Source organism: Pyxicephalus adspersus, chromosome 11, assembly GCF_032062135.1.
Source record: "Pyxicephalus adspersus chromosome 11, UCB_Pads_2.0, whole genome shotgun sequence".
In the NCBI taxonomy this organism is placed as follows: domain Eukaryota; kingdom Metazoa; phylum Chordata; class Amphibia; order Anura; family Pyxicephalidae; genus Pyxicephalus; species Pyxicephalus adspersus.
The window spans coordinates 36,407,058-36,549,273 of NC_092868.1; the positions used below are offsets into that span (position 1 = coordinate 36,407,058).

Sequence of the window (142,216 nt, forward strand, 5' to 3'; positions counted from 1 at the left end):
AAGATCGCGAGTAAAAACCTGTCGGATAAGCGCGGCTTCGTGCGCGAGCTTTTTCGGTTGTTGAATAGCGCGATCGCGCACGATTCCGGATCGCTAATACGACTGCGCGATCGATAATACGATTTGGCTTGATGAATCAGGGCCATTGTCTTTTATTAATCCATATCAGGGCCAGGTGCAAGGACTTAAGCCACATCCAAACTTTCTCCACAATATCTTCTAACACGGATACATGGCACCTTTTATTAAACCACAACCTTCATTATTTCAAAATATCTATGATTTATTCAAAAATTAAAAAGGAAACCCATTCTTCATAATTTACAAATATGCATATCAAATAAATGTGTATGCTAATGAACACCTACATTTGTGAAACACCCAAAACAGATCTTACTAAAACTAAAAATCATTATGACTGTTTAAATAAATTAGAGAATGTATTCCTAGTAATATACAGTAAAGCATAAATTTACCTGAGTAGAGAAGGATGAGGAAATCGAACTTGCTGCCTTGGATCAGAGGAAATGCCATTGACGCAACTGGTTACGTAAAAAAATCCTGGAAAATTTGTGCTAAAATCAGAGGATTGATTGAGCAATGTGGCTGTTTTGTATACAGCTGAAATTAACCATCCAAAATACTTTGTGCAGCTGCCTTAAGTTAAATTCTGTATGACTAAAACTCATTAAACTGTCCAGCAGAAAAGGAGTAAGAAGAATTATCTTACAGAATGTCTTACCTTTTATAATGATTGATATCTCATCCCCACCCCTTGCAGATACCTGTATTTACATTTTTGCTTTCACATCTATTACACCTGTATTACTTTTGCTGGCAGTTATCCTGTCTGAATGTTTGTACTCTCAAGTGATTTCTTTGAGAATACTTTTAACACATAAACCCCCATGTAGCAAACAAATAAATGTTTTCAAAAATATTATCCAACAGAAAATGTGCCTGTCATTGGAAAAAAATCACTTTGACAGTTATTATGGTTGGTGCCCTACTGGCTACTCAAACAGTAAGGGAGGGGACAGGTGTAAAGAGAATATGAAGATCAAAACATAGAAGAAGAAAGAATAATGGAAGGCTCTTTTTAGGGCACCTAGTTGATTAGTTGTCAAAAAGATTACCATTTTATTATATCCAAAATATTAGAAACCATATAAAGTTAAGGATTAGCTGCGGAGAGGCAGCCTGTCAGCAGACATCCACATACACAGGAGTCATCATCAGGAGTCACAAATCATCGCAATATTTTTTTCGGACAACTTTTCCTCTGAGGTAGACTGTATCTGTATCTTTTCCAATATTATAGTCCACTCCAATCAATTTTTTCGCTGATATTGGAGGTTGTGTATATATTATCCCTGTGGTGTTTGTTTATAAATCTCCTGATGAAGCTCCCTAGGGCGAAACGCTTTGGGAATAAAACACACTGTAACATCTTTTGCAGAACCATGTCAGCAAGTGGGATCCTTTATTTGTTAACAACCTTTTAAACATGCTTTTATACTTTTTCTACTAGTTAAATCTTATCCTTACGTGGTTTTTAAAATTTTGGATATAATAAAATGGTAATCCTATTAAAATCAATCAATTAGGTGCCTTAAAAAGAGCCTTCTTTTATTCTTTCTTCTTCTATCTGTTTTGATTTATGCCTATGGTTAAGGCTTGGCACCACTGAAATATCTTTAGAGACTAAATAAGTCTATATACTCCTTTTGCACTCTTCACTTGTGGGGAATTCGAAGATGATTTTTTTAACAATTATATAATATGCAGTTTGATAGATCTACAGTTAATTGTTTCATATTCTTCAATGTTTTATCTCCATCTATTAATAAAGATGAAGTTTATTATAATACATTTCTGTGTAAATCCAATACTACCTTGCTGGGGTGACAGCAGATATAGCATATATTTTACCACAAGAATGTCTGTTCAAAATATCTCTGGGTGGTAAGTTTGGAGATAAGATGGTTCTTTCCACACCTGATAACTAGGAGGCAAATATATCCTGATGGCGAATAAATATGTTTGTAAACAAGTACGTTTTTTATCCAATCCAACATAATTTCAATACCTTTTACTTTTCCAACTACTGAATTTTAATTGTAATAGGTACTAGAATAGATAAATTAACTTTGATAACACTAAGACTGGACCTTGGAAATCTCCCAGTATCACATGTTCAGTATCACTAAGACCACTGATTTACATCATAATTCAGTCTTGTACATTTGTAAAGGCTCCTTTCCTTCAAAGTCTACCTAAAAATAACTGTTTTAACCAACATTCAGTGTCAGTGACTCATAAAGTATGAAAAGAGAGCCTTTTCATTTCATTAAAGCTCTCCCCAAAACACAATCTATTATTCTTATAATGCTTTATTGAGATAACTAGCTGAGAGTTTGCAAATGCACCCCTCTTCTCTTACCTTTTGTAGATAATTTCTTGCTCCTATAGCTCCAATCATCACATTCAACCACTCACCTGTACAGCACATCCATGGCAAGTTGACATTGAGGAATGAGAGACAGCATAGCTCATTTTGTTTTCTAATATATAGTGCAAAATTTGGGGGGGGACTATTGGGACAAGCGCTATCTGAAAATTAATGGTCGCTACCAGGATTTCTTTCTGTGTAGTTTATCTTTTTCAGTTCATTTTGCATCATGGAGGAGGACCATGTGAGAAGAGGGAGAGGAGAGGCCTCATTATCTCATATGCAAATGATAAGGGGGAAAGTTCGCGGTCCTTCAGAATTCTGGTGCCGAAGAATGAAAGAGCAGCGTTCCCCTTGCAAAAACTTGTGGACCAATACCTGGTGGAAAAATTCAAAGTGAACAAAAAGGATATCCACTGCCTGCAAAAACAAAGGTCAGGTTTTATTATGACACTTATTGGAATGGGTGCTTGCAATAATCTGCACAATAATCTGAAAAACAGTTAGAAAATGAGGACTTTGATGGCTGGGAGCTTGTACTTTGTACTCACAGAAGAAGTGTTATTAACAACCCACTTTTATATTCTGTTTGTAAAAGAAGCTGACATCAGAACCTTCCTTCATGATGACTGGTCCTCTGTATCTGAACCCAGGAAAGTTTACAATGTCTGTGATATATGGAATGGCAAAATTCAGTATAGAGTCAAGCTCAAGTCTGACCCTGGGGCAAGTGGAGGCTTGAAACATCCTCCCTCCTCTTTTGCCCTGGGGTAGGATCGAGGTTTGTTGTTCTACCCAGGGATGCCAGTTTGTTTGTAGAAAGTGCGGGTCGTATTCACATAGAGAAAGATCATGCACCTCAGAATTTTCTCTCTTCAAAAGATGCAACAAAACTGGTCACAAAACTAAAAACTGTTAAAAAAAACTGTCCTGTTAAACTGGTGTGTAACCTGTGCAGAGGTTCTGCTCATCTGTTCAAAGGGTGTCCATATTGGTGTAAGAGGTCATGGGTGGATGTCCCATCGACTGCACCAGTAGCCAAAGATCTGTGGTCAGGGGGTGTGGGTGCTGTCGCTGCTCATGTGGTGGATGGAGGTTCTCCCCTTCAAGGTGAGCCAGTGTCTGAAGCCCAGTCAGAGCTAGTGGATGAGGAGGAGGAAATGGATGCCTTACCAAGCAGTCCTGAAGTTGTTCCAGGAGGGGTAGCCAGACCAGTGGAGGAGTCTGCAGGGACTAGCCCCTGATACCTGGACAGTTGGAAGTGTTAAGGAGTTGATCCTTTATTTGTCAACAGATTCCACCGTCTGCAGCAATTCCACCTTTGACCAGCTCAGACGAGGAACCCTTCAGTCCAGCCCCCAGTGTTTGTATAGAGTCCTACCACTCTGATAATGGGGGAGTTTAAATTTTGTTCCCTAAATGTCGGGTCTGAAAAGCTCTGCACAGAGGGAACAAAGTCACCTTTTCATTATTTATTGAATTAGTACCTAGGAGAGCTATGATGGCCACGGTGAATTTTTTTTTTAAATGTTTACTATCCACTGCTCCCTGGAGAAAAATGAGCAAGCTAAATTGCTTATTACCAGACAGTTCTGCGATCCAGGTTCCTCTCCTAAAATTGTTTGTGATGATAACATTGTATTACCAGGTGAAAAGCATGCCGACTGCAGAACAAGAAGGCACAATAAAACATCTGAACAGCTGAAAAATACCAACCACCCCAAACAGTTCCAACACTCATCATTCATTCATTCATCATACCAAAAGGTATACAATTTTTGAAAAAGGTATCCGTATCTATTGGATGCAAACAAAATTAGAAAATTCCTCAAATCAAATGAGGAAGTTACACTTGTACCCACTTTTACTACAGAAAGGTCAGCACAAATCTGGTAAACGTGTACCAAAAATTTCTATCAAACAAATTAAAGGATATTGCTTGGCAGGGTGTCCATAAGTGCCTGCCCCTGCGTGCCTTTCAGCAAAGGAGGGGTTTTGTGAGTTCTCCTATATGTCCCTGGTCTGGATGGATGGTTGAGGAGTCAACCCTATATCTTTTCTGGTATTGCTCGTATGCAAGGTCTGTGTGGCAGTCAGCCGGGCCTTTGCTGAAATTTTTTAAAGGCCTTCAAACTCTTGACCACCAGGATGTCATGTACGGTCCACCTCTTTCCTTCTCAGTAGAAAAGAAAAAGCTACTTTGGGTTTCTAGCAATTCCCTGAAATTGGCTTTATGGAAAACAAGATGATTTCATAAATGAAAAGGAGTGTATTAAGTATGCCTTGAGCAAAATGTTTGATTTCTTTTTTTTGATTGCAAAACAATGGATAAACTAGAAGCACAGAGAACTTGGGGACTGTATATGTGGAATACACTTGTGAAATTTCTTTTTTGTGTATTTGCCAAAATAGGTTTTTTTTTCTTGTGAAAAAGGAAAGCAAAAATGTACATACCCTTGTTGTGTTTGTGAAAACGATTTTTGGTTATGCTCAAAATATATGTATAAATGTTCTGTATATGTTGGAAAAAGCTTTGTACTTACCTGTTCAAAAGATAATCTTGGTTCTTGTTCATATGTATCTTTACCTAGGTAAAGGGAGATTTTGTTCACTTAGCAGAGGACTTTGTTTTTTTTTTTTTTTTTACTCTGCAAAATGGACTTTTGTTTTACTTTTTACAAACAAACTGTCACGCACGGCGAGACAGGACCACTGGGGGACTTATGGAGGTGGTGTGAGCCCTGAGAAGGGCCAAGGTGCAGAGTCTAAGCCGTAACCAGGTTTTCTCCAATGCCTTTGATGGTGAGGATGTTGCGCTGCTGATTACGGCCAGGTTGCAGTCCTTAGGCACGCCAAGGTGGGCAAGCATGGTACCAAATCACCAGGCAGGAGGATACTAAAGGAAAGCCAGGGACTTTGTTACTTTAGCCTTGGATCATTGACTTTTATTTTTTGAAAAAAATGTACCCTGATTCTTTGATTTGAATATGCAAAATATATGCAAATTTTCTGTTCTACTTTGGTACTTTATTGTAATTTGTGTATCTGTTTCTAATATTTGTACTCTTGGAAATTTTTGTTTTCTTTTATTTCTAAATAAGCTGTTTAAACTTTTTTTTAATAAAAACGTAAAAAAAGTAATAGTTTCTTAGATTTTTTTGTTGCTGACCTGTTCCTGACATCCTTCTTGTACTCAGCCTGGACCGGTCATTGCCTCTGACCCCGACTCTGCTTGTGCCTATTCCTTTGTACCTCGTTTGGTGGACTGATCTGCTGTGTATTACTTCAGCTTGTTTTCTTGATTATCTGGTAAATTCTGTACTGTTTATCTGTGGGCTCCTGGTCAGCTGCTGGCCCTTCCCAGACATCATCCTTTGGGCACTAAGTCCTGGGGGCAACCGAGTGCTAGGAGACGCAACCAATCTCCCGAGGCTGAGCGGGGGCTGCTATAGGTGAGGACTGCGACGTTAGACTGGGGCACTGATGTCTGGGGAGTACTGGTGCTGACCAGGGCCTTACACTGGGTTCACATAAATGTTGTGCTTTAACACTCCTGGCAACTGCAGAGAAAGCTAAGATGCAGATCCCGGCATCTTATTCTGAGCTGCACATGTGAAAAGAGTGATTTTTTTGACAGATGAAGACAGCAGTCAGGTAGGTAAGTATGTTACTTTGCCTGTCCCTTTCTGCAATAAAAAACAGTCTTATCAAAGTGGAACTTTAGGGGCAATTTATATGTATTTAGGGAAGGAAAATATACAACACATGTCCAGGCAATTTTGCTCTCCTAAATATACAACATGCTGTTCTCAGAAATACAATTGTCAACTGTCAAAGCTTTTTTAAAAAACTAAATAAAATGAAGGGTGGTAAAATCTTTAGTGTTCAAAGTTTGTTTTATAACATGTTTGTTTTATGTATTTGCAAACTAAATTGATTTACAATGAGACTGGCTCTGATAATAAGTTACTGTCATGTAAATTACTAAATAATTGTTGTGAAGATAACCTTATAATGCTTTAGTAAATATTTACTTAAAGGAAATGTAGTAGCTAGTTCCAACACATTCTCAGAATACATTCATAGCTGTGAACTATACATTTATTAATCAAGGATGCCTTTGGCGGCATGATGCTGATAGTCAAACTGGTTCAATAAGCCGGCACCAAATAAATTGCTGGGCTGGCATGATTCTTTCCTTTTTGGATTAACATTACTTGTAAGACTTTCTACTATTTATTGAACCTTAAGCCTTGATTTGCTGGGATCAAAATATCCCTTTGAAAAAGACCACAAAAGCTGATGTGAATAAAACATCTATACTAATCATTAAAGGATAACAGTCGTCACGACCATTAAAAATAGGTTTAAAGGTAATGCCCCTGATTCATCAAGCAGAATCGGATTATCGGTCGCGCATTCGTATTCGCGATCCGAAATTGTACGCCATCGCGCTATTCAGCAACTGAAAAAGCTCGCGAATCCGGCTGGCAGTGAGGCGAGTGTACGCGCACACTCGAGTCCGGACCGCGGTAAACCGCGATCGATGGCCGTGCGTACTTTCGCGCTTCCAGCGAGCGCGGATTTTATTGATGAATCAGGGGCATTGTGTCAGCTAAGTACACCCAGTGGGGCAATTTTCTCGTATGTCAAATAATGCTAATCTCTTGTGAACGAGTCACCGGACTTACTTTTACGCTGATCACAATTTAATCACAAATCTTTAAATACACTTTGATAGGTGGTTCACTTTATATCACTTTTAAATGTGGTGTTTTGAGAGCCATTTATCGACAGACACAATTTTGAATTCTGAAGATGCCCTTCTTGGGTTAAACGCATCGGAATTCAGAGAATAGTTTTTATTTATGTCTGTCATTGTATACATACGTCAATATTATTCACTAAATCACCTGTATTTAGAAGTGTGTATTTAGAACTGTGTTACAGCTATGTTCTAGTACAGAAGAGTTATGTCTAGAATAGACTCTAATAACTCTTATTAAATAAATCAGCCATACATAAATGATCATTGTGCTATAAAAGGCATGTCTTTTCTCTTTTCTCCACTTATAGATATTGTTTAACTTTACAGGCTAGGCACACACAATATCTTATTCATTAATATCTTCCTTTTGGGTGGAACCCAAGGATCCTGTGTATTTTATTTCTGTGAAAAGAGAGAGGTTAGATAAAAAAAAAAAACAGCTTTGCAGTTGTTGCTTGCTTCATGGCTCTCTTTTTCTGACTGAAAGTATGGACACATAGAGAATATCAGACAAAACTGTATCCAGTAGGCTGTGAATGACACAAGTATAAGTGGAATTATCAGAAACTACATTCAGAACTGAACTGTTCTGAGGATGAACCAGCAACAAGAAAAAATGTCTGTCAATGCAAAAGACTTGTAACATTTATATGTAGCTGGAACAATTGGTTCTTGGTGGCCTCACATTTAGAACTTAGCTTAAATGTGGATAGGCATGGAATAAGTTTTTCTTTTTTTACATATTTGTCAATTATTTCATCCAGTTTAGGTCACTATAAATACATTTTATTTTATTTCTACATCTGTTTCATCCCTTTTTTGCCCAAACAACCCCCTCCTTTGCTTTTCTCATTTTCATTTACCTGTTAGTTTACATCTTACTTTGTTTTAAGAACTACAAAAAGGTAGAAGTAGAGGGATATATTCCAAAAGCATCAATTAAAAAGGAAGATTGCAGTTAGTTTAAGATATGCATATTTTATGCTCAGGATCGCCTTTGCTGGGGTCAAAGGACACTTGTCTGGTTCATCCAACTCAGATCACACACTGAAGTTTAAGTGTTAAGCTGACTTGTAGTCAGCTTTATTTGAAGGTTGCAGATAAAATAACAAAATAGCAAAAGAAAACCTTGCCTGTCCAGCACTTACTATACATCCGACTTTCCTGTCTATCAGCTGGAGGGCTTCTCCCTGTCAGGTCCAAACAAAGCTTTCAGCAACCTTTTACTCAGGTTTCCGTTCATTCACACAGACCAACTTTCTGTGTCCCCGGGCAGAGAGCTCCTCAAAGACGGACTGTATGCGCCTCCAAACAGAGCTCTCCCACACAGTCCACAGTCTCTCCAAGTTAAACTGAGCCCACACAGACCCCTGTCTGTGTCTCTCCAAATTAGGCTCCTGACTGAGCTCCTGGCTCTGGCTTATATCCCAAACCTCAATGCTTCTTAATTAATTATCTCACAGGGGAGAGTCTTCCACCTGCTACTTCACACAGGAGAGGAATCTTGGGCAAATATACCTCACATAAAAGAGGAATCCTGGGCAAATATATCTCCCTTCCACCTCCAATCCCGCATTGATGTCACTTTATATATATATATATATATATATATATATATATATATATATATGACAAAATTTGCCAAAACTGAATACAAGAAGCTCACACAAAAGGTTATTTATTTGAGATTCACCATTCTTTTTACAAATAATCATTTCATTTGTAAACTGCATATGTATTCACCTAGAATAAGCATCTATCATATGAACTTCTATTGTGAATAAGCTGTTAAATTGCAGGTATTCACCATTGCATGTATACACGTTGAATCTGATTATTAAGTATTGTCGTTGGTGATTGTGAGAGGATGAGGGAATGTGGTCTGAATGATGTCTGGGTAAATGAAGATGATGACCTGGGTAAATGAAGATTCTCATTTACCCAGGTCATTTTATATCCAATGGTAGTTAGTCATAGTAAACTTGACTTATTCTTGTATTGTTGAAGACATTTCTCAGCTTTCCAAGCTGTTTCATTAGTTCTATCAGTGTAAGTATTTATGCTGTGTAACATGTAGGTACAGTATGTATACTGCTTACATTAAAAAAAATAATTGAATGTAGTGATGCTGCAAAGGATACAGGCTCTGATTTATGAAAGCTCTCCAAGGTTGGAGAGGATACACTTTTATCAGTGAAGCTGGGTGATCTAGCAAACCGGGAATGGATGTCCTACAAGTCATTTGCTTTTTGGTAGCAAATGTTTTCAATTTTGGATCAGATCCATTCCAGGTTTGCTGGATTACTCAGCTTATCTGATGAAAGTGTATCCTCTCCAGCCTTGGCGAACTTTAATAAATCAGGCCCACTGTGTCAAAGATATCTGTGTGTTGAACTTCCATCAAAACGTTTTTTGTGATAGATGTGGGTAGATTAAATACTTTTGTCAAGTTTTTATTGCTGTTCATGGAATTTCACCTCACTTGTTGTTCATATAACATGGGAACACAAAGGCTCTGTCATTGGTACAATAACACACACAATTATGTGTTTTGTTGCACAAATACAATTGTAAAAAACCTGGAGTTACAATCAAAATGATATGATTCTGTTATATGTTCCTTGTGATTAATGTGAAAAGCTACATGGAATGTATTATGTATGCCACTTGCAGAGCAGATAAGTTGTACTTCAGTACACTCTAAACGAAGGAAAATTTAGCATCTGTTGCATCATAGCGTTTTCGGGTCTGGAATTAAGTTGTGAAACATGGTAACAGTAGACTCTAGTCATCTCCTGATCGAGTATTATGTTGCCTTACATGTGGTTTTGGAGGAATTACAGTCTTCAGAGAAGTCTGAGGTTTTTTTCTGAAGACTTCTTACCTTTGAGGACCATGCAGGTTTTTAGGTAGGTTCTTCCCTTATAACACCAAAATCTACTGCTACTATGGCTCACTCTTTATGTACTACTATTAAATGACCAAAGTAGTGTTAGGGTTATGGTGTAAGCCAATATAGTCACCAGATATATCCTAAAAAGCAATTTATCTACTGCAAATATAACTTGTAGAATTTCCGAATTAGTCTGCTGATCATTGTCCTCGATGTTTTGCCGAATCCTTACTATCTCTTGAAGAATGTTTTCCAACATTCCATATTCTTTCATTGATATGTTTCCTTCGGAAGAATTTTTGGTGCTTTGTCCACTAACCATGTGTGTGGTCAGTTCACCTGCAGAAATAAATCATATTTATTTACATATCTAAGAACTGCTGGTAAAAAGCCCACATACAGTAATGCAGGGGTTTGAGAGATTGGGTGAGTTTTGCAGAGAGCAGTGGAATGCTCTACATGTTTTAAATTTTCAGCTCTATTACAAAATTGAATAAAATGCTTTCTGAACACATATCAATTATCCTTCATGTCTGGTTTAGAAACAGGATCTAAAACACTCCCGTTTTAGGGCAGTTATAGTATAATATGACTTTTTCTGAACACGTATCATTTATCAATCACGCTCAGTGTGAGAAGACCAATTTAAAGGAAAGCTGTACTGAGATATATAAACTTCCTTTGCCAACATTTTTCTATTTGCCTGGGTGAATTTATTTTTAATTTTTTTAGTCCCATCTAGATTACTAATCTGGAGCAAGCATGCTGCAAGTAAATTTAAGGTAAAGTCGAGAGTCCTGCTTATTTGTACAATTTGTTAATAACACATAAAGTACTGAAACCAATGGCCCAACATGGTGACAACCAGGCAACTAAAATTCTCAATAAGTGAAGGAGCACCTAGAATCTGCAGCCCATAATTAATATTATTGTACCTTTGTACAATAATATTAAATAACAGTAATAACTGATGTTACTGATATTACCTGAAATTATTATGTCAGTAATGGATGCATGTGATAGTCCTTCTCACTTTAACTTGGTGCGGTTATCAGTTTCTGAACATATACAATCATTGTTATGATCAGTGGTGAACTCATCCATTTTGTGGTGCAAAATCCTTTTACAGAACCTGTTGTACTATGAAATGTGTTGAGTTCTCCACTGATGCATCACAGCAATGGTCACCAAGCTGAAGTTGTTGATTTGTTACTTTATTACCTTGCTTAATCTGGATAAATTGTGAGTATTGTTAAGTCAAGCCACTGCACTACAACAGTTTTTCTCATTATGCATAGTACAGAATGCAAAGTTTAATGTTCCCTTCAATTTGCAACTGCATTTTTAAGAGCAACTCACCAGTGCGGTTTTCCATGTCTTGAAATTCATCACATATGTTCATCTTTGGGTTAGTGGAATGATTATTTTTCCTATTGCAAAGGAAGGGACTTATTTTTCCTAGACTCAGATCTTTAAACCAGGTAGGAATTTGTGCCAGAAAATCTTTCTTATTTACTAATCGAACAATAAAAATACTTTCCATTAGGCTGATCACAAGAAGAGCCATGCAGACCAAAAAATACATATCTGAAATGACAATGTAACAATATTTCAATGTCAAAACAAGTGTCTCTCACCTAATACGTGAAGCAAATGATAGAACTGTGACTTTAAAAATTCACATAGTCTTAGTTAGTATTAAAGCCTAACTGAAATCACAAATAATATGCAATCACATATACATTTTTTAATGGCCTCTGTTTTTTGAGCCCCCTCACTTGCCTGTCCAGTCCAATAGAGTCTGACTTGGCACACAGTGACAATGTCTCATACCACTTAATAAGTGATGTGGCTATTACTCATCTCTGCCATAGTAGTGCCATTGTGGGAAGTCTGTTACTTTAAGGCATTCAAAAAACAGTTTCAAATTATAACATGTAGAGGTACAGAACTAAGAAACAACAAAAAGGTGTGAAACTTTAATTTGGCTTCAAAGTAATAAAGGTATTGCATAGTGGCCAATGATACAATACTCACCTTTGTTTTCACATCTTCAATGAGCTGCTCTGCACCACCCCAACCTGCTGTCATTTTTGACTATTTGAATAAAGCAAATCTAACATACTCTAAGTGTCAGTGGAATAAACCTAAGTTTCCTCAGCAATACCCCCAAAGAAGCCAATAGGTGAAATGCCTCAGGCTAAGAGGTGTCTAGCATTCTTCTTTCGGTCATTGTTATTTCCACTAGTGTGGATTTTTTCTAACCATATGATTAGAGAATTCTTTTATAGCTAAAGGGTAGAAACAACCCTATTGTAAAAACAGGTGATCCACTCATAATCCTGGATCTTGCAATATGCAAAAAAATTTACCAACTTTGTTTAAGGTTTACATTACCTATTATAGGTGTCCCATGTGCAGCTGGGGGGGAGGTTTCGGAGACAATAACCAGGAATACAGAGTAACCCAACAATACAGTAACCATAAAGGATATCCTCTCTCCACTGTTTGGAGGTATATAGAATCCAGCCAAACTTATAATCATAAGGAATATGCTGGGAGTTAGAAGATTCACCACGTAGTAGAGAGGGTGTCTACGAAAAGTGATCTATTACAAGACAAGTACAGACAATTTTATTGATGAAACTGTATGCAATGAAATATACATGGTAATATATACATCATTAGGCTCATTTAAATGTCGTGTTATCTTAAAAAAGGCAAGAACAATGGAAACTGCAAACAAGGAACAAGGAAAGAAGAAATGACTAATTGTCAGTATTATTTGTATGTCCCCTTCGTTTCACTTTTTCCCCATTGCTGATTTGTTGCGTAAAGTCTTCAAACAACAGAGAAATACAAGTGGTGCTGGATCATCCCACATGAGTATAAATTCCCAAAAGTAGCATATACAATCTTTACATCATAATGGTTCTGGTGAGGTTGCAAATTTTTTTTAAGAAATCCATTCCTTATTTGCTGAATCACCAAGGTTCACTGATGAAATTGTATTTTCTCCTGCCTTGGAGAGTTTTAATACACCAAGCCCAGAGTTTCTCAGCCAGGGTTCCTCCAGAGGTTGCTAGAGGTTTCTTGAGCAATAAGCAATTTGTTTTCTCTTAGGTCAGTTCAACGGACAGCAATGATTTTTTTTCTATTTGTAAGGGTGACATTCCTCACACTGGCCAGCAATGAAAGAGCCATTCTTCACACTGACCACCACACTAATGTACTGTAAGCTGTGGATAAAGTAATTATAACAGGGGTTCCCAGAAGACCTGGAAGTTATATTCAAGGGTTCCCTCATGTTAAAAAGTTTGAGAAACACTGATCCAACAGATATAGAAAGGAGTGCCTTTGTGGACCCTAATTTTATTTTTAAGGCTAGAGTGGACGTGGGGGCTCCTCGGAGAATTGCATGCATGCAGCCTTCTCAAGGGAAATCCAACGTGTGTTAATGAGTCTAGGTAAATGAAGTAAAAGAGAAAGCAAATAGTTAAAAAGAGGCTCATGTAAACAGATCTTCCTGATGTGTTCAGTCCATCAGATTGGAAATGAGATATGCTTTAGATACCTGCTGCACCCAGTATTCCTTCTTGCACAAGGTAAGGTTTAAAGGACAATGGGACTGTTTGTTTTTGTGGCAATTTTGTTGAGTTATATGGAAGTTGCATGGAAGACATGTCTTAAGACACTATAAGTACAATAGATATGGATGGAAATGTGCCATCACTGAGACTGAAACTCACCTGAAATACTATCATAGCATTTTTGTCCTGATGGTCTTCCCACAGTGTATGAATTGGCTTTATATTGAGCAGTTTCCATTCTCCCTTTTGGTAAAAATTCCCGAGATCCTTATTTAGCTCTTGTTCTGTTCTCAGTGAAGTAATATTCATATGTTCAACTAAGAGGTAGAGAGATATGAATATGATACTTTTTTCCAAGCTGTAACTTACATAGGTATAAACAATGTCAACACTCCTTCTAGTTGCTGTATTGTTCATTATTTTACAATTTTGATTTGTGTATGTTATTTTTAGTTATTTTATGAGTTTAAACTTGTTTCCCTAAGGGGCACACAGACTGCACTAAAAACATGCAGCATATTTTAACAATGTTTTAAATGTTTTAAATAAAAAACTCTTTGCCTTTAGCCATACTGTAAGCTAAATGCACATTACTTACTAGTGTGAAGTTGACTTTGGAAACTCAGGTTACAAGCGTGAACATCAAAAGGGAATAAGTAGATGTTAAACATGCAACTGATCGTCATTCTGAGTTTTTTCTGGTAGTTTACCCATCCTGTGCTGTTGATGTAGACAAATGAGTGCTCTAGATCCTTGTTAGAATCAAAACTGAAAGATGAAAAAACATAATTACATTTTATTCAACTTTATTCAGCAGAGAACATGCAACACAGAACAAATGTACAAGCACTTGTGAAATAGACCAAAGATCTTATATAGGAACAAAAAATAACTTCATAAACTATAGATTAGTAAACAATATTAGCTGATAGTAGTAGTGTATTTGAAATTTTAGACTGAAATTACCTTTTAAATAATTTTGGTCTGAACCACTGACCTTTGATTTGAGAAATCCCACACACTTTTCCCTATGCATGTATTACCTATGCTCTGCTTTTGGACTGATGGGAGGTTCTCACCACAGTCCTCTCTGGTGGGACCCAGGTTACTAAGTTGGACACCTAACCAGTTACTTTAGAAGTGTATTATGGAGTGGCTAATAGGAATGTGTGAAAATCAGGAAGGGTTAGACAAAACTGCAAGGAAATGTCAAGGCTTTCTTTTTTTTAAATGGGCCAATATTTGGCCATATCGGCAGGTTTTTTGAAGCTCCTGCAGGTAAGTGCTAACCTGAACATTCTAAATCCTAAGTTTACTTTTAACCCTTAATCATAGACTAAAACTCCAACTTTAACCCTAAAGAGTAACTTTAACAAACCCCCTAACTAGCTCTAATCTTGAACTACTAACCCATGTCTCCAATTTAGTAAGCTACCTACACACAAAAAATAAAGAGAAGAACAAAGTGCTCATCACATGCTAAAATGTGTGTGGAATGGTTCCCCATTCCTTTGTCTGTACGGGGCTTTACTCTTACCCTAACCCCTGAGCCTCTTGAGAGTGATGTGGTTGATGTGGTTGATCACTGACATGATACTCTTTAATGTCTGGGATTAAAACTTATCACTTCTGCAATAACACTGTGGTGCAGAAATTATCAGGTAAAATGCCAATCACTTTGCAGATCATTTTGTTATAAATCCATTTGCTAGTCTAGTAGTATTTTAAGCTGCTTATACTCACAATTCATCAACTCGAATATCTGGAATCCATATCTCTGTTTTTGGACGAGAGATGACACTTATATTTCCATAGTTCTCAGGATTCCATTGTAAAAAGTCATCTTTCCACAACTGTTGGGATAAATAAAAAATGTATTATTTGTAATTGTATGGCTCTGTATTGAAACCAAAGAAACAATTGTAATATTTATTTATTACAAATTAGCTTATTTGACTTTTAGGTGAGATGGGGGAGCTCCCACCAGTCCTAGATGTTGTATAGATATCATCATTAGATGACTGACTAATTGCAACAATTTAATGGCACCTAAAACATAGAACACAATGCTAAATATTCTTCTCAAACACTGGAAATAAATAGAAACTAAATGAATATTCACCATTGCCATACAACTGGTCATGCCCTCCCCTCCGCCAGCACTTCATACAATATGATAAAATAGAGAAGATTTACTCGGCCATTTTCTTTCCCCACAAGGTTGCAGATGGGTCAGAATGAATCTTGAGTGATGAAAGAGCCTTCAAGTTTGATCCCAGACAGTCTTAGGTGAAGTCAAGGGTAGAATCATTTCATACATCTCTCACTTAATAGGGTCTTTGAACAGGGAAGTCTGATTTTTTACCCATTGATCTTTGCATCAGTTTATGAATTCTATTTTCCCTGAAGCCCCTGACTATGACCCTTTCTTAGGCACCCAAAAAATAGGTACCATTCCCCTGTCAGTGGAGCCCCTTCACTTTTCTATGGAGGCAATCTCACATTGCAAATCTGATCACATCATATTGAATCCTTATAGCACAACATCTGAGAACTGTCTTCGCTCTGTCATGCTTTTGCACCTACTACAACCAGGTCCACCTGAGAAGTTCCCTTTGTCTTGACACCTCCTTGGCTCTCCTCCTTCATGAGCTACACCTGGCCTCAGGCCCTGATTACATCCCTCAATCTGAAATTTAACTTATTCCCTTTTCTTAGGTTTCCTTTTTCTCGTTACAGGTTCCTGGCTTGGAAGAGGGAGGAAGTGTTTGGCCCACTTACTCCTTCCAAAATGCCCAACCTGGATCGCAAATAAAGATCTGCACATCTGCAGCTCTACCAAAAATGTAGCATTACCAAAGTCCATTAATCTCTTCTCCATGTAAAATAAAAGAAAGAAAATGCTTCCAAATACCCTCTAATCCTGGCTTTGTATAACTCACTATGCTACTATACATATTGTGTGTGTGTGTGTGTTTGTGTGTGTATATATATATATATTAGATGTTTGATAGAAATCATTTCCATGTTTCTTACCCGGGTATACATAAAGTAAACTGTCATTATCTGATCTTTTTCATTCTGTAATCAAGAAAACAAAGCAATTATTTTAGTACAAAATAAAAGTTATAATATGACACTTAGTTTATCTATCAAAAATTGTCTAAATAGGAGAGACCAAATACATTTGAGTTTATGTGGACAATAGGAACTATACTTGTGAATCTAAAGCAATATTGCTGAAAATATAGTAATTTTTTAGTCAGCATGCCTTTAATTTTGAGAGTTTTATGTAAATACTTTATGTAATTACTTTTTACATTAATTGTACCAACCAAGCTGTGCTTTTCAAATAGGGCAATTAACTATTGTATTTATTTGGGTAACTTAGTGCGGTTGGACTGTGTATAGATAAACCTTTGTGTTAATAAGGGAACAAAGATGTACAATAACATGTATGACAATATTTGGTTACATAGTAGGTTAGGATAGGTTGAGAAAAGTCACAAGTCCCTCAAGTTCAACCACTAAGGAAATAAGCATATTGTGCACAGTCTCTGATTGTCTTTTAAAGCATGTGTGCAACCTATATTTGTCTTGGTTACAGTTATGCAGTCTCTGATTGTCGTGGGTTTCATGCATTCAGTCTCTGACTGGCATTTGTTACTAGTAAGCAGTATCTGACAGTCCATGGGTATATGTGTTTGTGTGTTGTTTTGGACTGTCATTGGTAACATGCATGCTTCTGGCAGTTCTTTAATCTCATTTCCTACAGTGAGCCCAACTACCCTGGTCCAATACTGGCTATATTGTTTTCGATTTTGGTAAAACATGCTAAACCACTGATCACATATCCATCCATTTATTTGTCCATCCTTCTATCATTAATGTTTTTCCTTATACTCACCACTAACAGAATAGAATATATGATAATGTCTACATATACAAAGGATACACTTTTCCAGTCTTTTACAGGCCTCAGCTCCTTCTCATAATCTTTCTCCAGGTCACGTAAAAGACGCAGTTGAGGTACGCTAGATATGTTAGTGCTGTTAAGGCATGCCTTGGCTCCAGCAATCATAGAAGCTAAGACACATGGAAAAATGCATATAGAAAACTGTTATGTTAACAATTTACCCAATACATGCACTTAGGTCTTTTTTGTATTTAATTTAGTCTATATACCGTGAATTGTAAAAGTTTGTGAACCCTTTAAATTTTCCTTTGCAACCATCAGAGGACATACAGACTTTTAAAGAAACTGTAATTTTAAGTCATTTTTTTCAAATAAGAAGGTATCTTTTACATGAGCAGTCTTTTAAAGACTGGATTCAGTGACTGGATGTAAGGGAAAAGCATCAAAGCACTGCTTGCAGGTATTCCTGACTCCAGTTGGAATTTCAGGGCCTTCTGCCCAATTTTATTTATCTCCAACACATGAAAACAAAGTGAACATACATGGTTCTCCCCACCATGGCATCACTATCATCATAGACCAGTTACGTAATATAAATTTAGCCTCCTGCCTGGGTTTGAGACCATTGAAGCCTGCCTATTCTTTTTCAGCATTTAACAGCACAAACCTGCAAGCAGCCTCTCTGTCTCAATATGACATATTCTCTCCAATGCTAGGCCCAGTTTACTTAAACTTGGGGACCTTTTTGGCAGTCCCATCACACAGGCTTTTCACAGCCTATATTAGCCAAAGGCAAACTTGGCCTCTAAATCTTTCTTCAATAAGACCAGTCAGGAGCTCCAGAGTCACAACCAATTCCTTGCCTAGGAAGGGGTAAAGTATTTGGCTCACCCAAACTTTTAAGACACTGCGGATCTGGATCCTAAATGAAAATTAGTAAATCTGCAGTTCTACAATTAACTGCGGCCGTATCCAAATCCTATAGGCCCTTTCCTAGGTGAAATGGAGGCGAATACTGTGAACCTTACATATTTCACTACACTACAATATGCTTATATTTATTTTTAGAAAGAAATTATTATCCAAACTCCATATTTAAAGACATAAACATAAATAAAACATAAGTGTAAGCCATTTTATTAGTTTTGGAAAAGTAGCAAGTTTAAACTGCCTTTTTTATGGGTGTCTTGCTGGGGAGACTTCCTGCTTACAGAGAGAACAGAAAGTGAAAAAAAAAATACATACACAGTTTATTTCCATAATTTCCATAAGTTTAAACAATTCCAGTATCCATGAATAGGTAAGAGATATTTGTTTACTAGTGAATCCTGTACTTTTGGTAAACATCCAACACCAAGATCTATGATACCAAAATTCAATAAAGTTGCCAAAACATTAGGCAAATATATTCACAATAACACTCAGTAAAACATGGATTTACCTGAGTAGAGAAGGATGAAGAAAAAGAACTCACTGCCCCGGATCAAAGGAAATGCCATTGACATAGTTTGCTATCAAAAAATGTCTGGAAAAATTATTGCTGAAATCAGGAAATTCATCCACTCAGCCGTGTTGTAGTATAGAGCTGGAATTAACCATCCAAAATGCTTTTTGCAATGGCCATGAAATAAATTCAGAGGTCTCTAGGACTTAAAATCATCAGTCTGTCTACAAAACAGGAGCAAGCAGAATTAACGTACAGAACTACGTTTCTTACCTTTTATATTTATTGATACCCTACCCCCACCCTTTTCATGTAACTGTATTTAAATAAGTGCTTATAAATCTATTACTCCATTAGCACATTTGTGGGCAGTTATCCTGTCTGAATGTTTGTAATACTGTCAAGTGGTTTCCTGAAGGTTATTTTTCTGAATATGTTAACACATAAACCTCCATAAAGCAAACAACTGCCTGGAAATGTTGCCCAAAGCATTATGCAATAAAAATTTCAACTATACAAAACAATTGCCTCTTTAGGGTCTTGAATTAAATATTACCCTTTCTTGTGATATTGTTGTACTTAGTTCTAAACAAATTTCCCATATCAGCAGTTAGCATATCAATCCTCTTCCACTGTTCACATACTGAAATCTTCCTCAGTACTAAGTGTGATTGATGAGGCAGCCTTCATAGACTTAAAGGAGTCATACCATGTGTGTCTATTTTTTAAATACAAGTCTCCTCAAGATGCTAAACCCAGCTCCTTATATGAAAAACAGTCCACCAGCACTTCTGGCATGTCAATGTTCTAGGTTCTCACTGGTTTTTCCTGTTGACCTTCTAGACCACTGTTTCTCAACCAGGGTTCTGTAGAACCTTAAGGTTCCTCCTGAGGTTGCCAGGGCTTTTTTGAGCAATGAGCACTTTGTGCCTCTCAGGTCAGTTTAGCTGACACCAATGATCATTTTGGTTTTCTGAAAGGGTGACATTCTTTACACAGACCATCAATGTAACAAGCATTCTCCTCATTGGCCACCACACTAATGTATTGTGAGCTGTGGATATAGTAATTATGTCAGGGGTTCCGTGAAAACCTAAAAGGTAATTCAAGAGTTCCCCATGTTAAAAGGGTTGAGAAACACTGCTCTAGACAATACTGTATTCTGCTGTAAACCTGGAGGTCTACAGGGGAAACCTTTGAAAGTAATAAGACCAAAGAATTTGATACTGCTAGTGGCAGTTTTGCCAACAGACTCCGGACTACCAGTTTTATGGAATAAAGGGAAATTCATTGGTTCGGGCATAAAGATAGGTAACTATATATATTCATTTTTGACAAGCTTTTCTTTTTGGAACAATTTACTATAGTAACAGGTTCATTTTTAGGAGCTGTACATGCAAGAATACATGGAGGAGAAAACACCAGAGGAGTGTGATAACAAGTAAGGTATTCTATTGAATCCATTTTCAGTTCTATTTATTGTAATTACTGTATTTTTTAAACATTTATTTATTTATGTATAGATAAAGAAAAAAGGGGGCAACAAAAAACTTCAGGCATAACCAAACATACCACAGAACCACATAACATAGAGATGGGAGCACAATCACAGTCACCAACATATCATTCCATTGGTTGTAATGAGAAGTCATGTAAACTGAAATACATAGAACAAGGTCCTAGAAAAGGAACACACACTGAGATTCTTAAAGCTCCAAAACCATAACCCCATCACATTGATATCCCTGTAGTTGTCTAAATGAAAAAAACAGGAGTGAAAGAAAGAAAAAATTAGTGGAGATAAATAAAGAGAAAGAATGGTAACAAACAAAAGAGTGAACAGTGCAAAAACAGGCATCCAAACAATTATAACAAATATTAAAATATGAAGGGCCCATGGTGGAAAAGAACCGGGTTTAACTCTAGCACCAACTGTACGTTTTAAGTAGCTTTACCAGGGGAAGGGAAAACTGACCCCACTTCAGAAGGCAGAGATTCTGGAGAAGACTTGAAGAGAATCTAGGAAGTCCAGGTATTCAGGAATTGCTGCCTAGTACCATGAAGACTTGAAGCAAGGTCCTTAATCAGCAGATCGAAACCACATTTAAATAAAGGATGGAGACAGGCTCCTCCAATGTGACAGAATACAAAACCAGGTGTCAAAGTATAGATTTGCAATAGGACTTTAGAGGAAACTTACTGTGATGTAGAAGGAGAAAGGTAGAATTCACAGGTATGGGATGGATGAAAACCTTTTGGTATGTTCTTCACACCTTCCTAAAAAACCCTTCAAGACAGGGTTTGGTCAAAACAAGAACAAAAATTGTGTAGCCCACCTCAACTCCACATCTCCATCTCCCTCCCGTTTCCTTGAAACTGAAGGGAAGAACTGGTGCAGGTGCTCCGAAGTGTTGTACTATCTGAACATAATCATAAACCCTATGTCTTGGAATTGACCTCCTATGGAGGCTTTATGTGACATAAAGCTGTCCTCAGTAGTACACAGGGACTTAAACCTTGTAATCAGACAAGAGTGACTGATACTCAGTGGTAGAGAGTGAAGATAGTGTGATAACTGCATGGCCTTTCCAGAAGTCTGATTAGTGTGGAAGATTTGGGAAATAATATCCTATAAGCATGCCCACCTCCACTTTGTAAAAATGTAAAGCCCTGTATAGCAGGGGTCTCCAACCACCGGTCTGACAGGTGGGCCACTGCTCTGGCCAGTGCACCCCCCAGTGGAGTCAGGACAAGGACCCAGCTTGTGGGGGTGGGGGTTGCGCAGCAGCCAGAGCCGCAGACCATGTCTCCCGTACAGATCGCAGGCTCAAGGCAGTGTGTCTCTGGACACAACCCACCTAATCTCCCATCGCAGGCTCATGACGTCACTCTGGGGGGAAGTGTCTTCCCCTTTGAGTGACATGCAGCTCCCTGGGCATGCGCGGTCTGGAGTCCGTGCGTTTAATGGTCCGTGACTCCAAAAAGTTGGCAACCACTGCTGTATGGGATGGCAGATTTTAAGTTGGAAAACCTATGGTCTTCCAGAGGGGTTTTCCAAAATTGGCGCCAGTGAGGATAGTAAGGGTGAGATGTTGGGCTGGCAAAATAATTTTTCAGCAGTCAGACATAAGATCTGGTGATTTCTAAACTCCAATAAAGAAAGCTTGTTCAACGAGGCAATATTACTAAAACTATTGTTTTACCTATCGTCATTTGGGAGCAATTAAAGCAGATCTACAGCCTTATCTTAGTGTTACACTTGTAAAGGCTCCTAAAATTGTTTTTAATCTGCCTTAATAAGAACTCTTTCCTTCAGTATTCTATGTCGATGACTCACAAAGTACTAAAAGTGAGGTTTTTCATGTTATATAAACTCTCATTTATACAAATCTTTTTTTTTTATTATTGATTCCTTTATGGAATTAGCTTGTTGAAAATGTATAAATGTGCCTCTTCCCATCTTTTGTAGATAATTACTTGTTCCTGTAGCTCAACGCATCAAACTCAACCACTTTCCTGTACAGCATACATGGCAACTTGACATGGAGGAAGGAAAGACTGGAAAGCACATTTTGTCTTCTGATATATGGTACAGAGAGTACACAGTATCTGTGGGCACAACGTGGAAAGAAACTTGATAGCATGATTCACATGATTTCTGATAAAAATGTTGTGCTTTAACCCACAAAGTTGGCTGAATGATAATATTTTTATTATCTGAGTGGGGTGGCATAACAGTCAGGCAACTAGTAATTTAGGAGTTTAGCTATTACTATCCAAGCAGAGCTAAACACAAACATTAAAATTGCAAGCATGTTTATTGCAGAAGGGCCCCTTTGGCAATAAAATGCCTTACAATTGCACTTACCTGTCCTCGAAGGTCAGAGAGAGACGGAAAGAAGAATGTCTACTGCTGGGGAGAGTTTGAAGCAAACCTCATCCAGTGATATAATAGTAAAATGAAGGGTTGGTACAATCTGGGTTTAGAGTTCCAAGTTTGTTCTATAACATTACTTTTTCTGCCTTTGCAACTTAAATTGATGTACAATGGGAAGAAGTGGTAACGGTGCTAGTAATAAATTACTGTCAAGTAAAAAACTGAATAATTGTTGTGAAGATGGCCTAATAATGTTTGAATAAATAATTTACTTAAAGGAAATGTATCATAAGAGCTGGTTCCCACATTTTCTCAGAATACATTCATAGGTATGACTTATTATATATTCATTATTCAAGGATACGGTGCACTAAAATGTTTCTGTGAAAAAAGAGAGCCAGCCTAAGATTGTTTTCTCAGCATTTATAGAGCAGAAGAAAACATGGAGAAGACTAGTAAGAAAATAAAAAAAAATTACGAATGCCACATGTAAAAGCAAAACGTAATGATTTGAGAGTCAATATTATTTAAGTTGATTTTAAATTAATGTTTTGGAAATGTGGTAATAAATATTTCTTTTTGATGTGTATATAAAATGTTTGCTATCCAAATATTCATTTAATACATGTTAGGGGACTTCAGGTAAAGGGAGCCTAGATAAAGAAACAGCATAGCAGTCATTGACTTCTTCACAGCTCTGTTTTCTTGACTGAATATCTGGACACATACAAGACATTATCAGACTTACCTCTTCCTCACTAAAGCACAGGCACCTCTCTACTGCGCAGGCAGTTCTGACACTAGGCGTGCCTATTCTTCCAAGTTTTATTAATTTCACCCATCCCGCCGGCCTATCAGGGAATAGCTTTTTAAACATCTTTGGCTATTTAGCTAGCTCAGATACAGCACTCCGTGTTCTTGCAACGTGTCCCCACTAGTGCTTAGCCCCCTAGCTCTGCTGAGCATTTCCAATACATCTGTTAGCTAATTCAGTGCTTCCCTTGTCCAGCTCCTGTGTTAACCCATTGTTGTCCAGTCTGTTGTTTCCCAGCCTATTCCCTTGTGCTGTTCTAGTGTTCCTCTCTGTCTGTGGATATTCCTGTGTCACCTGTGCCTCCTGTTGCTTCCAGTGTCTCCTGTGTTTCCTGTGTCTGCAGTGGCCCCTGTGTCACCGATGTCTGTTTCCTAGATCCCTGGTATTTGACCCCTGGCTTGTGACCTGACCTCTCTTACTTGCTGCCTGCCTTGACCCCAGCCTTCCTTGACAATTCTTCTGCTTAGTGATTTGGTACTGTGTATCATCCTGCCCACCCTGTCGTGCCCAATGACCGCAACGTGGCAGTAACCAGCAGCGCAACATCGTCACCAACAGAGGCCCTGGAGAAGACCTGGTTACTGCTTAAACTTTGCACCTTGGCCCTTCTCAGGGCTCACAGCACTCCCATGCAAGCCGTAGTGACCCCCAGTGGCCCTGTCTCCCCAAGCGTGACAGACATTAGACAAAAATGTGTTCAGTAGGCTGTCACATGTAAATTATGTTGTGGTATCATAAACAATTTCCAACATTGTGAGAATGAACCCACAACAGAAAAAATGTCAATGCAAGATTTGTAAAATTTATACAATGGCTTTAGAAAGTATTCAGACCACTCTTTACTTTTTTGTTTTGTTATGCTGCAGCCTGATGTTGATTTTCTCAACCTACACTCAGTACCCTATAATGGTGTCTCTTTAGAGTTTCCTGAGAAATCACAGAATTTATTTAGACAAAGGCAAAACCTAGGTTTTCTGTCAGAGTAGGAGGTGATGGGAAATCACTGTCCTGGTGACAGCCATACACAGAGACTAAAAAGGAATTCTTCTCTATGTGATCACAGAAAGGAGACAGTGACAGAAATTTTAACTCAATCCAATATTTAAAAAAACATAATAATGCATTGGCCGGAGTTAAGCTTTTAAATGAATTAGGGCTCATTTTAGACTTTTGCAATCCATGATTAAGGCAACATGCCTTCCAGGTCTTTTTTTACTCTTTTACGTGTCTCTTCAAACCAATATTAATTCAAATAAGGAGAAAGGAAGCTACATGTTGTTGGGGTTTCCTCTTTAATTGTGTAAATTAGGGACACCTACCTATCTACCATCATTTGTGGACCTAGTTTGCCTTATTTCATTTTTGGCTTTTGACAGCATTTCTTTAGAAGTATCAAGGTCATTGTGCCTTTTTTTATAGAGCTTCTTTCCCTGTCAGATCCCCAGATGGTGTGGGCTAAACATTTCTGTTATCATGGACTCAAAAATTACTGCTGTGAATAGGAGGCCTAATGGTATTTTCCCTGGTTAACCTGGTCTCATACATAGAGTTGACTCCAACTTGAATTATTGTGCCTGATTTATTAAAGTTCTCCAAGGCTGGAGAGGATACAACTTCCACAGTGAAGCTGGGTGATCCAGCAAACCTGGAATGGATTTCTTAACAGTCATTGCTATTTGTTAGCAAATGTTTTAAATCCTGGACCAGATCCATTCCAGGTTTTCTGGATCGCCCAGCTTCACTGTAGAAAGTATATCCTCTCCAGCCTTGGAAAGCTTTAATAAATCAGGCCCATAGTACCCACAATCATTCTCTTTCTGAACCTACCTAGTGATGGCCTGGATATGTCTGAATTAAGGGAGTTCTGCATTTAGCTGTGAGTTGCAGACTATGTTTGGTATACACTGGAATTCAGGGTATTTTTTCTCTGCCCCCTATTGTATGTTGTATTTATTTATTGGTACTCTCCTTCATATTCTAATGGTAGGGTTGGCTGGCCTCCTTAACTGTTAGAGTGTAACCAGGTGACATTTCAATGAAGTGATGGCTTGTCTCCCACCATGTGCAAGCACTTGCCCCAAATAGGTATTCACTCATATCAATGGTTAAAACGGGGGGGATCTAGATAAGGAACTAATCCCAGCATGGGCTTTAAGCCGGCCTCCACTTAATTTTGTTAAAATATTTAAATAGCTGAACAGAACTTTAGTAGGATTCCACTCATGGACCAGATCCCCAAGTAAATATTTTGATAAAGCTCATTTAACCTTGTTGGCCACTATTGGTATTTGTGGCAAATTTTTTGAGTCCAGGAATATATCACCCCACCCCAGTCCCATAACACTGGTGTTGAACAATCCAGGCTTTGAACCAGGATGGGCGGGAGGCGGGTTTGACAGTCATAGGGAAAAAGGTCTTACAAGAGCAAAACTTTTTTTGCCTGGAGGAAGTTGGTGTACGCGGAGTGATCTGCAGGACCCCCCTGTCCCATTCATGCTAAACGTCTGGAAGGCAGCTCAGCTGTCCCATTTCCTCTGGATGTTGCAGGTTAAGGGGGGTATATATGGTAGACAGCTGACAATGTTTGAACGAATGTGTATTGGTGAAATGAGTGCTCAACACGCCTTATCAGTCTTTATTCAATGCTGAATGCAACACTAGAAGGCTACACACCTCTTTATTTGCAGGTTTGGGAACGGGAATTGGGGATCCAGTTTTCTCAGGTCCAGAAAGAGCAAGTACTGCGTTATTGCTACAAAAGCTCCATGCATAGCAGTTCTTAAGAAACCGGGTATAAGGTTCTCACACATTGGTACAAGACCCTGGACAAACGGCATACTGTGTTTCCCACTGAATCTGACCAATGTTGGAGATGTGGGGTGCAGAAAGGCACGATGTTACATATTTTTTTGTCTTGCTCAAAGCTTACAGGTTTCTGGCAAGAGGTAAGGAAAATATGTCAGGACATGTCAATGGAACCAATACCTAATGATCCTAGATTTTTCCTGCTCCACATTAATAATTGGTTGCTGAAAGTATATGATAAATCGGTGGTTAAATTTCTGCTTAATGCAGCAAAGACATGCATCCCGGGTTTGTGGAAACAAACGTTAGTACCTTCATTGGAAATGTGGCTTTTCAAGGTAAATGAGATTAAATTGATGGGGGATCTGACCTTCGGCCTATTTAAATTAACAAGATACTTTTTGAAATTTGGGCACCTTGGATCATGTTCCAAGAATCCCCAATATACAAGAATGCTGGGAGATCAGAGGGTAGCAACTGATTATAAGGCCCAGGAAGGGTAGACAAATCTGTAAAGGCATTGGCTTCCTGGTGTGGTTTCACTGAAGTAGTGGGAGGTTTAATAGGTAAATGGTTATGAATTCTCTATTTGTGTATGGAGGGTTGAAGTGGGAATTGTATACTGAAGGATATGATTTTTTTTGGTCATTAATATTGTTTGTATTAAGCTTGTTTCATGTTATTGGTTTTTTACTGTATATTTGTGTTTGGGAAGAGACTATTCTCTCTCCCTTTGTTCTGTATGTTTATTATAAAACTTGTTAAAAATCAATGAAAAAATTTGTTTTTAAAAAAAATATTCAAACAATGTGTATGGACTTGAGGGGTGTTTGTGGAGTGTTCACAGGAATTTGACACTTTGCCTGCCCCTTAATATTTCTTTTTACTCTGTCATTGCCAAACTGTTTTTTTGCTTTGTCCTCTGTAGGAAATAGGTTTGAGAGATGATACAGTTTATATGTTGATATGGTTCATGTGTACTCTGTACAGCACAGGTACAAAAACAGTGTCTCACCGGAAGAAAGTTGGCATTACCAACCCACAAGATAGAGACTGGCATAAGTTGGGGCACATCTTTTGTCCATAACGACACCTTATAAGTGAAGGTGAAGGGGTATTATTAAGCAAGAATGTTTATCATAATGAATTGTATTCCTTTCAGGATAAAGTTGTTGAATGACCATAAAAAATTGACTAGAGAGGAACACCTTGAATCAATAGGCAGAAAATACATTATAGAATATCAATGTAAAGAACATACAAAAAAACATGAATAATATTTTATAAAAAGAACAACTGCAGCAGCTAAATGAAAGCAGATCAAAAAAGGTTATTTATTTGAGATTGATAAAGCTTTATACAATTAAACACCTCATTTGTAAACTACATAAGCATCTATCTTATCAACATCTATCGTAAAAAAGCTGTTAAAATGCAGATATTCATAGCATGTATGCATGTTGATTTTTAAGTATGGCCATTGGCAATTCTGAAAAGATGAAATAACGCAGCCTGAATGTTGTCTTCAGTGGTTTTCATTTATCCAGGTATTTGTGTATCCAACAGTGGTTCTCACATTTAACTGTACTTTTTCTTGTATTGTTGAAGATATTTCACAGCTTTCCAAAATATTTTATTAGATCTACCAATGTAGGTGTTTGTACTGTGTGTAAATAGTTGCTGGGGTCATTTTCTACACTGGTAGAATTGATAGAGCAGTTGGAGAGCTGGCAAATGTCTACAACATTTCAAGAATACGTCAGGTTGAATGTACTAATTCAATGTCCCACTACTACTACTAGTAATACTACTAATTCTACTACTAGCCTGAATGGTGCTTCAGCTATCTGAATCAGTAGACTTTTTTTTTATTTCTAAATAGGAGAAATGGTTAAGGCAAGTGCTTTTCTATCTTCTATCAATTTTGAAGAGCAGCACATTAGTCTCAGTAACAGATTTTTTATCCACTTAGATATTATAAATTCATTATTGTATTACCATTTGTTAATACAAATGAAGGTTCTATTTCAAATAAGGCAGCATTGGGAATGGTAGATAAGGGTGATAGGGTCAGCATATTGTTCCCTTTTTGGTATATGTTACCTAATGAAATAGACCTGAGGACATGAACATGTCTTTATCTGTGTGATCCACTTAGTTACTGTTAAATGGAAAGATGATCTTGTGCTGTGTATATGTTATACTATATATAAGTAGGACCCACTTTTCTGAACACATTGTGCCCGACTTATTAAAGCTCACCAAGGCGAGGATATACTTATATCTTATACTTTTATCAGTGAAGCTGAGTGATCCAGCAAACCAGGAATGGATCTAGTCAAGTATTCAAAACATTTGCTAGCACAGTGGTCGCCAACCTTTTTGGTTCTGCAGACCACTAAAATCATTGGTTCCTGACCGGGCATGCGCGGGGAGCTGTGTGTCACTCAAAGGGGAAGAAACCTCAACCAAAGTGACATCATTATGACAAAACCCCACCCACTGTCCCATCACTGATCGAAGCCTGCGATGGGAGAGTGAGCGGGTTATATTCAGGGACACAGCCCGCCCACTTCCCTGAGCCAGGAAACTGCACGGGGGACATGGTCCGTGCCCCGCAAAATTTTCTTGCGGACCACTGGTTGGCGACCGCTGTACTAGCAAATAGCAAATGCAAATACATTGAAAAAAATCTATTTGAGGTTTGCTGGATCACCCAGCTTTAAAGATGAAAGTGTATCCTCTCCAGCTTTGGAGAGGTTTAAAAAATCAGGCCCATTACATTTACCAAACATGTCTATTGTGAAAAGCCATTTTAAATGTAACCATAATGTATGGAGAGAAATATGTAGACTTCCTTTGACAATATTCTTCTACTACTTGCATGACTTTACCGTCATCCCTTCGGGGTTATTTATCTGGAACAAGCATACTTGTAAGTAATTTAGAGTTAAGTCAGGTCTCCTGTTTATTTGTATAATAATTAATTAATAACACATGAAATACTGAAACCACATGACAACCAGGCAAGTAAATGCTCAATAAAGAGAAGAAACACCCAAAATGTGCAACCTCAGGCTACATATGTTATATTTTTATATTGTTAAGACCACTTTAATCTCTTATACTATCTCTGTTGAGCTCTGGCCTTTAACACACCCCATCCCTCATGAAACCACAACCACAATTTTAGAACTTTAAAGGTGCTGGACAAAATTTTGACTTTCACATTTCGTAATGAAATATTGTGAACATTTGTATAAATACTCTTAATCAAACAAATAAAAACGACAACACCTCCTGGTAATAACTGATGCCAAGTAATTATTATGTCAGTATTTGACATGCAACAGTCCTTCCCACTTCCACTTGGTAATCAGTTTCTTAACATATACAATTGCTGCCATTAGTAGAGAATTCAACATGTTTTGTGGTATAAAATCCTTTTAAAGAAATCCATAGAATGTCATAAATCCCTTTGAGGAATCTCAAAAGAACTATGGAGAAGTTTTTTGAAAGGATTTTGTACCACAAAACAAGTTGAGTGCTCTACTGATGCATTGGTCCTGATTTATTAAAGCTGAAGAAGCTAGACCATGACTGGAGAAAATAGACCAGTGTTTCTCAAACTTTTTAACATGGGGAGCCCCTTGAAGTAACTTCAAGGTCCTAAGGGAACTACACACAGCTCACAATATCTTAGTGTGAAGGCTAGTTGGAAGAACCCAAATTCTCTTATAATAGTCTATCTTCTCTAGTCTTGGAAATCTTTAATAAATCAGGGCCATCATAACGTCATTTACCAAGTTAAGAACGACTGTCATATATGTACATTTCTTGACATCGGTTATTATAAGGTGTTGGAAGTCACATCTTTCTTCAAAAGTCTTAAAAGTCCCAATATTTTTGTTTGTTAATTAGTCATTTTGCAAAAAGGAATCTATGTGCTCCTGAGTTTTGCAGCATTGTTATTACCTGTAGTTCTCCAGTAAGTGGCCATCTTTTCCTTGCTTCTACTCGCTATGCCTGACAAGGGGAGCTGGGAAGCGAAGGTCTTGACTGACATGAAGTGTTGATTGATTTAGAACTCACTCTGCAATTCCCAACTAGTCTGTCAATCACATCTCAGTATTTATTCAGGCTCAGACAAATTGCTCACTGCCTGTGATAGTGGTCATCTGCTGTCCTGCTGTGGTACATTATCCTTTGATACCTATGGTTGATCCTTTCTTTGTCTGACCCTCCTCCATCACCAGTACCAATCCCTGCCTGTATTCTGACCTTGTATTGGTACTCTGACCAATTTTAGTACCATTTGGATACCTCACATAGCTTGTCAATATGTGTATGACCTTGGCCCTATTTTGTGACCTGCTCTTGCCTAATGATTTGAACTCATTTTATAGCTTTTGCCATCGCTGTGGTCGTGTCTGCCAAGGGGGCTTACTGGTCGTTTTCCAATCCTTATACCTCTAGAAGCAATTCTTTGTGTACCTAGGATGAGTGCTAGGATGGCGCAACTAGCCTCCCGAGAATGAATGGGAGGCTTGTCTATTTGTGAAAACGTTGAAATTGGGGAATTTGCATGTGGTTAAACATTGGTAGGTGACAGCAGGGTGATGTCTCAGATCTTGTTCCAGTAGCCTGCCTAAACCTCTGGGCTGGGTTTTGGAAGAGTTGAGAGGATTTAGAGGAATTATGGCAACCTTAATGTTGATTCAGGTTGAGAAATGGGTGCTACTAGACAGACTGCATTTGCATACAGCACACCCTAGGTAATGCAAACATGTGATGCAGAGACCAGCTGACTGAAGAAAATTAAAGCCTATAGTTAAAGAGGACCATGGAAAGATGTGGTAAAAAGGACTTGATGCTTTATTTCCATCAAATGCAAAATAGGGTGTGCTCAAGACACCCGTATCACCTTCCAATGTGTCTTTGAAGTTTAAAGGACAATGAGTCTATTCATTTTCATAGCAAAAGAGTACTTTCTAAAAATGATGAAGATGGAAGGAAAGTCTTTAATATCTAGCTGAGCTAATGCTATCATATAGTCATGGAACCAATCAGCAGTGTATTTCATCCTTCAGTTTCCATTTATACTCTTTTGAACACAATTTATTGAGAATGAACAAATTCTTCAATTCCCAAAGTTGAGGCATCTGGCAATATGTGTTTATGCAAATATATGAAAGTCAGCATGAGGACACAACAGAACACAACCCACAAAAATAGAAATGTGTCATCACTGAGACTGAACTCACCTGAAAAACTCATCATAGCATTTTTGTCTTGCTGGTCTTCCCACAGTGTGTAAATTGATTTTACATTGAGTAACCATTCTCCCTATTCATTCTCTCTCCCTGTAAAAACTGCTGAGATTATAATTAGGCTCATGTTCTGTTCACAGTGAAGTCATATTCATATGTTGAACTAAGCGGATAAAGATATAAAGAATAACTGTTTTAGCCACTGTGAACAAAGAGGGTAATTTGAAATTGGATATTGGTTGAGGACCAGGAGCCCCCAGATAAAGAAGTACCAAAATTCCAACAGAGACAAGTCCAAAACATATAGCAAGAGGTCATGCATGGGTAATCCATTCACCAGATGAGGTACACAGGGGCAAGACCCAGAGTCAGGGTCACGGGCAAAAGGTTGGTCCAGGCAGCAAAAAACACACAGGGTCAGAAACAGATACGGTCAGCAACAGTAAATCAGACAAATAACACACCAACAGCAAGTTAGCCCAGTTTAACGCTACAACAGGCACTGGTGACTGGGAGCAGAGAGGGTAAAAAGTTCCAACAGCCAACCACTGTGCAGGATTGAGTCAGGAACTAATCTGCTTTTAAAATCCCCTTAAGCTGTTCACAGCCTCACAGTGTGTGCTGGGGATGCCAAAAAAAAATCAGGCTGTACAGTATTTGATCCAGTGATGGTGAAGATAAACATCGCCGGACAGATAAACATTTCCCAACAGCCTTATTAGCTAAAAGGCATTTGTTGAAAGTAGGAAAGGTTATATATATCTACAATGTGATGTCAAAGATTTTCCCGTTAGAATGGCCTAGTTTTCGGCCATAACTAAAGGGTTTTTGAGGTATGTGTTAACCTAAGCAACCTGGCTCCAAAATTTACTTTTAACCCTTAATCTTAACCTAAAACTCCAGCCTTAGCCCAAAGGGTAACTTTAACAAACCCCTAAAAATTAGCCCTATTCTTTAATATCTGAACCACGTCTCAGATTCATTACTTGTACTCTAACACAGTATTTCTCAACTAGGGCTCTTCTGGATGTTACTAGGGATTCCTGCAATTTGTGCCTCTCAGGTCAGTTTAACCGACACCAAGGATGGTTAATCTTTCCAAGGGCCAGAAATGTAAGAAGCATTCCTCCCACTGGCCACTATACTGATATACTGTGAACTGTAGATATTGTTATTGTCAGGGGTTTTCTGAATATCTGAAAGTTATTTCAAAAGTTCCCCAGGTTAAAAAATGTGAACCCCTAAAAATAGCCCTTGCATGCTAAAACTTGTAGGCCTATGCAGACCTGATGGGCAGCTCAAGGCCTTCAACAGTTGTTTTTATTCTTTTCTAGTCATGGAATGGTTTGCTTAAAAACTATATACATTGGACATGATAATAAACACACAGAAACATGAGTTTATCTAGATTTTAATTACTCATTTAATTAACTACAAAAATTGCCTGCCCTACAATACTCTTGATAGATTGTAGGCAACCTTCACAATAAAAGGTTGAACCAATATAAAAACAGTAGTAGACTAGAAAGTCTGAGCATAGTGAGGTGGATCCTGATGGTGATGATGCTGAATCACTGACATGATATTTTCCTATCTCTAGGATATAAAATAATCCTTTCTGTATCAGCTAACACTGGTGTAGAAACTATTACTAAAAATAAACAATCACCCTGCAGATGTATTGGTTATAAATCCAGTTTTTAGTCTAGTAGTAATGCAAGCTGCTTATACTTACAGTTCATCAACTCAAACATCTGGGAACCAAATCTCTGTTTTTGGTCGTTAGATGACATAGTAAAAACTCATCTTTCCATGTGTACTGAAATAATTAAAATGTATTATTTTTATGTGTACAACCCACTATAGAAACCAAACGGAAATGTCACAGAGAGCCCCATCAGTCTTAGATCTTGTTCAGGTAGTATAAGGCCACCAATTAGATGACTGACTACTGGTAACAATATAAAGTTCATAGGGGACCTTGGGACACTACTGCAGTAATAGACATTGGAAAAGGTTAGCAAATTCAGCAATTCAAATGCATAGGCCATCCCATGCAGCCATTTCTCTTTAGGGAGGTGCTAGCTGTGAATGATGGGCTATGGGCTAATGGGTCATGTCTGCACATTTAGTTGTCTATGGCTAGGTTTACGCATTCTAGTCTCATACTTCACCTACTTCTGAAGCTGAAACCACCTTGCTATTCTATGATGGCAATTAATTGGGCTGCACACTGCAATTCTGATCACATCATATTTTACTTGTACCCTTTTAGCATGGATGGGCTCAATAAACACATCAGTACTGCATGCTAAGAATGTTCACTGGAACACCTAAATGGAGAATAACATGTCTTTATCATAGGATCGGGTAAAGTCAGAACTTAAATTGCTGACCTCTGGTTGGTATAAGCGTTGTAATCAAACACTTATCCCAAGAGGGTCAATCACAGTTTGAGTTTGACACTGATTTCTGGGGGGAACATAATTTCCTGTTTACATTGTTCCCAGGAAAGATCATTAAAATTATCATTTACATGGCAGAAATACTTCTGACTTCCTATGCAGAATCACATCCTCTACTCAGCAACCAAATTGAGGATGATGTCCTCTGGCAGCAGGATAGGACCTTAGTTATAATCATCTAAGGAAAGAAAAAGGCCACGACACAACTTACATATGGGCATTTTATACACAATGACCTAGAACACACTTTTGAGTTCTCCTGCCAAATACCTAATTAAATTTGCGATTTAATTTGCAACCTAATATAAAATCATCCTTAGGCTTGTTTCAGATGAACAGTATCCTCCTGCCTGCTCTTTTTCCTAAAATTATGTCAAATGTAGTGGACAGTTCAAAAACTGTAGCAATTCAAGAGAATAAAGATTTGGTGGCTGAAATTATGGGAATAGTAAGCATCAAAAGTCTTTCTTTTTCCAGGAGTCCCTTTAAGAGAAAATTGCACTTAGCCAAAAACTAGCTCTTTCTAACCTGTTTTAAAATATGGAGTTTTATTGATAAAACAGGACATTTTAACGTTTCCTCAAACATTACCTGGTGGGAATCAATTACTTCCATTGAAACTCGTAGACAATGAAGATTCCTTTAAGGGAAAGTTTAAAGAAATGTCCCATTCCCTGTTTTATAAAGCAGAGCCCTTAATTTATACTATAAGTAAAAAAGTGTCTAAGCAGACTAAATGGATTTGAGTCAATAGAAACTATTTCTTTTTCTGCTTGTATTTTACTAGTTTTGTGTTATTACTGTACTGTATTTATAGTTACTGTTTTAATTTTAGCTACCAAGGTGTACCTTTGGAAAAAGACAACAGTTTTGGTTCTAATTTGGATCACTTGGAGTGTTTGGACTGTTATCTGAAAAAATAAATATTGTAATAGGAGAACAATGATTTACTTTAGCTGTTTCTGATAATCTTTGGGCAGTCTCTGATTGCTTCTATGCAAATGTTTGTTGTTCCTCATTGTCTTGGGTTGCTCCATTCCATATTTTAATTTTCATTGGTTACATGAATACATTGGACAGTCTTAAACAGGCTTGTGTAAACAAGTTTGCTCTTAAGTTGAATTTAAACAGGTTTGTTCTTAAGTTGGAATTTGTATGTAAGTCGAGATGGCTACATTATTTTATTACATGTAATTAGGACTGATTTTTGTCTCAACATATTATTAGGCAGCATGGTGTCAGTTACTGTAAAAAATCCTCACTGTGAACTAATCACAAACAAAGTAAAAAAAAAATGAAAAACTTTATGGAGCCTAGACATTCAATAACTTTGGGAGCAAGCTGTGCTTTGATATACAAAAAGAGACAAGAGTTTGTCTTGGTCAATAAAGAGTTACAAGAGGCTACAGAAAGAGATCACTCCCTAAGATCACCCACAACCTCAGCTGTGTTTAGCAAGAGATTTCTTCTGCAAGTAATGCAAACCGCCCTCTCCCCCCACCAAGCCTCCATCCTGCACAGGAGAAAGCAGGGAAGCCCCGTTCGTATCTAGGAGTCGTCCGTATGTCGGATGTCCTTAACTCGGGAACTACCTGCATACTATACAGATATTTTTCCAGTCTTTTACAGGCCTTAGCTTCTTCTCATAATCTGGCTCCAGGTCACGTACAAAACGTAGTTGAGGTACGCTAGATATACAGTGCTAGTTAGTGCTGTTAAGGCATGCTTTGGCTCCAGCACTCATAGAAACTAAGACACATGGAAAAAAGCATACAACACCAACAACGTATATAGTAAGCTGTTAGGGTAAAAAAAAAAATAAGTATATTATGTTTATACATTTTAAATGTGCAGCTTTTCACATACCTTTATATGTTTACTGAATTGTCAGCTATGATTGGTGGTAATGAAACAAAATGGTTTTTAACCGCTACTATTTACTTGAGTGGGAATGGCTGGGACCACGGTTGAGCTTCCGGCAAAACACTGTGGTCAACCACGGATCTAAAAGTTTTACTACATATCAGGCTTGTTTTAAATAGATTAAATGCAATATTAAAAATCCTATTAAAAAAAATAAGAAATAGGATAAATGAGAACTTGTGTAATGCTGGCATTTAAAGTCAAAATATTAAAAAAACATTTCCCCAAAAATCTAAAGAAAGTACTATTAGATATCATTTTAACCTTCTCCTATTACATTTTCAGGCATTTAAAAAATGTATTGCACTGTGGGAGATCAGGGAAAATGGGAGATAGAAGAACTTTTGCACTGATGCCCCAGTATAGATTGGGTGGTAGAGAGGAGCACATAAGTTAAGTAAAGTGAATTTCTTGTTGCACAGCAGGAGCACTTTTTTTTGCAGATTCCCTATAAACAATTTCTTCAATAATATATGATTTTATATATGAACTATATGAATTTATATGATTACTATACGATTATATATATGAACTAGAAGTGTGAGGTCAGACTTAGGGGTTATTTCACAGTATTCACCTCCATTGTACCTGGGGAAGGGGGTAAAGGTCTCTCCCCCCTCTTTAAGGAACAATTATTTAGTCATTTTGGAGAAGATAGTACTAGAATATGTAGCCAAAACAGGGTATTTGCAATTCAGAGGTTATGTTTGGAGGGCAGACAGACTCTCTAAACTGCAACCCGTTCATTAACTCTTATGGTGCTGGTGTGAATATCTTTTACAGGGAGGCTGTTGCTCATCACTGCTACCTGTGGCATTCTCTCATCCAAACATGGATTTGTCTGTGCAGGGTAACTTCTTGCTGCTCACCTCTTGCAGCCTGGGCAACTTCCATCAGCTAAAATTTGGTTGCCACCTGGATAGCAGTGATTTTCTGTTGGATGGTGAAAACCTGCTGTTTAATCAGTTGTTCCATGCTAACAGTCCTTAGCAGCCATCAAACGACACACAGACTTTTATAGACATTGTCAGTCCATTGTTCAAACAAGAAATTTTTAGGTGTACAAGGTGTAACAAGTAATTTTTAGGTGTCCAATGATCTTGGCCACATCTGGGTACCATATGTGAAGTTATGACATCAAAGTACTGATTGGTGTTCCAAAATCTAATTAGGACATTAGGGCATGCCCCCCCAATTTAATTCATCTCTAACACATGAAAGGGATCAGTGTCATCACAGTCCAGTAAAGTAATATAAATGTAGCCTCCCAGCTAGTTTTGGGACCATTGAATTCTGTGTATTTTTATTAGCTCGTAACTTCTACCATTAAATGCAGCCTTTTCCAGGTTCTATAAATGGAAATGAATACTGATCTAAACCTGGCCTTTCATGTCTCACTACACTATGTAAATATTAATTTTGTGTATATCCAAATTCCATTTGTGTAGGTTTGAGTGAGTCCCATATTTTTAGGAATAAGTATATACGTTTTGGATAAAGTAAGGAAATTTGAAATACCATTAAGTCATTTTTAACATTTTGTTGGGGAGAGTTTATTTCATTTTCTCCCTTGCAGAAAGAACAGGAAGTGAAACAATTTTACAAAAATTATGTTTTTACATAAATTTTAATTAAGTATTAACAGTTTCATCATCTCTTAGTCAGATCTGAGATGTTTGTATGGTAACGAACACCTTTCTTTTATCAAACACCCAACACAAAGACCTTTGCTAGTATCAACACACAATATACCATGGATTTACCAGAGTAGAGAAATGGAACTCCCTGTTTCAGATAAAGGAAAATGCCAATAACACAGTTGGTTACCTAAAAATGTCTGGAAGAAATCAGATTGATTGAGCTACATAGCTGTTTTGTTTTTAACAGCTGAATTAACCATCCAAAATGTGTTGTTGATCTACCTTGAGTTAATTTCAGGCTTTTCCAAGACTAAAATTCATCAATTCATCCACAGGAATAGAGCAACAAGAATTAGTTTCCCTGAATACATTTCTTTCTTTTTATAATTATTGCTATCCCATCCCCACCCCTTTTTGTGCAACTATGTTGGTGCTTTTACATTTTTTACACCATTAGCACATTTGTGGGCAATTATCCTGTCTGATATTTTGCATTATTGTCATGTGGTTTCTTGGAGAATATTTTTCAGAATATATTAACACATAAACCTCCATAAAGCAAACAAATTTCTGGGAAAGGTGTCCAAAGTATAATGCAATTCACCTATCATTACATTACTACATAAGTCTACCTTGGCTAGTTCCTATTCTTATATAGCCTCCAAACCCCCCACACGGCATTTGCATCCTTCAACATCTTCCTGTTTTTACATATCAAAATCTTCCCAAGTACCATTAGTGCATTCACAGACAGCCCTGATAGACTTTAATGGAACTATACAATGTGCATGTCCAGTGTCAGAATGCAACAAGTCTATTAATGTTGCCTTATCTCCATAGTAAAATATTACAGAATAGCATAGGCTAAAAATGTTCCCCAAGATGGTGAACCCCACTTATTGGAAAAACAGTCCCCTGACACATCTGCTATATCTTTTAGGTTCCCCGCATTTCTCAATGGATACTTCTTTTGACCTTCTAGACAATACTATCTTTTGCAGAAAACCTAAAGGTCAGCAGGAGGAGCCTTTGAGAGTATTAGGACCAAGTTAATTGATATTACTGGTGGCAGTTTTCCCTGACTTCAGGGTACCATCTCTCAGTAATGGAGTGAGGCAAACACCAGAGGGGGCCACATCCATAATGCCCAGGTAAGAGAACAGCTGGGTGCAGGCTGTCTAGGTTGGAATAGATTAATGAGGTGTCAAGGACAGAAATAATTTTTATGACATAGATTACAAACTGGTTAAAAGTTTCTGATCTCTTGGGGTTGTTTTTCAGCAACTACTAAAGATTGTTGGATGCTTTGCTAGAAGCACAGAATATAACTGGGGATTAAGTTTTAGAGTATAGATAGGAGAGTTTTTTGATCCAAGGAACTTTTTTTTAGCAAATTGAACCATTTCTGTCCTCATGGTGTTTTCCCTTGTTGATCTGTTCCCATACATAGGGTTGACTCCGGCTTGATTCATGAATGCTTTCCTCAGGGGCAGTGTGGGTACATTTTGTTACCACCAGGGACAGCCTGGATGTCTCTGAATCAGAGTAGTGCTGCATGTAGCTGGGAGTTGCAGACTAATTGTTATACACTGGGATTCAGGATATTTGTTCTCTGTTCCCTATTGTATGTTTTCACTGCATATTGCTCTTCTCCATACTCTAGTGGTTGGGCTGCCCAGCCTTTTAAACTGAGCATGTAGAGCATGTAGAGAGGTGACATTTTGAGAAAGTGACAGGTTTAATTGTCTCACATGGTGTACAGTCACTTTTCTGAACAGGCTTTTACTCATATAAATGGTCGTAATATGGAGATTATTCACAAATCTCAGCATTACCCTTTACACCGCACCTGTTTCCTTCTCTTCTTCCCCCTCATTCTTTTCTTCCATTTCATGTTCCTATTAGTTTACCTCACCTTTATATTTTAAAAACCACAAAAAGGAATAAAGAGAAAACATTCTAAAAGCATTAATTAAAAAATGATAACTGCAGTTCTTTTCGGATATGTGTATTCTTTGTGTCCATTCTGCAAGTGGAATCAGAATATGAGTATTGCGTGGATAGGATTGAAGTGCCATGAATGTGTATTGTTATACTCCCCAAGGATATACCTTCTCTCTTGATACATGCCTTTATTTGTTCAGTAGAGTCAGTTTCCTGTTTTTCCCTTATATGATTACTTGGTAGCATAGGTAAATATTTGCTTTTTGGGACCTAACTTTGGTATTATGTATTATGGTATTATGGATATATTTATGGACATGACATGTCTGAGTGTTCACAGGGGTATGGCACTTTTAACATTTTTCACTTAAAGAATTGTTTTCAGTCAGTTTTTACACATCCTTACACATGATAGATAGATGTCAATTAAAACAAAACATTATTGGCCCATTATCAAATAATCTTTCAATTATGGCTAGATGAATATATATGAAAGTCCAAAAAGTGTTTTTTTTTTTTTTTTTTCAAAGTAGTACTTTTGTTGCCAAATCTTATGTAACTAGAACGCATAAATTGGAAGTAAAAAGAATGGCTCTTTGAGGTAACACTAGTACTTTAAAAAATACTTTTATTTCAAACAATAAGTGCAATTGTGGATACTTACCAGTTTTTTTTAAGCCCTTTCATATAACCACCCAAACCAACAACCAACTTTATTTTCATCCCATCCAGCAATTATACACGATCAAGTAAGTCCAAATCCTTTTTTATTCAATACTAACAACTAATACTATAGAATATATATACCTTTATATTTTGAACATACAAAGAATCCTATTTATATATAGTCACAAATATTATCATACTTATATATTATACACTGTTACAGTTATATATTGTCTATTGTTTCTAAATAAAAATGTAAATACTTCTCTCTATTGTATTTGTTAACTTAAGGTGCGTACACACTTCCAATTTTTATCGTTCCCTTCTCCATACTTTTTTCTTGCCATCATTCTGGTAAAGGTTGATCTTGGTTTCATCTGTTCAAAGAATGTTTTTCCAGAACTGTGCTAGCTTTTTTAGATGTTTTTGAGCAAAGTCTAATCTAGCCTTTCTATTCTTGAGGCTTTATGAGTGGCTTGCACCTTGCAGTGCACCCTCTGTATTTACTTTCATGAAGTCTTCTCTTTATGGTAGACTTGGAAATCTATACGCCTACTTCCTGGAGAGTGTTGTTCACTTGGTTGGCTGTTGTGAAGCGGTTTCTCTTCACCATGGAAATGATTCTGCGATCATCCACCACTGTTGTCTTTTGGCATTGCTGAGTTCACAAGTGCTTTGTTTCTTTCTCATGATGTACCAAACTGTAGATTTTGCCACTCCTAATATTGTAGCAAATTCTTGGATGGGTTTTTTCTGTTTTTGCAGCTTAAGGATGGCTTGTTTCACCTGCATGGAGAGCTCCTTTGACTGCATGTTGTCTATTCACAGCAAAATCTTCCACATATAAGCATCCCCCCTCAAATCAACTCCAGGCCTTTTATCTGCTTGATTGATAATGACATAACAAAGGAATTGCCCACACCAGCCCATTAGAAAGCCTTTGAGTCAATTGTCCAATTACTTTAGAGCCCCTGAAATGAAGTGATTGTATAAAAAAAGGCTTTGGTTCTAATGTTTCAATTAAAATGTAGCCAATAAGGTGATGATTCATGATGATTACAAAGATCCACAATAATGGCATGAGTGATCCAGCCTGGGCGATAACAGCTCAATTTTGAGTGTGCATATAGATGTCATCAGACATTGAAGGATTCCACCCAGAACTCATATTCATTCATTAGACAGTTGACATATCTACAATGCATTTATGATCACATCTGTAGTCAGTAAAATGATCAGCCAAGCAGTATATTTGTACCCTATGTATGAAATTGTAAAACAGTCCATCAAGAACGCATGTTAGTATGGAATCCTTCACAACATATATTTTCTAATGTCTGTATGTAGCTTGACTAAAAAAGCAAGATTTTTTTAGCTGTCAATGGGGAAAAAATCAGATCTGTGTTCTAGGGTTATTTCCAATTTAATGAGTGAATGTAATGCCCTGGATAAAATCCAAGAGACTTTAGTGTTAATGTCAGCACAGTGCAGCATGTAATTGTGATGATGATTAAAATCAACTAATAAAGCTGTTTTCGAAGCATTTATTTTAATCATAAAATTTGTTTATATGTATATGTTTGGAAAACCAAAATTATGTTAGTTTAAGATTATTATTATTCAGCATTTTTTTCAAGGCAATGGAGAAGTAGGAGATAGTTTTAATGACTGATATCTTAGACATGGGTAAATACTAGATGCTTTTGCAGCTCTGCTTCTTTCAGCTCTTCCTAGGCATCGAGTTGAGGCTTCAACCCCTGGTTACTTGCCAAATCTAATAAGTGGAGCTGGGATCCTAGGTCAGGATACTGAAAAGATTTTATATATATATATATATATATATATATATATATACATTTTTGATAAAGCAAACTTTTTATTTAATATCCAAATCAAACTTAAAGTAACCATTTTGATGGACTAACCCTAACAATTATTAAGGTCTTCTGCAGTAAAACATATTTACTTGCCTGATTGCTGTCTTCATCTGTCAAAAAAAGCTGATCTGAGCATGATTGAATTCCTTTGTGGCTGCCAGAACTAAATAAACTTCTGTGTGCCTACTTGGGAGTTACATCATCCCATTATCATCCTCCTATCCTATCATCCAATTTAATAAATTACAATCAAGCAGGTTTGGGTTTTTAATACAGAAAGGTCATCACTTGTGCCTTTTGCAATAAAGGACCTGCGCAGTTGCAGTTTTTATTTTTTTTCACTATAGAGGTTCTGTTGCTATAATAACATTTTTAGGTGCCTATAAAAAAGCAAGAAAATACTGGCATATTCTTTTGCATGGACAGATCTTTGATGTCACCTAGGGATAATGATGTTTATGATTCCAAAAATGCACATATTATAAAAACAATTATAGATTCAGGCCTAATGTATTACATCTGTTAGCCCTGTGGGTCGTGCCAGCGCCGCTGCTCCTAATTGCAGCCACGGGCGCCGGGTCCTATCTTTCAGGTAGAGTACCCCAGTACCTGTGTTCCATGCCAGATTTTGCTTCCTGCTGGAAACTTGCACTGGTGTTTGAGCTGGCGTGGGTGTGTCTCTCTTCATCTATGAGGCAACACATACACGCCCTCTGTTTCTACAGCCTATGGCTGGAACTCTGCTAGTATTTAAAGGCACTTTCCACTACAGGAAGTTGCCTGAGCAATCTCAAGGTTTTAGCTTGTCTAAACTCCTAGTGCAAAGGTGCTTCCTCTGTTTGCTTTGCTGTGTACTGGACCTTGTTTACTTTCCCTTGGAATTCGCCTGTTTGCCGCCTGACCCTGACCTCGGATTATGTTTATGGACTTTTCCCTGATTGCCCCCTGACCCTGACTTCGGATCTTGTTTTTGGACTTTGTCTGATTACCACCGCCCTCTTGGCCACGCAAGCCCCTCCGTGCTTGCACCGAGTACTCTAACCCCTCTGGTCAGCTGCCACTGACCTGGGGGTCGCTCTGGAGTGGCACCTGGCAGCTACCCTGTGGCCCAAGCCTATCCTCACCATCAGAGGCTCTAGTGAAGACCAGGTAGTGGCTTAGTTACGCCCCTCTGGAGCATACCCGGTCAGTGGCACAGTGGGTCCATACCCGCATGCATTACAACATCCATGTTTCCAATGTTTAGAGACTCTTTAATCACTCTCATGGTACCAATGGATTGGCCTAAGGCCAATGTGGTTCTTATCTTCAGAAAAGGAGTAAGTCATTACCAGGTAACCGGTTAGCCTAAGGTCCGGTTAGCTTAAGGTCCATAGTTGGAAAGGTCCTAGAGAGTTTGATAAAGAACCACATAGAGGAATTTCTGCTAGAAAATAATATTATAAGTGATAGTCAGCCTGGCTTCAAGAAAGACCGAAGTTTTCAAACAAATTTACTCTCTTTTTATGAGGAAGTAAGTAAACAGGTATAATTATGAAGAGTTTGGGATTAAAAGTACCATTTCTGTGTTTGCAGATGACACCAAACTATGTAATGGAATTACGTCCATACATGATGTCTATAATCTACAAGCAGACCTGGATGTATTGTTTAATTGGGCAGTCAAATGGCAAATTACATTTAATATAGATACATGTAAATTTATGCACTTGGGGGGCTGACAACATGCATGTTTCATACTGTCTAGTGGGAATGCATTTGGGGGATTAAGAAATGGAAAAGGATACAGGGGTTCTGGTAGATCATAGACTTAATAACAGCATGCAATGCCAAGCTGCAATACCTAAAGCTAGCAAAGTACTTTCTTGTGTTATAAAGGAATAGACTGCAGAGATAGAGACATAATCCTTCCCCTGTACAAAGCTTTGGTCAGACCACATCTGGAATATGCAGTCCAGTTTTGGGCACCAGTTCACAAAAAGGACATTGTGGAATTAGAGAAAGTGGAGAGAAGGGCAACAAAACTAATAAAAGGAATGGAGAAGCTGTAAAAATGTTAGGAGACGCTCTTTGGGCCCACAATATCAGGCGGTGCCCCACTGCAAAAGGGCGTCGGTTTATTCCCTCCGCTGGCTGCGCTCGCAGTAGCACAGGGATTCTAGGTTTAGTGCTCTGAGGGTTGCAGCACCCATGTTTCCTTGTAGCTGTAGCTCTTGGCATCCCCTGCACTGGAGCTGCACAGCTGAGTGGAATTGGAGCTGTATTGCAGCTGATTAGCAGAGTGGTTCCTGTGTAATCTCATGCTGTCATTGGCTGCTGGGGCTTTATATCTTCTCTGCTTCCAGTTTTCTGTGCCTGGTATAGCATTAGCTGGGCTAATCTGTGCTGGAGAGATTCTGAGTGGTTTTCTGTTGTCAAACTTTGTCTGTTCCTGACAATCCGCTTAAACTCAGCCTGGACCGACCTTTGCCTGTGACCCCGACTGTGCTTGTGCCTTTTCCTTTGTACCTCGTTTGGTGGACTTATATCCTGTGTTTGACTTCGGCTTGTTTCTGGATTCCCTGGTAATTTCTTCTGTGGGCTCCTGGTCAGTTGCCAGCCTATCCCCATACACCATCCCTTGCGCATTAAGTCCTGGGGCCAACCAAGTGCTGGGAGACCTCGTCTCACGAGACTGAGCGGGGGCTGCTATAGATGAGAACTGCGGCATTAGATTGGGGGACTGGTGTCTGGAGAATACTGGTACTGCCCAAGGCCTTACAATAAAAATATAAATGGTCCATATAGAGAACTCTCTTCCCAATTTTTCACATTAAGATCATTACAAAGGACAAGAGGGCACTCTTTGTGACCGGAGGAAAAGAAGTTTAAGCTCTGGATAAGGAAGATATTCTTTACTGTAAGGTCTGTGAAAATGTTTAATAGGATCTCTCAGGAAGTAATTTCATAACTACTATAGATTGCTTGAAAAAAAGCTGGATGTTTTTCTAGAAGCAAAAAATATAACTGGGTATTAAAGCTTTAAAGTAAAGACAACAGATCCAGGGAACATCTGATTGCCTCATGGCATCAGGGAGACATTTTTTCCCCCTGTTGGAGCACATTGTACCAGGGTTTTTTTTGCCTTCCTCTGGATCAACTATGTCTTTAAGGGTTTTTATATGGCATATGTTTATTTTTAACCTGACTAACTATGTAGCTATGTAAAATTGACATGTACTCTTTACATTGACTTCTCACTGAGATTAGCACCTAGAAACACATACCTAGCATGGAAGTTAGTTCAGATTTCATTTAAGTTTGTGAGCTCAAGTCAACCCGTATCTGCTTAGACAGTCACATGTATTATAACATGTTATTACTTTGAGTTACATGTGTTGTAATATAAAACAGGACATTGTATTATCAGCCATATGTGTCTCCCAAATAAATCCTATAGGAACATTGATTCAGAACTATTACTACAGTCCAAATAAATTTTATTTTATACCAGGCATTTCATATTGGATATAAATTAAAAAAGACAAATAATTTTGCTAGTAATCACATAGGACATCACAATGGATACCATAACCACTTTACCATACAGTACAATAATAAGTAAGGACAACTTACTTATAAATAAAAAGTGTGTTACTAGAATTGTAGTAAAAGCCTAGTGGAACTTTAAGTTTAAATTTCATAAATACATTCCAGGCACAAAAAAACAAAAGATGTACAAAAAAATTACAGTTTATTAATTTTTAGAAGGCAGACAGTCCTCTGTCAGTATTCAACAGAGAACACCTTTGTGTAGAAGTTCCTGTCTTGCTTCGAAGGTACCCATGAAAAGTCAGAGTTAGAACTTTCCAATCAGAAAGGGGACAAAGATCAAGGGTCAGCCCTGAGCTTGGGCAAGTGACACCTTGACAGTATAGGGGTTCTCACAACTAGACACCAGCTAATAATTCTAGTTTCATATGAAAAAACACAAATGTACCAAATCCTAAGGGGTCAAGCTGTACTGTATTACAAGAGAAAAGGTTTAGATAATAATAAATGCCTATTTATATTTGTTATTTTGTGTACAATTTATGCTCGTGTACAATTCATGCAACATTGGGCTTTGTGGCATACTTCCTTTTATTGAGCTTTCAAGCCTGCTGCCAGTAGGACCACATAGTTGCCAAGGTCACTGTGTATGCCAGCACTGCCACCAGATAAATGCGGAAAAGTAGAACATCAAGGACATAGCCAACCTGTAGCCATTCCCTTGCTATATCACGGTATTCATCTCTCTTTTCCAAATACTGCCGAATGGATGCAATTTCATGGAGGATGCTGTCCACCACTATAGAGCTCTCCTTTGTGGGTAGAATGACTCCTATGGATCTATCATATTCTTTAGCATTTTCTGAGTTGTAATGGGTCAGCTTAGCTGTAAAACATAATGTGCAGTAGGGTAAAGATATCTTCTAAAGCAATTGGTTTTGTATCAACTGAAAATAAAGAAAGAAGTTGGCTTTGCTGGTTAAGGATTTGGTCATATATAATATATAGGGTCCATTAATAAAGCAGAGAATCTGACATTCAATTCTTATTCTCTGGTGGAGAATTATTGACTGACGTTGAATACAGGTGGACACAAATGGAGATGTGCAAAAATCACTATGAAACAAGTAGCCACCTTGAACAGTGATATGCTGCATGCAAAAATGGCAGCCAGAAGCCAAGGAGTAAAATTGATGGACAACCCAATAAGCCAACATATTGTAAATGTTAAAAATAGTAGGATATCTTACTTGTGCTGCTATTCTCCATTTGTCGAGACATATTAGAACCATGGATTCGAGAAGTGTTAAATTTCTTGTTGTCCCGAATGCATAATAAAACTGTAATCTTTTCCAGTACCAGCCTTTTCACCCACTCTGGAACGTGAGGTTGGAGATCCTGTTTATGCACCAGTCGGACAATCAATATTGTCTCAGTCAAGCTGATGACTAGAAGTGCCATACAAACCACAAAGTAGACACCTACCAAATCAGAAAAATATAGTGTACATGGAAACAAAGTAAAATGTATGTTATTAGCAAATAAAAATGCTAAGGACTATATAGTAACCTACATTTACATTGATATTCCATTTAGAGCAAAGAAAGTGAAGGTCTGTGAAAATGTAGACTAGGCTCCATCAGAAAGTAGTTTTAGCAAGTACTACAGATTGCTTGAGGAAAAAGATCTTTAGAAGAACATAATTTAACTGAGTATTAAAGCTTTAACATAAAGATAACAGAGACTGTTGATCCAGAAAACATTCGATTGCCTCATGGAATCAGGAAAGGTTTTTTTTCGCCTGTTGGAGCAAATTGTACCAGGAGTTTTTTTGCCTTCCTCTGGATCAACTATGTCTCTATAGTTTTTACCTGTGATATGTTTATTTCCCTAGTGGTTAAACTTGATGAATCCATGTTTTATTTCAACCTAACTATCTATTTATGTAAATTGTGGCCCTCACAATAATAAGGGGCAAAACATATTATTCAGATAACCGATTGCTACAGATAGCAGACACTATGGGCATGCAACAAAAGATGATCAAACACTATGGGCATGCTGCAACAGATGGTCATACACTATAGACATGCTGCAAGAGATAATCACATACTGATTTATGATATAATGAAATAGTCAAAAGTTGTGAACTGCTTATTGCATTTGATGTTCTATGAGCAAGATCCAATAACAAAAAAAAAACCCATAGAAAATAGTGATGAAAAAAGTGCAGAAAACAGGGGATAGGGTGAAATAAATAAACCAGACTTACAAGAAGAATATTTGTTTTTCACCAGCATGAATAAACATAAAAAACACTCAACAAACTAAGCAACAAGTTGGGCCCCATCTCTACAGAGATGCTAGTTGTTTATAGGACCTTGGGTTGGATCATATGATTAAAGAAAAGCAGAAGCTCTGATTTAGCACAAATGCAAGGTTTGAGGTTTAGAGGCAATGAGCTCGGAGGTTCACTAAGATCACCAAGTTTTTTTTCTTAACAGTATTTTAAACAGTATTATTTATAGTAAATGTTTTTGAACTTACTTAAAAGCTACATTTTGTTATTATTAACTAGCAATTTTTTTACGTTTCATATTGAAATTCATTAGTTTTCTTCCATCCAAGCAGGTGGTAGGAATTTGTTAACCCCACTGCACAAAACTGGGTATTTGACCTGAACACAGATTTAGTTGGAGAATTAAACTTTTTACTCTTTTATTATATCAAATTCAATGTATAACACTGCTAACCATTTTATTCTATGTAATAATGTATCACAAAAACAGATATTAGTATTCTTCTATAATGTCTATTTGTTTAAACGCCAGATGTTTCCTTTTTTGCTCTTTTTTTATCTTGACTCTAATGTGCTCTCCTTGGTTGCATCTGTTTCCTTTTATTACCTAAAGACATTGATGTATTTGTTCAGATCATTAATTTTTATTGTGCTAAGACATCTCAGTAATATTCAGACATCATTTTACTATTTGATAGTTCTGTACCCATACAGTTTTTAACTGTAATAAAATAGCAACACCCTTGGAAAAGTAATTAGACCCAGGGACACAATAGTCCTTTTTGCTCAAGGAGAGAAACTAATAACAGTAGAAAATGTCTCACATAGAAAAACAATTCATCCTTGTACAAGGATTATTCATCAAACAATGAAACGCTCTAGACGGAATCTGTTGACAAGCAGGAAGTCATAGACGGAGTTTGTTATTTTTACAGTTATGGGTTAGCTTGGGAGCTAAAGGTGTTAATGCCTTCAAAGGTCAGTTTTTATAAATGAAGGTTGGTAAAAAAAAGATGAAAAGATGTCCTTCATACCTAATCAAACAAATAGATACTTGTATTTGAATGTCTAATAACCTACGTAGAGATGTAATTGTATCACTGGAGCCTTTAGAGGCACAATCTTTCATGCCCTGAAAACGCATTTACTTGTTTTTTTGTTTTGTTGTAATGAGTAAAAATCATAATATTTAATAATTCCTGCTAATTGTGAAAAACAATGGGTGACCAATACTCACACAAGCAAATGTTTTTTTGACTATGCGGCCAATAAACACATGCCCACTGTGCCCAAACTGAAAATCTAGCCGATTTGGTAGGGCAAAGAGCAAGGGGCAATATTCAGTATAGCTAGTTATAAGTATTTTTTTTATTGAACATAAGATTTTTTGTTTTTTGTTTTTGGCTTACACAATTATATATACTCTTTGTTTCAGGAAAATTGTAATCATAAAGAATTTATATCTATTATATTCCTATAAATTCAGAGGAAACCTATGTACTTCACTTATCTAACATAGTTTAGAAGAAACTAAGACTCGTTATCAAGTAAAAATTGTCCTATGATAATTATGTATTAAGTGAGGCTATTCAATTCATGTAAACTGTGTATAAAAAAAAATATGTATTTACTTGCCTTTATTACACTGATATTTTAACTCTTTTACATGTTCAAATTGTTGATATTTATTTTGCTACATCTGAAATTAAATCAAGTAAATCTTATTCATGTGTTGCTTATTTGGCTTTGGTTTCTTCTGGTTTCTTTCTCCACTATTTACCCACTATGACTTTTAATTATATAACATAGGTCAATGGATCTAATGTCTAAAGTCAACCAAATGACCAAAAGTATGACTACAATTTTAAATTACTGAGTTTATGTGTTTTATCTTCACCCATTGTTATTAGGTACATAAAATCACATACCCATGCAACTTCCATTAACAAACACTGGCAGTAAAATGCATCATACACTCTTGGGATAAATTGGAATGCCACCTGCAAGCCAGGTTACTCATCCAACATTGGTACCTGTGCTGATGTCATAAATACTTCCAAGGTCCATTGGGCACACAAATGAACATGATTTATTAAAACTCTCCATGACTGGAGAAGATAGACTATCATAGGGGAACTGGGTGATCCAGCAAACCTGGAAAGCATCTGGTTCATATTTGAAAACATTTTCCAGCTAATAGCAAATAATTTTATCAAATCCAATCCAGGTTTGGGATTACCCCAGTCTTGGAGAGCTCTAATAAATTGGGCCTAGGCACTCTAAAATCTTGTGGACAGCCTTCCAATTAGAGGTTGTTGAAGCCACAAAGATAAAGAAGCAACTCAATAGTAATGGCCATTGCCTTGAAATTCATAAAAGTATTATGGTAGGATATTTACAAAATGTTGGCCATATAGTGTAGGCTATGGCCAAGAGCACACAAATAAACTTGTTTAATGTACCTATTAATGGGGTTCCGATGGCAGTAGCTGGTAAAGTGTCTGAAACAATAATAAGGAAGACTGAGTAGCCCAGAAGTAGAGTGATTTTGAAGGAAACTCTTTCTCCACTGTCAGGAGGTAGATAGAACCCAATTATGTCCATGACCATGAGGAACATGCTGGGAAGAAGCAGATTGACAGCATAGAAGAGAGGACGTCTTTTAATTACAACCTGTTAGATCAAAAAAATAGGAATTTGAAATCAAGTATGTGCAATATATACAAAATATTTGTCCTTTTTACACTTTATGTATGTTTAAAACACTCAATTAAACAACTACAAACAATATTGCATATTTATAAAGTTTTCTAAAATGTTTATGTCATGGCTGAACCATCAATTCACTTAGTTATTATGAAGATTCAAAGTAAAGGAACATTCTAATTACTTACGTAAAATTTCATTTCTGCAAAACTGTCTTCATTTTCCACAAACATTCTATATTGGGGTAAAACATAGAGGAGCTCCCACTCTCCTTTGTTCATAAAAACACTTTTGTCCTCTTTTACTTCTTCTGGTGTCCTCCATAAAGATACATTGATGTCCTGAACTAGAAAAAAAATTCAGTAGGCTGACATCAACTAACAAATTATACCATGAACTTGTAATTGTAAAATTTGGTCATGTTCAACTTTCAATCAACTTTAAAACGAACTGGTTTGCTGATTTGGTCATTAGGGGATATATTGCTAAAATGTTAAAGGTTTAACTTAACTAAACTTAACAAAGACTCCAGTATTTGACACTATTCCTGATAATAAACCTAATATCTTAAAAGCTGAAGATATAAAAACTAGGCCAGAATGTTTGAACATGAGTAAAGAAGTAGTTTATGGCATGAAGACAAAATAAAGTTGTAAGCAGAACACATTTAGAGCATTCTAATATTCCGGTGGAAGAACACAAAAATTGTTACTGGATGTTGTTATTTTCTGCTAGATGAATAATGGCCTTGTTGGTTGAATTAAAAGAAAGGCTGACATTTCTACTAATGATGACAAAACATGAGTTGGATATTTTACAACTGCACCTTACAAGTAACAGTTTACAGAAAGACCTCATCAAGATGGCCATATTGACAGTCAAAGGGCAGAATAAATTGAATTCTGATAAATGAATTGTTAAGCAAATACACCCAAAAAAAATAAACCCCCAAAAGTTTACAAAGGCACTTTACTTCTATTATTCTAATATATATGTTTTGGATGAACTCACTTGATTGTGGTTTGAAACAGGGTTGGCAATCTTTGGTGTTGACCAAGCTCGTTCACTGTGAACCCATAATGGGCTAAAGTCCTCTGCCGAGGTAAATAGTGGGAAGCTTACCTTTTCGGAAGTAGTTACAAAGGGAATTATTACCCCTAAAAACTACTAAACTATAGGAGCAACGTAGTTTTCCGCACAGGCACACAAGAGTTCATCCATCTTTGACACTTGAATAATTTTTCGTATATTCTTGGCACAATCAAGCAGGTAGGACGTGTTATTGCAGAAGGTACATTGTCTGTCTCTTTAATAATTACCTGCCTGAATCGCTAAAGTTCTAAGTGGAATTTCAGTTCCACTTTACATTTAGGAAAACACATCAGTAAGTATAAGCACAATCCTAATTTGAATGCTGTAATGTTTTTATTAGTCTAAAGCACTGAATTTCTGAAAAACAAATCTCATATGCCAGACATTCCAAAAAGGCGATTTATTTTGTGGTGTGTCACCCACTGAATACTGTTGGTCCTCTTGCCAACTGAAACAGCAATAAAGTGTTCTGATGACATAGCTGCTAATGGGAGGAACTGTAGAACTGAAAAGTGGTGCCAGAAGCATTTAACTTCTGTAATTTGAGAAATACAACATTTTCATACAATCTATTTATTTGGACTTCACTTCACAACAAATCATAAATTTCAGAAAAACATTTAACCCAAACAATAATTGTAACTTAGTTGAACTATAAAACACCTTTCTTTACAAGATGGCTTTGCTTTTTTATTTATTATGATGGCTGGAACTGTTTACCAGCCTGTCCCAAGGGAGAGAAAAAATAAATGCTTTAAGCAATGTTTTTCCAAACAGTATTCAAACAGAAGTCAATAAGATTAGCAATAAAAAAAACAACACAAATGATAAAAGACCACTAAATGCAGATGTGTTTAATAGCATGGTGTATATAAAAAAATTACAGAAAAAGACCCTAGAATATTTATAAAGGAGATATAACTTACTTGTGTGAAGCCAGCTGGTGAATGTCAATGAACAGTTTTGAAGATCAAAAGGGAAATTGTAGATATTGAGGCTACAGGCAGTCACTACTTGAATAGGTTTGTAATTCTGAACTCTGCCTTCATGGTTGACATAGACATAAGGGATATCTGGAGATTTTCCAACATCAACACTGAAAGGAGACAAAATAAACTAGTAATCTGTACACAGATAGTATTCATTTTTGCTTTTTATTTTTGCTTAATATTACTTTTTTCTAATTGTGTTTTTTTTGCAACCATTATAAAAAATGGCAATTTACTGAAATATTACTGAATGAAAAAGGAATGTGCTATTGCAAAAAACACCAGTTAAGGATGGATTACGAATAAAAAAAATGATTAGTAAAACACACAGCAAATTTGGTTTATTCTTAACATTTTGAGATGGGAAAATGATCTCCTTTATTTCATACTCTGAGGCATATTGCAAAGAAGTACCAATAGTCAAAAACATTTCAATTCAAACATAATTATAGTTCAAGCTTTTGTGGGTTTGAGTAGTACTTCCATCGTTCTCCATTTGATGTTTTAGCAAATTTAAAAAATAAAAACTTTAAAACACAGATATCACTCTGCCTGACCTATCAATTTTAGATAGGAGGCCTAGAAAGGGCAAAACGTTGGGGCTTTATTATGGGCCAACTGCCTAACTGTAGAAGCCTGTGTTCCCAACAGCCATTTGGCAGTGAGTTGGAGCAGTGTAGGGAGTGCTGAGTGTGTATTTAGGGAAAGTACTGAATGTAAAATTCCATAATGTGCTATATAACGGTGTATTTCAGTACCCAACTGTGTTCATAGTTAAGAAACCCAACTTTTTTGAATCATCAGCAACAACTGTAGTTGCCGTTTAGCTGCTGTGCCATTTTTAGTCTTTTTCTTGTTATTTTCTTGTTTGCATGTTTTTTTATTTTTATTATTTGTATTTTTGCTTTTTCAGATGTGCAGCATACAGATGTTACTGACAAGGGAAAAGATGCCTTTTGCAACATGTCAATACAAACTGGTGTAGTTAAGTTGTGTAGCACCACATATCTATCTCTATTGCTTCCTAAAGAATCAAAGAATGTTCGCCAAATCTTTAATCCAAACCAAGACATTTGAATCCATCCTTAACAACTGCATGTTTATTTTTATTTTTTTCTGTTTTTCTGCAAATGTAATTTAAGTTATATTTGCTGTGTTGTTATCTAGAAAGACAATATGGCAGATATCTTTCACGTTTGCACTGGATTCTAATATATTGAAGTGATAGAGTTATAGATGTATGCTTTTTCTAAAGAAAGATCTTACTTACAATTCATTGATTAGAATGTCTGGGACCCAGATCTTCTCAGTAGGAATGGATATTTGAGTCACATTTTCATACTTCCTGGGATCCCAAGTGAGAAACTCATCTATCCAAAACTAAACAAATAATCAATTTACTATTTTGCTAAAGAAATTGGTAATAAACACAAAACATATGTATAAACAGCTGTTACAAAAAGAACAATTGTCTCCATATTTTTTTATGATTTGGAGAGTTCCTGAAAATCAAGAAACAGCATGAAAGTGGGGCCCTTAGTAAGTCTAGGGGAAGCTAAAGTCCCAGAAAGCAGCTGTTGTGCTAAAAAGAAACATAAATTAATCAGCGGAGGGAAATATGCCTTCTCTTCCTCTTTACAAAGATGGCAACAACTTAATTGTGGATAGCCACATAAAGCCAATGCTGGGATATCTTATTAGAAAACCTGGAGTACTCTGAAAAGCCAGTGTCGAGTATACACATATCAACATGCCAATCACCAATTTTTTAAATGAAACAACCATTTGTAAAAAACACAAAATACCAAAAAATAATTTCCCAATATTTAGGTGTCTGGTAGATTAGCATTGAACCTTTAAGGCAGCTTGATCTCTTTTCTACAACAAGGTTTTTTTCAATATTTAATATTTGAAGATTGGAATTTACCTGTCTGTACCAAATGTAGGTTGTAAGAACTTGGTTCTTCTCATCCTAGCAAGAAAAAAAGCATTATATAATGATATGTATAGATACCAACCTATATGTGATGTAAAATATGAATTATCAGTTTATTGTTATTACACATAGACAATATTACTGCATGTTTTGAATTTGGAATTTAAAAAAATGTTGATCATTATATTTATGATTAAAATAAGATATGCTTAATGGTTAGGATCAATTAATAAAAAAATGGCACAAATTAGCCTAATTTCCATTCCTGAAAATACAATTTTAGCTGCAAAGCAATCTTGCAAAAATCACCTTCTCATCCCTAATAAGGTCTAATTGATGTCATTAGAGCGTGTAACGTTGATCTTGGATATACTAAATTATTCATAACCACCAGTCATAGAAATGTTTATTTTAATTAATATTTACTTGTAAGCCAGGCAATCCATTTCTTATTTTCAAAATGATGGCTAATTTTTAAACCATTTCAACAGATGCAGCCCTAGAACTATGCTAATAACTACAATTCAGATTTGATAATATGAAAAGCATATATTCATTTGGTGCTTATTTTACCTTTTAATTAGTTTTGCTTCCAAACATTGATTGTCACTATTCATATATCCTATTTAGCATTCCTAAATTATTTACCAGGTTTCCAATGTTCAACTCAGCTGAATGTCACCCGTGTATGGTACCCAAATTGAGCCATTCCCACATTTTCTATATGTTTGAACCTAAACCTATTTATGACTATAAGACATCAGAAAATTGAGGTCACCTGCAACTGTCAACACTTACCGAGTGTCCCATCAACAAAATCAATAAAGAGATGCTAAAAGACAATGCTCAAAGCTGATCCCTAAAATAGCTTTTTTGCTGGAATATGCATTTTAGAAAGTTTATGTATACCAGCTTTGGTAAAAAAAAAAAAGTGAAACTGAGTTCACCTAAAATAGCTAATCATGCCCACATTATATAAAAAAAAAATAAAATAAAACAAAGCCCAAGATTTTTGCCGGTACATGAATGAAATAAAGTAAGTCACCCCCACTGAGTAATTTATTGGTACCTAGAGTGGAGCCATCACAATATTATGGATGTTCTCATTGCAGAACTCGTGAAGAAAGCATGCAGATAACTTCAATAAGCTCAGCACTATAACTCAATAGGCACCTGAGCTCCTACTCTTTCTGGGTCAGGTATTTAGAAAGTTTTAAGGCAGAGGGTCAGAATACTAACTAGACAATCAGTATTTTTTGGAGCCAGTCAGCATTAACAGACTGCATAATTTCCCACTGATATGTCTGCTATAATTAATAAAGGATAATATTAATGATGAGTTTAATGATGAGTTCCTTTTTAATAGAGATAGCATCTGACTTTAGTCACCTTGGTTCTTAAATTAGTTTGTATACCTTTAGATTTTGTTGACAGATTCAGGATGCACAATCTACTTACCACTCCTAAAATGGCATACACCATGACATCTATCAAGACAGTGGTTGTCTGCCTCCAGTTATGTACTGGCCTCACTCCCTTTTTGTAGCCTTCCATGAGTTCATCTGATAGACGCATCAGGACCGGCTTGGAAGAATTATCTATTCCACATACTTCAATACAACAATATAAAACAGTTACCAGACATGAACTCATTGTAATATCACAATTCATAATTTATCCAAATGTAAAACAAAGAACATGACTTTTAAAACCTTAGTTCTTAATATGCTTAACTTTATTAGAGCTTATGGGCATTCTGAGGAAATTGCTTGCCATTTACATTTTGGTATGGGTTTATAGCTGTATCAAACCACTGAACCATTCTTTACTACCCAAAGGAGCCAATAACTGATCTGAAATCATACAGAACTTGTTTATGGGAAATAAAATGCTGTCTTTATACATATTTCTGTAAAATGATTGTTTTTTCAAACAGATATACTGTGTTAATTCAAAAGGAAGATTAGTAATTATTCTTCTTTACAGAGAATTCATCATGTTAACCCTACAGCTAAATGATTTGGTTTAATACAATAGTGGTTATATAATGTAATATTCATATATTATATATCACATGTAAACCATCGTATGACGCAGTTTTATCTATCTATCTATCTATCTATTGCAAAGCCAAATAAAAAGTCCTGAATAACAACATAAAGCATACCAAGACAGCTGTATTTGGTAGTGCACAGGGTTATACGTAGTAACTTACCAGTGCTAATAATGAAGAAGGCTGGTACAATAACGGTAGGTTGGATCCATAATTTTCTTGGCACCATTTCGACTTATGGCCTCGAGTGTTACCTTCAGTGATGATTGTAACCGCTAAAGGTTGCTTATAGACCTTTTTAGACTTCAGAATCTTCTGATTTGCTCCACAGACAGGAATCCTTTGGATGGTGCTGCGTCAGGACCTTTCTTTCAGTTGTCACCGTTGAATTGTTCAAATTTTTGGCTTGTCCTTCTGATACAGCAATGCATGGTTTCCACTTCTAATCTTGGAGGTTTGGTTTTTAATTTGTCCTCTATCCTATTTTTCTCTCTTCTTCTCTGATTTGTATCATAGAAATGGTATGTTTCTTGTATAATACTAATCCTTTCGTAATATTCCTCCTGTCCAGTGCTCTAAATGAAATCAACCATCAGCCTTCTTCATTTGTTCTTTTGCAGGGCTTTATTTTTTGCAAGGAGCTTTGCTTTCCCTTAGCGAGGACTGAATTTTAAAATTTAAAGTAATTTGTATGCATGATAGGTAAGACTGGTGACTATAAGCTACAAAAAAAAGTTATTGCTGACAAATCCTTTCCTCTTTTTGCCAATATCTAGAAATACTTATCTCTCTTTCTGGTCATCTCTTCTGTCCCTTTTACACAATGTCCAGTAACTTTTCCTGTTGTCAGTAACTGGCAGCTTGTCACTCCTCTGCGTGATGTCACTCTGTAATCTAAGGAGTCAGATTGAACCTATTGCCCCTGTTCCCTCTTGCCCATTAGTGCTGTCATGTCCACTTAATGGTAATCAGACAGACGGATGGTTTTGCACAAAGCAATTAGTTACCTGAGCCTTGATTAACCCATCTTCTGCTGCATCTACCTTGCAGACATATACATATGCCATTCCTGTGTCTGCTTGGTTGTATAACCAATAAACAGAGGACCAGTTTATGGATAAGGTTTCAAGAAATTTCATATTAAGCAGAATGCTTAAGAGAACAAAGACCACAAGGCTGAGCTAGCTCTTATTCTGCAAAGCTTGTATCCAAATTATGAGATTCTGATAAAGATATATCTCCCAATGTTCCTCCCCCAGCTCCCCTTACTCTGTAATTTATTATTATATTACTGCATAATTTATATAATACATTTTATAAATATATAATATATATATTTCTGCTTTAAACTGAATTGCAGTAAAGTTAATTGATCCAGCAGTAAATTGGCAGTCAATTTTTTTTCATATTTAATCTTAAAGTAGCTTTATATATCTTTTACATTAATGTATGCTTGATTTTCCACATATTGCATTATAAATACAGGTACTATTATCAACCTTGTTGATCTTCGCTCACTTGAAAGTTTGCTAAACAATATTCAACATCCAGAACTTTTATTTGTATCTTTTATTTTTATTTGTGTACATTTTTACTTTTAGTTTTATAATCAGATGCTTGCTCGCCCTTCCCCTCTGCATGTTTCCGGTGCATGTGTGGCTCCCTACAGCACTACAGGATGCACTTCTGGCATTTGGAAGGAGCCATAGTATGTAAATGGCATCTCATACACCTGAAAGTGTGTCAGATGGGGGAGATTCTTCAGAAAGCTTAGCTCTTTCTGGGTTATCAAGCAGTAGGATGGGTAAATTCTAAGTCAGACAGCTCACATGGATGAGAAAAAGTGGAAAGATAGCGGCTCTTTATGGCAGAAAATAAGTCTAGCATGACATAAAACCTTTTATTTCAAATACTAAAACAAATACTTCTTAGAAACAAAATTGGTAAAAGAGGTCATGGCAATGTTTAACCATGACTAGGGCGAAACGCGTCAGGAGAGACCATAAGTTCAGTACTGACCCACATCTTGGACTCTTTAATGGGAGTATTTTATAAAGTTTAATGGGAGTATTTTATAAAGTCATGGTTAAACATTGCCATGGCCTCTTTTACCAATTATGTTTCTAAGATGTATATGTTTTAGTAATTGAAATAAAAGGTTTTATGTCATGCTAGACGTATTTTCTGCCATAAAGAGCCGCTATCTTTCCACTTTTTCTCTTATGTACTATTGGCTCAGCAACCACTCTAGTGGTATTTTCTAACCCCATCACTGCGGGATTGGCTTCCTCTCCTTCTGAGCTCATATGGATGTTGTAACCCAAAATTTGCACAACTTGCTTACAAGATTTACACATTTTTTAATTGGATTCAGTTGGCAAAATCCTGGGTAAAGGTACCATGAATCTTGTGTGAAAAAATGTATAGAAATTCCTTATAGATTTTTATTAAGGGTAGATTTAGTAAAGCAGTGCCTTAATGTAGGTATGAAAATCAGGAAATAGAATAATGTGTAATTAATATATATGGCTCTTTTAATGACAAATTATACATAGAATCCGTGAATTTTTACACATACTGAGCCTGATTTATTAAAGCTCTCCAAAGCTGGAGAAGATAAACTTTCATCAGTGAACCTATGCGGAATGGATCTGGTCCAGGATTGAAAACATTTGCTAAGAAATATCAAATGACTTTAAGGAAATCTATTCCAGGTTTGCTGGATCACCCAGCTTCACTGATGAAAGTGCATCCTCTCCAGCCTTTAAGAGCTTTAATAAATCAGGCCTTTAATATCATGTTATTATTTCATGTCATAGGTAAGGACTAGGGATTTTACACAGGGTCATGTTGCAAATTAGAGACAAATGCTTTTATGCTTTGAAGATCAAGTAACAATGGATTCATGGGATTCAAGTGTGAAGGGATTTGCTATTTTAGAATAAAACTGGTCTTTGTTTCTAGAGCTGGGGTTTTTAATCACTAAAGCCCCACTTATAATTTAAATCAACTCCTACTAAAATGGAAGGTCTACTTACATTCTCCAAGCCCCTACCCCAAAGCACCTACTCTTAGTAAGTGTAAAATGAAATAAAATTGGGGAAGGAAAGGGGGCTCAGGGAGTGTAAGCAGACCTTTTATTTTTTAGAAGGTACGCAATGATCACTGGAAAATTCTAGCAGAGCATCTGCCTCCCCTCCTCCCCTACATAATAAAATTATGTTTTTAACTACTCTTTAGATGCTTTTAAATTATGTTGTCATTACTGTAAATGAAACATGAGAGCACACGGTAACATAGACATATGAGATCTTAACACATAGCTTACACCACTTACACATCTGTGTGGGCATAAATTGCTCTTTTTATTACTGAAACTCAATAAGAAACAAACAAGTCAGGAAGTGGGTCTCTATATCTCACTATAGGAGTGAATTTAATTATAAAACAATTTTCATTCCTAAAGACGCTGACACCAGTCATATAGCAGAATGGAGAAGCAGAATGGTCTGGAAGCCAATAAATGGATGTCCTTTCACAGAGAAAATAAGCTGAGTTAAAGTGACACCTGGACAATCTGAAGCCACCTGGAGAATGTTAAGTTCTTGCAGCTTCATACACTTATTATGCCTTTTGGATAACAGAGAATTTTACACCTAAATTTTGGCCAATGGATTTAGTAATAACATTGCTATTGCTTATGATATCAAAGTGATACATACCGTAAGATTGTTAGGTTGGTGAAATTTTCTCAAATACTACTTGATTTTTCTCTATATAATTTAAATAAATAATAAGCAAAGTGTGTTAATTTTAATATGTACACTAAAAATATACACATTTTTGTATTTTATGTATTTTTAAATAAGTGTATGTTAATTGCAAATATTGGTAAAGAAGGAATCTATGATAGTTCCATAAAGCAGATCTAAACTAAAATTTTTACTTTACTTAAAAGGGTGGACAACCATTTTATGCAAGGTAAAAAATTATTCTTTTTTTTCGGAGTGGGGGTTCAAAACTTTTTTTTAACAAAAGGTTAAGGGTAAAGCCCCTCCATTTTTGTCTTTATTGCAGCAATGATGAGGACAGAACGAGAACAGAGCCTCGTGGGGGACATACACCATGCATCCCAGCAGGCTTCTGGCTGCTACTTCTGTGCATATCCAATCTCGGGTATGCGCAGAAAGAGCTCTTTCTTAAATGGGGGGAAAAATGCAGATCTTACAAATGCGCAGTAAGATCAGCACTGTTTATTGTTTTCAATAATTTTTATTACATTTTCAATTTTACATAGAAAATTATAAAGCTAAAATGATACCATACAAACATCCAAAATAGTTAGTCAATACAGCTTATGCATTACTAAAAATGCTGTGAGAAAAAAAAGGGGGAGGAACAAAAAAAATGCGGTAACATTCATGCAAAAAAAAAATGGAAAAAAATAAACTTAACAAAAACAAACTAAAACCAAGTTTGCCCAGAATACAGTAAACACGATACAATAACATTACAGTACAGTGTAGCACCTCTGACCTTTAGTAAAATAATGAAAGGACCAAACACCCATGACATGTCATTCCCTTCACCAGTAGTCCAGTGTTACCAGCCATTCAACGACATCTGAGGCATGGAAGGCACAGATTACTGTACTAGTGAGTTTGATACCCAAATATTCAAGGTGCTGTGTCGACCATTTAAATTTGAACATATTCTGTGTACTAGTAAGCATGGGAGTAGGAAGTGTGACATTTATTGCCAATGATTTTTCCTCATTAATAACCAGGCCCGATACCTGAGCAAATTCTATTAGTACTGACATCAGGTTCAGTAGTGAAACCATAGGTTGGGTTATGGTCAACAGGATGTCATCTGCAGAAAGGTTCAGTTTATACTCCTCCCCACCTATTCGGATTCCATGAATATTAACGTTGGCTCTAAATAAATGGGCTAGTGGTTCGAGGGCTGGAATAAAAAGCAGCGGTGATAATGGACACCCTTGTTTAGTATCTTGTCTCACTGGGAATGAGGAGGAATAGTACAACATATAGCGAATCCTAGCAGATGAAGAAAAGTACAATGCAGACATCCAAGCCATAAATTGTGGCTGAAAACCCCATTTAGGAAGAATATAAAATAAGTAATCCCAGGAAAGGGAATCAAATGCCTTATGAACATTCAAAGTAAGTAGCATACTTGGGATACTCTCAGAATGAGCTAGATGTAATAAGTCAATAATTTTCTTTGTACTGTCAGGGGCCTGCCTACCAGGTACAAAGTTACCTTGGTCCTTATGAATAACAACAGGCAGGATTTTATTTAACCTTGTCGCCAGTATTTTTGTCAGGATCGGCACTGTTTTTTCCCCATTTACAGCAAGCTATGTCACCCGATTTCACGCCAGCGCAGTGCAGGATTAGATGACGTAGGCAGAAGGTGGGAAAAGGGAACAGAAGATGACGGCACCCGGCACTTCTTCCACACCGGGACGACAGAAGATTCCAGGACAACGCGGGACCCCATCCAGGAAACCTCCGGAGGGATTGACGGACCTGCAAAAGTAAAGGTGGGTGAGGTTTATTTGTTTTTAGTTTACTTCTGCTTTAACTGGGACTTTAAATTTGACATAATCATAAAATTAAAAAAAAAAAAGTTATTCAGCTTTTCAGAAACAGCAGTACTGAAACTGGGAAACACCTAACTATGCAAAAATGTTCGACTTTACTTTGTATATGGGAGTTATAGTGTTAGAAATAATTAGGGAAAATCCACTGTGAAGACAAAATTTTGAATAAAGCAAAAATATTGTAAAAACATGCTTTGATTTTGCCATGTGATGCATTTTCACCAAATTTGCCCACTTCCTATAATTTTAGGTATTCCAGGTGACTTTACATGTAATCACCCAGGATTAGCCTCAGAAACTGTCCAATAATCATCCAGCTATACAAGACAGAGTAGGTACTATATGTAAGGTCATTTTTTTTAAGAATGATGGCCTTTAGAAGGTAAAATCTAAAAGAAATTTGCACTGGGTGAGATAGGAGAGTGGTGTTGTACATATATATATATATATATATATATATATAGAAAGAGAGAGAGAGAGAGAGACAGAAGCATGGATAATTGTAATTTTACAAGAATGCTTAGACTGGACTGCATTCAATTTTGTTGTATTGATTTTCTGTTGTGCTTTTCTCCATGTATGTAGATGTTTGTATGTAGTTTGATTTTTTCCTGCTTTTTTCTTTCTTTTTTATGTGAATTACTTGTATATACAGGTTGTCCCCGAGTAAAGGACATCCGACATACAGACGACTCCTAGATATGAACGGAGCTTCCCTGCTTGTCCTGTGAGGGACGGAGGCTTGGAGGGGGCGGTTCGCATAACTTGCAGTAAGTCTTTTGCTAAAAAACAGCTGATGTTGTGGGTGATCCTATTGACTGAGCTCCTGTGCAACAGCTTGTAACTCATTAATGACATTATTGACAACTCTGAAGTTGTTTCTTTTTGCATATCAAAGCACAGCTTTCTCCAGAAGTTAATGAATGTCTAGGCTCCAAAAAGTTTTTTGTTTGCTTTGTTTGTGATTAGTTCACAGTGAGGGCTTTATACAGTAACTGATACCATGCTGGCTAATATTATGTTGAGACAAACATCTGGTAAAAATTCAGGTAAAGTGTAATTTGCTTTTAAATCGCTCATTACTACTTAGTATATGATGGTGCCAGTTATACAACATGTTATAGTTGCATGCGCAGCTTTGGTTGCCAAAATACCCAACGATACCATGCAAATCCAGCTTCTACTTCGCTTATCAGGATTAAATCCCAGGACCCAGCCCAGTCAATCAAGAGGCCGAAGATCTTGGCCTGCAATGTGAGTATAGCAGGATTTAGTTGTGCTTTAATTTTTCAATATACAGTTCAGGACATGTAGCAGAATAAAGTACGATCTAATACTGTATCTTGGTAACATAAATAATGTAACTAACTCATAATATATTATCCTGGTCCTTGTGGTCCTTATACTTTATGTTTTTTGTAATATGTTTAAATATATCAGCTTCTGTTTTTATACTTCAGCCCAAGTTCTCTGTGGAATCATAAACCTAAACCTTAAATACCTAGGGATTATTGAAATAGATTTTCTCTGTTTGTGTCTGGTTATAATGAACTGAGGCTCAAGTATCAAATTCTCCCTAAATTCAATTGCATTAATGGGATTTCATGCTAGTAACTTGCTGATCTATAATTGTGTTTCTGGGAAGCAGGTTTATGAACAAATTCTGCAAATGATTCAAATGAAAACATATTAGACTACAATAGTGTTATGTGACCTATGATCAATTAAAAAAGAATGTATAGTGTTTTATATAAATGTTCAATATTTATTATTCTCATGGCTGAAGAATAAATACAACTTTTAGAGAAATATTAAATTTAGCTATGAATGTTTCTATAGTAGAGGTTGTAGCAATGGTTCTAAATTCCACATTATTTTTGTCCATCTGTCGGTCCTTTTCACACCAAGCTAACCATAACTGCTTTGATGAACAATGGGTGACTGAAGCTCAGATTACACACACAGCAATAAGTAAAAGAAGTCTATCCCCCTATAAAAAAACACATATCAAGACAGCAATCTATAAGAGAAAAACTACCACTAAATTCATATGATTTTCTCATCTAAAGTTAATGTTAGAATAACATTTTTAAAGAAAGACAATTTCCTATTTGATTTGATTTACCTCTTCCTCCTGCGTTCTATCATTTTGTTCCCTGTTGGTTGGGTAGCAGTTTTTTCTGTAGTTTTGGTATATCCCAACGATCATTTTACAAATTGGTGCAATAGTACACTATTTATGACTAAAGATAGCCATAGACTGGTGCAGTATCAAGGAAACAATCAACATTTCACCATTAGGAACCATTTACCTAGAATAAACATTGTGCACCCATTGACCAGCTGGATCAAGTGAAGCAAACTCCACTCCCGGCTCCAACAAACTAATGGAAGTCAGCGGGTAGTTCTCTCAAACAACCTAAGCTAATTGGAATACAGGTAATCCCTGAGTTAAGGACATCCAACATACAGACGACTCCTAGATACGAACGGGGCTTCCCTGCACGTTCATTTGCAGCACATAGACTTGATGGGGGGAAGGGGGTGATTCGCATGACATACATCTTGTAACTCTTTAATGACCAAGACAAAATGCAGTTTTTTTTGTATATCAAAGCACAGCTTGCTTCAGAAGTTATTGAATGTCAAGGCTCCATAAAGTTTGTTTGCTTTGTTTGTGATTAACTCACAGTGAGGATTTAATACAGTAACTGACACCACACTGCCTAATAATATGTTGAGATAAACATCTGTCCTAATTGCATTTATTAAAATAATGTACCTGTTTCGACTTACATAAAAATTCAACTTTAGAACAAACCTACAGTCTCGTATGTAACCCAAGGCCTTCCTGTACTCCCTGTTTCTTACAATAACAACATGCAGAGGCAGGAGAGCTGTGTTGTTATACTTAACAGAAAAAATGACTCCCATTGGCTGCTAGTTGTTAGGGAATGCTCCACGCTGATTTTATTTCAAACAGCAGGTCCTGTTTTTTCACATATACTTCTTGGTAGCAGTAAATATAAGTATCATTGCGACTTTGTGCGAAGGGGTGGACCAATAGCATTGGTAAGTTTTATAGATATTGCAGTTTGTTTTTGAATCACCCTTTGTAATGTCTACATCAAAAGTGCAACTAGTATCTAGTAACAGATGCTGGGACGAGTGGTTCTGAGCATTTTTACTGCACAAAACAGCTTCCAAAAACATAGTCACCTTTGGACTAAAGGGATCCATCCGTTAGCCTTTTTTGTCAAATGGAAGAAGGCGGCAGGTATGCAGTTTGGTTTTGTGGGCACTACCTGTAGTTTTCCAACCCTGCTTCCTTCATAGACCTAAGTTAGTAACATTTGTGTAAGTATTATTAAGCCTTTGCAAGTTTTTTTTATTTTACCAGCAGTTTCATAATAAAAGAAAAAACTAATAAAGGAACTGCTCTACTAGGTTTTTGCAGCAAACAACTAAAACAGCCTAGCAGTGAGTTCCTGGTATCGCTTCTGGTACACATAAGGTTGAACTGTAGGCACCTGAGGGTTGGTAAATGCCATGGTAAGGTACCACTAGCCTGAACCCAGCCTAAGAGAACAATGTTGAGGTTTTAAGCAGCAAACATGATCAGTGCATAGCCTTTGTTCATTAAAACATATTTATACTGGAAACATATTAAATACATTATAGTACTTACATTATATTATATTTCGAGTGGTTATACTAAAAAAGTTAAATTCTTCATATTATTTTACACACATACATTTATTTTTTAGGAAAGAAGTTATTGATGCAGTAAAAATGTTCCCAATTTGCTATTATCTTGAACATAGGGTAGGTCCTAATATATGAGGATTGTTGTATAATATTTTTTAAAGTGGTTACTACTAGCTTTAAATAAATATTTGTAAGTAAATTCTACATTTTTCATATGCATTATTTATGGGAAGCAATTAAAAAAGACAAAAAGAACCAGCCCAGGGGGAAACAAGATAGTGATGCAAAGGACAAAATAATAATTAAAAAAAGAAAACAATTCTAAACCTAGGCAAATAATATAAAGTAAAGTATAATATATAAGTAAAAAAATTAATGCAGTAAAATCTATCATGCAGCCTAAAAATGACTCTATTTCCTTTAAAACTGCCCTGTATTGTGGAAGCTGTGCCCAAGCAGTGGGTAAATGATTGGTCCCCATTGTTGCCTGTATGCTCTCTGGAATGGATCTCTTACCAAAATATTTCTAAAGCATGGAATCAGTCATTTACTAAAACATTCCTTGTGGTGTCTAAACTAATGCCAGTGAAATACATCTACCAGAGAATGTTTCCGTGAATGTCAGATTCACTGCTTAAAGACCCCTTAAAGTGTCTGTTAAGTCAAAAATATTTTTTATACTTTAAGATTTTGAGTGTGAGAGGGGATTAATTTTTTTTTTTTTTCAGCTGTCAGGTGTTATGAAATTTACCCTTACGTCCTGTCAATCCGACCATGTTTTACCAAACAGCAAGTAAATTAAGCCCCCAAAAATGGATTGGGAAGAAATGGAGTATGTATGAGCCAAAGCGTTCCAGCTAAGGTTACTAACCAATCAGAATGTATAGAGTCTTGAGGAAGCTCATTGTATTTCTTATAGCAACAATGCTGCAAATATACATAATTCCCCTTCTGAAACACATTTAAGTTTTTCTCTACAATAAGGTAAATTAAAAATTTCAAGAAATCAACTGAAGAGGGGGGAAAGTTTAATTCAATTGTTCTGGCAACTACTATAGCAGAAGTTTTTTTCCTCAGAGATATACTCTCCTTTTCTTTTCCAATTTCAAGAAATATACGATGATACCTTCAAACACAACAGTAAATCTATTTTAAACATTTTCTGATAAATGGATTATTAAAGTTAAATATGGTAACTATTTGAAATGATAAAATACCTTCAAGGAATGCAAAAACCAAAGAAAAAAAAGATGAAATAGTTGGTCAGTAACGTGTACACATTTTTTGTATTCTTTTAAATCTAAGATTTAACTATAATATTTCACATAATTATGTCATTTGAAATGTACAGATGTACTGTGCTTCAATGAAAGCATAAAATTTATAGTATGGAAGTGTTGAGGACAACAATGTTAAACTGATGATTTAAAGCAATCTAAGCAAGCATCAGTAGAAAAAAGGAATTTGAGATTATTTCTGCCAGTTGTGAAGAATTCCATCTTGGAGTCAGCTGCAGCTGTCAAGATCAATAATAAATAGTTATAAAGTGCCGGGGCACGGGTTCCATTGTGGTGCCAATAGATGGCCTCTGCAGCAGATGATAGTGTTTACAGAATTACATGTCGTTTATAATTTAATGCCAAACACCTGATATCCACCACCATTTGTATATGCCGTTCAGATGTTCATTTGAATGCATGTGAATGCAGACTTGTTCATATGCAGAAAAAGTAATATATTCTCTTGATTCATGCAAAGACAGGGAAGTGTGGGTTGTCCTGCATATGCAGCCAGGACTATCTAACTCACGCAAATACCCATGTCATTGTCACCGGCCAACTCTATAACAATGGTGTTATATTGAAATACAGAGGAAAGAAATTGCCAATAAATAAATGTCTAACAAGAGTTATTTGAATTCCCCCCGTTGACGTCAATGCAGAAAAACAAACATATACACTTTACCATACTATTTATTATTTATTGTTATTATAATTTTTATTATTACAATTTATTAAATACAAAAAAGTAGCCCTTCTCTCCCTAAGGTGGTGCAGCAGGCTGACACCTTCAAATGCTCTCAAAATGGCTCCAGTGGGTGCATCCACTTTTAGGATTGGATTCTTGGCATGCAGATTGCCAGTTAGTGGTAATATAACAAAGAAGAGGGTTAAGGGTTAAGGATACCTAGAGAAAAAATGGTAACAAGGTGAATCTAAAACTTCTAAACCACAATTCGAAACATGGAATTTTGTCCCTTTAGGAGCATCTTAATGACTAAAAATACCCCATGGAAGCAGCTACTGTAGGCTTCTGGCAATGGAGCTGCTTTCTTTCATCAATGAAAACTCTACCCATATGTAGTCCCCCTTTATGTCTGCCCATATGTGGGAAATTGTAAGCAATGCAGTTTTCAATGTAGGCATTGCTTGAATCTAAAATGCTACATTTGTTTGTTTGTTTTTTGGTAGCAGTAAAAGCCAAAGTTAAAATATTAATTTACACCACATGGAACCATCAGACGTATATGCACTTGTTAGACATCCCATTCCAAAGTCATAGACATTAACTGAGATTGTCTACTCTTTTATTTTTACACTAAAAGAACCATGGTTAATTGAAAGAACCATGTTATTTGAAACTGTCCACTCCCATTGTCCAAAATATTTTTGAGTGTTTCAGTGGGAATTTGTTTGTCAATGGCTACAGGGAGCACCCGAGTTAAGGACATGCAACATGCAGATGACTTCCAGAAACAAACGGGCTTTCCTGCTTGTTCATGTGCAGGATGGAGGCTTGAAGGGGGAAGGAGCGATTTGGATGACCTGTAGAAGAAATCTTGCTGTTCTGCAAACTCTGCAGTTGTCTTTTTTTTTGCATATCAAAGCTCAGCTTTTTGATTTGTTTGTGATTAACTGACAGTAAGGACACCACGCTGTGCATAATAGGTTGAGACAAACATCTGTCATTGCATGTTTTTAAATAATGTACCTGTTCCACTTTACATACAAAATCAATTTAGGAACAAACCTAGAGTCCCTATCTCATATGTAACCCAGGGACTACCTGTACTTGTAAAGTCAGATGTATGTTAAATGATGTTAGATGAGAATACATTGTTCACAATTAATGTTTAAATTCATACCAAAGGTGTTTAGTAAGGCTGTGGCCAGGTACTCAGGAACATTGAGTATAGGGGCACCAGGATAGAAATGCTCATTCCTCTAACACAACTTTAAATGTTTTAAAATTATTGTGCCCCATGGAAACCTACACATTGGGTCATAGTGTATAGAAGGAACGAGAATTAGGAATAATTACGTTATATATCTTTAGCTAGGAAACAAGATCATAAGGATAATTTAGGATAATAATGACTGATTTTGCCCCTTTTTTCTGGTGTTGTGACCTGCTTGGAAAGAGATTACGCATTTTGGTTGACTAGGCTACATAAAAATCCTTATTTCCATGTATATTCTTTTTGTAGTTTATTAACTGTACATGCAGGTCATCAGATTACTTGTTTTGTATTCATACATTGTAGCTTCCATGGTATACACCAGACACATACATTCAGTTATGTAATTTTAATCTGTAACTGATGGTTGCTCATTGATATTTCTATTCCCTTGTTGTTTGATAACTTGTATCGAATCAGACCCATGAGACGTGTCAGGTTTCCAGAAAAGCTCCAAGACTTTGTAAGCATTGTGTGCATACATGAGCACCAAATGTTATTTTATTCAGCAAAATGATCTAACTAAACTCATAGATAATTCAGATTATGGATGTGAGCCCATCAGTACTAAAGTGCCCAATGCCGGCAGCATTTGTGGACAACAATATTCTACAAAACTGAGCCATAAAATATTCAGGAAATGAACACAGAGTCTTTATATATGAAAAAATCACATATTCTAGTTTATCCCTTACACTTCAATTGCAATTAACAGGATGTGACAGGTGAAAATACTGAAATATGCTCCTGTTCTGTAATAGAGGAAGGGGCATCTAATCTATTTAGCATCATAGAGGTTAACCAGTTACAGATCGGACAATTCTTTACGTAGCAGCTCGGGGGACAGTGTGCAAAGAATTAGCTTGTTGAAAATGGGTGTTCATAGTATGGACACAACGGATTGTCTATAAGTGTTCCTTAAGACTTGATAGGCTTGGTCTCCATTTTTGACCAGCATCCCCCATATTTAAAAACAAACATTGCCTGGGCGAAGCAATGATCAAAATCTTGCCAGGTCAAATGGCTAGCAAACCTGAAATGTACAGTAGATCATTTGACCCTTCTGTGTAGTGATAGGTGAACTTAACCATGTACCATTTGCCAGCAAGCTACACTGTGGTCTATAAAAGTCCAGTTTTGCTTTTATATTATTCTCATTTTTAGGGTGAATAAAGCAAATTACCAGTAAAAAGGGTATTTGGCACCAGGAACTGTCATTGGGAAAAGTACCAATATGCAAAATAGCTTAAATGTTATTATTTTTTAAAAATCAAACTTGTTTTCTCTTCTCCCCCTCCCTAATATGTAAATACCAGCATACATGCTCCTGGCATTCCCAATAACTGGAGTGATCCACCCTCCTGCTAATTAGCATGTTGGTGGATATTCACATAATAGTCCCTCTTGTTAGGGAGGTAAAGGCCCACATGTCTTGTGTGTTTCAGAAAAGAAGGAAGCTGTTTTTTAATGCTTTTGGACATTTTTTTTAAAAAAATTAAAAACAGTCCTGAAAATTTTTTATCTGTGTTTAAAACCAGAAAATTGTTTGTACTTTTCGGACCTGATTTATTGGAGCTCTCCAAAACTAGAAACGATAGACTATTATGAGGGAATCTGGGTGATCCAACAAACCTGGAATAGATCTTTAAAAAATAATTTGCTATTAGATGGCAAATGTTTTCAACCCTGGACCAGATCTTTTACAGGTTTGCTGGATCAATGCTCAGGGAGATCGGCAAGTTTTTCCCCAATCTACATCCCCAGATCTCGCGCCTGCGCAGTGCAAGATCAGGAAGGAGAACACCGAAGAAGAGAAAAAGATGTAAGCACCTGGCGTTCCCTCTGCGCTGGACCGAAGACAGATACCGGGACGACGCAGGACGCACTGGAAGAAACCCCCTGACGAATAGACTGCTCTGCGGGATTGAAGGTGAGAGTGATTTTATTGTTTTGGGTTAGTTTTGGGTTTACCTTGACTTTAGGAAAGTAGGCCTTCTGTAAGAGAATGAATGGATGACCATGGGAAGGAAATGTACAGGAAAGCACTTCCCTACTGAAGCACGAATGTTGAAGAAATTCTGGAGTTTAAAGATTTCAAATGGGTGAATTGGGGCAAATCAGGATATTTGTGCAGTGTAAGTATGAGCTAAAAATCAGGTTTTTTATTAAAAGGATGGCCAAAGCCTAAATGTTTTCTGGGTATACAGTACAAGTGAAGGATTAGCACAGAAATGAAATTGTTTATTTAATTATTTTTTTGATTGTTTATTTATTTTTTTTACAAATTATTTTTGGTCCCAACTAAACAAATACAGTCAGGACCACGAAAACAAACATTCAGTGAGAGACAGGTTTAGGATATGTATATGTTTTTTTATTTATGCATGTTTTTTTATGAATGTGAACAGTAAATACATGTATCATGTGAATTAGGTTTAAGTCAAAATACCGATTTGTATAAATAATATATCTAACTAATGAGTTCTGTGACTTTCTAAACACCAGGTAGTACTTCAGTATTGTATATACATGGCTTTTGTATGTATATGTATTTGACAAGTATTTGGAGTCAGAGGCAGATACAGGTAGTCCCCGAGTTAAGGACATCCGACATGTGGGTGACTTCTAGATACAAACAGGGCTTCCCTGCTCCTTCATGTGCAGGAGGCAGAGGTTTGATAGGGGGCAGTTTGCATGACTTGTAGAAAAAATATTTTGCTAAACACAGCTAAGACTGAGCTCTTTTGCAACATTTTGTAACTCTTTAATGACCAAGACAAACTCTGCAGTTGCAAACTTTTTGCATATCAAAGCACAGCTTGCTCCAAAAGTTAATAAATGTCTAGGCTCCATAAAGTTTTTTTGCTTTGTTTGTAATTAGCTCACAGTGAGGATTTAATACAGTAACTGGCACCACACTGCCTAATAATATGTTGAGACAAACATCTGTCCTAATTGCATTTATTAAAATAATGTACCTGTTCCGACCTACATACAAATTCAACTTAAGAACAAACCTACAGTCCCTATCTCGTATGTACCCTGGGGACTACCTGTATATTTAACTTTGTATATGAAAACAATATTCATAGCAAGAAAAAAAATATTTTTTTGGTATTGAGACATTTCTAGGGCCAGTTAGGCTTTTTTTCTCTACTTCCAGTTAAAGAAACATTAAGGAGATCTTGTTGCCAACCAGCAAAAATGATAGGTAAATGCACATGACATTTAAAATGTTTAATTACCCTGATTCTACTATCCTAATATAATATCTATTTGCAGTGAGTCTTTGAACCTATTAGAAAATGTAATTACTACAGTCAATTCTCTACAACAGCCTAGAATCTGGAATGTCTAATAATTCTTTGTGCTAGCCCGGTATATTGGTCTCTGATTTTCCTAAATAACTAGGGGAACTACAAAGAGGTATTGTATATACAAGGGATGGATCTGAGTCTGCTAGAGTTATTCTTATCAAAGATTAAACTGTACAGCAGCATTCACAAGGCTTTTGGTTTTATTACACAAGGATGTTTTCACAAATAGATAATATTCATAAATCGCATATATAACCATTTTAATTATCCTGTACAGTTTATTGAAATAGTCAATGGTCAGTTGAAGTGGTCAACAGGGCCTCTTAAAATCTTATTGGCCAGTCTAGGCAGCTGCTCCTGCTTTGCAGTGTTCAATGCTACAATTTATAGTCCACCTTTTTAAAAGCATATAATTACTGCTTTGCTTCCTGGAATATAGGGAAATATTGTTATGTAGTGATAGTCCCTGTGTCTATATTCTAAAAGGGCTTTAAAGTACACTTATCATCATGGCATGCAAACCAAGGTTCACTTTAGGGTACCAAAAAAAATGAGAAGACCATGATCCAATCTTGGCATTTTTGACTAATTAAAGTTATAATCTTTTGTATGTGAAAACCACTAGACACCTGTGAATGGCCAATTTCAGGAACAAGTATTAAACTGAGAAGGGCTTTCCAAATGATAAGGGGTACCCAATCTGCTCTTCTTCAACTGGTCAGACAGGCACCTAAAGCAAAAAAAGCCTGCAACTGAATAATGTTTTCAGAAGAAATAAATCATGGTAATAATAGGGGCAGTGTTGAGGACTTTTTGAATCAATCGTGTCAGTTAGATATCAGTTTTAGATGCTTCTGGGACCAATCAGAACTAATTGACAAGTGCATCTGGGCTGCAGTTGATCTTCTTTTGACCTGCAGTTCACATACATTAGGTAAATATTGTACTGACTTATACAGGAAAGCAAAACCCGTAAGAAGCAAACAAAAGCCCATTGGCACAAGACCTTATTTTGCTGACTAGCTAAACATTTTATAGTACTTTGTTTTATATGGATATATCATATGAGCTCCATGACCACCACAGGAGGCTCAGAGTAGCTGCATAGGTTGAGAAGAGAAGAAGGTAGGCTCGAAACATAAGATTATCTAATCTGTAGCAAAGACTGAGCCAGTGAGTGTGCCAGGCTTCCTCTATCTCCATGTCATGTACGTAAGCACGGATGGAGGTCACCTCTTGCAAGATGTGCTCCATTAACTGATCATCGACTAACGCAGGGCTCTGAAATTCTTCCTCCACACCACATATGCTCTCTAGAAGATAAGATAATGAGAAAAGATGAAAATGTTCAATAAGGACATCTACAAATGTAAAAGGTAATAGGCACAGTTTTTATATACAGTGGACTTTATAAGTTAAAGCTCAATTCCAGGCTAATTGTAAAAAACCTTCTTGTTCCAGACTACCTCTGAATAAAACAGCAGTTGTAAGTATACATTGGCATGCCAAACATGTTAACCTTAATTTTCTCTTAGGCTGCTTTGATTCCCCTTCCATGGGATCATGATTTCTGTGTGTTCATCTCTGAGGGCAACTGAGTTGCATGGGGGCTATCATTTGATCCATGCAGTGGCCTTATTTTTAGAAGTATGCACCCACCTAGTAATTTGTAGTGTTTGGTGTATCTATGATACCTAATGTGAATTGTATAAATTCATTGACACAAAATTTAATTTCTATGATTTCTGTATGCACCTGTGGCTAGTGTCAAAAGTGAAAAAAAAACTATAAATGAATGGTAACTGCTAATCTCAATTTATAGTTAGTTTTTCTCACCAACTGATACCTAAAAATAATAAAGCCCCTTTGGAACAAAGCTTATTTAGCTGCCTAGTTAGCATTTAATTTTCACTACTCCCAATGTTTCCCACAGACAAAAATAACACTACCGAGTGTCATAAGAAACAATTTAACACTATCCTTGTTAAGCACTTGGTTTACACTTATATCTGTAGTCTTAGCATATATGTATAGTAAATACCAGTGTAATTGTAACCCAAGTTACAAATCACGTATGACTTACCCGAGAAATTGTGTTGGATTATAAGTGTATACATGTGGTTTTAGTGTTTTGTATATTCATTTCATTTTTCATTCACATGTTTTATATTTTCTTCACAGTTACATGTAGACCGTTTAACAAAAGTACAGTAACAAAGGTTGGGACCATCTAGAATACTGTCACTGGTAAATAAAGAACATAGAGAAGTTCCCTCTCCTACTAGAAATGCATTAATGAACTGTCATTTTTTTCAGAAACTACAAAATGGTATCACCTCCTGTTTCATTAGTTGAACTTATGGAGTGATCTTCTGTGGTTTCATCACAATCATCCTGCTTTTCTCGATTCAGCATTCGGCATCGGGATATTAACAGACTTTTAGATCCTTCCTTGTCAACATGGAGGAACTTTACCACTACAATGGATTTGCCAAGACTCAGTACCATCAGAACCATAAACACCACAAAGAACACACCTAAGACATTAGAAAAATGTTAGATAGAGATTTTATATACAAATTATGTATTTGGTTCTAATTCTAAATAGGTGGAACAAAGACTATCAATCACATTGAAGCCTAAACCTTCAATCAACCCTACTATGAAGGCTGCCATTACTAAATCCCATTGTTAGATTTGCTTACCATAGGGATCCTATGATTCAGAAACTTAAGTAAATTGTAACACTCTTGAATGAATAAATAGTCTTGGACACTTAAGCTTTCTGTATAGGACACTTTTTTTTCTTCACCTTTCTGTATTTGCATAAGATGATTCGGAGATTCATAGGCTTCATACACATGCCATATGATTGTGCACATACAGCCATCCCTCTATGCCATTTGTCAATCCGCTCCGGTGGATTGATGAATGACTACTGTACTTTATAGAGGAGAGCACAGCAGGGTGCTGATCATTCATTCTTCCATTGATCGAAAGGATCACAAAAAAATCAATTCCAGCAACAGAAACCTGATGTCTGTCTGCATAGGGCTTTGCAGAGCTGCCCAATAATTTGATGTACTCTGCAGTTTGGGCATGTCATCAAATGAAACACAAAAATAAAAACTTGGAAGCCAAACCAACATTTTTTAAGCAAGGTGATCATGTCAGTGGCAATGGCAACTCCAGAGACAGAATTATCAAAATGATAATTCACATTCAGTATTGCACCCTTGTTGGGCACAAAATGTCACTTGTAAGTGCTGGTGGAAGGCAAAAGAATAAAACCTTGCTAGTCTGACCTCTGAAAACATCCCTATCAAGTTTTTGGTGTATTACAACCAGCAACAGGATTAGATATCAAAAATGAGAGAAAACAGAAGGCAGGATTTTTTTTTGCATAATTTACAAATATATTGTAAGTTATATTTGAGTCACATAACATACAATTTATAACATTGAAAATGTAATCATAATAGAAGAATTACAGGCGATATTGTCCCAGTCTTCCACACAGATAGTGGAAGGATAGAATGGAAGGGGGACTGATGTTCTAAACAATGATAATCCTATGATTTGGAATGCTTGAGTGATACCTGCCCGACGCGTTTCGTCCTTATTGGCTTCTTCAGGGGATTTTAGGGATCACAAACAGTTACTGTATGTAAAGATAATACATATATACTAATCAGTACAACATTCACATACAGTAATAAAGTGATTTTAGAAATACATTGCATTTTAATCACATATAGTATCATAGGTGTCATGATGATACTATATGTGATTAAAATGCAATGTATTTCTTTGACAGTATCCCTCAAGCATTCCAAATCATAAGATCATCATTGTATAGAGCATCAGTCCCCCTTCCATTCTATCCTTCCACCATCTGTGTGGAAGACTGGGACAATATCGCCTGTAATTCCTCTATTATGATTACATTTTCAATGTTATAAATTGTATGTTATATGACTGAAATATAACTTGCTCACAATATATTTGTATATTATGCCAAAAAAACCCCGCCTTCTGTTTTCTCTGTTTTTTTAAATCTTTTGTATATTGGAGTTGGCAACACCAAAGGTCTCTTTTGATAATGCTAGAGGTTGGCTAATTCCCACATCTATGAATGTCCTTTTTCCGGCAATAGGATTACTAGTGTGCCATGGTTTTACATCTAGATTTTTTCATGCATTACAGTGCAGCACAAATTTCTCTATGAATGATGCAGCAATCAACATGCTACACAAAATCTCTCTGAATAAAACCAAAATGTTTGATCAGCTTTTACTCTAAATAGATATAAAATATACAAGGAGAGGGGACATTAGAACAAGTTGCCACACATACCAATAGAATATATTATTTTATTTAGTTTTTTATGGTGTAGTACTCACCGATTAATGGAACATTTAACGTCGTAACTGGCAACTCATCTGACATGTTAACTCTAAAGACTGTATAGCCTACAAGAATGCTGGTTTTGAACATGATTCGGGTTCCACTGTCAGGGGGCAGATAAAAGCTCATGAGGTCTACAAACATGAGGAGAATGCTGGGCAGGAGAATGCCTACAATGTACAGAAGTGGACGCCGGCGAATAACAAGCTGCAAAAAGAAACGAAGGTTAACACGTTGATATGATTTATTATTTGCAATTGTACAATGTGCATATATTATATGAATATATATGATATGTAATATTTAAACAACAGGTAGATACACAAAAAACAAAATCAATTAAGAGCCTTGCTTACATTAGCTCGCCTATAGTGGGCTCCAGCAAAATTAAGATAAGCATCAGATTTCAGCATTTGCAATGTCAAATAATGCAGATAAAGCAGCAGGGATGAGTTGTCCTTTGTTGTAGAGTACTTTGTAGTTATAATCAGAAAGTTAGCATTCAAGATGAATTGAACTAAAGAAAAACTCTTTCAACCGACTGAACCCAGCACCCCCAAATTTTCATGGCTAGCTACTTGCTTAGGTTTAGTGGAAACAAAAGAAGGACTTTTACCTAATTTATCCTTGCCCCAACACCGTAACCCAATATACAGTGCTCCCAGGGGTGTAGTGGGGCAGGCACGGGTAGGAACGCCATGCCATCACTTCTTTGGGGAACATTTATTTTGCAATTAATTCTTTGGTGGTTCATGGCTCTGGCCTGTCTGACCCCCCCCCCCGCGGGGTCAAAAGAAGGACCCCGCTGGGTGGGGGGGGCACACTGGGCAGAGGGGCGGACCATGTCTCTCATATGGAATTGCAGGCTTAGGGTAGTGGGCGGGTTGTCTCTCTGAACACAACCTGCCCACTGTCTCATCGCAAGTCTTAGAGTGTGGGTTCTGGAATCAAGATGTCACTCTTTTTCCCCTTTGAACGACATAAAGAGTGCTTCTCATTTCTTCACTCTAAACTTCTCTCAGAACTTGTGGGAAGTTCTGCCATCTTACAAACAAAGGATATTTGACCCAAACAAGGGATATTGGATATAGAATCCACACCTTCGATTGCAGCCCAGAGCTGCTACCGAGGAAGCGCAAAGACATTGGTCTGCAAGACAAGAGTGCTAGTCACTGAGCCACAGGAACCTTATCTATATTTCTACTGAAATGTAAAACCATGGGATTAATTTACTAAAGCAATAGAGGCTATTTACTCAGCAGAGAGTAGGTTCATATACAAATAAATAGGATAAGAATACAAGTGGTTAAGATTTTTTTTTATTATTGCTTACACAAAGGAAGAACAATTTCCATTTTTTAATAAGTAAATATGTCTACCCTATGTAAGTATTATGTACTATTATGTAACAAACTTTTCATGCCATACATACATACGCATCACGTATGTGATTTTTAAAACATTAATACACTGAAAAGTTTTTTAAACAGACTATATTTACATGTTTATGTAATATCATTACAAAAGACTACATAAAGCATTAAATATAAATAGCCCATTACAAAGTGTGTAAGCAGTACATGTTTTACAGAATCTCTTCTAATTGTTTCTACTGAAAAAAAAATGCCAGGGAAAAAGAACACTGGATTGTTTTTTTTCGCTTTGTTACTTGTTTCTTAGTATTGCCAAAGCACTGTGGTGAAACTGTACCTTTAAAGTGGGCTCTGCTGTGTACACTATTGTTTCGAATTCCCATTGATGATAATGAAAGGAATAAATCTAATTGGGAATTTGTACATGATGAGCACACAGAAGATGAAATAGAAGCCCTACGGTGTTAGCCTAATTGCTGTGCTGCTCGTCTAACCTTCTGCTGGTTCATTTGATAAGGTTCTTTTTATGATGCTATGAATTTCGGAAGTGCTCATTTATTCCACACATAATTCCCCCTACCCCCCCTTTATTTCACCCTCTGCTCATTTGTGAGCCGTTGTCGCAATGATAATGATTTTGCCATTAAAGCTGAAATCACTGCTGCATGAGAGAGCTATGTCCCAGGCTGGCCATTCATCTCGCTATGTTTTGTGTGGCTAACTTCCCGTCAGGGTCGTTGTTAGTCCTGGACATGCCAGAGCCAAGGAAAAGGAGTGTTGTATAGAGATCGGTCATCGTGAGAGATTGGAGCAAGCTGGCAGGTTGTAATACAATACAGGAAATCAGCGGCACCCTTGTCTCTAATAAAGCCTATGCTGGCTGTGTGGTGACAAAGTATTACCACGTACAGGTCATGCTCATACTGTCAGCTCTGTACAATGTTCTCCTGTTGTGCTTGTAAAATAAAACTGCTTTCCAAAAAAGCAACAAATGAGTTTCAATGGGATTAATTGTGATGATGTATTTGACATAAAAAATAGAGACCAGCTGAACATTTGCGCTTCATGTTTCAGAAGTTACAGTCTTTTGTAAAACAAGCAAGCAACAAACATTCAGGCCCACTCCATTGATGTTCTTTTTTTTTCTTGAATCTACATTTTTTGCTGCAGCAACCGGACTTGGTAAAAGGTAAAGTCAGTCCTGCTGGACCTGACCCCTCCACTAACGTATTTTATCAATGGTAAGAGCTTAGTCATAGAGATCACTAGGATTAGGGCCCCACCAGGGGTATAACACAGAATACAGATTTATTGTATGGAAAAAATATGTGCACCATTTACATTTACCACCGCATCAAATCCGTTAAATCAAAATCAGGTATTTCAGATTAGGTGCCAAAAAACTCCTTAGAGAGTATGCTGATGGGATCTACTTTGTTTAAACCTCACATATTGGGGACCTGGTGTTATCTATGTTGTTGTCATGTGTGGGGTCATCCTGACAAGATTAAAAAAGTTATCTAAGGCTCTCAGAAAGAAGATTGTAGATGTCTATTAGGCTATGTACACACGTGCAAGAATTGTTGTTGGAAAGTATCATTCACAATCCTTTCCAACGACTAACGACTGCACGACGCAGGTCAAGGGAGGAACAATGGAGTGGCACCCCGCTGCACTCTCTCCCCTTTCACTTCCATTAGGATCGTTTGTCGTCCATCGTCCGTGGATCCTTCAGGACGGTCGTTCGGACGATGGACGATGAGTGCTGTACACACACCAGGTTCTCCTTCGATATTGGCCCTGATGAGAACCATTGCACGTGTGTACGTAGCCTTAGTTCAGCATGGTATTAAAAAGATTGCCAAATTGTATTTACATATGATATGACTGCTGTATTGGCCACAATTGACCTGCCAAACAAATACAGGCTAAAAATTAAATGATGCTTCAAAAGATCTCAGAAAACCCCAAAATTATATCGTATCTCAAGTATCTATTGTTGATGTTGAAGTTCATGTTTCTAAAATTACAAAGCAATTGTCCCAAACTGCATTGGATATGTATATATATGGTATTCTGGAATGATGCAATCAAAGATTTGTTTACCCTCAGTAACTAAAGACATAGTTGGCATAAACTAAAGGCAGCATTCAGCTTGGTTGGCTGTTTGGGGTCTGGGCAGCTTGCAATCACTATGAATTCTATCAAAGTGTGTTTGATGAGAATGTGGGGCCATCTGTCAAAAAGCTAAAAATGGATTTAAGATGAATGTTTCAACACAAAAATGATCTGAAGCACACTGGCAAGTCTACCAAGGAACGGTTCATAAAATATTTAGAAATAAAGTATTATGGGCTAACCAAGCCAACACCCCAAACTGAATTCCATTAAATTATTGTAGGTGGTTGAAATGGGGCGTTGAAAGGAATTGTTTAAATATATTAAATTATTCAATAATGTACACTAATCTAATGGTTTCCAAATCCTGCAGTCTGACCATATAAAAAGCCAGTAGTTTGTTGCTTTGGGCTCCCTTACTGCTAAATGCCCTTTGCTCAGCTATATAGAAGGTTAACATTGCTTGGTAGAGTTTTCAAACAGTGCAGAATCGGAAGTATTTGACAGTAGTGTTTATTCATTTCCTGAGTGGAAAATTTATATAGCCGCATTTCTGTTATATTTGAATGGTATTCAGGTAAATCAGATAACACTTTATGTTTTATTGATCTTTGAAGTTTTATTTACAGACATGGTTTTGTAGCTGTTTATGCGTGGCACATTTAATGCAGATAAGCAGGTACTGAACTGCTCAAGAAATTTAATGAGCCCTGTGAGAGCTGCTCCTTCCGACCTGACATGTTACTGTATATCTGATTCTTTAGCGTGGTAATAAACATGCAGATTATTGGTGCTTTACAGGACCTCTTCCAAAAACCTAAATCAGAGCTATATTCACATTTATGCACCTGTACCTATAGATTTGCCTCACTATTTTGTCTTCTAGGAACATAATCCTTTTCAAAAAATAAACAATTGAAATGGCTTAATTTGCTCTGTTTAACTCAGGAAGGCTGAGCAAGCTGGAAGTGTGCTGGACTTAGATCACCATTGTAATGACAATTTTTTGACATATTGAGAAGTAAATATAAGCAGTGGAAACTAACCAGAAAGACAGCAAATAACAGATGAAAAGAAATCAGAAGCAACATGCTTTAAATCTCAATATGTGTGGTCCCCTAACAATGCGATATGACTGCTCCTGGCACTAATATTTACTGAAATTGTAGGGATTGTGGTTTTCCCAGATGACATTACTTTAGAACAAAGTTCTATAGGATAACTATCTTGAAACAGAGCTGTAGTTCAGCAAAGAAAAATTGCCATGAAGCAGGTTATTTATTGCATAAGGGACAAGCAATGTCCCTTCTATAATAAAACATGCTTACTTGCTTTCTTACATTCTTCTTTTCTGAGGACACTGAGCCTCATTTGTGCAGGTATCCTGGCATCCCCTGGGGACAGTTTAAAATGTATCAGTTAAAAGATGAAGGGCTGAAAGGCTATTCAATGAGTAGCTCTATCAACTCCATGTACATCTATTTCCTCGATTCATACCGTATTATGTACATACTCGATATATTTATATATACTGTATATCTGTGTGTGTGCCACTAGAAATGATCAACACCTGAAAGCCAATTTACAATAACCTTTCCATTCTTAAAATTACAATTTCCTAACTTCTTTTTAATCTGTCCATATCGCTGTATTTCAGTGCAATCCCTCTAACAGGTAATGGTGTGTGGCCTAATAGCTGCTCCCTGCATTACTTGATGTGCAGTTGTGTATTCCATACAACGCTTGCTATCCTGTTTCATGATAATGAGGCTGTATGGCTCATATGCAAATTAACGAGCTGTAGAATTTCAGCTTAGCGAAAGACGACATCTATTTGTAATTCAGAGCTAAACCACCAATTCAGGTTCTACAGACAATAGATAATGATGTTTCATATTTGTTTTCATGGTTAATACAATGCATGGATCATGAAATACTTTGATTACCTAATGTAGGAGTCCCTTGTCTGCTTCAAAACTTAATTTTCTATATCATCCACTAATCCTTGGTATCATTGAAAGACATATGCAAGTCAAGGTTTAAAAAATGCAAAAAGAACATTTAAAATTAGTACGTAGGGATAAATGGTTGATTGGCTACCTTGTATGAGCATAGCTAGGTGATTAGGAGAAAATGTGTTGATGGAAATGAATATAACATAACTGCTACTTAGGTGCAGCTAAAGTTACTTAACCTTTAAATTGGGACAGTATTTTCAAAGTCTTCCACAAACAAATAGATGACTTAACATAGTGGAGCTTACGAAAAGTGTAATTAAAGCATCCTTCCTCCGTCACTACCTGGAACCATCATAATATACATATACTCAACCGTCTAACCATTTCTTCCTCTTTTTTTTTTTGAATGTAGCACTTAAGTAATGATGTATGAGTGAGCCACTGTCTAGGAATACTGTGAATCTGGGCCATCATAAGAATATTTTGTCTTTGCTTAACCTGGCAACTTTTATGCTTGTTTCTACGTGTGTGCAGGGGAAGCAGATGTACCATTTGTGCAGGAAGTTGAGATTTAGGAGCCCACATTAGGATGAGGGTCATACAGGTACTGGCACTTACTTCCATAGTCACTTCCATGGTCTCACCAGGGCAGGTGAGAAGCAGGAGGTATACTTTATGATGTCCCAACCCTCTAAGCTTGTTTATAAGTATGTGAAGAAAGCAGACATACAATTTGTACAGGCAGTGGGGATTTAAAAGCCCAAATTGAGATGTGGGTCATACAGGTGCTCAGATGCCCACAGTCACTTTAACTTGGGCACTACTGGAATAGATAATAGGCAGGAGGTTTACTTTATGATGTCCCAACCCATCTTTGGGTTTGTATAATCCAGGAAGTGTTGGACAATAAATTATTCTATCACTTATGCTTGACGTGTATTGGGACATGCAAAATGTATCTCCTATTTCCTTTTGTTACTTTGACAGAAGTGTAGAGAATGTTCTGTGTCTGTCCTTGGTTGAATAATTTAGTTAGTGATACAGTTTGTGGTAACAAAAGGCCTGCATCTAGCTATAAACAGTTTTTGTAATTGAGGGTGAAGTGGGGCAAAAGCTCTTAGTTGGGAGCTCTTTGCTGGTTATGGCCAGTACTGTGCTTGTGCTATAGCAGATAGCTTCTTCTAGCCATGGAATAGCAAAAAGCTGTCTATTGTACTTTTGGCAAGCAATATGGCAACTGGATGTGCAATGGAAGCTCTTCTTCAAATATCCAGCAGACTGTACTATTTCATTTCACAGGGGACCAAGATTATCACAGTATTTCTATATTTTATGTATGTACAGGTTACTTTTATTTTTACTTTTTTTCCTGATGTGGAAAACAATATAAACAAGAAGCTTCTATGAACAATAGAGTCAACCATAGGCATGAGATCATGGTCCAGACATTAGATTTTCAAAAGATTTCTACTAATTATGATCCATAAGTAGGTGTTTAACATTCTAGAAAACTGCGGAGACTCTTTTATTTTTAATCAGACAGATCTAAGTATTAGGCGAAAACAGGATCTGCTTATGTAATGTAAGGTTTTTAAAAAGATGACTACCTATTGATAAGATTGTTTAAATTTAGCTAACGGTGGTTGCATGTATATGTCAAAATGCTGCAGATCCTCTTTAAATTAAAAAACAAAAAATCTTGTACTTACATTAAATTGGACCTGAGCAAAGTTCCCGCCATGAGTATGTAGAATCTCATAGTTGGAAGGCACAGCTAGAAGCTCCCATTCTCCATCATTAAGAAAAATACTTTTGTCATTCTTAATTTCCTCATAACTCCTCCAGATAGAGAGATTCAGATCATTCACTAAAATTAATGGAATATGTTACAGAGACAAAGTTTTCCAGGAAAATATTAAGTGTATAATAACATCTAGTGGAAATTTAAGTAAACCAAGTGCATGAAAAAAACACAACGGTAGATGGACAATGAGGTATCATAAATATATGATAACATGTTCTGCTGGTCTGTAGAATGATGGTGGCTAATATTATTATACATTTTATTAATTCATCAAGAATTGCTGTGTTTTCAGAGGCATATGTTTCTAGAATCCCCTGCAAGCCAGAAGAAATCATATATTCTATGTTGATCGTTATATGAAAATGATATAAGGTATAAAAAGACCTTGTTATCATAGCAAAAAGGGCTTGTTCAAAAAAGTTTTGGATGCAGAACATAAGCATTTAAAGTCAATTGCCTAATTGCAGCATCCAACCACAATGTAAAACAGGTTAGGCTCAGTGCACTTTTTTATATCTAGCACTTAGGTAGCACTCATAAAAAACTGCATGTCACGAGACCAGTTTAAGCTAATCAAGATAAAAAACACTGATATGCACATTAAAATGTAAGGACACCAACAGATTTACCTGTATGTAAGCAGCTGCTAAAGGTCAGACTGCAGTTCTGTATATCAAACGGAAATGCATAGGTCTCCAGGCTACATGCTGACACCACTTGCATGGGCTTGTTGTTTTTGATGATTCCGGAGGAACTCACATAGACATAGGGCAAATCGGGTGACTTTCCATCTTCAACACTATGGAGAAGCATTGTTACTGTGTTATTTAGTTTGTAAAAAGAAACACACCAATCACTACATGGGAGAGTTAAAAAATATTACCCCTGAAAGCTCTTTGTTTTCAGCTAAAGGGAGCACCCATGTGCACTTTGTTATGGCCTTCATTTAAAAATGCAGCTTGGCTAATGGTATTTAAAAATTTACATAAGCAGTAAAAGGGTCTTTCAATATGATCTCTGTAGATACCATCACTGTGGAACAATTCATGCTCAGTTTTTACAAGAGAAGGGGTTAAATTGTTCAAGCTGGGTCCTAGCACTCTTTCACCTTCTCTTTGTGCACTGGCTCTGTGTTACATAAGTGTTACTTTACCTTATGCTAACATGACTTCTTTTAAGGGGATAAAAAATATTAACTTGGAGCAAAAAAAGCAAAAATGTTTACTGCTTGCTTAAATATTAACTTAGTTTAATGTCTATAGCTGGGCAACAGTTCTTTTTTAATTTCAAGAATGTCCAAGTGGATTATATAGGCAGCTAGTCCCTAATTGCCTGATTCCAAGGTAAAATAAATTAATATTAAATAAATATATGCATTTCCTTTAGACATGATTAAAGGTAAAAGACAACGTACACTTTATTACATTTCAACAGATATGCCCATACTTGCATGGTCAGCCTGACCTTGAATATTTCATTTTAATGAGAAAAAATTCTGAATTTGACTTCAATGAGGAAGAAGTATGTAGATAATATAAGTAGATATTAAGCTTTGCCAATAACTTTCACATACAATTCATTGATGACAATGTCAGGCACCCAAATAACATTGAGAGGGAGGGAGATTTCTCCTATTCCATCAAAATGACTTGAGTTCCAGGACAGAAATTCGTCTTTCCACATCTAAAAGAAAAAACAAAATGTATGTAGTATTTTTTTAATGTCAAAGTGTAAACAACGGTCAGTGTCACATAGGCTTACCTGCCGATACCAGATACTAGTTGTAAGCTTTTGATTCTGTCCATCCTGGAGAATAAGGAAATAGAATTGATGGTTAAACATTCTATTTTATATGTCCAAAGATTGCAGACACTATCACTCTTATATGAGTCTGTTTGACATCCAGTTCCATATTCATGGGTACCCATTACCATCGACATAAATATGGAATTAGACCCCGAAACCCAACAACAACCTCCACTTTTCAGGGGATACTTTTTACAGTGTTTTGTAGTGCATATGGGAATTACTGCCTATTTAATCAAACAAAGATTTTGGCTGCTGTGAATTTTGGTGTTGCTTGTCCCTTCTGCAAAAAGACCCAGATCATGGTGTCAATTTATTCCAATTCAGTAGGGTTGAGATTAAGATTGTCCACACCAAACTTGTTATTAGGAATGAGAGAGAATGCCTCTGGCATTCGCGCGAAAACCTCCTTGAAGTTCAGGCACATTAGCAGCCGTGGTAATCCTCCTCTCGGAGTGAGTCATGCGGCTTACGTATATGAATGAATGCGGCTGTGGGAAAAATCAGAGGATTTTTCCCACGGCTGCATTCATTTATGAGCAGCCAGCGAGACTCAATCCAGGAACAAATACTACAGGGCTGCAACAGCAATCAGGGGAGCGGAGCTGACACTTGAAAAAAAAATTTAGAAGGGTGGTCATTACCTGATAATGATTACCTTCTGAACAAAGAACTTGTTTTCAATCTCAGTTTAAAATGAAACTAAAGTTCCACTATACAAAATAAAGGATCAGGCAGGTGTTTTTTCCAGAAAGGGGCAGGTGATGTCCCTTCTGCAATAACCCATCTTACCTACCTGATCGCTCCGGGAAATGTGAAAAAATTGAGCTGCACATGCGCAGCGTCAGCTTTGGTTGCCAGGTAAACCTGGCAATCCCAGCTCCCCATGTGCTTGCCATTGACAAATGAACTCCAGCAACGCCTGTGCGGAAGATGCATCATTACGGGACAGCCAATCAAGATGGTGAAAAAGCATCACTAGGAAGAAGAGGAAATGAAGATGGTGGCTCCCTGCGATGGAACGTGGATAGGTGAGTTGCATGGTTTTAATTCTGCATTAAGTCTTTCACATTTGTACAGGTTTCTCCTCTGTACTAAAAGCATTTACTGGTTTTACTGCACACTCTCAATTTCATACAGTGGGAATAATTTATTAAAAACCTAAAAGGCTGGAGACAATAGGCTGTCATGGGTGAACCTGGGTGACCCAGCAAAACTAAACTAAATATGATGCAGGATTGAAAACATTTACTATTACTAACAAATAACAAATGACTTTTAAGAAATCCATTCCAGGTTTGTTGGATCACTCAGGTTCACCCATGATTGTATATCTTCTTCCGGTCTTGGTGAGCTTTATCAATCAGTGATAAAGCTCGACTCATTTACTGGCTGGAGGACGTCTGCTGTTTTCTCCACTGCTTTACTGTCCCCGGATCTCCTCATTCAGCAATTGGATTTTGGTTGTTTCAAACATGGAGGCTCAGAATTACATGTGGGCATTACCTAGGGTGGTTTCCATGTAAATACAGCCTTTCTAAGAAGGTCCATTCCTCCAGAATGCTATCTTCCCATCAAATCATTTTGCAATTTATCCACACTTCTCAATGCTCGCTTGAGAGAAGAGAAAAGCCGGGTGGTGTGATGTTTTTAGGTTATTCACAATACCCTGCTGCTGTCTGCCGATAGCCATTATCTACCTGCTTTGCAAAGAGAGACAGCCGTCCTTGGTTAAAAAATATAAAAAGTATATAATAAAAAAGGGATTGATTTGAGAACCAAAGAATGCACTATATATAAAAACAAACTGCAGCAGCTTTTAAACATGATTGCAGTAAGCAGTATGCTGCAGAGGAGCGCCATCTAGTGACAGAGACAACATTTTGTGGGGGACAGCATCAGTGGTAGGTAGAGTATAGCATCTAGAGATGTTTTTTTTCTCTCTAACTTTTGCCAATAGTAACATGTCACTAGGCGTTTTAACTTTACAAAGTCTGACTGGTTGGTGAAACTGTAAGATGAACACTTTTGCACTGTTACAGGGACAAAAAACAAAAAGTCATTATGGTTTCATAGCTGGGCTTGTCCTGTACATATGTGATATGTGGATCAAAATTATATTTTTCAGGAGGCCAAAGTTGGAAGACACCTACCGCTAAGAAAGAAGAACATGATTTCAAGTACTAAAACATTGATGAACTCTATGTGGTACCAATCACAATCAGCAGAAGGTATGAACGATTCTTGGAATATGTGTAACTAGACAGGGGTGGGTTGTTCTTTTCTCATTTTAAGAGAAAATGCATAAAAAAATCCTGTTAGGGGCAGTGCTCTTATAGAAGAGAAAAGTGACCATGACCATCCTGCTGGTGACTACAATATCTGCATTATGCAGACTGATACCCCTGTCCGGGCCAGGATGACATAATTCTCGCACAGGTATACTGTTCATTTAGTATATTAGATGACCTCATTTATTGGGCATATAATGATGCTGAATTTAGACCTGACCAAGTGAAGCAACCCCAAATTACAAGTCTATTTATTAGTTTTTGTTTTTGGCCAGGCAATGTATTTTAAAAATAAGTACCAAAGCCAGAACCATGATGAGAACATTGGAACGTTACAACAAAGAATGACGCAAGCTAGGAAACAGCTGCTAGTAACCAAAGAAGATTAACTTACCACACTAATGAAACAAGCAATTAACCAGGTTGGATGCTGTATGACTTGAATAGTTGATAGAAGACACCATGTTGAGTTTTCCTTGTAAAAGTGATAGCAAACCATGCTTATTTCACACTTTGTCAGAAATCCATTGCAAGAACCAGAGTGCGTTTTAATTGATTACATGTTGTCTGTGTAGCTGTTCCTGGTTTATCTTTGATTAAACTAAACGTCACCTTCAGATGACACATTAAACAAATCACCAACTTCTGCCGCAATTTTAATTAGTTGCTAAGTCATTAATCAGGATGTTGGGAGAATTATATTACTCAGAGGTTCAGACTGCTGCTGATCTTCATAAGTGAATATCTCACAGCAGAAACTTATTCCTAATAAGCTTCTCAGCTGAAAGTTTTAAACAACAAGCGGAAGCTGCAGCCATGTTTTCTTTTTGGAGATAGAGAGTTTTAGGATTGAATTGCAACTATGCTCTCAGTATGATGCAAGGCAGGTAGTTGAGAAGAAAGATACTGGTCATTTTTCAGGTATGCAGGTTTCTAGGTATTTTTAGGGAGCATACTCACCTTTCCTTTACCCCCCAAACAAGGTAGAGAGGTACAGTTCAATTTCTTTTTTGTTTGTGGCGATAAAGGGGGCCGTCACCTCCCCAAAACATTGTGTCAGTTGTTTTGGGACCACAGTAAATGGATTTTCAAAGAACCCTCAGTGTTGACATCTTATTTTGTCTATTTTCTATTGGAACCAAAAATATGACATTGTTATGACTGATTGTTAGGCCAGTCATCAACCTACTGGATAGGGGGTAAATATTAATATTATTAATATTATACAGTATTTATATAGTGCCAAAATATTATGCAACGCTTTTCAAAGTCCATGTCACATGTCAAAGTCATGTCACTAGCTGTTCCTCAAAGGGGCTCACAAACTAATGTCCCTACCATAGTCTTTACTACAGTCTAAGGTCAATTTTGTGAGGAAGCCAATTACCCTAACTGCGTTTTTGGGGACTGTGGATTGTCATTGAATGAAAATGCTGTTTACTTTCTACTTTAGCTTGGCAATCTGTCTCTTTGGTTAAGTGTCTTGTCCTCCATTTTATATGGATACAATACATCCACTTTTCCAACATTGTTTGTGAGTCGCTTAGACATCAAACCAGGTAAATAATTGACATTGGAGAGTTTCATTTGTTTAATGGGATTACAGGTCTGTGATATATTTTACCTATATATTGAAACTCCATGTTATCTACTTACAATGAACTTAAGAATTGAACATAAACACTACTCTGCCTGTGTGTTTATCCTTATGCTTCTTCTCGCATCCTTTGTTGGACTAGACTCTTTGTTAGGGTATTTGCCACCATTTCTTTACCATCATTAAAAGTCAAGATTTAAGTTTTTCTTCCAATAATTTACACGTTATACACTTTATTTACCTTCCCACATGTTAATAAACCGTCCTTTTTTGAATTATTACTCATATTCTTCTTCATTAGAAAACACTATATGCTCAAAAAGGACATACAGCGAACCTTTAATAACCCAAACTCAGCGTTTTTATTGAACTGAACATACTGTGACACTTACCTAATACCGTAAGTTACCAATCGATTAACCTATCAATCTTTGGAAACCATTTTTCTCATATATGAATATATGTTGTATGTACAATCAGTCTATAATATTTTGGACTATATTGTAAAAACATTTTTAAGCTCATTTTCCTTTAGTTTGCTATTTGGTTCCCTAAATCCCTTGAGAAAGCTTCTCTTGAGGTGAACGCATCGGGGAGGAGGACGTTCTCCTCTCACTTATCCCTATGAGTATATGAATGGCAAACTGAAGTGTAACCAACATTTTTCAATCTTGTTCAGTACTTGTATTAGCATTTTTGTATAGTCTAACTATTATATGTTAATCATTTGAATGTTTAGTAATTAATAAAGTAAGGATTTTATTCACTATCTAAAAGTGACGTTCAAAAGCCTTCCCATATCATTCTTTGTATGCCTCTGAAGCATTCTGATTCAATGTCTTCCCTTTTGAAATTCTCTTATTGATACTACTTTTCCAGGGACAAATGAACATATGAGCAATGAACACACAGCCCCACTTTGTTCAATGGATGGGGGGTGGGGGTAAAAGAGTGGCACCCCTTTGTGCACTTATTTGGACTCATTATCATTCCTGAGCAGAATGATGTCTGTGGCTGATTGATGAACAACCTCAGGGGGCCACTATATACCTGTCAGATTTTCTCCCTTAGGTAAGAACAAAATTGCTATTTTACATAACTGTTTGGGATACTGACTGCTTTTTTTCATGTCTTTCCTAGTAAAAAAATGAATTTCAATAAAAATAGAGAAAGTATCAGTCTATGTATTAAGTTAGAATAAAATAGTCATCTAAAATAATAAAAATATTGAGGAACTTACAACATCTAATACAGCATGGACAAAGAGATCAATGTACACCGTAGTAGCCTGGTTCCAGTTCTTCACTGGTCTGACTCCTTTGCTGTAGTTGACCAAGAGGTTTCTTGTCAGGTAAAGTAAACTTGAATTCTTCATTTGTGAAAAGTTATCAGCACAGGATTCTGCAAAGTTGCACAACAAGAATTACTGGAGGACAATACCTTCTTCTGAATTCATTATTATTTTAGCAAAGCTTTTGTTATTCTGTAAATACTATATAAGGTCATTTGTTAGACCTAAATAGAGTAGGTCAAGGTTAAAAGCTTCTAAATTTTTTGTGTTTTTGTTTGTTTTGCTGTCTTGGTTCCACATTTCTTTTATTTCTTTTTTTCATAAGATGACATCTCCTCGTGGATAAAGGTTACCAGTTGTCCTTGTTGCAAGACTTCTACTTAACTACCGTTAGTTTGACAACTTAAAAATATTGGCTTCCCCATAAAACTTTCTATAACAGAGACAATGATCAACAGGGTCTAATCGTCTCACTTCTGGTCTCATTTATGCTTTTCCTGCTCTGGAAGAGGAACTGCACCACAACCCAACTGCATTCAAATGCAAGGCAAAGCTGTTGTAAACTAAATGGCAGTGATTGGAAACTGTTTTGTGCACATATTTATATGTGGATGGATTGCAGCACAGTTCCCAGTAGCAACAAATTGCTTCTGGACGCGCAGTTGCTTTCCCTCTCCGTGAAACCCAACTACACTCAACCACTCAACAAGCCCATTGCCAAGTGTTGCTGTTGACACTAAAAAACTGCATATTAGTTGAAAAGGGGTGCCTGGGACTGGTCAACTATGTAGTTTTTGACCAAAAATCTAAAAGAAGTCTAGCTATTTCCTTCTTTATTCAACACTAAAAAGAAGTTTGGCTTCACATACACTTTAAAAGACAAGGAATCACAAAAACTATTCTGTACAAAATTATTACATGATGTATTTAACTAACATGAAAATGCTGTCACAACCTATGCATTTAAAGTTTCAGATTCAAACATAATGGAAAATAATAACTATACTACTAACAATACAAAAAGCATTGGATCTTATATTTCATTGTATCTCCTATAATTGTCATTTATTGTATCCAATATAATAATGTGTAATCTATTTCACCAGAAAGAGGAAATTAGAAATATATTAAAAGTATTTTAGTGTACTTTATCATTCCTGGTGACATTGGCATTAACTGCTACTTATTATCAAACTATGCTAGGTCATAGCAGGTCGGAATTACCTTTATTCAGAATGAATCAGTTACCATAATATTTGGTATAGTTTATAAAATCCAAAGAAAAGCTAAATAAAAATGCAGCAGCTGTCTATATTCATCAGATTCCTTTTTTACCCTTTTTTACCTTTTTTTTTACTCAAGGGATAAAATAACATGTTGAACAAGTCTTTTTTTAGCGGAAAGAACTAACAGTTATAAGTGAATGGCACAGAAATTGCAAGTATTAAGGTAAAAAGTAGTAGTACTGAAGGGTGTATATTATTAAAGTAAAAGGAAAATAAAATAAAAAAAATACATTCTTACTGGTACAATACAGAATAAATAAGAAATTAAATGCACATGATCTAGTGGTTTGGTAAGATAAGATTTGTTGGATCAGTTCCATGGCAGTACCCAACATCCATGTGTACGTCACTCATATTCCAGTTTTCATAAGTCAACCTCATCAAACTTTAATTTTAACAGTTATGTTAAGAAATGGCCATGCACAATTGAAGCTAAACATTTAAATGGCAGAATGATTTATATCATAATTGACAAAAAAAAAAAAATACTCATCCTTAGTCATTGTCCAGAACTGCTCCTGGACCCTGGTTCCAGGTTTTGGTGATGCTGTCTTTTAATCTCTTCTTTGTTTTTGTAGTTTAAACATCAAGCAAGTAATTATTATACAAATCTGTATAAAGAGAGTTTCTACTGCTGTAAGACCCTAAGGTATGGAGGACAGAGTAAAAAAAAAGATGGCAAGGAATTCTTACTATTCTAAAAACAATATAACTAGGTGATTTTGAAAGTCATTTTAAATGAGACGGTCATTTAATCATGAACAGTAACAGCTGTAATATGTACATATTTAAAGTTTCACTTACCTGATATAAAAATGATCAGAATAGTTAAAAGCGTAAATGCCATTTGATGAAAGATTTTAAAGCTGGAACCCGGTGTGCGTCTTGAGGCTAATAAGCTAGGAGCAGCCATTCAAAGCCATCCACAAACACTTTGAGGCCTGTAGACAGATGAAAAGTCTACTGTTACCTGCAAATTATCAGTTTGTCCATTGACCCTCCTTGTTCCCAGTAATCCTATTAAAAATCTGATTTCATCGTTTTTCCAAGACGAAAGAACAGAAGATACCACAAGTCCTTGGAAAGTACCAAATGCACAGCTAATTTGATTTTGAAGGCATCTTCTACCTGTGGCTTGGGTCCAGATTGCATGGATGAGTCTAATTCTGAGTAATCAGAACGTCCAAAATAGCATTTGTGAAAGAAAAGATAACCCCACTTGTGATCACTGCGACCTAATGGAAGTCATTAAGAGGACATGATGAGTAGGTGGTCATGAAGAAATTTGAAAATCCATATCTATATGTCTGAAAGAATAGTGGAACTTAATTTTCACAGAAGAATTTCCCATTTTTAGGAAACCAGACAATGTAGAATATAGAAGATTCCTTGCTTAGCTATTTATATTCATCAAAGCAAGTCTATGCAGCAAAATCAAAAATATGATGAATATGCAAACACAAATGGAAAATACATATAAACATAAAAAATGTATTTGTTCTCTGAACACATTCAATTTTTAGGAAATGGACTTATATATTTAAAATATAGATCATGCACACAGTATCGCACATTAAAGCTTACGAAAATCAATAGTAATAGCTCATGTCTATATATTATGCACAACAATGCAGGGTGGGGGCAAGAAGCACTTCTGTACCAGGCCCTGACCAAAAGAGCTTGATTTTACAATGCTGAAGCTTTTAAACATGGAGGGGGTGGTAAGTTACCTAGCATGAGGCCCAGATATTTCAGATAATGGCCAGATTAAATAAAGCTCTCCAAGACTGGAGAAGATAGACCATTATGGGTTTGTTTTCGTGCAAACATTGAACTGATCCAGTCAAGGATTTAAAAAATTTGCCAATTGCAAGTGATTTTTTGGAAATCAATTCCAGGTTTGCTGGAACACCCAGGTTTTCCCATAGTAGTCTATCTTCTCCAGGCTTGGACAGCTTTAATACACCAGGTCCAAAGTTGCAGTCTTCCCAAGGTTGATCAGTTATATTCGGTCCTATCATTGAGCATGTCAAAAGCTTCATCATACAGATTCACGGAAACAAAAGGGCCAAACTTCAAAGGACATTAAAATGCAAGAAATTTAATTTCAGTCACAATTGTGAAAACTTAGCATTGACAGGGAATATCCAGACCATAGTCTACATCCCAATCTGATCTATATCACACCCTCTGGATTTCATCCTACCCAAAGCTCAGTCATAGACTTCTATCACTATACTTTAGATCAGTGATTGCCAACCACTAAATTTACCAGCTCCAGACCGCGCATGCGTGGGGAGACAGGTGTCACTCAAAGGAGAAGAAAATTCCCCTTTAGTGATGTCATAATGCCAAAACCCACCTACTCTCCCATCGTAGAGTCCAGGGACACTACCCACCCACTTTACGGAGCCTGGGATCCGTACGGGGTACATTGTCCATGGCTCTGGCTAGTGCGCCCCCCCAGTGGAGTCCTTCTCCTGACACCACTCGGGGTGCAGTGGCCAAAACCACAGACCACTAAAATGTTCTTGCGGACCACCAGTGGTCCACGCACGGACCGCCAGTTGGCGACCGCTGCTTTAGACACCTGGCAGGGAGATTTCCTTCCCTTTATAACCTGGTAGTGCAACAGAAAATGAGAGAAAATTTCTCCAACATGAAAATAACTCAGATTTTACATAGTTGTTTTCAAAACATTTGTCCAATGTGGAAAATTTACCATCACCTTTTGCTCTGCTGAATTTTAGATTTCTCTTCAATGACGGTGGTCACCAGAAGTATGGTGTAGAGAAAAAAAAGTATTAATTACCCCAAATATATATATATCAGGGGTGCCCACAAGTTTTGGCTTGCAAGCTACTTTTAAAATGTCCAAGTCCAAATGATCTACCATCAAAATAAACTTGGATTTAATAACTTCTGTGCGCGGTAGAGTTTATTTTGAAAGGCAGATCTATTCGCATTGCCTTCGCGATCCACCTGTTGGTTGTCCCTAATATATATAGAAATGACTATATATATATATATATATATATATATATATATATATATATATATATATATCTCACGTGTCAGATGATTTTTGCATGAAACATTCCCGTTTGGGCATGTGTACAGTGGTCCCCCAATGCTGTTTATTGATCTGCCATGGCAGGGAGCCACCCACTCATCCTCCCACTTCACCTTTTTAAACAATACATGATGTGTGTATAGTGCACTTTCTATCATCTGTTAAGGTGCGTACACACTTCCAATTTTTATCGTTCCAATCGAACGACGAACGATCGATTGGGCAAAAAATCGTTCGTAAAAAAGTAACCAACGACGCCGACGAACGAGGAAAATTGTTGGAAACGAACGACCGGACCGGCGGATCGGATTGGGCGACGATCGTTGGACATCGTTCGTGTGTACGGTCGTTCGTTGATCGTCCATGTTCAGAGCATGCGTGATGAACGAACGTCCGTTCACTTTCCTGTCGTGCACATAGTTCCTCTATCGCTTAAACGATCGTATCTATTGTGTGTACAATATCTACGAACGATCGTGTCGTTACCTCTATGTGCAGGATCGGTGCTATACGATCGTTCATATATATCGTGCAGGAACGTTCGTCGTTCGTTTTCCGACGATAATAATTGGAAGTGTGTACGTAGCTTTACTGAAAACAATAATGAAAGATCATTTCCAGTGACTGTAAATCTGACGTTTGTACAGGGCTTTAGGCTCCAATCAAAGCTAATGGGTAATATCATCAGTTGTAGCTTATGTGGAATATAAATTCCAATGCTCTATGAGTGCCTTTATCTCTGATTCATTTAATTTTCTTGAAGTCACACATGAACACTCTGGAAACAAATCAGTTTCCTTCCAGTAATTTTAAGTGCCTAATTGTTTTTTTCTTTTTTTTCTTAGTTAATTACACACTAATGACCTCTTCTCAGATACATCCACTGCTGATTAATTACATTAAATAAAAACAAGATATTTAATCAATTTTTAGGTGTTGTTCCTCAAATTCTTGAACTGTTGAGTGTAGGAAATACAAAGTGTATTTGGTCTTGCAGAAGAATGCTGTGAGCATACTGCATGAGAAAATAAAAATGTCACCTGTCCGTTAATCAAGTGAAAGAAGCTAGATCTTAAATATCAAACCTGCTTAAGAAAAAACATCTGCAAGGAGTTGTGTATTTTTAAGTTTCATCCTCGTTTTAGCTTTAGCAATTTCAAAAATTACTGGAGTCTTGTTTGTGAACAAATGAATAAATTGCCCCTATGGAAAGTTCAAAGGAAAAGGGCTAACTTTGAAGACCAGGTAAAGAGTATTTAGAGTGAGTATTATATGTGAATATTATTAACACAGGTCAACATGTCATTTTCATCAGATATAAATGTATGTGGGCTTTGATGCAGATTTCAAATCAGTATTCAGTTTTTCTCTAGCAGGTCTAGTTTTTGTGATGTAGCTAATTATATATTGTGTGAAATTCATTATAAATAGCCTTACCATATTACAACATTTACGACAGTTTTCCTTTTTCTAAGGTAAAGACCACATTAACTGTGATTGATTTCATTTGTCATCATGCCTAGAAATTGCCTTTATGATCCAGACAGTTTCTGTTACGTGTGTGCTTCATTCACGACGAAAACACAACGTCACCAAACTACCACAGAACATATAAATACAAATTATATTTCAGCTGTCCACTTGGTGACCAGGAAAAATCTTGGGCTCCACCTTGTAGAACCTTGTAAAAGCCATTGGTAAATCAAACTCCCAAAACTCCAAACGTCTTGTTGAGAAGTTTTCAATCATAAGCAAAGCAAAAATGAAAAAAAGTTTTCAAACAATCTCTCACAACATCTGAGTTAGAAGCTTGGGATACATTCAAGTGGCTGTGTGAAAATTTCCTGGGCATATGTCTCCTGCATACAAGGAAGGAGTTCAGAATCTGCTTGATTCACACCAGAAACTGGGTTGTCGCATGTCATTGAAAATACATTTCTTGCACTAACATCTAGAGTTCTTCCCGGAAAACCTTGGTATGGTGAGTGACGAACAAGGAGAACGTTTTCACCAGGACATTCAGTTAATGGAGCACCACTACCAAGGTTTCTGGAATGAAAGTATGATGGCTGACTACTGCTGGATGCTAAGCTCTAAGCATTTCTGAAGAAACAATGGTACCTGACTGACACTGTTCAGTAGATCTATACCACAGTGTGCCTTTTTTAACTTCACACTGAAGGTGTATTAACATTCACTTCAATGGTGCTTTTGTTTTAGTACATAATACATGCACGTACAATGTTAACTATAATAGTATTTATAACTCGGGAACTGTACGTGTTAGGGAAAAACTGAAAACAGATCTGAAATTAGCTAGAAAAACTGATTTAGAAAAGTTTCTGTTTCTGATGATTATCAAAACTATTTTTTTGTTGACCTGTGATTGAAAAACAGTGATTGGAGCTGTATAAGGGACATGTGAGGCTGTTGGAGATTTGGACATAGTGTTGATCTCCATGGAGGTTGAGTTTAGGTGGTATCATGAGCCTGATGTTCCAAAGCAAGAGAGTTGAAAAGGTTCATATGTGGACTTTTCACTCACTCACCTTCTCTCTCGTAGGGTACAGCTATAGTTGCATTGGAGTTGATCTACTCAAAGATTTTAAGCTGTTCACTTAGCAGTTAGTTATCACTAGAGGCGTCCGACCAATTCTAGTTTGAACAGTCAAGAATTATGGGTGACAGCATAGTTTTAGCTTCAACAAAGAGGCAGCAACATGGTAGAATGTACTTAGGTAAATAGCAATTGAAGGGTTTCATATTGCTCCTACTAACACAGTGTGGTCTGTCTTTCTCCAGCAGAGTAATGGTGGGGTCATTTTATTCCTTCTTACACAAGGAATGATATTCATTTTACGCCCTCTAAAACCAATGATGAGCTTAATTTACTCCCAATGACACCAATGGGGCTTATTGTAACCTTCACTGACACTAATGGTGGGGATATTATTTCTACTGCCACTAACAGCAGGACTTATTATTCTGCAACTAATATCCATACCAGTTTTTTGTACTCCCACTGACACAAGTAATAGGCTTTGGGTGCACCTACTGACTGGCAATTTAAGGGACATTTTATTACTGACATAGCCGTCCATTACATAATCTGGACACCTTCACTTTAAACATTACATACTTGTGACCAAAGTATTTATTGTCTCCACAGTTGCTGTTTGTTATGTCCCCAGATTTACAGATGAGAATTACAAATCACACAGACATGGTCTATGTGCAATGTTCTAGCAAAGTATATCCACTGAAGGGGGAGTTTACAGAAAATCCTACAAAAATTGTGATACTTCCTAAAACCTGGAAAAGAACATGTAAAGGCAGCCAACCTTCAGCTCATTTCCCTGCTAAATTCAGATCTTTGCCAAAGTTATAACAGTTAGAATGACTTACAGCCAAATATCATCAAAGCAGACCAGGTGAGAACAACAAAACGATAAACTTAAATCTGGTTATGGAACACACCACATGTACAAAACACACACGTACCACACAAATGTACAAGACACGCATACCACACAAATGTACAAAAATCCCACACGTACTACACAAATTTACAAAACACACATGTACCACACAAATATACAAAACACACATACCACACAAATAAACAAAAAATAATAATAATAATAATATTAATTTAAAAAACCCACACATACCACACAATTGTACAAAACCCACATGTACCACACAAATGTACAAAACACACATACCACACAAATGTCCAAAAAATATTAATAATAATAATAAAAAAAACACACACGTACCACATAATTGTACAAAACACACATACCCCATAAATGTAAAAAATGCCTCCAGATTACTAGAAGAAAGCAACATTTTCCAGCTTCAAAAAATGGCAGGGGTAACAAATTGAAAAATAAAATTCGCAAACTTTCAAGTGTAACAATTATATATCATGTATATATATTTTTTTATCCAAAGAAAATATTTTTTTATTTTAAATATGAAAACAAGTCAGTAGACCTTTAATCTGCTGTAAACACTACATTAAAAGATGAACCCATTCAGGAATCTAAAGCTACGTACACACTTCCAATTATTATCGTCGGAAAACGAACGACGAACGTCCCTGCACGATATACACGAACGATCGTATAGCACCGATCCTGCACATAGAGGTAACGACACGATCGTTCGTAGATATTGTACACACAATAGATACGATCGTTTAAGCGATAGAGGAACTATGTGCACGACAGGAAAGTGAACGGACGTTCGTTCATCACGCATGCTCTGAACATGGACGATCAACGAACGACCGTACACACGAACGATGTTCAACAATCGTCGTCCAATCCGATCAGCCGGTCCGGTCGTTCGTTTCCAGCGACTTTCCTCGTTCGTCGGCGTCGTTGGTTACTTTTTTACGAACGATTTTTTGCCCAATCGATCGTTCGTCGTTCGATTGGAACGATAAAAATTGGAAGTGTGTGCGCACCTTTAGACTTCAACTTATACTGTGATAAAAGGCATTTTCAAATTATTTGCAGATGAAGTTTTATTACAGCCTAATAGGTCAACACTTAGCTCAGACAAGCCGTGAAAAGCAGCCTTCTGAGAAGCAGAGGCAGTCAATCAATTTAGTTGGCCCAATTACTCAAAGAGATTGTAATGGTAAACAGATTATAACAAGGCTAAATGCAGCAATAGAAGTGTGCAGACGCCTCTACATTGTGAGCAAGGTGCACAATCTGAGCTGCTACTAGGAAAACAACACGATATTGATTGGGGAAGAAAATCATTGCACATAACGTCAGAGATTTGATTTAGCTCTGAGTAGAATATTACTGATAATTTAGAGGTTTAAAATAAGTTTAGGTACCCACTACAATTTTTATAAACAGAGCTTAAAGGGCAATTGTTACTTGAATTTGAACAAATACTTGAAAACTAAAAACACAGTAAATTGTATTATATATAAATATCAAATGTGTCTTTTAAAGTGTTTAAATGGTCAAAACAATATATATATAATATTAATATTATTTAATTGTATTTTTTATTATTATTAATAACTTGTGTCTTTTAAAGTGTTTAAATAGTCAAAACGATATATATATATATATATATATATATATATATATTATTTAATTGTATTTTTTATAGCTCTAACATATTACGCAGCACAAAGTCCATAGTCATATCACTAACAGCCCCTCAGAGGGGCTCACAATCTAATGCTCCTACCATAGATATATATCATTACCACAGTCTAGGGGCAGTCTTTTTTTATAGGAAGCCTTTTAACCTAACTGCATGTTTTGAGATGTGTGAGTGGACCGGAGTGCCTGAAGGAAACCCTTGAAAACACAGGGAGAACCTGCAAACTCCATGCAGATAATGCCCTGGCCCAGATTCAAACCTGGGACCCAGTGCTGCAAAGGTCAGAGTGCTAATCATTGAGCCATATATAAATAGGGAGTCTCGGAAATACAAAGCTCTATGTTTTAACTTTTCTTGAAGCAGAACTATAGTTCCACAACTAAACATTGTGACAGGCAGGGTATTTATTGGTGATGTCCTTTCTGCAGTGGATTATACCTACCTGCCTAGTACACAGCTCAGTTTAGGATGCTGGGATATGTCAGGTATCTCAGCATCCCCTGGGATGAATAAACTTTTAGGAATGCATGGGAGTTTTTTATTCTGGCCTGGCCAACCAAGCTGGCTGAAGATCTGGCACCTAGAAGAAGACCAGGTGAGGATGGCACAACTGGTAACAGGTGAGAGTAATTTAAATATTATGTGATCAGGCAGGTAATTTTATTTTATCGCAGATGCGCCTGTCAAATGTTTTTATTTAGAAGGTTTCATTCCGGAATACAGAAGAACACCTGATAACCTGTTAACCCCCTAACCGCTAAGCCCGTAATTTCTCGCACTAAATATTTTTGCTCTTTTGGTTAACCCCGTATTTTTTCGCCTACACTAAAATTCCCACTTACCTGGTCCCGCTGTGCTAATCCAGCGTCGGTTCCGTGTTCCAGCGTCGGGTGTCCCTCTCCTTAAAAGAAAAAGCCGGCCGGCTTAGAGGAGAAAGCCAGCTGGCTTTCTTTTCTAAGCCAGCCGGCTTCCTCTCCCTCCTCTCCCTGTCCCTGTCCCTATGCCTGTGCCTGTCACTGTCCAGCGTCGATCGCTGGACAAAAAAAAAAAAAAATACTCACCTTCTCCCTCCGCTCCTCCCTCTTCGGTGTCCTTTAATTTTAATAAAAGTTTTTTTTTTTTTTTTTACATGATTGTGTGTTTCAAACATTTTTTATATTCATGATATCTACTAGAACCCTATTCGGACATATTTCTGTAAGTTACAGGTCTACAATTTAAAAAAAAAAATTTCATGAAAACCTGTGACGCTTTTGGAACAGAAATCTAGAAATCAGTGTAACGCTCAGGTGGTTAAACATCAGGGAAGCTCTGATTGATCTGACAACCCAATGCCTCTGCTGCACTAAAATCCCAAATCTCCTTATCTCTATTACATACAGAGAGGTGTTCTGTATTCCACTGGATAGTACTTTACAATCTACAAGGATTGTTGCATTATTTTAAAGTGACAATACACACAGACCATGTATAAATTAAATATGTGTCCTGAATATATTTTTTTCTATTTATTTTTGCCTAAATGTCTTCTTACCCATACATTTAGCATTACCCTGTCACCTTGCCTATTAACTCCGCTAAGGACCCCAACCTACTTATATCCACCCTTCCTTGCTCCTAGTTGCTAGTTGCTCCTCCTGTGCAACTAGAAAGGATACCTAATGCTTCCAGGATGAAGGGAACATGTGGCCCAGTCATTCGGCATGAGCACTGTCACATGACCAGGAGAGTGATGTCACAAGTAAGCATAGGAGAGCCTGTGATCTAATCACTCTGCATGGGCACTGTCACATGACCAGGGGAGTGATGTCACAACTGCTTATTATAAAAGTGGCACTGTAAATATTTTAAGGACCAAAAAAAAATGTATTCTAGTAACTTTATGTGATCATTAACTTTAATGACAGTAATAGGATACATGAATTTATGTTTTCACATGTCTTTTATATTCAGATGAGGAGCTAGGCTATGCTCAGACTAGTGGTTTTTGCAAGCAGTAATTTAAATGCTTCTACCAGCTTGCAATCAATGGGGTAATCTTGGACCAAACTGATTACGTAAGTTAGGACAAACCTAAAAACAGTGCCGGGTGCTTATAACCCATTTAACCAAAAGGAAAAAATAACCCATTGCTGGACTGGATTAAAGTTAGTTTGAGTTAGGCTGTAATTTGTTTGACATTTACTTCAGTCAATTAAAACTACAGAGCATGTCATCCACAAGGTGCCAACATGAATTTACTGCAGGACAAACAGCATCAATACCTTACTACAAAAGGTAGAAAGATTACAGACTTACTTGTAGATAAAGATAAAGATAAAATATTATGAGAGAAACCGGGGGATCCAGTAAATCTGGACTGAATTTAGTTCAGGATTGAAAACATTTGAATCTATCTTTTCCAGTCTTGGAGAGCTTTACATTACATAGATAGTCATTTATCATTTTATTTTAATAGTATTTTATTTTTCCCATAGTTGCATTTTATTATCTGAGATTTATGCACCCCTATTCCTGATTGCTGCAGGCACTTGGTATTTGCTTGGTATTTTGACCAGATCTTTCTATTTGCCTTGTTTCCTATGAGCAATCTGGCTTTCTACCACATCCCAAAAACATACTGGTAGTTCAAATGCCCAAAATCACTTGCCACCTTAGTTTAAAAGTAATTTATATTGCTGCTTGTAAATGTCCAAATGAGCATTAAAAAATAGAAAAAAACTAATATGATTTTTTATTTATAAATGATTATTGCCTGGGAGAACTCACCTTGTGTCTTTCAGAATTAAGCAGGTAATTAACTTTTTCATTACTACTGTTTCATCTTCTTTCATTTCACTGGAGAACCCCTGTGGGACCAACAATTTAACTACACATAATGCAACATAACTAGAAATAAATATAAATTAGGTGACAAATGTACTCTGATCAGTTATAATTGAGTCAGTCTAGTATATGGTTCGATGGTTAACAAGTAATGGAGGCAAAGCTGAGCACATTCAATCAATGCTAACTCAGTAGTACAGTACTTGGTGATGATTTCCTGTGGAAAGTCATATATATATATATTATATATAAATATATATATATTATATATAAATATATATATATACATTTTAACATGATGATACAGGTGTCAGGCATGTCATGAAGGAAATCATGGATCATATAGGAAAAGTGTTGTCTCACTCTTTGGACTAAGGGATGTAATCAGAATAACTGTGTGAAATACAACAATAAAAAAAAAAATCTAAAACAAAGTAATAATTAGGCATGACAATGTTTTTTTAGTAACTAAAAAGTTAAATATTGTCTCAGCTCTACATAACTAAGCAGACATTACAAGTGGAACTAAAATTTAATGAACCCAAGGAACCAGCAATACACCACTCATTACATAATGTTCTGTAGTATGGCAGCAGTAAGCCAGTAGCCATTCTATTATTGTCCTATTTCTGAGGGTTCCAAAGAACTTATCAGTAAATGCCAATGTGTATGTGGAACCCTTTGGTGTTAGGTACCTTTATGAAGTAGGTCTAGAACCCTTTAGTCCTGGGTTAAGATTCTACCTGGTGAGTAATATTTGGCTGGCACGTGTTGCCAGGAAGGAACCCGGTTCTAATGAGGTGGGAACCTATCACTTACCAGATGTGTTTGACTAATGGGCAGGTTTTGCAAGTTTTTAAAATAGATAAATATCTGGATAAAGAGATGTACAGGGTTCCCCAGGAGGATGGAGATTTAGTGACTCAAGAGTGTGGGGCTGGCCCTAGGGGCCCCTGGCTTACCTTGGCAAGGGCTCTGCCACAAGGACTATTTGGGAGGAGGAGAGAGGTCCTTAGAAGTTGAAGCCCACTGGCTACTGGAAACGGGACCCTCAGAAGGGGATTTTATGACAAAAGCCCATATGAGCTTGATTTAGGACTATTACCAAGAGTGTAGCCAGGAGGGAGTTTCTTTAGTTTGTCTGACCAGAATGTTGAAGAGTTAGCCTGAGGTTAGGTCTGGGAACACAGGAAGCTGAGAATTTATTTCTACTTGATGACCAATGCCAATGGGACAGAGAACTGATTTTATCTGACACTATGTGTTCCTGAAAATAGGAGTCTCGAACAAAACATGGTCTGAGTTGATTTTCATTCTACTTTAGAAGAGAACTTTGAGGGGGTGAATGCTACACACACCTAATCCTAACTAAGACTAAATCTTTGTCTATCTCTTAGCCTTGAATAGAGGCGCTTTTTCCTATTTGATTTTAATTGTGATTACAGTACTATTTTAAACATCGGAAGGGCAATTTAATAATAATAAATAAAGTACAACATGATTTTTGAATAATTTATTTAAATAAGTTTTAAAACTTTTTTTTAAATATAATATTTTATTTCTTATAGGAAACAGTTATCCTCTCAGACACCGGGCCTAATTTATTAAAGCTCGCCAAAGCCGGAGAGGAAAAACTTACTTCAGTGAATCGGGGGGATCAGCAAACCTGGAATGGATCTTGTTGAATACAATTGCTAAATGGCAAATTACTTTTATGAAATCTATTCCTAGGTTCACTGATGAAATTATATCCTCTCCAGCCTTGGAGAGGCTTGTTAAATCAGGCCCACTGTGTCCCCCATTAAAGCTTTGAATGCAGCCATTAAGAAGGGGAAGAAATGGTTTTACCTCCTGTGCAGTTTTAGGCTTGAGCTGTTGAGTTCTATGATCTACAGGTAACCCAAGATAAAGTGAAACCTGACCATGTGAAATAAAGGGACTGGGCTGGATATTAAAAAAAATGGCTATATTATAAAAAACATTTAACATGTGATATTTACCTAATTAAAAAAGAAGAGTGTTTTAATAAATAATATACCTTTATAAATAAAGTATGAACAAAAGCAGCTTCACTTTAATGAGCTATCAATCCAAAATTGGATGAAAGTACTTATCCATATTTAAACATTTTACTTAGGACTGTACAATTCCTGATTACAATTTCATTGAGATACATTATGGTCAGTCTTCTATATCCAGAAATGTCTTCATAATTCAGATGATGGAATTCCTGAAGCTGAATTGACACAAGTAAATTAAAAATAATTTTACCATTAAAATTGACATAAAAAGACATAAAATGCCTGACTAAAGAACTTTGTAAAATTACTTTTGAAATGATGTTACTAATTAAAGCTTATATGAGATTTTGGTGATTGGGTTTACATATAAATTCAGTTAGATACAATCTAAAAAATGTCAGCTCCTGCTGTGTCCTCTTATGTCAAGAGAAAACCTTGTATTGAAAAAAATTGCCTAAAAAAAAAAGTAAAACAAAGATTTTATTTTCTCAGAATAATAATATTAAAAAATATATATTAGGTAAACTCCATAAAACATTCTTTTAGAGGGACCCCACTATAAGGGTTAAAGGCTAGCTTTTCCTAGGATATAATGAATGAGGCAGCATACTTTTTTATTTCATGCATCCTTTGCATCCCGCATTCTTATCCACTGTCTGACACTTTGGAATGGGAACAGCCTCTTGGCTGTCTGGTGTTTTTGCGTAGGTTTCCTCCAACATCCAAAAACCAGTCTGTTAAGTTGTTCAATGTAGTATATCAAGAACCCAAGAAGTGTTTTGTTCCTATTCTGCATATGTTTCTGTTGCTGCGCCTTATGTGTTAAGAACATATGAATATGAGGAGAAAAGAATGGCTCTTTACGGCAACAATAACGTTAAGGGTAATTGTAAAGGTAAAGCATACAGTATTAACTTTATTACCCGTGTAAAGCGTAAGTAAGTCTCCGTTCTCAACGCGTTTTGCTGTTTGGCTTCATCAGTGGAGAGTGGAGAACAAATTGAAGAGTTTGAGTTGTAGAAAAACTGTAGTAGCTTAGATTAATCAATTAGTAGAGTTAGGTGTCGCAGGTGAATGGAGCCGTTGAAGTGAAAAGTTATGCTTAGTTTGCATTAGTCCATAGAGTGGATGAGGCTCAGCAGGATGGTCAGTTGTAAAACTGTGTCAAAAGGCATCCAAACTAGTAAATTGCAGTGTAGATTGGTAAACTCGAAATCTGAGGGAAAATAGTGGACTGGGAAGCGCGCCTTTAATGGCATGCTAGCTTGTAGCTCGCTTATACATTACTATTGTTGTCGTAAAGAGCCATTCTTTTCTCTTCATATTCATATGCTGTTAAGTTATTTGACTTCCCCCCAAAATGACCTTGGACTGTGGTAATGACATATGACTATGGTGAGGACATTGGATTCTGAGCCCTTTTAAGGGATAGTTAGTGACATGACTATGGACTTTGTAAAGCGTTGTGTAAAATGTTGGTGCATAAGTTATTGATAAAAAAGGGAACAGTAATATGAAAGAAGAAGGTCTACAGGAATAAGGTAACTATATTACGTTATGTACCATTCTCTCTGCAAAATGAGCAGTTAACCCTTGCTGCAGGAAGGGGAGTCCACTACACTGGTAAATATTGGAGTTCTACTTTAAAGGGGTATTAAGTGAGAAAAATGGTCCAAAATTGTATACTTTTCGTTTAGGATTATTTTTTGTCATCCAAATTAGAGAGAAATTTGGTATAGCTAATTCTGATGTAGTTAATGCAGCTTGTTATCCTGATTATATCTTCAACGTACAGTAAAACACCACCCTGGAAAAATCATGCAACCAGTAAAGCCTGAAATGCTGTCCTACATGTCTAACACAATCAGGGTCAGAATTCTGCATAGGTAATAGCCTAAGGGTATTGGGGCTATGAGGAACTGAAACAGAGCTACCTACCCTCTTAGAAACTGCAGATCACAACGAGGAGTTGTGGTACCATTGACAGCATTTTCAATAAAGAAAGCAGTGGGCAGGCTTGCTTATAGACAAATACTAAGCTCTTGAATCAGCAGTGCCAATACTTATAGCTTCACACCCTGCATCATTTGTTCATCCTACTGTAATGCCTGCAGACCAAGCCTATGGCAACTCTGCTCCGAATTCAAATGCAGAGCAGTATTGTTGCCACCCTGACACAGGAAGCCACCTTAGGTGGACTTTACTGGCAGTCTGAGCAGGTATTTGAGGGGCTTTGCACGGAGATTTAAAGAAAAAATATCTGTCTATGCAGAAACACTTTTAATTATAAAAATTTCTATTTTCAGAATAATATTTGATAAAAGATAGTTGTATGCTGCAAAAAACTAAAGTTGGTATTTTGGAGACACTATACCACCTTCATTTTAATTATTTAGTTGAGTTAATCCAAAAATGTAGTAACTTTATTTCATGAGTATTACTCAAACTGTTTTATCTAACCCAACATGTTACTTGTGTTTAATGGCCCTATGATGAAGATGGTTCATGATTTTATTTTCAGCTGTTCTTCTTAGAAGGTTAAGGCGGTAATCACTTTTTATTAATGGATTGACTAATCTTTGTGCCCTTCTGTATCTAGTATAAGCATGGCACTATGGGAAAACAGATCAGACGGCGATGCTTCACTGCTACTGCTGGCACTGGATGGGTTGAATGAACATAAGTAACGCTTTTATAGTATTAAACTCCTTTGTCTCATATGAAATTAACAGATTGTGTGACATAAATCTGATATAGCCATGCACACAATGACTACCTGCATTAGAGGGCAGTACAAAATCATTGCTAATTTACATTAATGTTGCCAGATCCACTTTCTGCTGCCTGTCAGTCTGTAACTCTAGATACTTAACATATTTCAAATGTAATTATGTGGCCTTTATTTACTATGAATAGCTTTTTCCGGGACAATGCATATAAAGAGCGTTATGGCATAGAGTAGTTTTAATGATTTCTAAGCCACAAAAAATTCTGATTAGTGTTTTATAAGTGTTATGAGGGATATTAGATGCCTCACAAAGCATTATGTACATGAGCAATGGCTATCAGTCTTACATATCATACAGTATGTATATCAATAGCTCACTGGTTTTGCTGATAAATATTTAGGGTTAAATATATTTTGGCATAATTTACCCTTGTTGAAAATGCTTTAATATACCAATATGAAATCGAGACAAGATTTTTATTCTAAAGTATATGTTAACACTAACCATGAGCTTTTCCTCTTTTGCTTATTTATTTATTATATTATTTTATTATGGTAATATTATTATTATTATTATTATTATTACACAGTATTTATATACCGCCAACATATTATGCAGTGCTTTACAAAGTCCATAGTCATATCACTAACTGTCCTTAAAGGGGCTCACAATTTAATGTTCCTACCATAGTCATATGTCTTTAATACAATCTAAGGGCAATTTTGGAATGTGCATAATTTTGGATTGTGGGAAGAAACCCATACAAACACGTAGGAACCTGTAAACTCCATGCAGACAGTGTCCTGCCAAGATTCAAACCCAGGACTTGTGCTGCAAAGGCCAGAGTGGTAACCTCTGAGCCACTATGCTGCCTTACATCCTACATAAACTATTAAAGTGTTTTATTATACTGTATGTTTAATATGTATTTGTTTATGATAACTAGCTCTCCACCTGTGCCCATGCTTTGTAGCATTTTTCTTAGCTAACTCTGTAGACTAAAGGTCACCTCCCTCCATCATGGTTATAAGAGTAAAGTGGATGGGGAATTGTTTTGTAGTTCTACAATTTATTTTAAAAACAGTTTATTATCCTTTGCTTTTTCCAGATAACCTATTTAGGAACAATTTATTGTTATTAATACCTACTGCAGAGGGATATGCGATCTAAGGAATTGCACCATAGAAAGCACCCCTTCCCTTGTGTCAAACCACCTGCAAAAGCAATACTTGAAAATCCATAAACATCAGCCTTTGCAAAAGGCTCCAGCACCCAGCAATCCCAAGAGTCAGTGATATCAACAGTTTGACTTTGGAGGTAGGCTATTTTCAACACAGCAGGCCCTACACTTTCTATTAAGGTATCAAGATGGAAACGTTTGACGATTTCAAAACATTTCCCCCCTTTAATGTGACCTGTAATCTGTACAATTCAATTGAAAAATAAGCAAATCTGTTCATAGAAAAATATAAAAAAGTCAGCATGACACATCTTGACTTGGCAATACTTTCATACTCTTCCTTGCTAAAGTGCTTCAAATCTGTCACATTGCAAGGGAATCTCTTGTGCACAGACCTCTTCACCCCACAGATTTTCTATTGGATTTAGGTCTAGGCTTTGGCTGGGCCATTCTAAAAATTTACATTTCTTCTGGTAAAGCCATTCTTTTGTTGATTTGGATGTCTGCTTAGGGTGAACCCCAAAGTATTTTAGTTAAAAAAAAAGTAACCAAAACATAGACATAGAGTTTTCCTAGAAGCGAAAGACCCAAGTATAACCAGGTAAACTGGTAGGTGCCTAGCCTATAGTTACAAACACATGTAGAAAAGAAAGGGCAATGAGGCTTTTTTAATGGCACTTAGAAAATGATCTTGGTAAATTAAAAACATTACTTTAATAAATACTAGCATAAACAAAACAATAAAATTATTATACAAATAGGGACACGTTGTATGTATAATAATGTCAGGATATAGCTCTCTATCCTCCATCTATATTGCATATAGGTAGAGTTGAAATGTGTCTAGGGCCATCTACGGCCATTGATTAGGTTGTTGGACCGTCAGAAGCTATCTGATTGCCCAACATCCAACTGAATCAAGGATAGAAAGCTATATCCTGACATGTTGTGAACTGCTCCATGTATATATTTTTTGTATATCTATGTATGTTGAACTTGTTCTGTATGACAAATGAATATAATTTGTCTTTGTTATATGTTAACTGATGTACAATTTATTGATATATACAATAAAAATTTTCTCTGTGCAAAATAACCCTGCTTTCTTTTCTCTTGTTTCTTAACTTACAATATTTAGGGTTAGCACATTATCTGCTAAAAACTCACGAGTACAACTAGGTTTCCACCAAACACCCCTTGATTAATCTCATATTCTGAATAGTCCAAGGTTGTTAGTGGTGTACTACAAGATTCTGTGTTGGGACTCCTACTTTCTACCCTTTTCTTAAATATTATATATTGTTTTAATTAAAAGAACCATTTCTCTACACTAAACTGTGTAGAGAAAAAAAGTCCATACTCGCTAACTTGCAAGCAAACCTAAGTGCAGTGTTTGATTGGACAACTATTTGGAAAATGAGGTTTAATATTCATAAATGTAAAATTAGGCATTTGGGGTCTGGAAACAGGCATGCATCATACATTTTAGAGTGGAGTATACCTGTGGGAGGTAATATTTTAGAAGGTGTTCTGGTTGTTCTGGAAATAAGCAATTAATAGGCAAACCTTGTAAATATTATCTGTGTTTCTGTTTGGAAAGCTTAGCTACTCAAGAGAGAGGACATGAGTCTTTAGTAAGAAAGACTAAACTTTCAAGGTCACTTCATTTTGTATTTTGGTTGAAACTGTTGGGATATTTTTGGAGTTCACTAAAAGTTATCTCTATCTCATGCTCTGCCAAAATACAGTGGTACCTTGGTATAAGTCGTTAATGTGTTCCAGATCCTTGGACTTATACCAAACAAATTTTTCCCATAAGAAATAAAAGGAAAATGATTTATCCGTTTTTATTGGCATATTATACGTTGATGGGGCTGTATGAAATAATTACAAATATTACCTAATAATTACAATAATTGATTGAATACATAAATACAAAAGCAATTAGATGAAATAAATGAAAATTTAACCTCATTTTACCTTGCTGAGAAGAGTTAAGTGCCTAATAGGATGGTGCTGAGAAGGCAGGAGGAGGAGAGAGGTATAGCGCGGGTTGTTCACTGAATGGTAGCAACTGGCGTACTGACGCTCATTGGTAGTCATGGCTTAGTCTTGAGAGAGGTATATAAGGGTAGAGCGTAGTGTTATGAGTCATTTTGACCCATACAAGTTCTAGCACAAAGGTTGTACACCAAGCAAAATTTTCCGTGTCCAAACAGGACTTATACTTAGTTGGACTTATTCCAAAGTGGGCTTATACCGAGGTAACACTGTAATTTGTCTGCTTCCACCTTTTTGATGTGCAAGCCCTGAGTTACTTTAACATTTGTATCCTTTAGCTATTGTTTTTCAGAAGGGACCAGACTTGTGCCAAGTAAATAAGTCAATGCAAGTTTCTAGTGAAAAGTTACTCAATGTAAGTTTCTAATACCATTTTATCAATTGTTGGCAAGTTACAGAAAGAGAAGAAGTGGTGATGTTTACTTTCCACTGTTGACCCCTGATTGACCATTGCCAGCTGTCTTTTTATACATTATAGCTTGTGTGTAAACAGCAAAGGTCACTTCTGTAATACTAAGCCTGACCTCGGGCTTGCCATCAGACAGTCCTGATTTAAACATAAGTAGGATAACTAGGACTAACAGTGTTAAAAGAATACCTACTGGGTTGTAAAACTTTGTCATCAAAGCTTAAAGCGGAACTAAACTAAAAAAAAACAATCTTTACTTTTACAGATCCCGATTCCTCCTGAGCTTTCCTGGATTGGGTCCCATTGTTGTCCTGTAACCTGCCTTCGTCCCGGCACAGAGGAATCTCCAAGCACCTCCATTTTTTTTCTTCATCTTCTTTTGTCTCTCGATCTCGCACTGCACAGGTGAGGTCAGGTGACATAGCCTGCTGTAAAATAGGGAAAAAAAGAGTGGCAATCTCACTGCGCATGTGTGAGATTGGCATTTTTATTTCCCCTTTGGAGAAAAAGCTCCTTCTCCGCATGCCTGAGCCACGGCAATAAAGACAGAAAGGGAGAGACTTCACTTTGAAAAAAAAAAAAAGGGATTAACCCCCCCCCACACACACACACACACAAAAAAGATCATTTTTACCTTACACAAAAGGAGTCTTGTACCCTTTTATGTAAAGTAGAAATACTGGTGATGGGTCTACTTTTAATCTCAAGCCATGGCACCAATGCAAGATGGTGATGAATCAACACTGTGCCCATCCTTTTTCTAATAATTGTTTACACATTTATGATACTGATCATTCACAAAACATAAGTGGCACATCTTTGGTCCTCCTAACTCATGTCTAAGAGTTCCAGCATTGCAATAGTTAAGCTTTTTTGAATTGGGCACAGAAGAACCTCTTGTCCCCTCCTGTTATCCACCCAGCAGAGTTTACTTCTGCTCCATGTGTAAAACTATATACAGTTGGGGTATATTCCATAAGGTGAAATATGTGCTAGGTTAATCCCTACTTTTGTGGTAAAGAAAGCATTGCTTCACATGGCTGTCTATATCAGAGTGTTAAATGACAGTTGATTTCACTGAATTTCAAATGTGAAGCCAATTGATCATTTTTTATTTTTATATTTGACAATTTATAAAAACGCTTTTTTTAACATTAGGTGACACGAGGGAGAAACATTTTTTGTTTGCGGATCCTATTAATTTGGTGATAGAGGCAGGGCACAAATCCAGTTGGATTTCATGACTGCTTTGACCAAGTTTGATCTGAGTCAGAATCTTTGTGTACTGAGAAGCTCTAGTTCCCACTGAAAAAGTCAAAGCAAAGGAGCCAAGTGTAATTGTTGGGTTTGGGATAAGAAGCAAGGATGCCAGGTGCAAGTGGAATGTCTGGATTAGGCTAGGTACACACGTGCAATTGTTCTCGGACGATATCGGAAAAGAATCTTACGTGTGTGCAGCGCTCGTCGTCCATCGTCCCAACAACTGTCCTGGCGGATAATTGCAATGACAGTGAAGGGAGCACAGCGGGGTGCCGCTCCGTCGTTCTTCCCCTTCCCTCTCCATTGAGCAGAATGGTGCTGTATGTACAGCACACCTTCATGCATCATGCAGTCATTAACCGTTGGAAAGGATTGTGAAAGACCTTTTCCAACGACAATTATTGCGCGTGTGTACATAGCCTTAGCAATAGTGGTCCTTTATGTGCAACCAATCAAAACTCATCTGATGTCAGTCAACCATAAACCAAGCCTTAGCATTGGTTGCTACTGGTTACAACACTCAGGGATAAGCCTGTGTACATAATAGGGCCACATGTAAAGAAGAGGGCCACTGGTCTATCAGATTCTGCCACCTCTAGTGATAAAATCCCATGTTGCCCAATCTTAACTCCAAATCCCACTTGTCTAATGCCTAACCTACCACCCCTTCCCAGTGAATGTTCACCTCCAGGCCACTGGTTGAAACTTTGCTAACCGTGGTGTGCTCGCAAGAATTTTGTTTTCAACCAGGTGAACAGAAGCTGTAACTGAGTGGTCAAAAAGTGGGCAGGGTGATGTGACACATTTAGTTTTTACAGTTCTCTGTGTCCTAGGTGTGCAGTACTGCTATAATCGTGTCAGCATTCTAGCACCCACTTATACTTTGTTTCAAATTTTGAATGCCCCCTTATGTATTATGCCCCAAATATCCAGTGCCCGTGTGTTGTAACTCCATTTCCTAGTATCCTATGTTTTGTAAATCGCGTAATCACTTCTAGGGGTGTACTAGTGTAATATACTTTAGACTTAGTAACCATAGGTGGTGATAAAAACCCTGGCATTGATCACTCCCAATTGCTTACAGGACTTTTCAGGTATTTGTTAAGCTGCGTACACACTTCCAATTTTTATCGTTGGAAATGAACGACCAACGAACGACGGACGAACGATTGGTCAAAAATCGTTCGTAAAAAAAGTAACCAACGACGCCGACGAACGAGAATAGTCACTTCCTGTATCGCTCAAACGATCGCATCTATTGTGTGTACAATATCTGCGAACGATCGTGTCGTTATCTGCATGTACAGGATCGGTGCTATACGATCGTTTGCCGATATCGTGCAGGATCGTTCGTCTACCAACGATAATTATTGGAAGTGTGTACGTAGCTTAAGTGGCCACAAAAGCCTAGCAAAACAATTCCTTGTCTGACTTTTAGTGATCTTTCAGTGACCCTGCAGCCTGTCAGTTCTGCTCAGGTTTTCTGAAAAGAAGAAGAAAGATACAAATTATGAAAAAATACAAATGTATATATCTCAGCTTTCTTCAGAACTGACAGGCTGCCAAGATTTACTGACATCTCTCTCTACAGCAGGGGTGTCAATCTCAAATCACACAAGGGGCCGAAATCTTAAAACTAGAACTTCTTATTAAGATACATAGTGTTAGTAGAAGTATAGATCCTTCCTCACTCTGAGACCATATCACACGCCATCCTCGTGTATTATTTATGTTCTGAAAATAATAACATGCTTGTCTTGGTGAAGTTTGAACATATATTCGCATCCCCATCTTTCATTAAATTGTGAACAACGTCAGATGGCCCCTGTACACACGTCAGATTCCCATTTAATACGTAGCCTAAGCCAGGACTGAGCTGCTGTACACACTTTGACAGTAACAGACTTTGCTGGGTATCTGCATGGCCCCATACAGCAGTCCCTATTATTGCTGGCCCTGGATGGAGGCAATATGTTTCTTTTATCTCTGGGGATCCCTTCTCTTTTCACATGGATTAGAACCTGCCATACTGTATATATTTTTGGTTTATGATTCTGCCCTGCTGTGCAAGATGCAGCATTTTAAATATGTTTTACTATTTTTAATATTGTTCATTATTTCTATTGTTGAGTGATTTTGATGTCTAGTAGCCAGTATTTTATTTTTGGATAGGAAGGTTCTCACGGTAGCCCATACCAATGATTATTATCTGAAGAATTAGCATTAACATTGGTGAGATGAAGCGTTCTGTCGCAGGCCCAACCGCAGTCCCGATCTATGGGAGAAGTTAGGAAATGTTTTTTGCAAGTGGCTGCACGCGACTGTGGTTGAGAGATGTGCAAATGTGGTTGCAATGGACCGATCATTACATTTTTAACATTATACAAATAGGTGGCTATCACTTTTATATATTAGAAAAACATTTTTTAAACTTTTTTGGGGTCTTCTGAAAGGGAAACCCACAACCTCCTGAGATATTTTCCTTATATCCTAGATTGTAAGCTCTTTGGGGCAGGGTCCTCTCCTCCCGTGTCACTGTCTGTCATTTGCAACCCCTATTTAATGTACAGGGCTGCGTAATATGTTGGCGCTATATACATCCTGTTTATTATTATATTTGTGGGAAGACGCGTCTCCTGGTCTTGCCTCTGCACAGTGCCAATTTTGGTGACGTGAAGAAGAACCCAGAAGAAAGAAGATGGCGGTATTGAGGTATTGTGGAGGTATTGAGGGCTTTTCACTGGTAAAAGTGAATGTTTTTCTTTCTGCGGTGAAGTTTTTGGCTCCTAGGCACACAATGAGCAGTCATCTGTACGGTTATTCATTGCAGGTGTGAAATGCTCCTTAAAATGTCCCTTTAGGCTTACTGTCTGAAACACATAATACAACACATAGAAAACATAAAGAAAGCATTGTTGCCCCTAGCAACCAATCAGAATCCTTGTTTTGATTCCAACTCTGGGCTACAACAACACGTCTGAATCTGATTGGATGTTAATGGCAGTTTTATTCAGCAGACTTGTCATACATAAAAAAACATTGTCACGTTACATAACAGAGCGGCCCTACGTATTACTCCTTTCACTCAGCTCAGGATCTACACCGCGCTCATTGCCAGTGACGTCACCAAGTCCCGACCTGAAGCTCGGACAAATGAATGGGAGAGTGGGCGGGGTCTCGCGTTAAGAAGGCGTGTCATTTTCCGCTGGTGGGCGTGTCTTTGGGTCGCCCTCCGGAGATGTCCGGGAAGCTCCGAGCACGAGGTGTCACGGTCGGTAATAACATGGCACCAAACCGGCAGCCGGATGAGGAAACAGAGACTGACAGCGAGAGAAGCTCTTCGCCCAGCATGGTGAGGGAAGGAAGAAGGGGAGGGAGTGCAGCAGCGGGGGGGGGGGAGACCAGCAACCATTACTGTGACCCGCATACCCCGCTCACCCTCTGTCATTACCAATCAGCTGTCCGCACACAGGCCCAGCACAATGCAAACTTTCCCTGTGCTCCTTGTGTCCTTCATTCCTCCATAGTTATTGCACTGTCCTGAGGACTCCTGGCCCACTGGGGTCACCCAAACTTTATGGGGCCACCAGGGAAACGGCCAGCATTCTAAAACCAAAACTTTACTTTTCTTACATTTTACAGCCTCTGATTGAAAGTGAGGCGAATTCCAAGATAGTTGTCACCATGGAGTAGTGGGACGTCAGTTTCCATGGCAACTGTCCCCAGGGATGATATCCCTGCACTTCCTGTTTGCTTCCACAGCAAAGGAAGTGAAAGGAAATCCCTCTAATAGGACACCACAACTTTGGCTTTTGTTATAAAAAGTTTCAGAATGTTTGGAAGTTTCCCTGTGTGCTGGGATCCTCTTGGGTTCTCTCTGATCTCTGTGTCCCCCTGGGCATTGTTTGCTTTTTTTGTCATATTAATAAACAAGATTTATACAGCACAACATATTACGCAGCGCTGTACATTAAATAGGGGTTGCAAATGACAGATGAATACAGACAGTGACACTGGAGGAGGACAGGACCCTGCCCCGAAGAGCTTACAATCTAGGATATTGTAAAAATACCTTGTTCACATAGATGGTTCCATGTTCTCATAATATGCATTGTGCATTTTCAGTGGCAAAAATCATCCACAAAGCTTTCCATGGCGTCTTCATGCTGCTGTTCAAAGCTTTTTATTGAACATTTGTCCAGAGGTGTGATTGACTCGCCAAAAATAAAACATAAAGGTTTATATGAAGTGGAGATTTGTGAACGCTTCATAAAAATTGTGTAACAGTTTGTCCAGTAAAACTAAGTCAAGTTTTTCAATCTTTCAATAGAAAAATGCCAATATTACCCGATCTGACCCCTCTCATTATAGGAATAGCGGTTCTGCTGCATTCTTTGGAGCTTCCAAATGCTGCAAAAAAGCTTAAAAGTCAGTCTGTGTGATGGCGGCCGGATGAACCTGCATTTGGATGCGTTGTTCTGTTGCAGCCAATTGAGATGGAGGATTTCTTCCTAGCACTGAATTATACTACAGGCAGGCCCCGGGTTACATATGAGATAGGGACTGTTGGTTTGTTCTTAAGTTGAATTTGTATGTAAGTTGGAACAGGTACATTATTTTATTAAATGCAATTAGGACAGATGTTTCTCCCAACATAATATTAGGCAGTGTGGTGCCAGTTACTGTATAAAATCCTCACTGTGAGCTAATCTCAAACAAAGCAAGAAACCTAAAAAACTTTATAGAGCCTTGACATTTATTAACTTCTGGAGCAAGCTGCGCTTTGATGTGCAAAAACAAAAAAAAACTGCAGTTTGTCTTGGTCTTTAGAGTTATAACAGCTTGCAGAACAGCAAAAGACTTCTTCTGCATGCCATGCAAACTACCCCCTTCCCCCATCAAGCCTCCGTCCTGCACACAAATAAGCAGGGAACGGGACATTCGTATCTAGGAGTTGTCTGTATGTTGGATGTCCTTAACTTGAGGACTACCTGTATTGAAATGGAATTCCCTGGGGTCTTGGAATTTTATATGTTGGGTGTAGAAATAAGACAGACGTATATTATTTTTATATATAGGGCCAATCATGTCTGTTCAAAGAAGGTTTGCAATGTGATGATTTCTGATTAGATGTTGCAGTAATGTTCTGTTATCATATATCATTCACAGGATATTATAGGGGACATTTAATATATGTGTGTGCAATGCTTCATCTTTTAAGATAGCCTTATCAAACTGAAATGTCTGCATTATTCTAGCCCACCTGAAGGCATGAAGCCGCTTACCTGCACCATGTGTTTCACAACATGATTCCCATTTGTGTGCTAACACTCATTGTGAAATGTGTTGTGAAAAATTGTCTGGGTGCCTTTTGGAATGATTTACTCCCCAGTGCACGGCAGAGTTCTGTATGTTTATGTGCAGTGTGTGTGCCCCAATATCCAACAAACATTTGTTTAGGGTCCCTTCCTCACTAGGACTTGCTTTAACACCATGCATACATTGGTGAGTTGGGTTGGAATTCCTTGTATATGGTGCCCCAAACACACCCTGCCAATGTATTGCAGCCCAATGGATGGTTAATAACAGGTTCAGCATGCTGTGTGCAATGTACTGCATTGGGCAACTGGTTTAAATTTATAAACATAGATATCCACACAGTAAACAAAATATATTGTGTGCCCCTGTGATCTGAAAAAAAGGTCAGAGATATCAGCTTTGTTTTCTTTTTGTTTGTTTTTATCACACAATGTTTAGGTGTTTAAATAACAAAACAAAAGCAGGTTACCCACAGGAAATGAATTCTGTTCATGTTTATACAGAGATGACTGTGACCTGATCCTGCGACTGTCTTTAGCCAGCACTGACTTTTCTTGGTGCTTTAATGTAAAGTTCTTAAAGTAAAATAAAACCTGTTTCTAACAGCTTAGAAACAATGGCTGTGTGTTTATGATTGGCTAGACAGGCCCATTTTTTAAACTTGCAGCTGCGGTTGTTGCATTTCTGTTAAGGTTGCGGTTTGCTGCATTTCCATGTTTTCGGGAAGTTGATGGGTTTTCCAGCAGTAACTGCAAACGCTTTCCATCTGCTCTGATCTGTGATGACGGAGATACCATTCAAATCACTGGAAGTGGCATCCCGAAGCAACGTCCTGCATTCAGCACAAAATAGATCGCTGCAGTCAACCCGAAGTCTGAGTTGTTTTAAAAGGGTGGAAAGAACCAAAGAAAATACACCTGGCAAAAGGATTGTCTCGTCCTTCTTTTGAATTATTTAGCACAATTAGCACTCCTGGCTGTGCTTCATCCCAAGGTCCTGTCCTACCATTGTTACCTTTTTTTTCTGCCTTGTTCTTCTTGTCACTTAAACTCTTCACAATATTTCTCTAAACTTACTCCTGGATATTGGAGTGCTCTTTATAGATGGGTTATAACTTGTTATAATCAAAGCTAATATTTTGAAGGTGATCCAAAATGATTGTGTCTTTAGAGGTTTCCTATTCAATCTCCACATAGCTGGTTTTATAGGATTATATGATTGGTAAATCCACCTTTAGCCTCACATCTCTGGAGAGGTCCAAAACAAGGTGACATAGAAAGTGACGTAGGGGCCTATTTACAATGGAGAGCTGCTATCGCTATGTGTACATGCTGGTAGGTAATGTGGAGCCTGCATTCCACATCTCATTCATCCAGGTTGCAGTGCAAAACCTGAGTTTTTTATGCAGCATTTTTTGATTATAATACCACAGTAAAGCTAATTTCAGATGAGTGGTAAACTTAGAGGGTTTACTCAACCATGCCCCCATACAACTGTGTAGAAGTGGTTGGGAACAATTTTGTGCACACATTTGTGTTGGGGTTGTGATGATTTGCAGAGCAGTTCAGGAATGTGACATACATGTTCTGGCTGTCCTTGAGTCACCAGTTTCTGTTGAATTGAATAGGGATCAGTTTTGTGGTTTGGTTGTTGCTAGTAGCAATGGCTTTTAATACCTGGAGGTACAGGATATTGCAGCACACTTCAACCACATTCATCTGATGCTGCTGTTGACACTAAAAGCTGGTCCTGGGCACATATAGAGGGGCAGCTAACTTTGCACATCTGAAAGGGGCTTAAGACCACCCTTGTTTTATTGGACCAAATGATACAGCACAAGCATTGCTGATTACTGAAGTTCCCATGCATTCCAATGGGCTAATCTATACCAGGGCATTTTCTTTAGGCGCGTTTTTGAACGTTAAAGATAATTTTTAGAACATTGAGAAAAGCTTTAAAACGTGGGGTAAGCGTGTCTATTGATTTCAATTGGGGTGTTTATTGTAATTTTTAACCGCTGGAAAAGGTCTATGCAATTTTTCCCTCGTTTATTTTTCAAGCACTTATAAATGCGGGAACACGTTGGCATAGACATTTTCCAGTGGTTTAAAGGCAAGCTTTAAAATGCTAGTAAAAATGCATATAAACAGTAGGAACGTTTATGTGTGTTTTTTAAACCGTCCATGTAAACCCAACCTAAGGACTTCACATACCCAACCATCTGTTATGGAGAATTGGAGATTTATTATATTGTCCTGTCTGGTTTCGGTCATCCTGATACAATCCTGAATGACCATTGTAATCCTAGGACAGAAAGTGTCTCTAGTTAATCACCAGTGAAAGCTTTGGAAAAGAGGACTTGTGCATCCACGGCATCTGAAAACTCAGCAGGGGGTCGTCAGGCCCCTGTAAAGAGATCAGGCTTCCCCACAAGGGCCCTTCTCTATACCTGCTGGCAGGGAAGGACATTGGCGATAATACTTTGAACACCTTTTGGTTTGGTGCACCTGAATATCAATCTAAATTAAACTTTCATTTTGGCTTTACCAACTTTTCACCCTCTCACCTGTATACCCTGCATGATCTAGAGCTAATTTTACAGTTCACCTTCGGGCCTATTGATTTACTGATTAATGTCATTACTAAAAATACATGTGTACAATTTTTGTTTTTGCTGCAACTGATTTATTCCTTAGACAATTGCTCAAACCAATTTGGACTTTTCTTGGTTCTAATTGATTAGTTTTGTGTTGCTAATATTTTAAGTGTTTGTGCTATTTATACTGACATTAGTATTGTTTGTTATAAAGTTAAATACTTACTAACGTTAAATAAAATTGTAATACAAAGGGGAAATGAGGTATTTAGGGCTGATTAGAATTAGTGTTGGTTAATAAGGGGTTATATATTTAATATTTTTAAATATTCAATATTTTTAGTTTTTAAATTTTAATGTTGCTTCGGCTTACATTGTAGGTCCTTTTTGATTGGCTTGGAATGAGTCAGTAAGTGTAGTAATTACTATGTAGCAATAATAATTTAGCTACATCATAATTATTATTCACCCTGCAGACACTGTTTTGTTTTAAGAAGATTGTTTTGGTTTTCTAGGGCACTGAAATGTGATTTCCTTATTGTTTCCCTTAACTTTGCAGTTTGCACATCCTGTAGATTCTACATCAACTTGTAGGCGTGCTCAGTTGGTGGCTAAATGTTACAGTTTTGCTGTGTTTACTTCTGGCAGTGTATTGTTGGCATTACTGCCCAGGAAACAGTGATAAAACTGAATAAGCGTTGTGACCCCTATATAATCACCTTGAATAATTTACAAAAAAACAGCAAAGAACGATATTATTACAAGAATTTGTGAAGCAAGATTACAGATTGTAAGGTGTTGTTTCACACTGCATTGTTAATTAGGCCCACAATACTATTCTCCTCAGCCATCAAATTCAAGTTCTGTGTATTTCTAAGTAGTTTCTACTTTTCTGTCTCTAGTAGAGAATATTTGCTGGGAAACTTTACATATTGCAGAGAGTAATCTTTCCTTGCACTGTGTGGCACAGGGACAGAGGCACAGGGACACTGTAGTGCTGAATTTGGGTTAGGGGGGTTTTGGCAGTAGAAGCAGCTGTGGTTTTTATAGCAAAATGACAAATTGGGAGATCTCCAGGTCCAGCTTGCTGCTGAGAAGGGAGCACATCCTGAGATCTTATATATAAGCAAAAGGAGCCACCCTCTGAAGCTTTAGCCACTTTACCTAGTGCTGGACAGATCACCTGGTCTTCTCCGTTTGATTTGTTCCCCTAATAGGAGTTTATATCTATAATATTTGACTAATAGGCTCCAAAGGAATGCATCAGCCAGATCCCAGGTAGTCTATCTAGCACCAGAGTGCAGCATTTGGCTCCCTTTCCATTTGTTCCTGCACATACTAGAGGTGGAGAGGAGCCAGAACCCAGTGTCAAGTTAAGCTGAGGACATGTATCTGTAGTGGAGCAGCAAATCTCTCTACACTGAGATTATGCAAACATATAGGAAACCCACAGATACATTTTCTTTCATGCATTCACATTTTGTTAGGCTAGGTACACACGTGCAATGATTGTCGTTAGAAAACAAATGATTAACGATTATTTTGAACGATTGTATTGTGCACAATTCTGTACATGCTGAAACGATACGATTGTTTAAGTATTATCCACCAATAATGTACACCGTTTGAACGATGCAGGAAGTGACATGTACAGGAGAAAGTGTATCACAGAAGAATCCACTATCACTGAACGACCGTACACACATTAGGTAGCAAACGATCGTCGGCAAATCAGATCCGCCGTGACAGTCATTCATTTCCAGCAACATTCATCGTTGTCGTTGACCAGTCATTGTTCACGTTTCTTAATGATTATCGGCTGATCGGTCGTTAATCGTTTGTTTCCAACGATAATTATTGCACGTGTGTACGTAGCCTTAGCTCTTTTAGTCTTCTGCAGGTCTTCATATTTAAGGATAAAGTGCAGTTTTTCATAGCAATATCCAATCCAGCTCCTGTAAAGGTAATCAGAATACTAAGGGTTAATGTACGTCTACTCATTGTTCTTTGCTCGGCATTGTTGGCAAAGCCCAGTGATTTGTAAAATACACTGCTGAAGGAGTTCTGATATTACCTGCTGTCTGTTTCCTAATATAGCAGACAAGTGTATATGGAGATTTGAACAGCTCATTTGAAGCTTATTCAATTTTTGTAAAAACCGCTTCCATTTTTGTTTAACTTTGACATCCTGTGAAGGATATTATATGCTGATGAATTGCATTCCTTCATCAGCTACCAAAGTCTAGAAATACGCTCGCCATCATCAGTGTTTTAGTAGCACAGGCTTTGCTGATTCTTGGTGATGAGTGGCTGGCACATCATTGTGAAGGAGGAATGACAAACTCAGATGGCATGTGTAACTGACCTTAAAATAGCTCATCAAGCTCATTTACATTCTCTTGCCTCCTTATATGTACCAGAGCATATAACAGCTCAGGACTTTTCCAGTCTGACATCCACTGCCTTCTTCAAAAGCCATTCTGTCTGCTCAGCCGTCCCCACTTAGCATCTGAACATTGTCTGGTAGGAATGTCTTCTTTCTGAACAGGCAATAAAATTGAACTATGCATATAACTTATTTCTTTTAATGTTGAAGTTTAAAACTGATTGAAAAATCTTCTATTGAAATAATCATGAAATAATTTTGTGCAGTGGCAGGCATATTAAAGGAAAATTGTCACATGATCCTTGAAAATAGGTGATTCCGTTTCTACATACAAGATGTACGGTAGTGTCCATTTTTGCTTTAGTGTTTCTGCCCTTCTATTACACAGTATTTATATAGGGCCAACATCTTACGCAGCGCTGTACAAAGTCCATAGTCATGTCACTAGCTGTCCCTCAAAGGGGTTTACAATCTAATGACCCCACCATAATCCTATGTTTTTAGCACAGTCTAAGGTCAATTTTTGGGGGAAGCCAATTAACCTAACTGCATGTTTTTGAATTGTGGGAGGAAACCGGAGTACCGCTCCATGCAGATAGGGGCCTGGTCGAGATCTGAACCTGGGACCTAGTGCTGCAAAGGCCAAAGTGCTACCTCTGAGCCACTGTGCTGCCCATGTGCTACTATGTGATTATTACTGTTCTAGTTCAGTGTTTCTTAAGCAGCATTCCTCCAGAGGTTGATAGGGATTTCTTGAGCAATGAGCAATTTGTGCCTCTCAGGTCAGTTCTAGGGACACCAATGATATTTTTGAGTTACATTCTTCCCAACAGCCAGTAGTGTAAGAGACATTCTTCCCCCCCTAACCACTGCACTAGTATACTGTGAGATGTGGATGTAAAAATTTATAGCAGGGGTTTCCTGAAGACCTGAAATTTTTTTTTTTTTTTTTGAGTGGGGTTGCACCATGTTAAAAAGGTCGAGAAACGCTGCTCTAGATCTTTCAAAATAAATAATTGACTTTTTCTGTTTGCCATGTGTCAAAACTTGTGTTACCCAAATGTTCCTCACATGCTAGCCTAGCCAAAATATTTCAGGTGATAGATCATACATGTTTAACCTATGCCTGAAAGTTTGGAAAACATAGGGGCTACTGCAGAGTTTTGGAGCATGCAGGAACTTGAAATGCCAGAAGTGGCACGTAAAAATTTCTTGTATGTAGCTTTGGGTTTTATGTTTGCTTTAATATAGGATTTTAGGAGCCTGTAGGTAGCTTGGTAGGTTCTTATAGAGGTGGAAAGATTATTACTTACTGTGGTCAGTTCTGCTAATTGGGTCTATGGATAGCAGAAATGAGCACTGTCAATTTATTGGTGAAGAGGTGATCTACGCTACACTATAGGGTCTTCCACTATGAATAAATAAAGATGTACAATTAGTGTTTATTTTATTTTTTTTTTTAAATTTTGGAAATTATCATTCTGCATACTGTGACTAGCCTCCTAATATAATTAAATGCCTCCCTGATTAATAGAAATGTGTGAAGGCATGAACACTGGGGTAGTTTTTACCAGTAAAGTTTTTTTGATGGTTTCTGAAAGTACATGTACAGACCTCTAAAAATATGCTTACACTAAACAGAAGTATCAAAAGTAGCTTTACCTTTATCATTGTTTATCACCAGGAGGGTTATCTGTGCCTGACAAACACTTCAGAGCCATTTAATAAATGAGACCCCAGGGTTAAGACATTGTCCTTAGGCTACGTACACACGTGCAATAGTTCTTGTCTGATAATCAGCCCAGGGCTTTTCCATGGCCCAAGATTTAATTATATTTTATACTTTCAGTTGTTGCATAAGGTTTAATAGGTATAGCTTTGTGTGTACAGACTTACTATCCTATATTTATTGTCCCATACTTTTATTTGACTGATTTGTTTTATTTCCAGGACCTTCTGATAATCCAACTAAGTGAGGTAACAGGGATCAAGAATTCATCTCTTCTGAATGAAGCACTTAAGGTCAGTCTGTGTTACTAAATTAGTTTATTTCTTCTATGTACAAGTCAATGTGATTGTAAAAGCTCAAACAGTTTTTATGCAATTCACTAACCACATGAAGCAACTAAAAGCAATTTCAGGCAACCAGAAGACAATGCATATCAGAAGCACCTGAAAAACTTCTCTGAAGCTGACATACACAAATATATACACTGGTGGCTATTGTATTCATTTGTTTTAACCTATTCCACCTGATACAGCATGTGTCTGAATGTCTGACTCTTTGAATATTTTGTCATCTGGTCTTCTTTAATAAACTATAAGATGATTGCTGTTTAAAGTTTTCCTGTATCCCTCCTAAGCCTGGCAACACATGAAGAGATACCTGGTGAACTATTCATATCCCTCTTCTGTTCTTTTTTCTCCAGATTGTTATTTTACAGGTACCCTTATTGAACCCTTTCATGGATCTTTTTGAAAAGATCATAATTACATTTTTTGTCAATGAATTAGTTTCATGGACATCATTGAATTCTACTCCTGTAGATTTGAATTTTTGTATGTGTCAGCATGCCCCTGTATTGACTTGCTGTGACTTATCATGCTATTTGCTGTGCATAAAAGGCTTGGCTGCTACATATTTAGTAATATTTGGTAAATGTTATTGTAAAATATGTAATTGTAGATAAACTCGACAGAACACAGTAACCAGCACTCCAAAGAATGGGATTCTTGCTTTATCCTAAATGTACTTACAACATGTTGAATAGCCAATGTTATGAGGCTGTGCAAGGTCTCTTTCTCAAAGTAGCATAGGGACTAGTAGCTGGTAAGACTTTTAACATGCTATCGTATGACAGCAATTGCTAGTAAATAAAGGCTTTCTATTGGTGGAAGTTACATTATAGTACTCTGACCTCACAAACTTGACTTCGGCTCCTGAAAGTGTATGCCAATCTTCAATAGAGAGAAATATAAACTATTGTGGGGTTCTGCTATTGGATGGTGATATGCATGTTCAGAACCTACAGAAATGTGTGTGGTCAGGCAGTTGGAAGGCCAGCAACCATCAGACTAGACTTCAGTCATCCCTTAAATATAGCCATGTAAGCTTAGAAGTAGCTTGCTCAATAGCCAGGGGAAGAAATTGAATGGAACACTGGTCTATTTTTTTGAAGTTGTGAAATTTATGGGGATCAGGGTTCGCTAACTTTCTAGTTAATAAATTGCATATTAGACAGAGTTTTGATAGACATATAATGGCTAATTACCTCCTTGAAGTCTTGAAATGACCGCTCCTTTCTTTCTTTCTTTTTTTTTTTTTTTTGCTTGCTAAAACTAATTATTGTAAATCAAAGCAATCCTAAATTGTTAAATTCTGCTTTGCTTTTATGGTATTTACCAAAAAACATTAAAGTGTGTCTTAAAAACATTAGAACCTGTGAGTGTTGAGGCAGCAGGTAGGTATCCTTTTCTATATTATAGTAGCTGGTAAGTCACATAATTAGACTTTACCATTAAACTTAAAATAATAAAATTTTAGAGGAAAATTGTGAAATTCTGCACATGCCATCTTTGTACAAAAGAGTATGGCCTCACTTAGGAAGTTTGAATGTGACATTTTACTTTTTCTGCCCTCTTTATTTAGGCCAGTAGTAATGACATAAATCAGGCTGTACTTTTTCTAAATGAAGAAGTTGCTAAAGAGCTACAAGAGCTAAAGAAAAAAGCTGCTGAACAATCTGAAGAGAGCACCCTGGTTAACCAGGCAAAACAAAGTAAGTGACCAGGTCCCCCGCCCCTTCCCTCTTTATCTTAAAGCTGAACCTCCAAATGCATACATTTGTGCTGTTTTACATTATAGAGATGTTATCCATTTATTCCTGCGTTACACACAGCACTAGACTGCCATGTGGATTTTAAAGAGAATACAGTGATGGCCTCTCCAGCCGGTTGACCGGACCGTAAAAGCAGAAAAAAAAAGCACACTTCTCCTATCAATTATTTCTTGTTAAAACAATTGCACCTTCCATGCTTACTATCCCTATTTAATGTAGAGTGCTGCATAAATCCTGTTTAATAATAATAATAATAATGATAATAATATTAATTGAAGTCTGCAACAATAAGATACAAAGTGAAATTCAGGTACTTGCATTAAGTATGTAATGAATAAAGAGTTGTATTGTTTTGTCTGTTATATCCAGAGTTCTGCTTTAATATCACTATTACAATAGGATTCCTGATCTAGCCAATAATGATTTTTATTTCTCTTAGTATTGTATGTAAAAAACGCAGTGCTGTGAGTAAATGTTTTGTATTTGTTAGTGTTCATTGAGGTATGTAACGCAAAGTAGCTGTGATGGGTACAGCTGTAGACATATATATAGACACAATTATGTCGGGTTTTTTTTTTTTTTTTTAAGGCTGACATTCCCAAAACACTGCCTCCAATTATTTCCGTGTAAAAAAAGTTAACTGCTTTTGCCAGTATGAGCCATGGCATACTAGTGATCCTGGTGATCCTGGCAAAAGTTTGCTAGGGACAAGATCACTATAAAGGTGAAAAACCCCACTCTTATGTTCATGGCAATGCTTCCTTGCTGGGTGAGTGAACTTTTATTTACCAGCCAGTGAACAAGCTATGAGTAAAGGTAAAAGTCTTTTTTCATGGCGATTCTTGTTGCTGGTAAATTGCTACTAGGGATAGAATTGCTAGTGTACAGTAGGCCACAGAGCCTAACAGTTATTAGTTGTTTTTTCTAGCTTTGGTTTTTTTTATTGCTATCTAATTATATAGACCTGACATTACAGTTCTCGAGTGAAACTAAAGTTCCACTTTTAGGAATCCATGATCAGGTAGGTAATAATTGCTGAGAAAGGTGGGCAGTATCTATTCTGCAATAATCCTTTCTACCTGCCTAATTTCTCTGGGTATCTTGTCAAAAAATCTGAGCTGTGCATCTTTGGCTTAGATTGTCAGGATACTAGACAATTGCAGCTGCCTTTGTGCATGCTAGGATGACTGTGCGGGAGTTATCATCCCAACTAATCAAGATGGCTAAGATCGTCTTCAGGAAGAGATGAAAGAAGTAGATGGTGGCCTGCCTCAGGTTCTGGTTTTAGTTCCACTATGGCAAGTCATGTGGCAGTGTTACTGTATGGAGGTATACAGTTTGCTGGACAACCAATTGCTGTCTGAGATTTTAGGAAAATGGCCACTTAACTTTATTACTGGAATTTTAATATTAATCCTTATTGAACATATAATTTATACAGTTATGAAATAAATCCTCCATGTGATCTGTTCTACAATTTATATTTTCAGCTGTGGTCAGGTTTATGACTGACACAGAAGATCTTCAAGCAGCCATAGCCCTCAGCCTGCTGGAATCTGCAAGTCTCCAGACAGAGGGGAGCGATTCAGGACACAGGTACATGCATTTAGTAACCAACACATATTCATAACAAAGAAATCCCCTCACCTGAGTAACTAGACTGCATCAAATTTTAGAAATTCTTATACCAGTTTTGTGCTGTACAGATAGGAGCTTGCCTTGCAGTGGAGAATATTAGCGGTAGATTGAAGCACCCAACTGCTACATTATTATTTTGTATCTTTTAGTTAATGATGAAAAAACTAATTATAGTCAATTTGACTTTAAAAATCACCACCTTATGCTTGGACTTGGTAAAAGTTTGGTCACATAGTTGGTGCTCTGGAGGAGGATATAGCACAGAATGATTTGGTTAACAGAAGACTACTCGGTAATAATTCTAATCCAGCATGCTAATCTAATTCTAATCCCTTATCAGACACATATGGACCCTCAATTTTACTTAACAGAAATTTCCCTCTTTGGATTAAACCCTTTAATGACCAGAAGTCATTGACCCCCATATAATTGCTCCAATTTATTGTTTGTTGGTAACTTACGTGCCTGATTTGCCTACATACGTAATTTTTAAATTGCTCTCTAAAGTGGGGGGATATCAGGGCTTTTACCTGCCTTGGCGGGTCTTTGGCCGGCTTCTGCATCACATCCCCAGTGTGATCAATGTGATGCGTCCGTATGATGGGGAGGCTTGGCAGGAAATTTAAAAGCAGATTACATTGTAATCTGCTTTAAAAACATTGATCACAGTGATAGTTATAAAAAAAATAAATCCAAAAGTTTATTCTTTTATTGTACCCTTGTTTAAACATATATAACATTTTAATTTTTTTTTTTAATAAAGTTTATTTTATTTATAATTTTTTTTTTTTCATACAATTATTTATCTTTTAATTTATTATGATTTGTGTTTCAAACTTTTATCATACCCAGGAGTAATTTCTAAGAATTATGGGCCTAAATATTAACCCCCAGCAGTAATCCCGAGTGTGACTCGGGGTGGAATTCTCTTGTGACATCTTCCTGGTGATGCGAGTTGTGATGTATTTGGGGGGTGTGGCCTGGCTGGAAGTTTAAAAGCAGATTACAATGTAGTCTGCTTTTAAATGATTTTTACAGTAAAAAACACTACACAAAATATAATTAAAAAAAATTACATTTTTTTGCCCAGTGCCCTGATTTACATTTTGCCCACTAATATCCCTGACCTTTTGACATTTTTAGAAAAATTAGTGTTTTTTGATAAATTACATTGATGTGGTCTATTATTTCATTATTTTTTATCATTATCTATTATAATATAATTTATGATTATAATATAATAAATCTAATTATCATACCCGGGAGTTAATCCTAAGTATTACAGGCCCACAATATAAACAAAAATTTTGATGCAAAAAAAAAGGATCACTTTTTGCATAAAAAAACTGACCAAATTAGAACGCTAGGGGGGTTATACAAATTTCCACGCAAAACAATGTACTGCTTTTGACATAAATATACGTACATGATTAGAACGCCAGGGGGGTTAAAGTACAATATACTATTCAATATTCCTTCTTCTTTTTTTTTTTTTTTTTTTATATGGTATGTGAAATATAGACACATTTTCATTTTTAACACCCTACCGTTCTTGGGAGATGGTGTACAGGTTGCCAACGCCTTATAGTATTGGAGATGGGTGGTAAAGAATAATCTTCCCTACAAGACAGATGCCAAAAAATCTTTACCTTCTCTATTTAAAACTCAAGCAATGTTGGTATTGCATGCATAATATTCTGTGTATGTGTGTTATGTGTAGTATTTGGTTTTTCAAGTAAACTAATGTTGATAATATAAAGTATTAAAACAATGTATATTATGCCAATCCCCTGTCCTGTGAATTAACAGGGCAGAGGTAAATACTGTATATATGTGTATTTATATATTATATTGACAAAATGCTTAACCATTACACAAACAACTACGAGCCTCAAACCTCTTTCTTTCCTATACCTACACATACTTGCTCCACATAGAGGTGGCTCCAAAACTATTACCCATTGAAAGTCAGGTGAGGAACATCCTTTTTACATTGCATATTGTCACACGTTTAGAGACACCTTAAGCAACCTAAACATTTTAAAGGGTCTAAAGCAGGGGTGTCAAAACTGTGGCACGAGAGCCAATCTGGCCCGGCACGTCCTCCTTTTTTTTTTTTTTTTTTTCTTTCTTTTATATTAAGGTTAAGAATTCTTAATATAAATTGCAGCTGGCCCGCTGCTAGTGCAAGTGGTAGTAGTAGTAGTAGTAGTATGTAGTAATGGCCGGCCAACTGCAATTCATATTAACATACAAGGCTGCTATTACAATTCCCGACATCACTCGCGTCTAGACCAGCGGCCTGTCTGCCTATGCGTGACCCCCCCCCTTTTTTTTTTTTTTTATTTTTTTTTTTAAGACACGAGTGATGCCAGGGAATAGTAGTAGTGGCATCACTCGTGTCTATTGAACAGCAGCCTATGCGTGGACCCCGCTCAGTTTATACCAACAGGTAAGCTTAACCTCCCTAGCGGTAACCCCGAGTGTGACTGGGGGTAGAAAATAGTTGCTACAAGTGGTAACCCCGAGTCACACTTGGGGTTGGAACACCTAGGGAAGGTTAGTAAATAGAGCGCTTACCTGATCCGCCCGGGCCCCGCGCCGCAATCTCTGTCTTCTTTCTTCTTCCTGCTTCTGCATCCGATAAGTCACCGGGGGAGTTCCCGGTGACGTCGGTGCGCGTGTACGTCCCGGCCGGGTGGGAAATTCAAAATCATTTATATTGCATTCAATAAAAACTAACTGTATTGAATGCAATACATTGGATTTTTATGTGTAAAAGCAGTACATTTTTTTAAGAATATTTATTTTACAGTATAAATAATAGTATGAGTATAATGTGTGTGTTTTTTTTTTTTTTTTATAAAGATTTTTTAATTTATTCAATTTATTGTTTGTTTTTAAATGATTTTGTGTCAAACTTTATTACTCATACTAATATATTATACTGTAAAATAAATTTTCATGAAAAACAATTTACCGCTTTTAGACTTTATATAAAACCGGAAAGAAATGAACCGCTAGGGAGGTTAATAATCTGGAATTATTATAATGCTATTGCTATATTAATTGTTTTACTGTGCCAGAAAATGCAATGTAAAACCAAAGGAATGCAGACACTCATTTGATTTTTTTTTTTTTTAAAAAGATTTTTATTTATTAAAGGACACAAACAAGTACAAAATTGTAATAACATCTGAGGAACATCAAATTTACAAAAGAAAGACTTGTACATATCCATTTTTCAAATAAAATAGAAAGAAAAAGAAAATAACTCCAACAAGATAATTTTGTGGAGCAAACAGGTAACAGAAAAGAAAAGAAAACAAACAAAAAGTAACATATACCAGCCCTTATTAAACCTAAAACTTTAAATAGTATACACATCCGATATATTTTCATATATATTATCTATATAACAACATTTCTTGTTATATTCGTTCATAGTTACAAAAATTAGAAATTTTTAAGGAAAGTTATATACAACACATTTCCTATGCTTAAACCATGGTTCCCAGCTCTTGAGAAATTGTTTGAACTTGTTTTGAGATAAAGCGAAAATTCTTTCATATGAGCAATGATCATTAAGGTCTTTAATAACTTCAACAACCAAAGGTACATTCAAACTCCTCCACCTACACAATATAGACAATTTGGCGCTCAGCAGAACATGAATAATAACTGATCTAGTTGACATAGGTATAGCATCCAAGCCTAAATGTAAAATCGCTAGATCAGCCTTAGGTTGGATATGAATACCAGAAATCTCCGAGATAAAAGTGAAAATTTGATTCCAGAAAGATCGGATTGAAACAGAACCCCATAGAATATATAGTGAACTAGAGCTACCACACTCTCTCCAGCAAAGATTTGTGCTAGAAGCCGAAAAATGTGCCATCTTAGTTGGAGTAAGATACCAGTGGTTCACCACTTTCTGATACATATCCCAGTGGTCTGTACATTTAGTGGTTTGATATGTCGCACTTAATGCAGCCATCCAAAGAGTATCAGGGACAGTCGCATTAAGTGCTAATTCCCACTTTCTCATCGCTGGAGATTTAGAAAAACTTAAATTAGAGCTGAGTAATCTATAAAATCTGGAGATACCTCTAGATCCCGAAGCTAAACTAGTGAAATATAGAAAGAGAGACTTATCAATAGGAAGTCTATCCGATAAGTCCCAAGTTCAACAAACAATGTCGAATTCTCATATAAGTAAAACATTCTTTGGACGGCAAATTATAAATTTTTTGTAAGGAGTAAAAAGTTTTAAATTTTTTGAAAAAATATAAATCTTTAAGTTTACTAACTCCAGAAATATACCAAGAATTGAGATTTAGATGCGGTATAAAACACTCATTTGATTTCACATTGCATTCTCTGGCAAAGTAATCTCAATAAGAAGAAACAACACGTGAGAAGAGAATGCAGTAATATGCAGTGAATTGATTGAAATAATTTAGATAAATTTACTGCATGCTCTTCTCATGTGTTCCTGTTTCTTCTTATTGAGATTTTGTTTTTTGTTTTTTTGTCTTTTTTTTTCCAATAAATTTCAAGCTTGGTCTGTGACTTGGTCCAAGTTTTTCATTTCAGCCCTCTGTGTATTTGAGTTTGACACCCCTGGTCTAGAGTGTTTTGTGCAAATTCTATGGCTATAGGTGTAGCTGCTGGAACCTTCTGTCACTTTGACAGCTGATGCCCTTCTTTTTGTATTCCAGCATTGACTGTAGAAGCAGCTGGGCCTTGTCACTGTTTTGTTAAAATGTAAATAAACACTGATTAATCCTTATCAATTTAGGGCTGTCTGAGGAGCTAAATATAACTGACCTGCCTTTCTTTAAACATGTGCTGCTAAAGAAATCCTGAAGTTGTAAATGTTTTTTTTTTTTGTTTGTTTTTTTTTTTTTTAACGTTACATTGTTTTAAGGGATTTTTTTTTTACTGTAAACATAAATAATACTTGCACTTTTCTTACAATAAATGCTTTTGTAGAAGGATTACAAAATTGTTTTACCTTTTTATAAACAAACTATACACACCTAATTTTAAAACCTAATCAAATCTTTTTGCATTATTTTATTGGTTTATAGCCCTGAGATTGCAATCGCTCTGAACCTGAAATGGTTACACATTTGCAGCCATTGTGAAGGGACTTTTGTACTATATTTACTTTGTTTTATTTAGAGAAGTATCTCAAAGATAAGCCTGTCACAAAAAGGGGAAATTCAAGCTCAGATCATAACCATAGGTTATCGTCAGTGAAAAGCAATTGGTCCACCAATATAGGCAGATTATTTATGTACTAAATTTAAAATGTAACTAAACCCAAAAACAAAACTCAATTATTTCAGCTTGTCCAGTCCATGAATTATTTTTCTTTCTTCTGCTGATCATCCAAGTAACATAATTTAAGCTGTGGGTGTCAATGTTCATTAATTGGACCTGATGTATTAAAGCCTTCCAAGATTGGAGAAGATTGATTAATATGGGTAAATCTGGGTGATTCAGCAAACCTGGGATAGATTTCATAGAATTCATTTGCTATCGGCAAACGTTTTCAATCTTGGACTAGATCTGATCCAGGTTTGCTGGATCACCCAGGTTCTCCCATGATCATTTATCTTCTTCAGTTTTGGAAAGCCTTTACTCTGTCATTCATAAATCACAATGATCCTAATTTAGCAGTGTTGTCACCCTGAGTGGCTCTTTTTATTAGAACTGTAGTCTGTTGAGGGGAATTAAAACGTTGCTTGAAGTATATTGGATTTATGGTAGGTACAACAGATTTTTTTTTCTTCTGTGCTTGCACTATACTTTCTTAACCTGAAAAAGAAGCATAAAGCAGCCTTTACATTTAGGGACTAATAAGATGACTTTTGTTCTTGAGTTACCTAATGAAGGTTTATATAGACATTCTGTAAAAAAGAAAAGGACGCTTGGGATTAACAAACTGATAAAAATGTTTTGTGTTTAGATGCATGAATGGCTGTTGTGGTGAAAATAAGAGCCGTGCCAAGAGAAAACGCTCCGAAGGCTGGGGGAATTTCTCTGACCCCAGTGGTCTAAGGAGGAATGGTGACTGGCCTGTTGGATTAAAGAACATTGGAAACACGTGCTGGTTTAGTGCAGTAATTCAGGTATGCAGAAGAAAAATTATATTGTTTTCCAAATGGGGGTATATTAAAAGAATTTTTGTATATATTTTGTTTATGTTGCTATGCCTGCCCTATGGCATTGTCCCTGCTGAAAGCTTTCCTGAACTCTTCCAAAGAAAAGTGATATGAAGGTGAAAAAAATGACACTTCTTGAGGAAAATTGTGTTCAAGACTCATATTATTTAGACAGGTTGGACCCTTGCCTCTTCAGGCACTACCTCTCAAAGGAAGGTTATATGGGGAAAAATGAAATAGGATTTGCTGTTTTTATATGGAACATTTAGGAATGTTGAATGTGATTCTTTCAGTAAAGTGTTATCTGTAATTCTGCACCTACAGTCATCCATCTGCTGGTCCTTCTCTGTCCAGGCACAGTCTGAGGGCTGTAATAATAAAATGTCTGGTCAGCATCCTGGCTCTGCCTTCTGCAAGGGCTAGATAAATAGGAGAAAAAACTGGCTGGAAGATAGACTTTGATCAGATACTTTAGTAAGAAAAATAAATATTCTGATTAAAGACTAAAGGAAACGAACGCATTGTTCAAGCCAGAAACTTTTTTTGTAAGTGGGTGATGGCCCCTGTATTGTGACCCCAACTCATCACTAACCACCCAAAAACAGGCGGGTTGTTACTAAAAAGTGCTCCTGGCTAAAAGGGGCTGGTGAGAACACTATCAACATGGGACATTATTGTCATAGGCAAGGCTTTCAATAAAGACATTGCTGTAAAGATCTTTAAAAAAGATTTGCTAAAGCCTGCAATGCTATTTTTTTTTCCTGGGGGGCCAGCAGAGGAACCCAGTTGAGAAGTGTAAGGGGGTGGCATGCACAAGAAGAGGAAAATCACAGCATGCAAGGAAAGTTTTTGGATTGGATCAGCAGCACTCACGGTGGCAAATATTTAAATTTAGCCACAAATGGTATAAATAGTGGAGTTGTATTGTATACATTTTGTTATATTTTTGTGATGTGTATAATTCTGCTCTGAGTAATAAATCAGTTTTGTAATGGGTAGATATGCTAGTGTACTATCACATTGCCATTTCTGCAGCTGCCTTCTGCAGTGTGATGGCTTAGACTGTTAAGAGATCAGCTCCTTGTCTACAGTTCTCAAACCATTACCATTCCCTTAAAAATGTATGACTCGGTTAATTGCTAATTATGTTACTTTGTTGGAGCGGGCATTAAGTGAAGAAAAGCAGCGAACATTTAAAGTTTAGGTTTAGCAGTATTTTTATAATCCCTCTGAGATTGGATTTTTAACACAAAAGGCCGGTTCTGACTGTTCAATTGTTGTGTTTACACTACTTGATTGCAAAATGGAATACAGAGCGAACTCCAGCGTGCATGTGGGTGCTGAATGACTGGGGATTTGCACTGAGCTTTCTAGTTTCCTTTTAATTTGAGAGGCTGACTTCAGCTGGTTGGTTGGTGTTGGTGGCACTCAATTAAAATCAAGCTTTTTACTGGGATTCCTGGGTATGTGTGATGAGAATAAGCCATAGTTAGAAATACGGTCTGTTGTTTCTTGCTGTTTATTAGTATGACTCACAGATAGAAATAACCCCTTCCCTTTGATTGGTTCCCAGCTGAGTATTCCACAGAGCTCCTTTCAAAGCTGTGATAATGTGAAAACCTAAACTACCAATTAAAGGGAACACTTGTTTCCTTTATTTAAAATGGTGAGGTTTACTTAAAGCCCGATCAGCAAGTGAACTCTGATGTCTGCATCGCATGTTGTAGCTGTATGTTTAACTGTTTAAAGCTGGACTCTGGCCAACAGTAAAAGAAGCTAAATAATATGCTGTGTTTCCATTAATCATTACAATTTAGGTACTTAAATAAAAAAAAATAAAAAATGCATTTTGGTTAGTATGAGCTTTCTCCAATCCCCCTAGGAGCCAGTCGAGAAGCTGTGTGCAATTGTGCTAAACAAGCAACAAACTGATTGGAGGATAGTGGCATAATGAGCAGAGGGATGGCTACAATAGTCTGTTGCTGCTCTTTTACATTAAGTCATTCAGCAGACTGGAAATGGAGAGAGGACACCACTGTATTCATCAACTTTTTTTTTCAATATATTTTTATTAAGGTTGAACAGTAGTAAACAAAACATATATAAATCTGTAACATGACAAAATCGTTTGAGATAATTTACGCACTTGCTTCAGAAACAGATGCATAAGATATGTCGTTGCTATTCAGTAGTACAAATAATAAACATGTAAAGTCAGTGTTTCAAAGAATAGGCATAGTGAACCTAATACCATAACGGGAGGTCATTAATCCGTCTTTCTTTACATACAAAATTAGTATTGCAAGCAATAAGCACAGTAGATCTCACATGACAATAGGGGAGTTGTTATGTGGTATGACAAAAACAATTATACAGTTTCGTTTTGTTAGTGGTATTTAAAGTATTAAAACTTTCCCATGTTTCAAAAAAAAGTTTGGGTTTTGGATTCCTTATGTAGGGCAGCCTCTATCCACTCCATTCTATATGGTTCTTTTAATTTTTTCCTAAAAAGTCGCAATGTCGGGGGTGTAGAATCTTACCAACAATAAAGAAATGTTTTCTTAGCGACAGCTAAGTAACAATGCTGAACGCTTTGTTCCCTTGGCAAACTGGACTCATTAACTTTTTAGTGGTGTCCTCCACCTGTATGTGAAGTGTCTGGACTGGATGAACTATAAAATATTTGGCAGATAAAACAACTCTCATTATACTGTATGTATCTGTACATTTACCTATGTTCTGATGTTCAGGTTAAGTGTCCCTGGTCTCGCTGTATATTTTATAGCCTCCCTTTTACATTTTGAATTACCACCTTATTCTCCATTGCTTTTTTTTTTGTTTCGTTACAACTTCTAATGAAAAAGGAATATTTCAGTTGAAAGCTATCCAGATTGCTAAAATTAGTTCTTCTTTAATGGCAACTTATATTTCTTTCAGTCACTGTTCCACCTTCCTGAATTTCGAAGATTGGTCCATAGTTACTGTATTACACAAAGCATGCTGGAGAGGTGTCAAAGCAGAACTGTGAGTACTTTTTTATGGGATTAAAAACAAACAAAAATACCTTTTGTGTACTGACAGTAGGTAGAGCATAATATCCCCTACAACGAAGGTGGTAATACCCATATTCGGTGTTGAGCCTTTATAAACGAAGGAACTGAAACCCAATAATTGGAAGGGACCAGGGATGTAAGGTCTAGATGATCCAGACAAGTTAGATTTATGCATGCGGGTAGTTGGAATTATGTAAATGAATGAGGCCCTAATTCTTTCTTCTTGTTTAGATTACCAATGACTGTATTGTTGTCTCACTCTTAGCATATGTTTTGTATTTTTCAGGATAAAAGAAACATTGCTTTTATGCAAGAACTTCAATTACTATTTTCACTCCTGCTTGGATCCAGCAGAAAGTTTGTTGATCCATATGCTGTTGTTGAGTTGTTAAAAGATGCTTTTCTGACTGAAGAAGCCCAGCAGGTAAAGAAAGGTCTGCCTTTTTTATTTCAGATGTCCTGATTGCAGCTCCTGGATAGAGTATTACAGTATGATATTGAAGAAAATATCTCCTGCCCTGGACATTTTTCCCCAAAGGAAACTGAAACACCAGCTATATTGCTTCCACTTCTCCTAGGCAAAAATAGGCTTCTGTGTAGTATGTATTCCACAATGAAATGCCTCATTTAGGTGAGAGGATTAGTGCAGACGAAGAGCAGGATTGGCCTTACAACTCATCCCATCAGCTATCATGTTGATTTAAACTAGATCATCCAATGCCACTATAGGAAGTGATATAATAAAGGGGGAAATTAACTCAGATTGATAATTAAATGAATAAAGAATCAAGGGCGCTCCACAGTTTAAATAAACTTTTTTTTTTTTTTTTTTTTTTTGTTTGTAAAGCTAAATTTAAGTGTTTTATCAGTAGCTTTGTGTATTCCTGCTCAGGCATGTGAGGTTAATGGTGTTTTTCCAGGCTGCCCTGGGACATCTGTTTTCTCTTAACTTCCTATTATAGCTCTAAGTCATCAGTTGTTGGTAGATCACATCTATGTATCATATGACAGTAAATGCTATTTGTTTCACAGTTGTACTTAACGGGAAAAAATATAATGCATTTTAGTTTAGTGTTATAACATTCCAGTTCCTAATGGAATACGAGACTAATTCTGCATTTCCGCTTGCTAGCAAGATGTTTGTGAGTTCACGCACAAGCTGCTGGATTGGCTAGAGGACGCTTTTCAACTAGCTGTATATGGAGAGTAAGTTATTTATACTTTGTAATATAAATTGTTTTGTGAATCACTCAAAGGGATACATGAGGTTGTCCATAGTATAAAGTTACTACAATTACTACAATTGTGGTAGGATATAATGGACTTACCTCTTGAGTAAAACAGAACTAATGCTTCTAATTTAAATTGCAAGTTACACAATATTCATGAATTGTGCATTTTTGCATATTGTCTTTATCTTAGTACAATCTGTTTATTCTCCTTCAACTAATGCTGGTAATGGTGGTACCATTTGAAGGACATTGTGTCCTCATTCCATCAAAGAAAATTCTTTGTGTGTACCATGTTCATTTTACCCTAAACCAGGCATAAAAGAGAAGTCATCTATTACTACCAAATCTTCCCTGTCACCTGTTCTATTAACTGCTTGTTACTGGTTTAAAAAAATGCAGTTGTCAACAATTGAGAAAGAAGAACACAAGACAAGATTGGAAGCAGACAAAGTTTTGCATTGATGTCTTTGTCCCTTGTTAATGCAAAATGACATACTAAGAGAGAGATATGCAAAGCCTGAATGACCGAACAGCTCAGATCATGTCAAAGAGCTAAAGTCAAGAGGTCATGGAGAATTCTTTAGGTCCTAAACTAAAAGCTTCACACTGCTGGAAGATATTCTGGAAAAGCTGCATTTAATGGTTAGCTTGCAATTTGAGTTGTTTGCAAAAAAGTTATACTGCAATCAACCAACCTTGGGCGTAACCTCATACTCTGTGGAATGCAATATCAGTTTTGCTTCAGATATTTGACTGTTTTAAGGAGTCTGTTTAGACACAAACTGAATGGGAAAAATCGCAATGCTTGGTTTTAGATTACACTAAGCTCCTCACTATTCTACTTTTACGAATCCTTACAAAATTACAAAAAGTCCGGGTTCAGGTTCTCTATAAGGCTCTCTGCACATAGCTGTAGTTAAATGAACACACTAAATGCTGCATATAATGTAATCATATTGGTATAAAATGGTCCCATTATATTTTATAAAACATAGTAGACTTGGAAATTTATGGTCTGTGCATTTCAGGAATGCTTGTTCATGTTTTGGGCGTTAATGCATTGTGGCATTCATTATCAAATGCCAGCCCCTGCAAATGCACTGCAGTGCTCCTCAATGCATGATAACACACTAAAATGTTTGTCTCTTGGCAGCCCTCTCATTAAACAATACATAATGTACATTAAGGGGCAGGCGTTGTTTAATCTGCATAGAAGAACAGCTAGAGGTCAATTCTTGGCATGATCCTAGCCTTTAGGTGTAGATGTTCCTAAGGGCCATGTCACAAAGACTATTTGCAAGGATCCCTTTGTGCAATAAATAGGAAGCACTAAATACTAAAGAGCAAACTTTACAGATATCTAATTTTTTTCCCATAGAAGTTGATTGCATATGAAACACGGAGAAACAAAATTAGTATTTATTGGTCTGTTTTTTTTTTTGGGTATGCGTATTTTAGGTCTTCTAACGATAAGGCTGAAAACCCAATGGTGCAGTTGTTCTATGGTACATTTCTTATTGAAGGATATCTGGAAGGTATGTGTTACATAATTGTAAAAATTGGGCAGTGTTAAAATAAACAAGGGATAGGTAACACTGGAATCCCCGAGCCTGGCAGTAAGACAGGCTCTTATTTGACTTGCTGCAGCTTCTTAACCACATTGTGATATTCTTAGTCTGCATGAAAATCGAAGTAAGCCATTTTGGTACAGGAGAGAAGCCTGAAGAACTTGGTTAAAGTCAAATTTTTTATCTTTTAACTCAAAAGCTGAAATTCAAACTAAATAAAGTTATTTAATGCGATCACCTTTTAGAATGTTAATGGCGAAGTAGTGGCCTTTTAGCCCAGGTATTGCATTCTATTCACTCAAAGCAATCCAACGTGTGCAGGTTGTTAGGCTTTTTTTTTTTTTTTTTGGGGGGGGGGGAACTAAATAATAAAGCGGCTTTAAACCCTGCTTTATATCTTTATATGCACCAGTCTCTAATTTCATCCTGGGCACTGCCATCTTCTTCCTTCCTGTTTTTTGATCGTTGACCGTTTTACTTGGCCAGGCTGTGATGATGTAACTTTCTCACAGACATTGGGGAGTTCATTCAGGTATGGCAGCTTGCAATTTTGACAGTTAAAGGAAGCGATCAGACAGATGGGTATGTTTTATAACAGAATAGGAAATTGCCGGTAACTTTCTGCAATGATTGTAAACTTTGGTTCCACTTTAAGTCTTTACTGAAGACAAACAACTGAATACATTAAAAAAATGTTTTTCTTTCTTTTAACAAGCAGATAAAACATTCTCCAAAGTTGAGACGTTTGGACAATATCCCCTGCAGGTAAACGGCTTTCACAACCTAAATGAGTGCTTGGAGGCGGCAATGTTAGAGAGACATTTTGAGCACTCTCAGACTGGCCAAGCAATGCAATACAGACAAGAGGTTAGTACTGTCCTGTTTTGAATATGTACCTGCCTGCTTTTAGGATTTATATATTTAAAAAAAAAAAAAAAAAAAAA

The 142,216-nt window shown here is 37.0% G+C and overlaps 4 protein-coding genes across 4 annotated transcripts in view; 1 reads left to right on the forward strand and 3 right to left on the reverse strand.

The window, feature by feature from the left end:
- Window positions 1-10,180: 10,180 nt before the first annotated feature.
- On the reverse strand, window positions 10,181-18,377 carry LOC140340234 (5-hydroxytryptamine receptor 3A-like). Its single transcript, XM_072425290.1, has 9 exons — window positions 18,287-18,377; window positions 17,611-17,789; window positions 16,740-16,784; window positions 15,447-15,556; window positions 14,302-14,471; window positions 13,863-14,020; window positions 12,511-12,721; window positions 11,473-11,700; window positions 10,181-10,452 (listed from the first exon to the last, which is right to left on the reverse strand). The coding sequence occupies exons 1-9, from the start codon at window positions 18,375-18,377 to the stop codon at window positions 10,181-10,183; spliced, it is 1,464 nt and encodes a 487-aa protein (XP_072281391.1).
- A 27,498-nt stretch (window positions 18,378-45,875) lies between these two features.
- Window positions 45,876-56,490, reverse strand: LOC140340470 (5-hydroxytryptamine receptor 3A-like). The gene is made up of 8 exons (XM_072425698.1): window positions 56,356-56,490; window positions 54,889-54,933; window positions 54,232-54,341; window positions 52,899-53,068; window positions 51,069-51,226; window positions 50,637-50,847; window positions 47,126-47,356; window positions 45,876-46,761 (listed from the first exon to the last, which is right to left on the reverse strand). The coding sequence occupies exons 1-8, from the start codon at window positions 56,470-56,472 to the stop codon at window positions 46,478-46,480; spliced, it is 1,326 nt and encodes a 441-aa protein (XP_072281799.1). The 5' UTR covers window positions 56,473-56,490; the 3' UTR covers window positions 45,876-46,477.
- A 17,396-nt stretch (window positions 56,491-73,886) lies between these two features.
- Window positions 73,887-91,568, reverse strand: HTR3B (5-hydroxytryptamine receptor 3B). Its single transcript, XM_072425291.1, has 8 exons — window positions 91,434-91,568; window positions 86,261-86,305; window positions 86,073-86,182; window positions 85,129-85,298; window positions 84,405-84,562; window positions 77,243-77,453; window positions 75,176-75,376; window positions 73,887-74,152 (listed from the first exon to the last, which is right to left on the reverse strand). The coding sequence occupies exons 1-8, from the start codon at window positions 91,566-91,568 to the stop codon at window positions 73,887-73,889; spliced, it is 1,296 nt and encodes a 431-aa protein (XP_072281392.1).
- A 24,986-nt stretch (window positions 91,569-116,554) lies between these two features.
- Window positions 116,555-142,216, forward strand: part of USP28 (ubiquitin specific peptidase 28) — a 52,210-nt gene continuing 26,548 nt past the window's right edge. Inside the window, exons 1-10 of the mRNA XM_072427228.1 lie at window positions 116,555-116,820; window positions 125,720-125,791; window positions 127,419-127,548; window positions 129,099-129,204; window positions 135,224-135,386; window positions 138,357-138,443; window positions 138,759-138,896; window positions 139,605-139,678; window positions 141,163-141,239; window positions 141,991-142,139. Of these exons, the coding sequence (XP_072283329.1) occupies window positions 116,626-116,820; window positions 125,720-125,791; window positions 127,419-127,548; window positions 129,099-129,204; window positions 135,224-135,386; window positions 138,357-138,443; window positions 138,759-138,896; window positions 139,605-139,678; window positions 141,163-141,239; window positions 141,991-142,139 (1,191 nt within the window). The 5' untranslated portion in view covers window positions 116,555-116,625. The remainder of the gene's footprint in view (window positions 116,821-125,719; window positions 125,792-127,418; window positions 127,549-129,098; window positions 129,205-135,223; window positions 135,387-138,356; window positions 138,444-138,758; window positions 138,897-139,604; window positions 139,679-141,162; window positions 141,240-141,990; window positions 142,140-142,216) is intronic.

Coding starts and splice junctions, on each gene's coding strand:
- HTR3B (XM_072425291.1), bottom strand. CDS start 91,568: ATGAAGAATTCAAGTTTACTTTACCTGACAAGAAACCTCTTGGTCAAC. Junction 85,299..86,072: donor GACATTGTCATCAATGAATT/GTATGTGAAAGT, acceptor GCTTCTCCATAG/TGTTGAAGATGGAAAGTCAC. Junction 75,377..77,242: donor GTTAAATGTTCCATTAATCG/GTGAGTACTACA, acceptor CTAATGTCTTAG/GTGTGTTCTTTGTGGTGTTT.
- LOC140340470 (XM_072425698.1), bottom strand. CDS start 56,472: ATGCGTCTATCAGATGAACTCATGGAAGGCTACAAAAAGGGAGTGAGG. Junction 53,069..54,231: donor GACATTCTAATCAATGAATT/GTAAGTAAGATC, acceptor GTCTCCTTTCAG/TGTTGATGTTGGAAAATCTC. Junction 47,357..50,636: donor CATCGGAACCCCATTAATAG/GTACATTAAACA, acceptor CTGATTTGGTAG/GTGTCTACTTTGTGGTTTGT.
- LOC140340234 (XM_072425290.1), bottom strand. CDS start 18,377: ATGGGACTGCCAAAAAGGTCCCCAAGTTTAAGTAAACTGGGCCTAGCA. Junction 16,785..17,610: donor TATATTCTATTCTGTTAGTG/GTGAGTATAAGG, acceptor TCTTGATTACAG/AATGAAAAAGATCAGATAAT. Junction 10,453..11,472: donor AGACATGGAAAACCGCACTG/GTGAGTTGCTCT, acceptor TTATTTCTGCAG/GTGAACTGACCACACACATG.